The sequence below is a fragment of the Melopsittacus undulatus genome, chromosome 15, assembly GCF_012275295.1.
Source record: "Melopsittacus undulatus isolate bMelUnd1 chromosome 15, bMelUnd1.mat.Z, whole genome shotgun sequence".
NCBI lineage: Eukaryota > Metazoa > Chordata > Aves > Psittaciformes > Psittaculidae > Melopsittacus > Melopsittacus undulatus.
The window spans coordinates 2,244,367-2,359,162 of record NC_047541.1 but is presented as its reverse complement, the minus strand read 5'-3'; the positions used below and the strand labels follow the sequence as shown (position 1 = coordinate 2,359,162).

At 48.8% G+C, this 114,796-nt stretch overlaps 1 protein-coding gene across 3 annotated transcripts; it reads left to right on the top strand.

Moving 5' to 3' along the window:
- The first annotated feature begins 1,620 nt into the window (after positions 1 to 1,620).
- Positions 1,621 to 69,109, top strand: ETS1 (ETS proto-oncogene 1, transcription factor). Of its 3 annotated transcripts, XM_034069538.1 has the most exons (10): positions 1,621 to 1,722; positions 7,796 to 7,878; positions 9,364 to 9,508; positions 49,218 to 49,337; positions 49,850 to 50,050; positions 52,794 to 52,871; positions 53,743 to 53,991; positions 57,302 to 57,562; positions 67,042 to 67,160; positions 67,837 to 68,052. In XM_034069538.1, exons 2-10 carry the CDS (start codon positions 7,807 to 7,809, stop codon positions 68,050 to 68,052), a joined length of 1,461 nt encoding a protein of 486 aa, XP_033925429.1. In that variant the 5' UTR covers positions 1,621 to 1,722; positions 7,796 to 7,806. The 3 variants fall into 3 exon arrangements, with proteins under 3 accessions (XP_033925429.1, XP_033925430.1, XP_033925431.1); XM_034069539.1 differs by lacking the exon at positions 1,621 to 1,722 and having other exon boundaries at positions 7,807 to 7,878; positions 67,837 to 69,109; XM_034069540.1 differs by lacking the exons at positions 1,621 to 1,722; positions 7,796 to 7,878; positions 9,364 to 9,508 and adding an exon at positions 28,390 to 28,512.
- Positions 69,110 to 114,796: the final 45,687 nt, after the last annotated feature.

Sequence of the window (114,796 nt, the reverse complement as noted above, 5' to 3'; positions counted from 1 at the left end):
GATGCCTGAGAAGCCCTGTGCAGGCAGAAATTATCCACGTGAGAGCAAATACAGCTTTGGTCTGCACTTTGCCAATGTGCATCCAAAATACCCAGTTTTGGGCTGGGAAAGGCTGTCCCCAGGAGTTATTTCTCTCCCCAGACAATCAGTGCTGCAGTGACAGGGCTTAGATGTACATGCTGCTTTTAATTGTGAGGATGCTGCAATCTTCCCTGAAAGCCAGGGAAGGGCTGAGTCCCATGGCTGTGTTCTCGGTTTTTGCTGCTACATTACAGCTTGCCATTAGGATTTCTAGGGGGAATCACAGCAGCTGTTCCCAGCCTCCCATTTTGCCCATAAACAAGATGTCCCAGAACAGCACATCTGCAACCCTTGGTGTTTGGGCTTTGCCTCTCTCCTGGGGCTGCTGGCAGGGGTTGCTCACACAGGCGGCGTGACAGGGATCTGTGACAGGGATGTGTGACAGGGATGTGTGACAGGGATCTGTGCTGCAGCCAGGGAGGATTTTCAGCCTGGAGCCCTCTCCTGGAGGAAAAGGCAGCTTTACTGCCTGGAGAGGCAGGATGGGCATGTCCTCCTGCATCCAGGATCGGGGGTACTGATGGGGCTTCGGAGGTCCCTGGCCATGCTGGGAGTATGTTAGGTGTTGGGAGGGGGTCATTTACCTTGAGGGGTTTGGAGTGAGCCCACTGCAATCTGTGTTTCTGCCCTCTTCCCTTTTCCAGCCCAGCTGGGAAAGCACTTGTCTGCCCTTCTGGTCACAGCAACCTTCTCCTCTCTAGAGAGCCCCTGGTCTCCTCCTTTAGCATCTGTGTTGGAAGCAGCCTTTGGGTGATGCAGGTTGGGACTATTATCTCCATCAGAGGAGGGAGCCAAACCAGTGCCTCCCAGAGCTGCCCAAGCATCTCCCCTCCCTTGTGTTTTATAGAAGGGGAGTTTGACTTCAGCCTTTATGCTTTCAAAAGTAAACAGCAGCTACCAAGGGTGGGTGTCAGGGTGGTAAGCCTGGTACCAGAGGCTCATGATAAGGGGGTTTAGGTATGCTGCCAGGCTGGGTCTATCCCAGGACTGGGGGTAAGGCAGGCAGCAGAAAGCACAGTGCTCTGGAGCCAGCAGTGCCCTGGGATATGCAGGAGAGCAGGAAAGGCTGAGGTACCCAGGGACCTTTTAGGAGGAAACAGCATTTTCTACCATTAGCCTCACAAGCAGCAGCTGAGCTAAGGGTGGGGAATCATAACATGGGTTAGTAGGGCTAGATAAACCTCACCCTGGTCATGTTCTGTGTGCTTTGGTTTTAGTTATGGTGCAGGAATAATCACCACCTCACAGGGACTTCAGGGGCTGGCACAACACTTGTGAAGTTACTCAGATTGCATTACAGGATGCAGGAGAGCACAGACCCAAAGGCCACAGCACTGGGGGGCCAACAGGAGGCTCCCCCATAACCAGCTTTAATCGTTCCACTGGCATGCCATCGACCAGAGGTGGATTTTCCTGGCTGGCAATGGCTCCAGTGTGGAGCTTGCCTTTCCCACCGCCCTGGATGCGGAGCTGACCACTCCCCCTCCCTTTGAATAGGCGGCCCTGCTGCAAACACTATGGTATTTCCATCCTCTCCAGCTCCAGCGCAGAGGATAACACCAGGTAGTTGGAAAGAGATCGGAGACAAGTGTGGGAAGCGGTGGAGGACATAAACTTTCCCCCTGATCTTTCAGCTAAGTAGTAAGTGGTGGTGGGAGAGAATCTCTTTAAGCTCTTTTGTGGGTTGTAGGTACCTGGGTTTGTTTTCAGGACAGCTAAGACTTGTTTTGCTGGTGATTTACTCTCTCCATTTCCAGTTTCACCCAGCAACCGGTTCATGTGTTTGCTAGGAGTACTGCAGGAGCTTCTATAAATGTCTGAGCTGATGCTTCCCTTTAAAAACCCCTTCTCTTTTTATATATAGAGTCTATAAATTGTATATGTATGTTTAAGAGAACATTATTATTTTGCTCATCTAGAAGGCTATGCCTTGGCATTATTACCATGGATTAGATGTGCAGTTCCTTTCATGTTTTGAGTTGCACTTTGATTTGAATGGGGGTTGGTTCGTTTTCCTTGCTAGGCAGGGGGAGAAGCAAAGTCGGATGCTCACTCGACTCCCTCCAGCCCTGTGCACAGACAGATAGGGAAGGTGTAGCCCCTCACACCGGGATTGATTCCTTGCCTTTGGGGGGAATGCTTGTAAGGGCTTTGCTGCCACATCCCAGCATGTTTTCCATAGCAATGCCAGCCCCCAAAGGGCAGAAAGTGCCACAGGTGCCAGCATTTGCTTTTGGGAGGAACCGGAGCCCTAAGTGTGACAGCCACAGGGATGTGCTGCTGTGTTGCTGCCGTTCTGTGGAAGGGGCATGATCCTGCCCCCCTCATCCAGCCAGAAAGAGCCAGTGGGAATTGTGAGTCCCTGAGGAGCACAGCCAAGGCCTTCACCCTCCTCATTAGCCTCTAAATCATTGCTTTGCATGTGGCCACTCATTTGGTAGCACAGTTACCATAAGCTTCCCATCCTGTGCTGTCAACTGACACCTTTGGGGGCTGTGGCTGGGTCCAGAGCGGTTTCCTGCTTACAGGCTTTTCCTGATGCCTCTGATTTGGGTGGGTTTTAAGCCTTCCCCTGCCTGCCATGTAAACTGTTTGCTGGGCCATAATCCCTGACCAAGCCCCCTTTGCCACAGGGCAGTTTGGGCTCTCCTTGCTGGGTCATATCCTTCCCTGATGCAAAGGATCCATTGCTAAGCAGTGGGAAACTTATCTGGCTCTTCCCTCTGCTTTGCTTTGCCCCAGCTGAGGATCTGGCTCATGATGTTGTGCTGCAAGACTGTTATTTCACAGAGGCACATTCATGAGTGAAATAACAGATGACCTAATTAACCCCCCCCCCCCCATTCACATCTTCCTGCAATTGCAAGTAGGTGTTATGATCCAAGAGAGAGCAGCAGGATTTAATGGCGACAGCCTCTGTTGTTGAGTCTCCCACCTAAACCCCTCTCCTTGCCATAGCCCGCACTGTCAGCTCGCTATGGATGTGGTGGTGCTGTTGACGGTGGTGTTATTTCAGCTTAACTATATATAACTATATATATAACTTTCAGCTTAACTATATATAACTATAAATAGTAGCCAAGGAATAGATTAATGAGCAGGATAAAGGAAAATGTAGAGCAAAAAGATGTTTACTCCCAAGCACAGAGAACAAGGGCTTGTGGGCACGTGTGTGTGGGACTGGTCCAAAGTTTAACTGTCATGGCACTATGTCATGACCACTGTCATCCACCCTGGCTAGATTTTGTGCAGCCAAATGGGAAGGTACTTAAAGCACCATCATATCTCCTTCAGATGTGACAGTTAACGAGGAAAGGAAGAGGCCAGCATTAAAGCAGTGCATGGTGTGCTGACAGGTAGCCTGCTCTGCCCCTGCTACCTGCATCATTCCCAGAAACAGCGGGGACAGCCTCCTTGTGGCAGTGCTAATCTGAATGCAGTCAGTGCTGTGTAGTTAAGAGAGTGGCTGAGGAGCTCAGATACTCACCTTTCACCCTCACTTTCTCCCTATGACCTTAGCCAAGTCGTTTCATCTCATGGAGTATTTACAGAGGGTACAAAAGAGCAATTACTATATTGCTCTCTTTACCATAGCATTACTATTTACTGCCCTGCCTGTTTTGCCTTAAGTAAATCAGGTGTTACCTTTGAGAACACTGCAAAGTTTTGAAATCATGAATGTGGGACCCCCTGGTATGAAACAGAGATGGGGGATGACCAAACTGTTAAAAAGCATGGGTCCTAAAGAGGCAGCAAGAGAAGAATGCTCATTTCTATTCCTTGTGTCCCCAGTTTAGGGATGCTTCTTTTATTTTAAACTGGTGGTAGCATTTAATGAATTGAATGAGGTTTTTAACATGCCAACAGATCAACAAACACCCTTTCCCCTGAGGACTGAATTGGCAAGCGGCCTGGAAAGTGCCAGGATTTCAAGGGTTAAAGCCTTGCGGAAGGATGCCATTTCCAACCCCCCTAAAGATGATGAATTATTACTTGATGTAAAAATGAAGTGGCTACCACTAAGCAGCTTTGGGTCAGGGAGCTGCTAGCGCAGCCCCCCAGGGAGGATGCTCATGTTGAAAGTGCTGCTTCTCATTCTTAAAGTCTTGATTCACCTTCTTGAAGTCAGAAATATATTTGATGGGGTTGCTAATGCTTCCAATTTAATCCTATGGAAAGGGAATCTTGTTGGGATGGAGAGAAGCACCCAAACGCTGTTTTGCTGCCATCCCAGTTGTACCACCCTGCAGTGATACCTTTATTTACTGGTTGGCTTTGAGATGTGGGATGGGCAGAAGCTGAGTGTTGAAACTGGGGAACAATCCAAGCCACAGGGTTTTACAACAGGTAGAGGAGACCCATTACAGAGCACTAGACTGGGCAAGAGAGATGGAGCTTCTGGCTTTGAGTCTGCAACAGGGAAGTTATTGTGGCCTCACTCCCCTTTCCTCATCCTTAAAACAACGTAAAGCACTATATGAGAATACTGTTAAGAGTCTTCATATATCCAGTAGACAAAGTTTGCTTTGTTTTAATACACAGTTTTAATTTCTTCCTACCTTCTGCATGGGGTGTGTGTCAATCAGGAGGATAAATGCTCCTGCCTTTTCAAACTAAGCTTGGTAATTTGTTTAAAAGTAGATATATCCCTTGTAAAAGAGAAGGGAAGGATGTTGAAATGAAATTAACAATTTAATTTAGTTTAGAAATGGCCCAAGAGTCTAATAGCTTTGGCTGGTACTTGATCAGGTCCCCGAATAAATGCTGCTTCTCCCACACATGTTTTCACAATAAGGCAGGAATAATAAGAGCAAACAATAAGTCTGAACTCAAGCTGTTAAGTCATTAAGGATTTTACCAAATGGCTCTGATTCCCCTCTATTTATTAACAGCTCTCAGCAAGCTGTGGATCTTGATTATCTTGGTGTCAATCTGCAGTGATTTCCTTAATATCAGCCAAGTTACCTGCCATGAAGGGAGCTATCATTGAATTTAGTTCAGCTGCAAGCTCCTGAGTGGTCATTAGAGCTATCTAATGGTGGCCAAGGGGAGGGGAGCAACTATTTAGGCTCTTATTAGAGGAAGCTGAAGAGAAGAAAAATATCCCTCAAACATCAGGGAAACTTGCTGACAGTGAGAGATGTATTGGGCTGTGAAGTAGTTTCCTATGGGAAGTGGTGGAAGTTCTGTTAAAATTAGCCTGGACAAAGCACCGCGGAGCTCCCTTTCTGCTGTCATCTTGCCTCCTGGTGCTGGCCTCGCATACCTGCTTTTTCCAGAGCACAATGGTTTTGTGCCTAGAATCTGTTTGCCTGCCTTTTTCTAGCAGGGCTTGTCTCCCAGGCCCTTTTCACAGTGAAAGCCTGTGTCTCTCTGCTGTTTAACTGTCATCACCCACAGAACCTGCAGCTGGTTGGAGGACTGATTCATCTTGCGTGTAAGCTGGGCTTGTCTCAGTGCTACAAATGGTTGCAGAGGCTTGCATTGTATTTCTGATCCCCACTTGTGCTTTTTAACAGTACAGCTTGGAGGGGAAGAGAAACCCAAAAGCAAGCTGTCCTTGCTATAAAACTATTGGAGCTGCTGCCTAGAGATGGTAATTCCCCTTTTCCAGGGCTCGGGAGGAGGTTTCTTTACAGCTCTTACAATCTTAATGGAATTACAGAATGGAACCACAGAATGTTAGTTTAAAGCCATTCCCCCTTCCCCTGTTCCTACATGCCTTTGCCAGAAGCCCCTCTCCAGCTTTCTTGTAGCCCCCTTTAGACAGTGTAAGACCATCTTAGTGATGCTCTTTATCGCACGAAGCCTTCTCCTGGGTGTCAGGATGGGTTTAGTGCTTCTCCTGCCACCGAAGCACATGCTGCTTCGTGCACCAACGTGTGGCTCTTTGCTGGAAGGTTCAGCTGTGCCCTGAGAAAGATGCAAACAACACTCAGCGAGGCATGAAAGTGCTTCTCAAGCACTGGTGCGACTTTGGTGTCTTGATCAAAGGGAGAAAAACAACCAACAAACCCCAACCGCCTATTGCACAAGCTGCAAAGCAGGAAAAAGCTGCTGGTGGGGGCTGCTGGTGAACTGCTGTTTTAATGCTGTAACTCCTTACTCTCAGATGTGTGTGTGGCATTGAAATAGGTGAATGAGCCTGGAGATTTCTGTTTCTCTTCTGCAATGTCTGCCTTGTTTTGGTGCAGTTTGGCAGCACTAGTCTCTAGAGCAAGAGGGAGATCAGTTCATGTTTATATATGGTGATTTACCCTAGTTTAAGGTTAGGATCAGGGGACAGGTATGTGATGCAGAGGGACTGAGTGTCTTGCTCTTCATTAGCTGAGTCACAAGAGTGGGCTCCAAGCACCTTCTTTACCAAGCTGCTGGATGCTGCAGATGCAACTAGATTTAGAGCAAATGTGTTTTAACACCTCCTTAGAGCAGGCTGGTAGGGTGTGCACAGATGCTGAGATTAGTTAAGGCTTCTCAGCCACAGTAACTTGTGATATGGTTGGTTTTCGCTCTAAGTGCAAAGAGAAACAGACTGGGTGATAGGGCAGGAGTTAGTAATAACAAGCAGGAAATGATGATAATAATTTCATACGCATACACATGCAGGTGTTTCACATTTGGCCATTAGTCACAGAGCGCTGTGGGAGCTGCTCTCTGGGGTCCCAGTGAGTGTGGCACAGCTGAGGCAGGCTCTGCCATTTGCAGGGGGTTTGCTAACCCCAGAAATCAAAAGGGAGCTGTTTTGGGGCTGCTGTGTCCTCAGAGAGGTTAAAGCAGTGGCAGCTCTTCCATATCGCAGGTTATGCCTTGTATCAGTGTGATTAAAATAGCTGTTCCCTTTGGTTCCAGGTCATATCCTTCTGCGCCCAGGCTACTCCCTCTTGACTCTTTCCTCCCAGCACCTTTAAGTCATATTCACCAAAACACAAGAAGTGCTTTGGCCCTGCATTTTACACTGTGCATTTAAAGGAGAAGGGGAATAAACATCTGTGTACTTGAAAACTGAGCCATTTGGCACCTCTTTTACCTTAGCTACAGAAACAAGCTGGTGGATGGTTGAAAATCACATCTAACGAAGAGCATTGGTAGGACTCACTCAGAGGAGCACATCCCATCCTAGGAATGACATGTGAAGCTGCAACATGCTCCTGTGGGCTGAGATGGCTACTTAGTGCACTCAGGAATACACCTCAGCAATGCAAGGGCGAGTTTTAGCAAGGGGAATGTAAGCTAATGCAGGACAACAGGAGATGTCTCTTGCAGACAGTGAAGTCCTTTGTGAAACAGACTGTTTTTGAGTAAACCTTTGCAGGAAAGGTGTTGATCCCAACAAACTGACTTGCTTTTTTATATATTATCTCAAAAGAAAAAACCTGGCAACAATTCCCCACTGATTCCACAGCAAAGGAAATATGATCTCATCTTCCCTCAGAGCAGCACCATCAGCTTCCAGGTGATAATTCATTCACCATTGTCAGGCTCTCATCAGTTTACACTAATGGATCTGTGTGTTTGCACTGTTGACACAACGCATCTAATCACAATAACGACTATTAATACAGCTATTTTTCCTCTTACCTTTTCCAGCTTAAACTCATTAAGATGACAGCCTGGTTCTAGCTTTATAAGTGTGAGAAAGCACAGATTTAGCTGATGCTATCAATCTGTACGCCTTCTGCAGCGGAGCATCTAATGTCTGTCTCCATTTCTGCAGGCACCTCCAAGATGATGAGTTACTATATGGACACAACCATTGGCAACCCAGCCCCTTATCCTTTACCTCGCCCTGGAGTGATGGTAAGAAAGGAGTTGGGGTTGTTTTTCTACCCCTAGCAGTGGGTTTTCTCTTTGGTTGCTGTGACATTGCCAGCCCATTCGCTGACACAGCTTGGTGTTGACTGCTGAATACTGCAAGGTTTTACGTTGCTCAGAGCAGCGCCCAAACACTGAGTGTTTACCCAGAGCTTATCTGAACCTCTCGAGCTTGCAAACCTCCACTGGAAACAGGATCGCCGCATCGGATTTCCTGCGCTTGTGTTTAGAGCAGGATTGTTAGGGGTAACCATTGTCCCAGCGCCTCCGCTCCCTGTGCTGACCTTCACCTGCTGCGGATGAATGGAGTGGGATCAGCACAAAGCAAAGCAGGCTTTGGAAAGGTTTCAGTTGGTTTTCTGGGGTTCTCCTGAACTCCTTTCTGTCTGTGGAGCAGTGGTTATCTATAGTATATGTTAGATCCAGGGCATGCCTGTGCTGACTGCCAGCAGCTATGGGACAGGTCTGACAGTGCTTCAAACAAGGGAAATTAGGCCCTTGTTTAGAGAAATCAGATTAATAGATATTTGTGCAAAGAAATGCTGACCAGTGCTAAAGGTACTAGACAAGGTTGGATGAAAGCTGTAACTCTGAGTGGAGACACCAGGCTGCACAGAGACTTGCTAGAAAGCAAGATTTTGTTAAGAAGGAAGAAGAAAAGAGCATGCTGACACATGGAGTATTTCTAACACAGCTCAGAATCTTCCCTTTAAATGGTTCCAAGCATGCATTTGGCTTTTAAGTATCGATTGGAGATGAAGGAAATCTATTTCCCTGCAGGGAAATAATGCTACTAATAAATGAAAACAGCCTGAGTTTTATAGTATATGTTATAGTATAGTATATGCATATATTGTTATCCTCTTACACAATGACATACTCTTATATGTACCGTACATATTATATATATACACATTTATGTATACATGGTAAATACATATATCAGGTATATACAAGCATATACTGTATATATGCACACATTTCATATGTATAAAATAAGATTATATCCTGGGATTATTTTTATATACCCATATATGCTAGTACATATAATACATCTGTTTTGTTTATAAGGTATAAATATAACTCTATGCAATGAAAAGAAACATGTGTAATGGAAAATGACAGTTATAACCTAGTATTACACATGTGGGTATATACCTGCCTATATCACACATGTAATCAATACATTATAGATATATGATGGATTATGAGTAAGCACATAATAATACAGTATAAGATATAGTAATACATAGGTTTATGTAAATATGCTGCCATCTTGCTGCCCTTTATCTTTGCTTCCCCACATTTGTTTATGAAAGGGCTTTTTAGCCCTGTCAAGGCAGCCCTCAGCCAAGCATGTTTGGATGATGCTATTCCTTCTGAGCAAACACTGCTGGCCGAGGGCTCTGTGCCTGATCTGTGAGGTGGACAAGGGGCACTGATTGATGCCTTTCCCTCTCCTGCTCCCAGAAGCAAGGTGCTGCCGGCCCCTGTGATGATCCCTGGGTGACCTGTGGCTTTCAGTCCACCTGCTGCCAGCCCAGGATGTGCTGCCCACTCTGGGATGAACCTGCCACACAAGAGGTGCCCACCGGCCTGGAGCACTACAGCACAGGTAGGACACCATAGCGGGACAGATGTGTGCCACCTTTCCACCCTGTGGGGCTTAGCATCGTGTTTAGGTGAAAACACAAGCCTCAAAGGCCCACCATGCTCTTGTTTGTTGTCCAGCTTGCTCCCCTTGTCTCCTTCCTTTTCTTAGCTATTGTCCTCCTGTCCCTGCCATAGTGTGGGTGTCCAGCTGGAAGAATCCCTCTCCTCTTTCAGGTGGTGATTTTGATGTCCTATATGCACCAAATTTGATGTTATTGACTGCAGCCCTGGTTGCTGCTCCCTGGGGTCTTTACAGACATGGGAAGATACCATGGGAGGCAAGGTGGACATGCTAACAGCCTGGTTGCATCCTCAGCGTTTCTCATGGCATTAGTAGGACTGATGTGGCTTTGGAAAGTGGCCTTCATGGAGTGTTGCAAGAAGCTGAGGACTCTCCGGTTTTATTTCTGCTGTGGTAGTGATTTTGGGTACCTTGTTCTTAATAGCTCATTGTCTTCCTCCATGGGAGGGTGGTGGCATGATCTTCAGGTAACCACAGCTGGAGATGTGTGGTCATGCTGTGCTGTATGGCTGCAATGTGCAGTTCCCTGACTCGGACTAGAGGCTCATCTCTAATGTATTCATAGTTGGAAAGTCGTTACAAAATCACTGGTGACTAATTCTTGCCCCGTGCGTTGTTCTTCAAGCTGAGCTTGCAGTTTGGTCTGCTTCTCATACAGCCAACTTGCAGAACAGATGTTGGGCAGGCAGCTGGTCCTTCTGCCTGTGGGATGGGTGATGAGGCATCAGCAAAGAGCCCTGCTGTACTGCGGTGAGGAGGGGGCTCAGGTATGCCAAGGCAGAGAACTGAGTGAAAGAGCTCAAGTTGCACGACTGACCTCTGCAAAGGGCCAATATGAAGTTTATGTTTCACTTAAGTCCCACATAAGCCTATCATGAAGCACTTAAATCCCATGTAAGCTTTTGCATGGCATGTGCTGGTCTTCTGTGACTTGTTCCTGGCTTGTTAGTTATGCACATTGGGCCCTTGGGAGGGGAGAAGCCCTGATGTTTAGAGACCTTTTGCAGCTGAAGAGTTCAGCAGAACCAGTGCCTGTTGCGATCACATGTATGGTTTGAAATCTCTCCTTGGCAAATATTCAGGCATTTGGGGTTTTTTTCCTCCTTTGGTGAACACTTGTGTGTGAGCAGGAGATGGACACAGAGCGCTGCGCTTGTGGCTGGAGCACAACTCCGCTGCCTATTCTCAGCTGTTCTCATTTCAGCTATTTGCTCAACTCCTGTGGGTGACCTCTCTCAGCGTGATGTCAGTTCTGCTCTGATGAAATCTGCCCTTGCAGCATTTGGATTTACTCAAACGTTTTGCAAATCAGTGCCTGGAAAGTTTTTTCCTTGTGTTTTTTCTGCCCTCTCCCCTTTTCCGTGAAAGTTCTCTCTCCAGGGACCAACATATCTGCAACCCAGATCTTCATTACCCCATGCTGGCGCTGTGAAACTGCTTGTTGCAGAGGCTGCAGCCTGCTGCAAAACACAGGGAAGCCAGTAAAACAAAAAGCTGACATTGTCCTCAATAGGTTTCAATCAAATGTTCGGTCCATTGGGGCAGGTAGGACAGGCCTCAGATGCTCTTGCCTAAGAATGACTTTTCAGTTGTTGCTGTTGCAATGCAAGGTTCTCTTTCTCTGATCTCTTTTCTATACTGTTGTTTCTTCAGTTTCTAATTTTAAATGAGAGGAAACTCACATTTGTATATACCGCTAGGAACAGTCTTTCATTTCTCCTTTGCGTTTTGGGTGCGCATTAAAACCATTTGTCCTCAGTTCTGGTCTAGTAGAGGCTATTTTGGTTTTTATGGTCTTGCTGTTGGTGAAAGAACCAAGTCAACAAGGAAAATGCAAGTGTGAACATATCCTCTTGCAATAGAAACCCACAGCATTTCTAAAGGTTTTAGAGCTGCTTGCGTTTAGAGGAGATATTTTGCCTTTGAAGTTTGGGTGAGTTTATTTACACTGTGCTTGAAGTCCGATAAGATTATTCAGTGATATGGTTAAAGGAAAGCCTGATGTGGGTTTAGCTCGTTGATGAAGACAAGAAGGGGTGGTCAGTTTTGGAGGGTTATAGTTTATTTTGGAAAAGGTATGGAATCAGTTGTATTTGTCAGCTTGCTTCCGTGATCTGTGCTGTATATGTTGGGACCATTAATGCCCCAAGAATCAACCTAAACTGGGTCCACAGCAAGCAAAGGGAGCTGCTGCCTGTTTATGAACTGTATCCCTGCTCTTCTGCTTCAGTGGGAACAGGAGTATTAAGGACATTGCACTTCACCTGAACCATCCAGTAGACCAAAATTAAGGGTGCCATGTGTCTGCCCAAAGCAAAAGGATGCTGAAAGCCACATTTAGGGCCATATGTGTAATTCATAAGCTGATAGTATCCTAATGTTACCCTCTGGTACAATTTTTTTTGGCTGATAAAAGGTTAGGCATAAACTGGAGTGGAGAAAGAGATTTGATAGTGATATTGTAAGCTCAGCATGGACATAGTTCTGGCTGTGCTGCTTTTTGAGCCAAGGCCACTTTGACAACCCCTTTCACTCTGGTCAGGTCTGTTTTCTTTAGTGATAGGAGAGATAAAACTGTTGTTAATGGCAAGCAAGAGATGAAGTGACTCTGGCTGAAGAAGTTTCTCTGTTGTACTGAATTAGCAGGCTTGGACTGAAGGTGCTTCCAGCCTTTTGGACACTACAGGAGCATTTGGGGGGCTTATCCTGCTTTCACTGAGGCAAATGGGATCAGCTTTGGGATTTGCAAGGCGAGAAATTAAAATTAAACTAAAGCCTTTTCTAGAGGAGAAATCAGAGCTGCAGGTCTGATGCCTCTGGGAAAGTCCAGCTGATTTGGGTTAGGCTGCCTGCACTAAGACACTGTTGGAAATAAAAGGGGTCACCTTAGGCTCATCAACAACACTCAGGCCAGTGCTATGGGAAGCCAGCCTCACCCAATCCATCGCTGATGCTGTCTGGACATACTGGCTTATTGCCACCTCTAAACCCACAATATTTGGGGTTGATTAGCTTTGATGGTGGTATGTCCTTGCCTCTGACCCACTGGTGCTTCATGGACATCAGGTCCCTGTAGCCATGGTGGTGTTGTGATGGGTTTGGCAGGAAGGCAAAGCCCTCATAGCTGGAGCAGTGCTGCACTGCTCTGCGCCCATGCAGACAAGATAGGGACAGTCTCACCCTGCTGACTTCAATCCCAGCTCTCAGCTCAGCCTGGACTGCAGGCAGGAGCCCCATGGGGACCCCATGCATCCATGGTGAACTCTCCCTGCTCTTCCCTCTCCTTTGCAGGCACGAGACCTGGTGGAGATCCCCGGAGGAAAGCTCTTTCTGTGAGCACTTTCTGGGCCATCTTCCAGGCCCACGCTCAGAGGAAGGGGGCTTGGGGAGGAGAGGAGAGGAGGGGGAAGGTGCAAGCTGACCAGGCTCGGCCGATGGCTTCTCCAGCTGCAGCACATTTTCCGAGAGAAGCTTTTTTCTTTTTTTTTCCCTTAAAAAAAAAAAGAAAAAAAAAATCTGCATTTTTTCATGTCCTTTTATCCTATTTTTAACTGCGGCCTCCTTCCTTTTCTCAGCCTCCTCCAACACTTTCCCCCCTCCCCTGTGCTGCTGCTGCTGCCTCCTCCGCAGGCTCTCCACTGAGATGAATGCTCTTTCCACGGGGCACACACATCTGCTTGTGGATCCAGAGCTAGCAGGACTTCTGGACTGGCCAGCCTGTCCTCTCCCTCCTTAATAAACGAGGAGCAGGAAAGGGAGGACATGGAGGAAGATGAAGGGAAACAGAACAGGGGGAGCATAAAAGGGGTGAGGCACCATGGGGAGGGATGAGTGAGGTGATGGATGTGAATTCATTTCAGTGCTGTTGCCCAAGCTGCTCATGGTCATTCCCACATCTACAGCTCTCCCTGGCTGTTTGCTCCAGCCCAGGGGATGAAGGAGCCCTTTCTGCTGGGCTCTGTTGTCATCTTCTGGCCTCTGAGGTGAGGTCTGCCAGTCTGTAGCCTGGTTAGAATGGATATTGTGGATCCCAGTTTCACAGGTGAGGAAAACACATGCAGGCCACCCTCATGATGCTCCTTCTGCACCCGCTGCTGTAACCTGCTGCAAGTCATCCCTTGGAGAGGTTGATTTGCACTGGAGCAATAGAATGACAAAAACCCAGGTTTTTGGTTTTCCATTTGTTTTCTGCCTCACTCTGGAAAAATCCCTGTCCTGCCTCCCAAGGACAGACCCCATGGGAGCTCCCTGCATGCTGGGGCATCACCAGAGAATGAGCATGGAGCTCTTTTCCCACTTGAGCTGCCACACAGGGAGGAACCATTGTGCTGGTCCTCTGGATGAGCCTGGATGAAAGCAGGAAGGTTGCTGCTTGCTTTCTATGTGATGCTTCCTGATTTGCTGAGGTCCTCCAGTATAACAGCAGGGTGGGAGCTCAGCACCAGGACCACAGCAACACTGGCAGCTTCAGTGTGCCACAGGGAAGGAGTAACTTGATGTAGAGTCAAGGAAGAAAGGGACTAAGCAGCAGGCTATTCAGGGCTTCTGTGATGCCTTGAGGATGACTGCAGAAGATGACATGTTTTGGGATGGTCTTGGGGTAGGGTTGATCCCTCTGTAGGGATGGTGTGATGTGGATGTCCCTGTTTCTTTTTCCATTGGAGGAAGCTGTTCTACACCACCAAATGCTTGCTTCAAACAGGACACACAAAGCACAGCTGCCTTTTCTTTTTGAGCTTTCCCAAATTCATTTGCCTACAGACCCACAAGTGCTGAGCACTTGCCTCTGGGGATACCAACCAGCAGGAAACCCTTTCTAGGAGGTCTGGGTTGCATGTGGCAACCTTGCAGCAGCACATAGCTGGGCTTTGCTAAGCAGGCATGGAGCAGGGAGGGCAGCAAAAGGGAGGCCAGAACAGGGCTCAATGGGTGATGCCAGGAAAGCCTGGTCAAGCAGATTTAGACCAGACATCAGGAAGAAGTTCCTCCCTATGAGGGTGCTGAGGCGCTGGCACAGGGTGCCCAGAGAAGCTGTGGCTGCCCCATCCCTGGCAGTGCTCAAGGCCAGGTTGGACACAGGGGCTTGGAGCAGCTGCTCCAGTGGAAGGTGTCCCTGCCCATGGCAGGGGTTGGAACTGGATGAGCTTTAAGGTCCCTTCCAACTCAAACCGTTCCATGATTCTATATGCAGGGAGGCAGAGGGAGACTCATGGGGCTGGGACCCTGAATACAGCCTGTTCCTTTCAGCTTCTGGCAGCCTGAAGCACCTCTCTCTCCCTCCAGATGTTCACTGTGTTTATAGCTGCTGAAGCAAGAGACTGAACTCTCTCATTAATACATTTCTCTCTCCCTTTCCCTCTCTCTCTCTCTCTCACATTGAAGCCAGAAGTCTCAGCTCAGAGGTTGCAGCTGGAAAGGAGCTGGGGGTGAGGGGTGGGAGCGAGAAGGGAGGTGTATGCAAGCCTCCCATCCCATTCAACTCCCCCTCGCCGCTTTCCTCCCCCCGAATCCTCCCAAAATACACATGCCCCGAAAAAAGAAAAACACTAGCAGATTTTTTATGTCAGAAAGTAAACACTTAGGCCACGGGGGTCTGGAGGTTATGGGAAAAGAGGAAACCATTGGGCTAATCAGGCCGGGACACACTTCCCCTGCTGAAATAAACCAGAAATCATTGCATTACAGGGCGCCGCCGCGGTTAACCCTGGTGCTGCCAACGCAGCTGAGCCCCTGGCCTGCCCAAGGTTCCCCCCCATCCCTGGGATACAGCCAGGGAGAAGAGCTGCTGTGGAAGGGGAGCCAGCGCTCCGCAGCGGTCCTTGGGCATGTCGGTCCATTGGGAATGAGGCGTTGGGAATATTTCAGTAGGAAATGAAATCTTCCCCCTTTTTTTTCCCTTTCCTATGGTTTATGAGCAATCCTATAGAATTTCATTGTTATTCTTGCCTGAGAACTCTGACGGCTGCAAAGCTCTACAGGGAGGAAATCTTTCTCGGCTTGTATCAGGAGGCAGTTTCTGCAGAGCTTGGGCTGGTTTTGGAGGGCTCTCTTTGTTCTCCTTGCTCCATTTTCATTAGGTGTACAAATGACAAGATTACTTCTTATTTGGCAACAGATCTTCCGGGAAGGAATTTTTCCTGCTCTCTTTTACTCCCGTGTTTATAGAGCACCCAGCACATGGGATCTGGCTGTGAGATGGGAGACCCCTGATACTCCTGCAGGACAACGAATAACCATAGTCCAGGTGTAAGTGAGCTAATGGGCCCTTTGTGACAGCTTTACAAAGAGATCTCCATTTACCTTCCCTAAGCCTGGCCTTGGACTTCCCCTGGCTCCTTTCACAGACAGAGTTGTGTACTGCAAAGAGATGCTCACTACCAGGTCTCACACATATTGGGACCCACAGCTCTCTGTGTTTCAGAAAGGCTGGGTCTCAAAGCACAGATGTTTATTGCTGTAAATGAATATTAGAGGTTGCCCATGGCTGCAAGCCTGGGTCTGTTTGATCAGAGCTGCTCGCTGCGATTGCTGACTCCCTTTACATCCTGCCAGGCTGAGATTCGGAGAAGCCCAGATGGGTTTTGCACCCAGCATCCTGTTGCTTTGGAAACCCCAAATCTCAGCGTGATGTCCATGCTGACACGTCTGTGCTGCAGCTCATGGTGTGGCTCCAGAGTCCAGTGCTGTCCCATAAGCCCTCCCTATGCTAACAGCTACTGAGAGAGGACACAGCTGAAAGCAAAAGCCAGAAGGGAATGCTTTGTAGCCAAGGGAAAGTGAAGGCTTTACCTCATCTGTTATAGTGCAAGGGCTGGCGGTGAAAGGTGCCGTCACCGGTTCCTTGAGCCATCAGCGCAGCTCTTGCAACATTCCCACCAGGAGGCAAATCCCCAGATAGCCCCCGATAGGGGAGCTGCAGACCTGCTGTGTCCCACCCTGTTATCTCAAGAATGCATTTGAACAGTAGCTGTTTCTGCAGGCTCTGGAGGCTGAGGCTTCAGATGGAAATCAGGCTCCAGGGAGACAGTCCCACAGGGCACATTTTGGAATTTCTGGAGTTGGTGTTCAGCTCAGATAAACCCTGGAGAGCTCAGATACTTTATCTGAGCCTTATCTGAGCTATTTGCATCACTTCAGTCTGAGAAACAGCGCTGTCAGACGTTTGGAGTGGGGGACAACTCCTATTAGGTTGGTCTGTCTTTTGTGTTTGCAGTTGTTGTTTCTAATACACAAACACCTCCGAGAGTCTTGGATCATCCTGTGCCCCATGCAGCCTATATGCAGGCTGGATAAATGGAGAGCAGGATGGAGAAATGACACACTTAGAGCAATGCAAGGGTAAGGACAGGATTAGGATGAGTATTTCTTGAAAGCCCTGTAAGGGATTGCATCTCTCTGCTCTCCTTCTAAAATTGAATAGAAATAAGCTGGAGCTGCCCTTGCTGTTAACTGTGCATGGAAATGATTCCTTCTTTTCAAAGCAGATCCAGGTCTGAGCTTTCCCAAATCCTTTCTGCTCCTTCTTTACTACACCCTGTTCTGTGCATGTGAAGTTTCTCACCTTGTCTGGAGCTCCTGGGAGGAAATATGTGGTCCATGCCCTCTTGCTGCTCTCTTAGCATCTGTCCATTTCGTTCCTGCCTTGCAGCCATCAACTGTTTGACTGAAAGGACTCTGCAGTGCCTGGTCTGTACAACCCAACACCCTGTTCCTATATGGTGGGGTGTTTCATTCACCTGAGCTCTCAGTTCTGGTGGCTCTTCCCCATCATCCATAGTCTTTTCTTATGGAGGAAGGATTCTCAGGGAGAAGAACAGCAGATTTAGGAGATCTGGCTGAGATCTTATAGCTGGAATTTGGAAGACCTTGGCTGCATCCCTTAAGAGCAAGTCCATTGGAGTGAGATGCTTAAATCATTCAGAAGGCTGCCTGTGAGCCACCGCATAGCAGTTTCTCACATTGGAGATGCAGATGATTAATTCATTGCACATTTTACTGTGATGCTTAATTCATTGAGGTCAGGCAAGTGGCTGGGAATCCCTGGAGAACAGAGCTGTACGAGGGCTTGATGTTGCACAACAAATGGAACAGAGGCCTTAAGCGAATCCGCACCACAAGTGTGGCCATCCCCTTGAAGCTGCCTCCAGTCTGCTCAACACGTGCTGGAGTTTACACAGCCCACCGGATGGACCTTCCCCTCTGGGACTGTGTATCCATAGGCTCTGGAATGGTTGCAGCGGGTCAGTTGTTGGCTCTTTCACAATGGATGGAACACGGTTTCTCTCTCTGCAGCTGGTTCCCGGGATGGGAGGCTGCCTCTCTGGCAGCAAGCTGAGCTAATGAGGTTGTGTGTGTACGGCAGGAACATGGTTTCTCTGCAGAAGAGCCATGGGAGACTTGCAGAGAATGGCTTGCCAGCCTCCGAGTGACTTGAGTGAGGTTGGGATGTATGGGGGGAGTTTGCATGTGGGCTTATTTTCAGCATTAAGCTTATGAAAGGAGATTCTCAGCCAGCATTAGCAGTGTAGGTCCATCCTTTAGTACCTGCCTTCATAGACCTCTCAGCCCCTGCTAGAGGCAGGGATCCTCTTTTATAGTGTTTTCTTCCCTGTGATGTGAGTGGCGATTAGGATTCAAGACCAGGATCTAGCCTTTAAACCTGTGGTGAGCCTGCAGGAAAACATAGCATCAGCCCACCCAGTGGGAACACTGCCATCGATTTTGGCAAGGAGAAGAGCATGGGTGCACACACCGAAAAGCCATATAATAAAGTTCATGACAGGACTTCCCTTCCTGGAAAGGGAAACGAGGTTGCTGACATGGCATGCGCTGCATGAGCAGGGTGACAAAAACACTTGCAGATACTTGTGATCCCCATAGCACAGATGGGATGGAAGAAAAGAAACTGCTGCACCAAAGCAGACATTTAGTTTCTAAGAGCTGGCCCAAACTGCTTCTCTCTAACCCATCAGCAACTGTCTTCCAGGAGTCAGAAATGCCTTTCTGCCCTGTTCTGCATGATTCACTCTCCACATCCTAACTTCAAGGGAGGGCAGAGGGCACTTGTTTTGTCCAGACTGATGTCAGCACTGAGGTGGAATAGGAAAAAAGGAGATTCCCCATGGGAATCATGGAAAAAATCTGATTTGGTCAGTTCCAGTCATCTCACAGATGATTCCAACCTAGTTCTGCAGGCTCAGGAGGCACAGCTCATTATGGAAGGTAGTGATGGGAATAAAACTGGCATCTCAGTCCTGTCTTGCACCAGCTCATTGCTACCTTGGGGTATCTTGTGAAACATCTTCAGAGATGATCAGACCTTCTCTTCCCCTGCTTTGCATCTTGCTTAACCCCAGGAGACCAGATGCTTCCTTTGTCTGGCAGCTTTGGTTGTGTTTCTATCCAGGCAAACAGCTACTACGTGGAAGCAGTAGCACGTTCCCTTTGCTTTGCAGTAATCAGACTGACAGGATAACGAGGCAACCCAGTAGCCTGCTTTGCCTTCCACTTGTGCTGAGTTCCAGGCTGGGTGTCAGCTCGGTCCCCTATCTAGATGAAATACGTCCTTTTTTCACTTTTCTTCTTGTTGCTGCCAAAAGTGACAGATTGCTCTGCGGAAATCATCAATATTTTGTCAAAATGAAATCCAAACATTTCCAGCCAAAACTCAGCATTTTCTGGGGTTGGCTGTGTTGATGCAAAAACAAATCTCCGTGGGAAATGGCAACATGGAAAGAAAACAGAGAAATAGGTTATTCTACTCAGCAGAATCCTTCTTTTGACTCTGATTCAGATGAACATCTTGAGGAGCTGCAAGGCAGAGGGTGGGTGAACCCAAGAGCTTAATGTGGACCACTCAGATGTTTATTTAGACCATACTGGTGTAAAGCGCCGTGCTCTGTTGACAGCAGAAGGAGCCTGGTCTGTGTAGTTTATACCACAAAGCACGAGTAAGTAACAATACTCCCTGCTTTCCAATATCATGATGTGATGCTTCGCCCGAGCTATAGCTTCAAGCTAAAGGAACTGGTTTAAACTTTCATCCATCTGCTCTTGCCTCATTGTATGTTGCTCTGTCCTTCTCCCCCTCTACATTTGCACCTAGTAAGGCTCTCGCTTTGCCTCTGTGTTGAGTGTAGCAGATACTTCCATAACCATCCATCTTCTCCAGTCCCACCCTGGGGGCCTTGCAGCACTGTACTCAGCAGCTACAGTGGCACCGGACCGTGGTGGCAGGGCTTTCCACTCCACATCCACCTGAAACGAGATGGTTTTATCTGGGCTCTCCCACGCCTGCCAAGCGCATCCCAGTGTTCCCCTCCTGCTCCTCACTTCATTAGCGCCGGAGATGTTTATAAATGGAAGAGATAATATTTTTCGTTTCCAGTTTGGGTTTCCAGGGCAGCCACTTTCTAAAGCACTTAGGAAGTTTAGAGAAGACAAGGTTATATAAACGATTTCCCCCCCCTGGGCTCTTATTAATCAAGTGGCTTGCAGAGCCGTTCCCATAGCTTTGGGATCAAGGGCACTAGCTGGGTGAGGGGAGGAGGGAGGTGGTTAATACAAGACATCTTTTTCTTGGCTCCTACCCCTTTTCTTGGTAGGTTTGTGATGAATGAAGTACTCAGACCTGGGGTTTGAAAGCAGATGGAGAGCTGAGCCGCACGCTCCCAGGTTACATTCACACTGTGTTTTGGGCTGAACTCTTGTATTAGCCCCTTCTAGCCCTTCATGTGAATCATGTAGCATCTTTAAATGATGATTTACCTAGCCCTGTTGATATGTCCCTGTTGAATTTGATTACTTGATGTAACAGGTTTGCATTTCCATTGTTTCAACAGTGATGGGCAATGAGCTGATCCTTGAGTTTCTACAATGAAACCCTATGGACGTGCACACACACACACACACACACTACGTGCTGTATTTCTGGCAAGCCTGATGCATTTCTAAAGCTTCCCAGGCTCCAGCAGCAGCTGCTACCCAGGGTAGCTGTGGGCTTGGAAAACAGGGAAATTGGGAAAACTGCTCCCATTAGAATGAAACCAAGCTCTGCCTCCTCCTCTGTGACCTTCCTCCTACTGTCTTCCCAGTGGGAAATGCTGAGGAATGGGGTCTTTCTCTTTTCCTTGGGTGGATGGAGCTCTGTCTGTAGTGCCAGGTCCAGCTTTCCAAGGCTGGAGCCAAAGATCCACAGGAAATCAGCCCATTAGTCTGTTGACCCACCTTCCCACTATCCCAGTCATGCTCTTTCAGTGTGAAAATAATGATTTTAATAGCCAGAGGTGGAAAATAATGATTTAAAAGGGGGTAAAGGGGATTTTTGCAACTCTTGCTAAGTGTAGACTTGGCAGAAGGAAACTCTATTTCTTCCGGGTCTTGGGAGCTTGTGAGAAAAGGTGTTGGACATCTGGAGTGATTTAGCAGTTGTGCGAGGCTATGCACTTGTGGTGTTACAAACAGGGCTCACCCTGAAGATCCAGGGTGGGCTGATAGAGGGAAAAGCTGCTCTCATAGCGTTTAGCTTGAGGTTGCAGGTTGGGCATTGCAGGAGAGCCACATCCTCCTCCTCCAGGGACAGATGATGGTTGTGGTGGCCTCTGAAGCATCGCTCAGGGCATTGCAGGAGGCCCCTGTGATGTTCAGTGTCCATCTTGACTTGCTGGAATGAATTTGCACATTGGAAGGACACTCCGGGTATCAGAGGTAGATTTGGTTCCATCTCACTCATGATGCTAAAACACATATCAGGCTTCCCAGCAAAAAAGGCAGATTAATGTCAGCTCATCCGCACCTGAGACCTACAGAAACCTCCTCAAGAAGGTAAAATAACTGGATGAAAATAGGGTTTGTTAATGGATTACTTTCAATTGCCTTTTTATTTGCCCCATTTTGCAATTCCTTCCCACTTTAAAGTGCAAAACTGGTTCTAGCTCAGGTGGAATAATGCACCATTTTCCTTGCTTATTTTCTTTTCCCACTGAGAAGTGGGGGGGGAGCCCAAACTGGTTTGCATCAACCCAGAATGTATTTAGACAAAATCTCTACGTCTGCTTTTTTCTTCCAACCCCCAGCAAAGCACAGGCAAAAATAATAACTAAATCAGCTGGGTCTGCAGCTTTTGCTGCAGGCAGTGGGGAAGCTGACAGAGGAGCAAACAGGTTTGTGTACTGAGCCCCTTTGTAGCTCAGGATCTCCCTTCCACAGCTTTCTGAACATAACCAAAACCCCTGCACTAAGTGGTGATGATGATGATGGCTGTAGATGGGTGACCAGCGGAGTCGAAGGCCCCTGCTGACCAGCTGTCTCTTCCCCTTCCACACCAGTAAGGCCTTGAGACCTCATCAGGAGCCCCTCATGGGGAGAGAGGCGTGTTATTTAATTAGCTTTACAATGGACTGACTGGGAGGCACGTGGTGGCTCTAATGGAAGGAGATAGATGTCCTTTTAGCTGGGCTAATTGTAAGGAAATAGCAGAGCCTTTGTTCAGCCCCAGCATGTGGCCTGTGATCTCTCAGAGCCCAGGGGCTGCCCGCTTATAATTTTAGGCAGATCTATTCAAGCCTGCTCTGTAGCGTGGGGCTGAACAAGACGGGTATTGTTGCAGAGCCAGGATCGCCGTCCAAGAAAACCACCCCAAGAAACCCAAACACGTGTAGAGAGGAATAGTTCTCTGTCGTTTATTCACTATCGGGCTGGGTTGCCAAGCGCAGACAATTGCAAGTGAGGAGGTTTCCAGTGCCGGGCTCTTTGAACTGCATACGAAGGCAAATCCTTGCAGGGATGTGGTGGGCTCAAGGGCTGTCCCCACCAGCAGGGCATATATGGGGAGAGTAGCTTTAGGGCTTTAATTGTTAATGTGGGTCTCATCCTGTGCTGTGGGCAACGGGGTGCGTGGGGTAATTGTGTCCATCACTGAGTTACCTCCATAAACTGGCTGTGCACATCTGAGATCTTATGGTCATGTTGGGACAGTGGTTGGGCTGGAAGGATCTGGGCTGGTGGATCAGTGTCTTTGCTTCCCAGTGATGACAAGGGATGGGAATTCCAGCTCTCTTGCCTGAACTTTCCACTTAAATCTCTCTCTGTGAAACCCCATTATGGTCCCCAGCCCCTGAGCTTTTCCTTTGGGGCTGCTGAACTGATACCTCAGCCCTTTGTGAAGTGAGAAAGTGTTGTTTCATTAAAAAGATGGGGTGCAGGCACAAAGGTCTGTGGAAATACTGACCAGGAGTCACACTTCCATCACTTGAACCCCTCTGTCCTCTGCACAGCATTAAACTGAGGGTCACTCACTGCTGTCAAGTGTTTTATTTCCCTGTGCTGACCACTTCCACTGGCTGTGTGCAAGTGTGTCTTAATGGTGGCTGCTATTTCTTAGGTTGTGGGTTTGTATTCTAGAGGTTGGTGCTGGACAAACCTTCCCTGGGAGGTGTTTGTGTGGCTCCTGGCACCATCATGAAAAGGAAATGGGGCTGTTACTTGGTATTGAAGCAGTGGATCTTTTTATTGATGGTGGTGGGTTTTTTGAAGGATTGAAAGAGCATATAAGAGTTACTGAAGACTAACTGTGGTTAGTCTAGTATGGAGAAAGCTGCTTGAGTATCAATGATCCTACTGCCTTTCCTTCATAATCCCTCACCTGTGTCCCAGGGAAGGGGATCCCAAAGACCATTCAGAAACCATCAGTAACCTATCACTAGAGACTGGTGAATGCCAAAGGTGAAGTTGCAAGTACAGAGGAACTGTTTAAGTCTGAGTTGGCTGTTTCTGCTATAAAGGAGGCTGCCCAAGAGCCCTGCCCAAAAATGAGAGGTCCTTCCAGTAAGGTTTGATGGGTATAATCTGCCTGTGCTCAGGAGTAACTGAGAACATCAGGAGTTAAACAGCAGAAATCCTCAGGTTACATTTAGCAAGAGCTCAGTGCTGTTACTTGAGGAGGAGATGGAACACGTACCAAGAGCAAACAGCGCTGCAGAACAGCTTACCAGGATTTTCCAGCCAGCAAGTTCTTCCAGCAGGGTAACAAGTGAGTGACAGCACCCCCCGCCAACGAAACCCAAGGCAGAATTACATCGCTGGAGCCCAGATTAGCTAATCAGGTTATGAAGCAGCATGGGACCTCTGGGAAACCAATCGCAGGAGCCACTTGAAGATGCTCAAGCAGCTCTGTGAGACTGTTGATTGAGGTACCTACAGTGTGTGGACCGGGGATGTGTGTGAGCTGGGAGTTCTCCCTCCTTGCTGGCCACAAAGATGCTTTTGTGAGCCATCTCTGCTGGGAAGTTAATGAGAGCAGGAGTCAGGGAGGCTCGGAGGCGGCTTCCTCTGCTCGCGCCTGGAGGGCAATCAGAGGATGGTATTGTGACAGAAATGATGTCTTGGGGCTGAGCAGGGCCCTGAAGTCTGGATCTCCACAGGGTGAACAGAAACTTGCTTTTAATGCAGGCAGCAGAGGATGACTCCAGCCCCACAGCAGCAAAGGACCCCAGAGGCCACAGGCATGTGGGTCATGGAGGAGCCAGTGCTTCCGTGATGGTCACAAAGGCTAGATGTGAGAGCAGCCTGCCTTCCCTATGGACAGCACACAGTACGTGCTGACTAACCAGCTCTGCTTCCATGCCCTGTGCTTAGCCATAAAAGGGAGGCTGTAGTCACCAGGACTATGAATCCAGCCCCCTCTCACCAGCGTAAAACAACTCACCCAAACACTTCCCACCTATTACGGTGCTTGAAAGGATTTCTCGTATCATTTTAAATTCCAGGAAAGGTATTTCCCTTGGGAATGGTCATGGCAGCTGCTTGCTCTTTCCTCTCATTGCAGAGGGCCACCTCCACACCCAGAGCCACCTCCCTGCTCTTTCCTTTCTTAGAGCGGTGGCTGCTGCTGTTGCCAACAATGTCCCCCTTACGATAAATGCTTTCATGTCTCCATTTCTCCCTGGAATTGCACGACACTTCCCCCCCCCAACCCCCTTTTTGTGCTCCTGGTTTCAGCCTCATGCCCTCTGGATATTGTTTACTTGACAAAACATCAAACTGCAGCCCTGGCCGCTTGCAGTCATTAAAAATCCCATGGCAGTTTTGGGGCAGGCTCCAATTTGGCTAATTACGTTGTGCCATAAATATCCCCCTGCAGGTTTAATTGGATATGGTGTTCTTCATTTCCTGTCCACAACAGCTGGGCGGTGTTGCTCCGTGTTGTTACGGAGCCGTTGTATTTCACCCCAGAGGTAGCCACGTTTTGGGAGCAGCCGTACTCGGGAAAGCTCCTTCTCCACACTCCCGATAGCACCTAATCCTGAGCCTGCTGCAAGGACAATGGGAACATCCGACGGAGAGGAGAAGCTGTCCCAGCTCTAACATCTGGAGGAGAGCCAACAGCTGCCTGCTGGTAAAAGGGCCATGACAGGAGTGGATTCGGCTGTTCCAAAGGGAAAGAGCCGGCCCCAGCTTGGAGAGAGGTCATGGAAGAGCGTTCCTGCCCTGACTGCGTGTTTGGAACTCACGGCAAAGGCTGCGGTCTCGTCATACCTTTCCTCGATGCTAAATGAGTGATTATTATTATTCTTTGAAACCAAGGTTAGTCAGCGTCCCTGGAACAATGTGGCATTACTGCCCGTCCTTTCTTTGTTCCAAAGGTTTAAAAACAGCCAGGCTGCATTGTGGAGGGAGGGCAGATGGTTATCTCCCATCAACGGCAAAATCTTTCGGCTGTATTAATGGCAGCAGGGCTGTTCTCCGCAACCCAGCATCCTCCCTTGACAGGAGAGAGCCTGAGTAGATATTAACATTGAATAACGACAGAATGGAAAAGGAGGGTGAGACTTGGATGTGCAAGAGGAAAGATATTTCAAAAGCCTGTAAGCAGCAAATAGGAACCAGTTGCTGAGGCGAAGTCATGTTTGGCAGGTCTTGGACTCCAAATGGTCACATCCCAGCTGAAGAAACTAATCAATGGATTCCTTCCATGCCTTCTGCGAACACTGAGCCATTGAGCGGCTCAGCTGGAGTTCAGAGCCAGGGCTTTCATGTTGCAGGCTCTGAAGTGAACACAAATTAAGGACTGAGTTGAGTTGGAAGGAGAGATTCAGCTGCCCTGGGAGGAAATCTCTGTCCGCAGCCTCTCTGTTCTTTGCCTCCACTTTGGGGTTTTTACCCTGGTGCTACTCTTGGCAGCAGTTCCAGTTTCCCCACATGTAGGGGCTGCCATAAGCAAACTGCAACAGGAGTTTGGGGGAGTGTGGAAGGGGGGTGAGGCTGGGGAGTGGAGAAGCTCAAAGCCTTGCCGCAGCCATGCTGCACCAAGCTGTGGCTTAGTGTCATCGGCTTTGCAAGATCAGGGCTGAGACGGGTTGCCAAGAGCGTGTGTATCTGCCCTAATAAAAAACACACAAGATGGGAGGAAGATCTTTATTAGAGCCTTTGTTCTGGTCCAGAAGAGAAGGAACGCCTTCACAGGTGCACTGGAGTTCACCCAGCCCTTAAGACCATAAAGCGCTCAGGCAAATACATTGGCCCACAGGAGCAAGGCTAAAGCACAGACACAGAGAAGTGACTGCCTCCTCTGGTGCCCATCACGAGCTCCATCTCTGCTTACAGAAGCCTTGAATAGGGGATGGACAGCACGTCCCCATCAGCACCCACTCAGACAAGCCACGGGGACCTCACTGTGCACCTCCTGTTTCAGTCTGGGGCTTGTGGTTTGCTGCAGGAGGCTGCTTGCTCTGAGAGGGTGGATTATTGAGAGGGGGGAGCACTGGGGTCACTTCAATACGGTTGGGACCGCAGGTGCTTGCTGATGGCAGCTGTGTAAACCGGCCCTGCACGCACGCTCCCATACTCGCCCGGGATGTTTGCAACACTCGGAGAGAAGTGTAGGAAGGGGAAGACTGTCAGGCTGTGATAACTGCATCAGGTTTCCCTTCCCAAGCCTGCTCTGGAAGGGATCATACAGAAAGGCAGATGTTTCTCCTGAATCCCCTTTTGCTTTTCGACTGGAAGCGTTCTGCATAATCTCCTCTCAATAGCTGCTTCCTTCAATCACTGCTGTCCATCCTGTGTGGGAAAAGAAACCCAAAATGAAGGTCAGGTGCAAACACATGATCCTGTTTGGGGAGAGGCAATAGGGACCAAATTTCATCCTTTACATCCATCCTCTTTTCACTTCCAGATTTCCAGGTTCATTCCTGTGGTAGGTTTCAAACCAAGGACCCACCACCCAAGATTTCACACCTCGTGTTCTGCCTGAGTACAGCTCAGATTCTCCAATGCACATAGGAATCACTGGAGAGAGGATTTACATTGGTGACAGAGCAAACTGCTGCTCCTATTGCCCTGCTGCAGGAATAGGTTTCCCATAATCAAGCTGGCAAGCCAAAATTGCTTGTACAATTGGAAATGTAAGTGCTTGGCAATGGGTGAAGTACCTGATGGGCTGGAGCTAAGTGCCTGCCCTGCTTTGCTAGCTCTGAGTAAAATCTGCCTGCTTGTGTGAGCCAGAATCAGGCTCTTGATTCCTGGCCCTGGCACCTCGCAGCTTCTTTTAGTTACACAAGTTTTCCTTCTATAAACATGCCTCAGGCAACTGTGAAAGCTAGAAATAATCCTGAGCTGCAACGTTTGCATCTGTAGCTCATCTCTTGGTGTGTTTTAAGGTTTCACTGCAGGCAGGACCCTGGTTCATCCCATGGCTTAGCAGGCAGCCTTGAGCCCCAGCGCTGGCTCATATGGCTGCACCATCCTAGCCAGGATGTTCATTTAAGCCCATTTCTGCCAGTGTGGCGGTGGCTGTTGAGACTTTCGGAGTTAGAGAACCACAAAAGCTGGTTGCTAATCACTTTTTTTAACACTCGTACCGGTAAATTGACGTCTGTGAGTCATAATCTCCCTCCTGCTCTGCCGTTTGTGGTCTGAAGTTTGTGCTCCCTAAATACAATAAAACATATTTCATGTGAAAAACGATATTCTTCTGCTAACTTCATGTCACACTGGTGTGACGCCCATCTTGCATCTTCAAGGTGCTTTTTTCCAGCCACTTCCCAAGCCATTTTGGCCTCCCACCTGTACAGAGCACAGCCATGAGCAGCCACCTTCCATGCAAGCACACTTTGCCCTGGCCACGCTCACACATTCAGATTCAGATGTGCTAGTGGGTGGCAGAGCATCCGAGTGGGCAGCCGCAATGGTTGTACAAGAGGGAGAGGTGATGTGAGGATGGAAGGGGCCATATAAGTGGTGAGTGTTCATGTACAGACAAGCAGGGTGAAAGCAACTGGTTTCAAGAGCCTTGGCTCAGGGCTGCCTGTTGCGTTTTCCCGTGCTAAAACTCCAACTCTCCGTTCCCTTCGTGTTTCGGGTACGGATGCGAGCGGAGCAGCAGCAGCTCCCAATTCACGCTGGCTGCGCTGACCCCATCACCCCGTGCCCCCCATCACTTCTACCCCCTCGGGGCAGCTCCAGCTCCGCTCCCCGAGGCGCTGGGTTCGGGAGCCGCCCCCGGGGCGGGCACAAGCGGGTCCCACCCGCCGCTGTCACCGCTCGGGGCCGGCCCAACGCCCTCCCCTCGGCGGCTCGGGCCGGGCCGGGGCGGTGGCGGCGGGGCGAGGCGGAGCGGAGCGGCAACGAGGGAGCGCGGAAGGGGCGGCGGGGGAGCGAGCGGCCGAGAGGAGCGAGGAAGGGAAGAGGAGGAGGAGGAGGAAAAGGAAGAGGAAGAAGGAGAAGAGAAGGAGGAAGGAGAAGAGGAGGAGGAAGGAGAAGAGGAGGAAGGAGAAGAGGAGGAGGAGGAGGAAGGCAGGCGCCCGGCGCCCCGCTCCGCGGGGCTCAGCACCAGCCGCCCCCCCGATCCCGGCGCGCCGCCGCCGCCGCCGCAGCCATGAAGGCGGCGGTGGACCTGACCATCATCAAGACGGAGAAGGTGGACAGCGAGCTCTTCCCGTCTCCCGGTGAGCTCCCTCCCGGCTCTGGGTCCCCCTCGTCGGGGAGCCCTTTGCACCCTTTCGGCCCCAGGGCGGCGGTGGGGGGGGGGGGGTTGGGGGAATGTCGACAAGGGACGGTTGGGGTTTGGGTTTATGGGGGGTGTTTTGGGGAAGGGGAAATGAAACCCACCCCCTATGCCACGGCGAAGCGGAGCGGCGCCCCCCGCGCTCTGTCCCGCAGCATCGCTGGGGGAAAGGCGAAGGCGAACTTAATTCCCGAGCAGTTTGAAGACTTTCCACCCCCCTCAAGCCACCGCTTTGCTTCAACACCAACCCGCAGCCCCTCCAGCCGCCTTTCCTCATGCTTCTGGCATCCTTGCGGGGATGTAGGCGAGCACCTCCGGCTGGGAGCAGAGGAGATGCTCTCTCATGGGTTGTTTTTTCACCCCGGGACACCCCATCTTTTCCCGAGTGGAAAGCAGGCAGCCCAGCACAAGCTGCTTATCTGGGGTGGACATTCCCCCCCCATCCCTCTCTGGAGATATCTTGAGTGGTATTTAGGAAACAAAACTCCAGCGGTACCTCGGATAGATTTAAACCAGGAAAAACAGCTGCTTTGATTTGCTTTTTCCTCTCTGATGTTGGAGAAATGGGTGGAGGAAGAGTGCAGGAGCTATCAGGGACGGTAGCACCATGTTACTCAAAGTGTGTGGGTTTCTTTTCTGTTGTAGCGGTGAGTTTAGCTGGCTGTGGTTAATGCTCGTAGTTGAGTCTACCATAATAAGGGCTGTTATTCACATACTGATGTCTGATTGCTGACCCCGGGCGCTCGACTGATGTCTGCCTTGCTCAGTCGAGGCAGAGGATGGAGCTCGGAGGGTCTGCGGGGTAAACCCCTCCTTTTTCAAGGGTGCAAGGGAGGGGGAAGTGAGCCCTGTTGTAATTCCCGTTGCGGTGGAGGTTTGCTGGGTTTGAGCAGCGCCGGCGCGGCCAAGGAAATCGAATTAGAGCTGCGCTTCCTTGGCCAGTTAGCAAGTTTCGAGGAAACCCAGGAAGGGGCTCAGCTCAGATCCTTGCCAGGCAATGCGATTTCAGGCTTGCATGTGCGGACTGAAATGACAGCTCCAGCCGAGCGCTGGAGAGCACAGGGGTTGCGGCTTGTGTAGCATCAGCTCGTCTGCAGAGCACCGGTAATGAGCCAGACGTCTGGGCGATCTGCTACATAGCGTCCAGTGCAGGGACATGGCTTTGCATGATCCATGTTCCTCGTTGTAGCTCTTTTGGGACTGTGTGCCCCCAACAGCAAAGCTGACCTTGGCTTTAAGGTGTGGGCTTGGAAGGACTCAGCTTCACAGTGCAACAGGGACAGCAAGGATGATTTTCCAACGCAGGTTCAAGGTGGAGTTGAGCTGTTTGTGCCTATTTCCTGCAGCTTTGGTTAAAAGAACATGCACCGCAGACTTACTCAGGTGGTGACAGCAGCCTGCTTGCTGCAAGGGGAAGAAAATGGGATAGGGAGAAACACCTGGGGGTTGTTTTTCAGTTCAAACCAACGTATCTGTTTGAATTTAGGCACTCCTGGCATGGGTGAGAGCATGTCAGGGGCGTTTCTGGTATTTAGGTGTTTAAGCATTGGGTCAATGTAACTGCCTTGTGCCTGAAGTGAGGACATGCTGTTTCACCCTGTCTTAAGTTCGTTTTCTTCTCTATGCAAAAGCTGTTTTGCAGCTTGTGACAGCATTTTAGAGGTGACCCAGAGCTTAAACTTCAGCAGAAAGAGAGCTGAAAAAATAAAACCCCAAAAGGTAAAAAAGAGCTGATTCCCTATTGGCTTCAGCTGCAGTGGCTTCTGTTTTGGTGGCTACACTAATGCTGTGAGCCAAAAAGGTCAGTGTTGTCAATTAGCTGGCTTAACCTCATTTCCCCTCTCAACTTTTTAGGGGATGCTGAAGGTTTCTTGCTTGGTTGGATTGATGCTGAGAGGAGTGTGGATGGTGCTGCATGTTACTGGCACCCAACGATGCGTGGGAGATGTAGTTTTTCTCTGCTCCTGTGTGGTTTGGGCTTCATAGAATCAGCCAGGCTGGAAAAGACCTTTTAAGATCAAGTCCAACTCTTACCCCAGCACTGCCAAGGCTGCCACTAACCCATGGCACTGGGGTCCTCATCTGTATGGTTTGACCACATCAAGGAATGGTGACTCCAGGGCAGCCCGGGCAGCCTGTTCTAATGCCTGAGCACCTTTTTGGTGAAGGAATTGTTCCTCATCTCCAGTCTAAACCTCCCCTGGTGCAGCTTGAGGCTGTTTCTTCTTGTCCCATCCCTTGTTCCTTGGGAGCATCCTCCTGTCAGGCAGTTGTAGGGAGTGATAAGGTCCCCTCTGAGCCTTCTCTTCTCCAGGCTAAATCCCCAGGTTCATCAGCTTTAAGTCCTCATAAGACTGAGGACTTAACTGCTCCCTGATGGCTTGTTCAGCCTTTGGTCTCTGTGTGAATGTGCCATCAAATGTGACCATTGCCCTCGTCAAAATGGGCATTGGCCTTCCTGAGACAGAGTCCAGCCCCCTGTTCCTTTCCATACCAGCAAACAACAAAGCAGATTTGCTTCACGGGATCTATAGGGTTAACCTTACACAGGGAGAGTCCTTACAGCCATAGGTTTTCAATTGTGCAAGTTGTTTAATGTGCCAGGTGCTTGATGCTGTGTAAAACTGCAGAGGTGCATTGGTACTGTGTCCCTCTCACATCCCTGAAATGAAACCCAGCTCCAGCCCATTCCTGCATGTATGAGTTGATGGGATTTGTAGTGTGTCCAAAGGATTTAAAAATAACCCAAAAGGGATGTGAAGTTGTACAAAGCTTCCAATGCCAAATTCCTCCCTGCTGTTGCCAGCAAGAATGTGTGAGTGAGATGAGTAGGTCAGGAGCCAAAAAGCCACGGTGGTGGGCTGCTCCTTTAACACGCAAGTTGTATGTGCAAGGGTTTTCATTATAAGATCTGCTAGAGGAGATGGCAACATCACATTTGATTGCAGATACAGGACTGGTCTATTGGAAGGTGTCCCTGCTCATGGCAAGGGGGGGTTGGAACTGCGTGAGCTTTAATGTCCCTTCCAGCCCAAACCAGTCTGGGATTCTGTGACTGATCTACCAGTGGGATGGTGTGATTTAGTTTACTGGCTCTTTTCAGACAGCAAAGCTCCAAACTATGTGCAAATCATAGTGGGAACTTCACCTTGCAACTAGTAAATGCTGCCCTCTGCAAATTAATGTGTTTCCTCCAGTTCTGCAAAGCTCCATTTGCTTTCTGTGGCCAGTTAAGAGCAGCTCCACACCCCTTGCTGGGAATTGGCAGCCCATAACTGGAACTCCCAAGTACTCAGAGATAACTAATGAAGCTGCTAACTTGCTGCCCCTGAGGCATCCCACAGGGTACAAGGGAAGGGCTGTAATGCAGGTGGGTGATGCTGGGGGTCCCTGGTGAGGCAGAGATGCTCCTGCATCCACTTCCCTTCTCACTTCCTTCTCTGGAGGTGTGTTACGTGCATGGTGGTGGATTTGTTGTGGCCTGGCATGAAAAGAGGAATCAGTCTGGGCAGAGGCAGTGTGGAATCCTGACTGAGGGGAGATGGGACAACCTCATGGGCTTAAGGACAGCTGGGAGCTGGAGGCGTTATTCCCATTGGCCTGCATGGGGGTGGCATCCCAGGGGTGTATTTGCATCTGGCAAGAGCTTTTCCCTCTCTTCGGGGTCTGGGACAACATCAGGTCAGGGCTGAAGGAACATTCCTCCTGCTGTGGTTGCCGCAGGGAGCAGTCAGTCTGTAGGCAGTGTGGATGCGGATGTAGGACCTGCCTGAACCCCTGAATTCCCCAAAAGGGAAAGTTTGATCCTGTGTTATCCTGGCTGGTCCCTATGGCTGTATCAGCTGCTGTGTGACTCAGTTTCCCTACTGCTGTTACGAGAGCTGTCTTGGTGGTGGCTTGCAGTGGTTACACCAGAGGGTTTGTGTGGAAGCCCAGCAAAAGGGGAAGGGAAACAAGCTCTGAAAGGTGAAGTGACCTCAGGGATGCAGAGAATTGCATCTGGCATCTTTCTGACAGCTTTTGCATTAACAGCAAAGGTGAGAGCTCGGCTTTGGCTGTGGATTGCTCTGTGTGGGCATGAATCATCAGTCAACAAGGGCAAGACTCTTAATACATTGCGGGCTTTGGGCTCCTCCGGCATATTCGGTGCTGATTGCCTGTGGAGGAGGTGAGAATTTGAACTGAAAAAGAGCAATTATCTGTCTTATGTGCTTGCAAAATGCCAATTACTGTGGTATCCAGCTAGGATGGGGAGTGAGGGTTTCCCCGGAGGGAGGGGACTGTCTGCCACCAGCTCCAGCCTTTTTAGTGTCACCTTCTGTGTACTTAAGGGATGGAAGGTGAGAAGAGGACAACTACGTGGGCTTTTCTGTCAGGGATACAGGTCTAAAGCATATCCTTGACTAAACCGTTTTTAACATGGGTACAGGGGGTGAGGTTTCCAGGAGTGAGGAGCAGAACCCCATTCCTTCCAGGTTTCCGTGATAAACTCCCCAAAGCATGTAACAAGTGTGTAATTACAGTGTTGTTACACGAAGTGGCTGCTAATTTGCCATGTAATTACAGTGTGCCATGCTTTGATAGGCCTTATAAAATGAAGGGATAACACAGCCTCATGCTGGAATGCCGCACTGGAGCTCTCCAAAGCAAGCTGACAAGCACGTCCTGTGCCATCCCTGCTGTCCCAAATCCATAGCAGATTGCTGGAAGGCAGCAAGGAGCCAGGAGCATGTGTGCTCTTTCCCATGGGATTGGGGCATGCTGAGTTCGACCAGGGGAGCCAGCTTTTGGGTATGGCTGCATCATCCTGAATGGATCCATCCTGAATGGATCTCTCCTGTGTGGGTGGGTTTAGGGTGCCAAGGTTGGCCTGTGATTAGATGCTGGATTACAGTTTGCTGTATGGATGGTGGGTTCTTCACTAGTTGCTGTTTTGGTGATAGCAGATACATCTCAGAGGTAGGTATGGGTAAAACCATGTCTGAACACAATTTAGGGATGTAAACTTGTAGATCTGTCATCCCAAATGGCTGTTTTCAGATGTAGTGCTGGTATCAGGTGGGACTTTGAAGAAGAAGGAGCAAATCCAAGTGGATTTCTCCCAGACAAGGAAAGAGGGTCTTTCCTTTTTGCTCATAAGGTGAGCAGAGTACATGACTTAGGGGAGCAAGTGTCATTGCTGTTCCTGGAATGGATCCAGAGGCTGAAGCTGGTGGCATCTTCCAGGCTTTCAGATTTTCATCAGTGCTTGGTGGGATGGTGCCAGAGGCTTGACTGAAGTGAAGGGGATTATCTGCCTTACTGGATCATTAAAATGCCTCCGGAGCCAGCCAGTGACTCTTCATTGTGCTGTGAACTTGGGGGATGCCCATGGAAGCTGTGATCTTTGATGGGTGCAAGACTGTGCCTCTATAGGTCAAAACCTGACTCCCCAAGTTTTCTCTTTGGTTACGGACACTCTGTAGCTCATCCACATCAGTGTAGCTCCACTGAAGGCAGTGGTACATGCTCTGATCCAGCACAAATCCTCATCACTGCAGAAGCCAGGGGGACAAATGTATACCTGATACAAACGGTACAGCTGCCTCAGCCAGAAATCCAGCCTGCATCCCCCTTATGTTTTATGAACCCACAACATCGTTTTACATCTCAGCAGTTCTGTTCCTCTTCCGTGACTAAGCTGCTCACTGCCTGGGTTTCTTTTTCCTTCTTTTTTTCCCCTCATTGTGTAGTTTATAATCTTCCAGCTAGATACAGAAAAAGACTTGTTTGCAGTGCTGGCCAAGAAGGCTCCGGTTTCACTGGCACGGGGCCATGCTTACATCTCCAGTCAAAATACTGCTGGTTAAACAATAAATATTTATTGATTCTCCTACAAGCTCCTACATTTTTCCCAGGTGCAGTGGAATTCGAGGGGAGGGAAGCACTTGAGTCCTACTGATGGCAAAGCTCTATGAGATGGCTCCAAAGATAACGGCTGAGATGCTCTTGCACAACTGGGTTCAGCCCTGCTGCGTGCACATGCAGCCTATGGATCTGCACTATCCTGGTCTATCCAGGTTTGAGGATTTGAGTGCAGGAGTCTTTGGTGGTAATTACCTGAAAACATGCAAATCTGCAAGTGGCTTTACCTGAATATCAACTTGAAGGAACACTGGAGGGTCTCACATCCGGCTGGGATGTATAATTTGATGTCAGCTCCTGAGATGTGGCCAAGAAAAGGCATAAAATCAGGGTGGTTTCAGGTTGTAATTTGGTTAAAAGCCTCAGCCTCATCGGTTGTAGACAATAGACCTGAAAGTGAGGAGCATTAACAGCCTGCTAATGTTTGCATGCAAAGCCTGAGCTGAGTGGCAGCTTCTGTACAGCTGAAGGCTCTTGGGCTTGCATCCACCAGTGCTCTGAGTTGTACTGTTCCCTGCTCCAATGTGCTGGGTGGCTCCCAGTAATTTCTGGCTTGTTTTTATACTGTTGTGCCTCAAATTGCTGTCAGAGCTCTGCGCCATGCAGGTGGACCCGTTGTTTGTAATGCAAGAAGCCAGGATGCTGTGCTGGTGTAGCACAGCCCTTGCATCCCGCAGCTGGTTCCTGTAGCTGTAAATATAACCTATTACAAATGTGAGGAAGAGCTAGCAGCTTTCCTTTCCAGAGAGGAAAATCCCCTCCTTTCTGTGGTTTGGGAATGAGAGTTGCAGATCAGAGGTCACAGTGAGCATCCTATCTACCGTGAGCATCCTATTTGCTGTGTGCTGGCGGCAGCCCTCAGTGTGGATTGGGATAACAGGGCTCTGTCTGGTTCTAAGCTGTAATTCCCATTCCCATCATCTTGTGGTGGGTGTTGGACACCACAGCAATCCCCTGCTCCAGCAATTCCTGCTTTCCAGCTTTTTTGCCTCCTGTTAAACCTTTCCTATGAAGACAGAAGAGGCAGAGACCCATCTGGGGTGGCTAGTGCAGTGTTAGTCCAAGACAGCATTCCCAGGATGGGTTTGCAGGGACATTGCTCTGCTTTAGGATGTGGCTGTATGTACGAAAGCTTCCCTTCTGAGGACCACGTTGCTGGGGTGGTTGTGGAGCTGCAGGCTGGCTCCTCACCCTGGCTGAAGCGTTCAGGGCTCATTAATGAACAAAATGCGTTTTCTTATGCAGAGGGGATGTTAAATTGGCTCCACATGGATTATGTACGTTGTCGCACTTTCCCGGAGGGTGATGGCATGAGTAGGAATGTGGGTTTGATGAAAGAAGCCAGACACTGAGTCAAAAGTGGAGTGGTTCCCCCTGCACTCCCCTCCCTGTGCCCCTTCTCCCCCCCAATCCCATTGCAAATAGTTGACATGATTCCAAGGCATTCTTCAGATGGCTGGTGGGGAGCGCAGGAGAAGGAGCCAGTGGGACTTTGCTTGTTCTTTAATGCAGCATGCATACTTTTGGGGCCTCTGACCCCAAAGGATGTTGAAGAAGGGCCTGATGAGATGTGGTTTGAGGGGAAACTGAGGCACGGTGCCCCCGTTCTGCTGCAGCAAGGATTTGGGAGCATCTCCAGTGTGTGCTCCAGGCCTCCCTCTCCTTGCTGTATCTATAGAATCATAGAATCCCAGACTGGTTTGTGTTGGAAAGGACCTTAAAACGCATCCAGTTCCAACCCCTGCCACAGGCAGGGATACCTTCCACTGGAGCAGCTTGCTCCAAGATGCTGTGTCCAGCCTGGCCTTGAACCAGAGATGGGATAGCCACAGCTTCTCTGGGCAACATGTGCCAATGTCTTATATAGGTTTTCTTATGGTGTATGTTAAGCTTTACTGCACCTCTTTGCCTCCTCCACAGCACCAGACAGGCCAGGACCCATCTGACCTGTGGGATTTCCAGTTTGAGTGTACTGGTTGACTGTGATTTGGGCTGGGAGCTAAACTGGGGGGTTGCAAATGGCTCAGCTCTGCATCCCTTCAGGGTGAGGACTGTGTGTCCTTGTGGAGGCTGGGATTCCCACTGGGATGCTGCCTCTCCTACAATGTCCTTAGAGGTCTCTGGATAAAACTGCTGACTCGGGGAAAGCTGCCACTGATGTCTGTGGCTGGTAGACCCCAGAAAGTGGAGCTGGACACTAGGAAGCACTTTGGGGCTTGTTTTCTGTTGCTTTCTTCATCCCTGTGTCAGCAGCATCTATCGCAATAATCAAAATGTGGCTTTTTGACCCACATGAAAGCTTCTTTTTCATAGGTGTTTGTGCAAAACCACTTCATTTTGGTCAGTGTTTGAGAAGCAGCAAAGTAGTGAGGGTTTTTTCCCCTTACCTTTTAGTTATGAGAAACTGTTTACCAAAACATGAACCATCAGAAGAAAGAAACAACTTGTGTTGTTTCTTGCAAAAGCTGAGTAATCCTGGCTTGTTGCACTGGAAAATTCAAAGAAGATGTAGTGGAACATGTGAAATTTGGGTCTTTTTTTCTCTTCTTCTTTTACACATTATTGTTAGAAGCGGTTTTAAAGCTCAGTGCCAAGTGCTTTCTCTTTTCAAACGCTCAAGGCGCGTTACCCAACCACTCTGTCTCCCCAGACCGCTTTGTGAGGTCAGTAAACGCAATTCCTCCTCGTTTGCAGCCAGAAGTGAGGAAAAACTCATTTCCTCAGTCCCCAGCATCAGCCATGGGATGGGTCCAGCAAGCTGGTAGCAGCATCTTGGTGCATCCTGACCCCGTGGCATTTGATGGCCGCATCCTTTTGAAGGGATGCAAAGGAATTGGATGTCAGAGGGTTTTCCCTGGTTCTGGGAAGCCCGGTGCCACCACGGAGCTGGGAAAGTTCTGCTTTTCCAACGTCAGCAGTGGGGTTTCGGAGCTGTCCCGGTAGCTGTGGCCCATTAGGGTGGTTAGTCACTGGGGCTGGTTTCCATCCCTTTAAGCGGCTCCAGATTTGAAGCTGGCTTTAAAGCTTGCGACTTGAAAGGCCCCAGCCATGCGCCTGCTTTGCCTTCGAGCTGGATGACTCTCTTGTGTTCCTGCTTTCAAACAGCCCAGCCCCAAGTGGCTGGAGCCATATGGATCCTATGGAGTGACCTGCCTGGACCAGCATCACATCAGTGGGGTGGGGAGGGAGTCGGGGCTGCCTCCGGGGCTGGACCACCAGCCCAAGCCATTTGGCATCTTCTTCCTCAGCTTCCTATTGAATTTGCTGGTCCGAAGCACTCACTGAAAGCCTAAAAAGAAGGAAAAAGGTGTGTGTGTGTGTGTGGGGGGGGGGGGGGAAGCCAGAGAAAAAGAAGGAAAGCAAAAGGAAGGGGTAGTGTGCCTTTAAGCAGCCGTGTGCCAGCATGTGTAACTGTGCTCTAATCTGGTGACTAATTTGGTTGCAAAGCAGCTGCCAAACCGGGGCCTGAAGGCTCTCCAGGAGTCATCGGGTCCCTCCCTCCTTTCATCCCGCACCCCCCCAGCCGCCCCAGCGCTCCCTATGGCAGTTAATTCCCTCATCTGGAGGGCAGAGCCCCGGCGGTCTCTTGACTCAGCAGTCCGGGCCCGATGGGAGCCAAGGGAGCGAATTCCAGGCAAGGAATCATCTCATGACTTGTCCTGGAAAAGATTGCTCCGCAAAGATCCCCTGACGGTCATGGAGCTGCTCCGTCCCCCCCCTCCAGCACAGCCCTGATGAGCCTCCCGATTTCCCAACCTCGGGAGCCGCAGCGATCAGCCAAGGCAGCGCAGGGGAACTCATTGGATGTATCCTTCCCTTGGAAAAGAGGGATGGATGCGGAGGCAAGGGTGGCCTGCAGGGCACAGTGCGGTGTGGAGCTGGCTTGCCAGGGCAAGGAGCCCAGAGCTTGGGGTTGTGTTGCTTTTGGGGTCATTCCTTTTTCTTCCCCCATTTCCCTAGGAGGGTGTAAATCCTTCCTCCATCCCTAGGCAATTTGGGTTCTTCCATCAGTGGTTTTGCTCAGACACTTGGCATTACCTTCAGCAGGCCTGGCACTGGGGGTGACTTTACAATCAGATTTATGCTTCTTTTCCTGTTGGCTCTTCTTTCTTTCTTTCACCTTTTTTCCTCTCCCCTCCTCTCCATCCAGTCACTTGAGTCCCATCCCCTTTTGAAGGCAGTTTGGGAGGGCTTGTCCCATGCCCAGCGCCTTCCCATGGGATCAGATTAGACCAAGTTGAATATCAAGTATCTTTACATTTTTTGGGAGTAAGGCTGGCTCCATGGGAAGGCAGGGCTGCTGAGATGATAGCTCTTATGTCTCCTTCTCAACTGGGATCAAGGCTCGGGAACACATAGCTCCTGAGGCTGTGACCGCAGTGATATAGGTCTCTTGAGGGCATCCTGCCTCCTTGGAAGGGTGCCTGTCCACTGCGGTGGCAGTGCTGCCTTTGGAGATGAAGATGCCTGGGGAGAGGAACCTGCCTTTGGCTCCTTATGGTTCCATAAGCATCAGGAGCTGGCAGCCCCCAAGCCACCCATCCAGGGCCCTGCTGTACCTCCTCCAAGCTTCTTATGGTTGGTGGAGGATTCCCGGAGTCCTGGCAAGGGCTCCCGGCTCCTGAGTTGCCAAATGACGCCCCCTCCACCCCCTCTTCCATTTGTGTCTCCTCCTAATAGCCTGTTGGCCTGAGCAGCCGAACTCAATCAGCCCTTTCACCATCTGCTCCCAGGCACTTCTGCTGGGGAAGGCTCTGGGCCAGGGAGGCTGTAATTCCTTAATAGCTTCCGGATGCTGCTTGCGGGGTGGATGTGTCTCAGCCTCTTTCACCCCCCAGCCTTCACTGAGGCTTCCAAGCTCAGGCTTCCTCTGGGCAGACCTGAGCACCTCCAGAGCACTGCTCTGATTTATCCCTTCATTCTCCTGCCTCTCCAGGCTGAAGCCAATAGGTGACATAATCCTGGACAACCCTTGGCGCTGGGATAGGGATGACTGAAGCTGATGGGGGAGCCCAATGCATCGTTGGCCGCCTTCCCCAGCTCACTCCCACCTTCTTCATCTTCCCAGGGCCTGTCTCTGCACTGGTCCCTTTGTGGTGAGGAGTTTCCTAGAAGTAGGAGCTGGAGAAGAAGGCATTGCTGGGGTTGATGGGGATGCTTGATAACCTCATGCGTGGGGATGCTTGATAACCAAGAGGTTCCATGGTGCAGCGCAGCTCTGTGCTCAGCCTGGGATGGAGAAGGCTTAATCTTAGAGCTCTTCAACTGCCTGGTGTGCTTGGGAAAATCCCCATGTTCTTTGCCTTAGTTTCCTTCTCTGCTTAAAAAGAAATAATACTAGGCTTTTTCTCCCCTCACATTAAATGAAGCTGTGGTGAGAGATGCAGCAGGCGTTGAGAAGATGCTCAGAGATAGAAAAGATGCTCAGAGTGTGCAGTGAATATTATGAGCTACTTTGGCTTTGATTTCAGTTGCAGGGGCTGTTGTGTGCATTTGTGCACAACAGCGAGGGAGGAGGAATGCCTTCAGAGAGGAGGGGTCGAAGTACTTGCAAGTGCAAGTCTTCAGTGGCAGTAAATCCAGTGATGCAGAGAAGTAAATCCATATCTAGCACAGGGGAACTAGAGGCATGTGGATCGTTATGCTACCTGCCATCTCTTGGCAGCTGCTGGCAGAGCTGACTATTCGCTCTGAGGACTTACAAATATTTTTGTTGATTAAAGTGATTGATTATCCTTGCTCTGATATTATTTAGTTTGAGCAAACAGTGCTGAGATTTACCAGCCCCGCTCTGACCTCCCAGCCCTCATCTGTTTGCAAAGGCCTGTGCAATTATTTGTTTGGTTTCAAAGATAAACACCCTCATCTCTCCTGTTGGTAACTGCAAAGACAACTCGGCAGCTCGGCCTGATACGGGAGGACAGACCTGGAGTCTTCATATGTGGTGGTAGAAAGATGGTGAGATGGGGACATGATGGTCACCAGGCGAGGATGGGGTGAAGCTCTTGGGCTGGTTCTCCTCCTCTGGACATACTCACTTTGCTCATTGGGTGCAGAGCCACAACACTCCCTGCTGTATGGAGATGCTATCAAAAGCCCAAGAAGGGCTTTCTCTGGTAAGGCCTTTGCAATCCATGGGGGACGTGATACGCTTCAACTTGCCCCCTCTGTTGAGCAATCGTCCGCGGAGTTTTTGCCAGCTTGGCTCTACGTCTGGCTGGCCTTGCCCTAAGGGAAGGGTTGGTCAGGAAGGCTGCGGAGGTGGGGTTGGATGGGATGGGCGGCAGGAATCTGCAGCTGCATTGGGATGTGGCAAGCTTCGCCCCCGTCCCTTGCTGCCCCAGGGCAGCGTGTGCTCTGGAGGTGACCTGGAGCTGCCTTTGGTGCTTCTTCGTCATCGGCTTCACCCCTTCTGCATCAGCAGCTTCCTGCTCTCTGCATCATGTTGAGGTGTTTTGGGCTTGAGGAATGCTGCAGAGATATCCATGGGCACCCTGCAATAGGCACTTGGATTGCATGGACACCACCACTGTGTTTCCAGCCCTTCCAGCTTTAACAAGCATTCTTGGTTTATGAATGAGAGCACTGGTGAGTGGTAGACAGAGGCTTTGATGTGGATGCAGATATTTTGGGGATTGAACATCATCCTTGCTGGAGGGCACTTCAGACTGTGTCCTGCCATGTGGTACCCTCGTGTCTGGTGTGACGTGGTGTTGACTCAGCCTGGGGGCAAAGGCTAAGGCCAGGGTACAGAGACATCAGTTTATGCACGTCTTGGACTGAAAATCAAGTGAAGGTTGGGGAATTCCTTGTAATGGACAGATTGGAGGTGCTTGGCTGAGTGTCTGCATGTCCAACCCTTTCCTGAGGCAAGCATAATAGAGGCTTCTTTTTAGGACCAGTGTGTTCTCAGCAGCAGGAACATCAGTGGAGTTCATCTACGTCAGAAGTGTGTTGGATCATGGTCAGGTAGCACAAGTAATTGTGGTCTTGATTTTGGGCATGGAGTCATTTCACATGGCTGCAGATACGCAATGAAACCATCCCAGGCTGTGAGGTCATGTGTAGCTGCTTCCAAAATGTGTTGGCACAGCATGTTCTTCAGGTGTGTTTGAGCCAGCTTAGAGGGGTTGAGATCTCTGTGGGGTGATGAAAGAGATTAACATGAGTGAAGGTTCCTCAGCCCTTATCCCTATTGCGAGGGGACAGCCCTGCTGAGAGATCTCAGCCATCCCTTTCCTGACAGCATCTTCCTCACACAATGTACTGCCAATTAACCTCAAGCCTTGCAGTATCTCTGCTTTCCCATTTGGGAGACTCTCATGTGTGGTTTGGCAGCCCCATCCTTTCCCAGAGCAAGCAGCTGGAGGTGTTGGAGCTGAATCCCCATTGCGTGTCTGTCCGTATCCCTGGGTGATGGAGGAAAGGGAGACTAATGTCTGAGGAGAGAGAAGGGGCTTGTTTGGATACAGAAATGCTCCATCTGAACTGATCAGCTGTGATTATAGTAGCACCTTGGTAGCATCCTATATGTAAATCAGTGTCAGGGTACTGGGATGCCTGTAAGAAAGCTGGAGAGGGCCTTCCTACAAAGGTAGTGACAGGACAAGGGGGAATGGCTTTCAACTGACAGAGGGGAGATTGAGATGAGCCCTTAGACAGAAGCTGTTCCCTGTGAGGGTGCTGAGGCGCTGGCACAGGGTGCCCAGAGAAGCTGTGGCTGCCCCATCCCTGGCAGTGCCCAAGGCCAGGTTGGACACAGGGGCTTGGAGCAAGCGGTTTAACTGGGAGGTGTCTCTGCCCGTGACAGGGGTTGGAGCTGGGTGAGCTTCAAGGTCCCTTCTGACCCAAACCAGCCTGCGATGCTGTGATCCTTTGATGTATCACTTTATTGAAGGAGCCACAAATGGCATCATCAGGTGAGAACAGCCGAAGTCCTGATAACCTGGCTGGAAAGAAATGTATGCTCAGAGATGGTGAGAAGCACTGGGTGGGGATGTCCTGGACCACTGTCTCTTCCATAGAGTGCTAGAGCCCAGCTGTGGCTTTGCTTTGGGAGGGCTCAGGCTATGCTCCTGTGGTTGTGGAAGCCTCCGTGGTGGTGAAGCCAGCACCAGGCTTTGCAGGGCTCCTAGCCCAGCCTGTGGGGAGGAAGGAATTTCAAGAGGCTTCTGGTCCTAGACATGAGCCATTTGAATCCCTCAGACACCCTCTAAAGAGGCAAATGAGTAGTTGTTTGATGGGGATCACTGGATCTGGGGAGCTTTCCCCTTTGCTTTTATATTGCTGTTAAGCAGTTTGTGTCTTGCTGCTGGTACTGGGCTGTGAGGAGCTGGGGTTTAGCCGCTTGTTTGCAAAGGAGCATCTCTGGAGCGCTGATACACGGGCATGACCTGGACTTGCTATTTACACTTGACCTCCTTTCAATCAGGGCTGGGTGTCCATTACAGGCTTTGCTGAGCCCACCCCACACTCCCATTAGTGCCTGTGTGCCTGTGCCTGGGGATTAGAGCTCTTTAGCAGCGTGGTTAGCAGGGATTAGAGCGAATTATCACAGGAGAAGCATGTCTCATAGCATTGCACGAGGCAGGGAGCGTTCCTCCCAGCCCTGCTAAGGGAGGATGGGAGGCAAACAAGCCTGGGAGCGAGATGCTAATCCTGTTTTCCAAGGGGACGCCCGGCTCACGTGGTGTTTGATTGGGAAAGGCAATAAGGGCCTGACCGCTGCAAGAAGAGGCTTTTTGGCTCTGGAGCAGGAGTGCTTTGGGCACGTGGAGGTTGTTCCTCACTGCCTTTGCGTTGGCTGCGCCTGCTGATCCTGGTTATCTCTGGAGTGCTGACCTGGAGCATGGGTTGCGTTCACCCCAGGCTCTGCCATCAGGTTGCACAAGGTTTTGATTGTGATGCTGTTAAATCTAAAGCTGCAGAAGGTGTTTTGAAGCTGATTTGAGAGCGTTTTGCCTTTGCATGAGGGGTTTTGTGTGGAGCTAAACCACACCAGCCTCAGAACACAACCTCCCCTCTGCTGCTGCTTTGTCTTGATGGAAAATCTTTCTGCTGCCTGCTTTGCATAGTTCTGAGGAGCATTGTAGAGCTGTGGCCAAAGTCCCCAGCCTCAGAGGTGGCTGCATCTCCACTGTGCTTGCTTTTCTCCATTGGTGCAGCTGAAATGGGGAGGATGGAGCGAAGCCCTCCACCAAGGGAAGCCCTGCATTGTGTTGCTGCAGGAAGATGATCCATAGGTCCTGTCCTGGCTGCTGGGGAAACTTTCTGTAACTGCAGTGAGCGTTGACTCAGGCCCTGTGGTTTTGCTTAGCTTTGGTCCAGGGGTTTCTCTCATGCTTCTTTCCCCCTCTCCCCCACAAAAGTGGGAGGATGGAGCGAGCTGACCACCCTGTGAGCTCCTGGGACTACAAGGAATGCTGCTTTCCCAGGATCACCCACAGTATAAATTTGGGAAGCAGAAAGGGAGTGGAAAGAACCTGAAGGAAGGCAGCAGGCTTGGAATCCAGATAGGATGCCCAGAGAGAAGCTGTGGCTGCCCCATCCCTGGCAGTGCTCAAGGCCAGGTTGGACACAGGGGCTTGGAGCAGCTGCTCCAGTGGAAGGGGTCCCTGCCCATGGCAGGGGATTGGAACTGGATGAGCTTTAAGGTCCCTTCCCACCGAAACCAGTCTGGGATTCACTTGCTGGAGATGCTGCCTGGTTCCTCCCCAGCTGCAGGATACCCAGAGCCAAACCAAACCCTCCCTCACCTGCTTTGCCCAGTTCTGTGTGCATCTCCCTGTCTCTTCTAGCAAGTGTGCACCCAAGTGAGAGTTTCTCCCTTTATAGAGGGGTGAAGCCATTTACCCCAAAGCATGAGGCCCCATGGAGCATCCTGACATCTCATCCTCGCCTTTCCCTGTCTGTGAGTGTTGAGAGCTCAAACTTGGAAGAAGTGCTTTTAGGGCCTTTTATTTAGGGGAAGAGCTCACCCCTATGACACACCACATCTCCATAAGAAAGCTGCTGAATGCCCGAAGAAAGCCAGCTTTGTTGTGCTTTCTGCAGGCTAAGCAGTGTGGGCTTTCGGTTTCCTCTCTTGTTTTTCTGTTGAAGCCCAGCTTTCATCTCACAGTATTTATTTTTCACTGCTTGAAGGAAGAAAAAAGAATTATTTTTCTTCTTCTTTCAAAAAGAAATATATTTATTTTAAATTAAAACAGCAAATGCCTGTGCCTTTTGTGCCATTCCTTGCAGAGGGAAGCAGGGCTGGTCTCTGCTGAGTTGCTGCAGGAAAGGGAACCAAATCTTGCCTTCGTGTTGCCTGGTCCCATCTCATCCCCACATCCCTGTGCCCACTGCTTCTACCCATCCATCCTTGCTTCCCAGATGTCCCTCTATTCCCTTTTATTCAGGCTTTCTTCCCTGTTTTCCCTTTCCCCCCCTTGATTTCGCTGCCCTTCAGTCTGAGGAGCCCTAATTGGAACAGGCCGGCTCCTCTCCCGCTTCCTGCGTGGGAGTGAGAGGCAACGCTTGTGAAAACAGTTCAAAAGTGCATTGAGAGTTTTAGCCTAATCCTGCCTAAATAACAGGGGGCTCAGCCCGGGGTTCCTTGCCTGGGTATCCCTGCTCCGGAGCAGGGGGCACCTGGGAAAAGCAGTGGTGGAAACCTGAGATGGGGAGATGATGCTTCCATGGTACCCAGGCTGCTGTCTTGGGGAGCGTGGGAAGGGTCTCAGCTCCCGGCCCCCCTCTCCACAGCCTCCTCTTACCCTGAGAAAGGATTCTCGGCTGCTGAACCCTGCTGTTGGGAATGCTTGTGTGTGTTTCGGCTTCCCCCATCACTGGCTTTGACGTGGGTTTGCGCCTCGGGAAGGCTGGGATGGAGGGGAACTGGAGCAGCAGGGGGATGAACTCGGGCAGCTTTGAGCTTGTCACAGACTGGAGATGGAGACGCCTGAGAGTCTTGGTGGTCATGGGCTTGCAGTGGGCACAGGTGAAGAGGGTTGCAAACCATAGGGTCTGAAGCCTGGGAAGGGCAGAATAAGGATGCTGTGCAGGGAGCAGGGTTTTACCTGGGACAAAAGCACGGTGTGTTCCTGGCCTTGCTGTCCATCCATCAGAACAAGGGCAGGAGGAGGTCATTGGCTCAGGTACATCCATTTACATGCAGGCTCCTGAGAGCAGGGACCAGACAAGGGCACAGTGACTGGGAAAGAAAGTGAGTGGCCAAGGGGAGCTTTAAAGAGGCATTGACCCTGAGTAGAAACTCGGGTGAAAAACAGCTTTGCTCCCATCTCCTGCTCGGAGCATCTTGGTTTTTTGTTCCCTTTGCTGCCATTTGTTTTGCTTATGCAATCAGATGCTAATGCTTTGGCGTGCAGCAGGGCTGCTTGCGTTTTAAGGTCAAAATCCCTGAAGTTTATAAATCATGCTCCTTTAAAAAGATCAGATGCATGGAAAAAGTTTATACATGTGGAGCCTGGTGAGAGCAGAGCGGGAATGTGGCTGGGAGATGAACTCAGTGATCTTGACCTCCTTGTCCATTCGCTAGCTGGTTTTCTCTCAGGCTCCACATCTCTTGGTGCAGCACCTAGTAGGAGTTGGGTGGTGGGATTTGGGCATGAAACCCACATAGGGATGCAGTGCTGGCTCTTGGTAAGGTCAGGGTTGTTATTATCCTCTTGTCTTCCTCGAGTCTTGTCCCCAGGGTTACTGGGGAGCTGGTGGAAGAAGAGTGTCTGGTTTTGAGGAGCCTCTGGGGTCTGAGTTGCAGCTAAGATAAGTAGATGTCCCTCTCTGCCTTCCCCCTGTGCAAGGCAAATCACAGAATGGTTTGGGTTGGAAGGGACCTTAAAGCTCACCCAGTACCAGTCCCCTGCTACAGGCAGGGACAGCCCCACTGCTGTGCTTGCTTTTTGGGTTAAACCCCTGACATTTCTCAACTGAGCTTGGGTGTAACAGATGCATTGATGCTGCCTCCTGCTTCTCCAGGTGTATTCCTCCTGTGCCCACATGTGTGCACGCCTGTGAGTGTGTGTGTGGTTATGGACAGCAGGAGGGACACAAAAGGAGACTTTATTTGTGCAAGATTTGATTAAAATCTTGGAAACAGGTTTCAGATGGTGGCGAAAGCTGAAACCAGGGACCTGAGCCTGGTGGCTTTTGTTACAGAAAGGCTGCTTCACTCTGACCTTTAAGCATCCCAAGCTGAAGGCTGAAAGGCTTGTCTGTGGGTGCTGGAGGACATCACCAGGGCTTAATTCTCCTCCCCAGGCAGTAACTCCCCTGTACCCAGCAAAGCTGCATCAGGCAGAGCCAGGTAAAGCCCATTGTGCTTCCTGGCCCCACAGGGATTCACAAAGAAGATGATCCTGAAGTAAATCCAGTAAATACTTAAGTCAATTAAGTAAAGTCTCAAAACCAGCAGAGGCAAAATTCAGGTTAAGAACTCCATCCCTGCCATTTCTTCCAGGTCCACAAACACTCATGGAGGGCTTTACACACATATTTTGTTTGACACATAAGAGCTTTTCTGTCTACGTGGGACACTGCTGACTCAAATAAGGCTTCTGCAGCATTTGCAGGCTTGGGGCTTTGGGGCTGTTTTGTCTTCTGAAGAAATGGTAGCTGTGATCTAACAGGAAAAAGAGGAGATGATGTTTCAAAAGCCGAGTACAATGTTATTTGGAGAAGAAGCCTTGAAATGGACATTCTGGTTTATTTTGGTGTCTAAATAGAAACCCTCTTGTGGCACTTTGCGTTTTCAACTTGCAAACAGACTGTTTGCTTCTCCGGTGACCTCTCTCTGGAATCACTTTTAAGTCTTCCCTGTTTTGACATGGTGTTTGTGCAGAGCTCAGTGTTCACCTTACCAAACCGAAACCTTATCCCCCGCTACTGAAAAATTGATTCACTGGGTATGTACAAACCCAACCTCAGTCCTGCTGGAGAGGATGGGGGGGGCCCATGAGAGGTATTTACTTGTGTCATAAGTAAACCTCACCTTGCCCTGCTGCTTGTATAAGGAGACTACCTCCATATAGGTTTTTGTGAGTGATTCAACGTTCAAATTGGGGTTAGAAACGTTCTTTAAACCCAACTTTGACTCATCTTCCCATAGCACCCGGGAGCAGTGAACTGCTGTTTAACCAGCCAGTGGAGGGGAGCAGATTCCTGGGTGGTCCCTGTAACCACAGAGCACGGAAAAGCAAAGCATTAAAATGTAACATGAGGATGAAGGGAAAGGGGCACTGAACCACTTTCTCCCAGTGTTATCTCAGCGCGGCAGATGGAGAACAGAGATAGCGAGGGTGGCTGCTCATTTTTCCATGCCCTCTCCATCCAAATCCAGTAAATAATGAAGTGTAATTTGCCAAATAGCCTTTCAGTGCATTATTTGCTTTCGAAGGTCCTGATACTTCCACTGTGGGCAGGCAATACTTGATTTATGTGGTGAGGTTAGGGGGAGGAATCAGGTCCTGAGAGTCTTGGTGTTGGGAATTCTGGTACTAGTGCAGTTCCTTCTGTGCCTTGGTAACTAACTTTAGAGGGAGCTGTAAATAGAGGGAGGGAATTTTGCATGTCTTTTACTTGGGGGCAATAGAGGGAAAGTGCAAAGGTAGAGACAACAAAGAAGTTGCTCTGTTTGGCTTAGCAGTGGAATTGCATTTGGTGCATCCAGCTGATGGTATTATTTGGCCTTTAAATGATGCCTGTAAGTTTGGCTGGGGAGGACCTGAGTGGAGCAGAAAGCCCAGACTGGGAATCCCAGAATCCCAGACTGGTTTGGGCTGGAAGGGATGTTAAAGCTCATCCAGTTCCAGCCCTCTGCATGGGGAGGGACACCTTCCACTAGAGCAGGTTGCTCCAAGCTGCATCCAACCTGGTGGTTCAGATGGAGGAGGGTTTTCCTTCAGATGGTTGATTGTATGAAACTTTGGCTACAAACAGCTCCCTCCTTCCACATGAATTGGAAAAAGGGAGAAGAAAAGAAAGGAAGAGCTTTGCTTCTCATCAGGACGTACTCCAAGGCCCGGCTTTTGGCTCCATGCTCTCCCATGGGGGTGGCTCAGTGTTGTTCAGTGACTCACCCTAAAACGCATTGCTCTGTACCATGGGCTGTGCATGATGTAACTCTGTGCTAATGTGGGATTTTCCAGCTCTTTGTTTTCCCTCCCTTCTCGAATGGGTTTTCTGCTGGTTCTTTGTCCTGCTCCAGCCTGCTGTCAGCTTACTTTTTCCAGGGCTGCCTTGAAATGAGTGTTTTCCTTTTGCTTTCCTTTGGAGTGGGATGCCCAGAGGTGGAGCAGTAGTTCAGAGATGCTTTTCTTCCTGCTTCCTCCTTCACACTGGTCTAGGACTCTACCTTCCCTGGTGTCTGGAGCTGCTCAGCTATCTCCCAGGTTCTAGATGCTACCTTAGATGATGAAGCCCAGTGGGATGATGGCTGGAAAGGTCTTTATCACTGTCAAATTTCCAGTAGCACGTTCATGGTTAGATTACAGGGAGACCATACACACCATGTCACCCAGCTTCAGTGCGGGCTTATTATAAGCTCAAGATTCTCCTTGTGTTTCAGAAGCCTGCTCATGGACTTACAGAGTTTATGTGTTGGATTAGAGTGATTTGGGTGTGAAAAGTCTGGAAGAAAAGAGGATTTCTTTGTTATTCTGACAGTTCAGTGGTCAGCACAACTCCTGTCATCTTTCCCAGTCCTGTGTCTATATGGCTGATTTTCTCTCCTGCCTCTTTCAGATATGGAATGTGCGGATGTGCCTTTATTAACTCCCAGCAGCAAAGAAATGATGTCTCAGGCCTTGAAAGCCACCTTCAGTGGCTTCGCCAAAGAGCAGCAGCGGCTGGGAATCCCCAAAGGTAAGACATGGTTTCCCACTGGGCAGCCACAGAGATTGTGTCCTCCTGCCACTTGCAGACTACACCTATGTGACCAATTGTGCCTGCATGTCCTGTTAAGTTCTGCTCCTGCACCTTTAGAAACCTGCTGCTTTGGAGGCAGCTCCAAGACTTCCATTTGCAAGGCATCTCTATGGAGAAGCAGCAGGAGCCCTTTTAGTAGAGCCTGACAGGCAGAAATGGAGTGAAATGAAGAAATAGGTGGGAGAAGGGTTCAGAGAACTGGTGGGATTTTTAAAAGTCCCAGACAAATCCAAACTCATTCCTTGTATGAAATATATCTGCAGTAGGGCTGATCCGAGCTGTGGGAATGATGTTCCCCCACCATATTTTACCCTTATGCCAGTGCACTGCCAGTCTCTGTAGGACGAGGCCGTGCAATGCAGCAGTAGCACCATCTGTATCCAGTTCTCCTGTGGAAATGGCTTGTGGCTGCTCACTAACACATCTCTTCTACCCCCTCCTTGTTGCAGATCCCCAGCAGTGGACAGAGACGCACGTGCGGGACTGGGTGATGTGGGCAGTGAATGAGTTCAGCCTGAAGGGAGTGGACTTCCAGAAGTTCTGCATGAACGGAGCTGCCCTCTGTGCCCTGGGCAAGGAATGCTTCCTGGAGCTAGCGCCTGACTTTGTGGGAGATATCCTTTGGGAACATCTGGAGATCCTGCAGAAAGGTGAGTCCTGGAGTTCCCAATGACTCGTGCTGTCCTGGCTAGACAGATTTTGGGCCTTTCCAAAGACCTTGGCTCCCAGTCTGACTCTGCAGTGAGGTGTTCACCTTGGGCTTTGATCCCAGTCAAAGAAGCTTTCAAAGCCCAGCTTCCCAGTAGGATCTCAAATGGGCATCCCAACCGGTAGCAGGCAATGCAAGTCCTGGCACTGCTTGAAAGAGGAAGAGTGTTAGTGCTGGGTGCTTGGCAGGGATCCGCAGTGGGCAGGGGCACTCTGCCTGCCTGGAAACAACGGTGGGATTTTCCAAAGCATTCTTCCTTGGCTCGTTCAGCTCCTGGTGTGAGTTTTACTACTTCCTCCAGTAGAGCTGGGTACAACAATGCCACCAACATCCCACCCTCATTTCCCAGCTGTGATTGGAAGCTGCTTTGCTTTGTTTCATGTCCCAGATGGTGTTTTCCCCATAGGAAAAGCCTCCTCTGCCAGTCCCTGCATGACAGCATTAAGGGCATTAATTTTCAGTGATTTGGGGGGACACGCATCACACATAGATTTTGGGTGTTGATTTTCATACTGAGCAGCCTGGGATGGCTTCTGAACAGCAGGAGGAAGAGCTAAACACCTTTAACTGAGAGCCATGAGCAGGGGCAGCAGCAAATCAGGGCTCCTTTCTGCACAGAGCTATTTGCTTTCCTGGAATATCCCTTGCACCATCAGACCAGCGCTGTGTGCTTGTCAGGAAGGGGAGGGGGAGCAGAGTTATGCCTTCCAGGAAACCATTGACAAATGGATGTTAATTGCTGAGTACTAATTTTACTGCTACCTGTGGTTTGCAGAAAGTAAACACGGTTCTTCCCAGGCCCTGCCTATGACAGGCTGTTATTCTGCTTTTTGACTCTATATCTGTTCTCTTCTTCTCATTTTGCCTATTTTTTATTAAGTGCTTGTATCAACAGCAGGCAGCTTAACTAAACAAAGCAAAATGTTGTGGTCCAGTTTCTCCTTGCTATGAGCCATTGCTTGGAGTGCAGCTTTACCTTCCCACAACTCTTCTTCACTTGTTTGTACCACTGGAGAAGGTGATGGGATCTTCCTGCAGATTCCCAGGGCATGGAGATGAGCTTGGAGCTGTAGTTTCATATTAAAGTAGGCATCTTGTTTCCTGTCTCCATAGCACAGGTGCTCCAGACCTCAAAGCATCTTTGTGGCCTCCTGTGGATTCACTCAAGCAGGTCCACAAAGTGTGAAGAGATTTAGGTTTCCCCAGGCTTAACCATGGAGTCAGGGCTCAACTTGTTAACCCCAACTATTCCATCTTCCCCAGCCACCCACCATCATCACTTGGGGGCATTGATGTTGGGACTGGTGGTTAACCCCACAATGCTTGGCTTTACCTATAGCATCAGGTCGTGCTGGGACAGGCTGTGACCTTGCCTCCCTTGTGAGTGCTTTCTGAGAGTGACTCATACACCACAGGGTTTAAAACAGGCAGCAGATGGGTGACTTTTCCCTGCATGGATTTGGGTATTTTCAGGCCTATTTTTCCCAAATTTCTTCCTAAAATAACCTCTTCAGTTACCAGCAGTCAGCAGTGCCCTCCACTTGACTGTAAGCATAGCTGAAGGTCACTCTCTTTTCCCTGTGGTCACCCACCCTGCCCCTTGGCAGACACTGTGGGGAGTGGAGAAGAGCGTTTCTCATTAGGTCTCTGTTTGCACAAACCCTCCTTTTGTTAGGGAATATTTTCCACCCTGCAATCCCCAGGAGAGAGGGACAAAATTAGGCTCCTTGCAAGCGAACGTGCGTTATCTTCGGTTCGCTTCTCTTCAGCCTCAGCAGAAATAAACATAACCCGGAGTGGTCTGTGTGTGTGTGTTTTAGTTTGGTTACTCTCTGCAAAGAGAAGCAAGTCTCCCATGCCGGTATCTCAGCCCACATACCGTGCTGGAATGAGTAAGGTGCTAATGGAAAAACTGGTCAGGGGAGCAGCAGTGTAGCTTTTACATGGGCTTGGGGCTGAATCTGCTTTCCCAGGACAACCAGAGTGCTTGGAAAAAGGCATGGAAAGTGGGGAATCTATGCTTTGATGTGCTACCTGCTCTTTCACAGTGATTTATGCCTATAGTAAGGTTACATTCTGTGTGCTGTCCATACACACACAGTGAGGTCTGTATCAGGAGTTGGGTGATGCACAGTGTGGCTTTTTCTGAGCATGGCGTCTTCTGCCTGCTTCAGGTGCAAGGCAAAAGGTGCTGAGTAGGCTGGGAATTAGCATTGTTTTGGGTCATAGGAGCTGATTTTGCATTACCCACTCACTTGCATGCTGTTCTAGAAATGGGTTTCATCAACAGCTGTCCTTGTATGGTGGAGTTACTTCTTGTGCTCCTACATGTGCAATAAGCAATCCTCAAGAGAATGAAAGACAACAGAAATTAAGGCAAGCAAGGAAATGATGCAACTAGTATTTCAGAACTACCTGGAGCCTCTGGTTGAGAAAGTTGTTGCTGTTTGGTTTGGTTTAAATCCAGACCTTCCTGCAGCAAGACTTCTCAGAGGACCCCAAGTGCATCACGCACTTGTTTGGATGGCATTTCAGCTCCTGACTTGTTTCTGTTCCTTTGGACATTCCAGCATAAGCCAGAAAGAAGCATTTTAGGAAGTTGAGAGCTCTGTCTGTTACAGCAAACCTTGCGCAGCACGATGTGCCTACGGACATGTGACATTTCCTTCCTTTCCTCTTTGCAGAAGAGGTAAAACCGTACCCAGCAAACGGAGTGAACACAACATACCCAGAGTCCCGCTATACTTCAGACTACTTAATTAGTAAGTCACAATTATCGATATCATTCTGGTGCTTTTCTAGCCATGGAAGTGTCACCTATTAGAGATCTGACCGCATCACATGAGGACTGCACCATGTTGCTCTCTCATGGCAGAGCATGCAAAGTGTGTGACTTTGTCTTTCCTAATGGTGTTCTTGGTTTATTTACAAGCCGTCTGTATTATTTCGGTGCCTGCATTGAGATGACTTTGCAAGCACTGAAAAGTGACCTCAACATTCCAGAAAAATGTGGATTTTTAAGAAATTTACTAAAAAAGGGCAGGAATGGGGAGAGCAAAGCTTCATTCTGGATTGTCAAGTGGGAGCCTAGCAAGGAAGGGCCTGAATCATCAATTTGGACTCTGCACTTCCCGTTGCCATTGTTTTGGAGATGTTCCTTAAGGCCATTTGAAATCTGTATTTTGTGAACCAGCCAGAAACCCCCAAATCCCTTAAACAGGGATTCCAGGCTTTGGCCTGAGAGAAGAGGTGACTCTGGAAGTGACTCATGTATTGCAATTGTCAGTGAGACTTCTTTGCCTTTTGTCTCCTTTGCTGGGGCTACACTCTTTGATTTTTCCAGCTTTTCCCCACTAGCAGCTTTCCTGAGAGGAGTTTGTTGTAATGCACATTGACGGAGGTTAAGGATGTCTTATTCTTTAACTTGCTGCATTGATAAGACACTGTTTGTCTGTAGCTTTTAGAAACCTTCCTCAATATTAGTGCCCAGTTGTGCCAGGTATTTTATACCCAAAGGTAGTCTCCTTTTGTACTCGAGACTTCAAATCCCACTGTGCTGAGGGGGAGCAAGCAAGGTTCTGGTTTCACTGAGCTGTTTGGGTTGCTTTCTAAACACTCCTATTCTGCCAACAGGCTATGGCATTGAGCATGCGCAGTGTGTGCCTCCCTCTGAGTTCTCCGAGCCCAGCTTCATCACAGAGTCCTACCAGACCCTCCATCCCATCAGCTCGGAAGAGCTCCTGTCCCTCAAGTACGAGAACGACTATCCCTCGGTCATCCTGCGTGACCCAGTGCAGACGGATTCCCTGCAGACAGACTACTTCACGATCAAGCAAGAAGTGGTAACGGCAGATAACATGTGCATGGGACGTGCCAGTCGAGGTAAAGTTGGGTATCTCCCAGGGTTTATTTGGGTTCTTGCTACTCTACCTGCATCAACCTAAGTGCTGCTTTCCCTTCTGCAGGAAATAGTGCTTTGGGGCATCAAGGGAGCCATGCAGTGGCAGTTTCAAAGCCATTTCCCATATATGTCTTACAAGTGGACTCCCAGATGGTTTGAGCCCTCCCTGCCTTTCTCTCCAGGGAAAACATGAAGGAGTTCTTTCTTTTCTCCACTCTGCTGCCTGTTTTTACAACATCTGCAGAAATGTGGCATTTCTGGCTCTGTGCTTTGATGTCAAACTCAACTGAAGCTGAAATAGGCTTTAAGGTTATTAGGGAGGACAGGCTGCTGTGTGCTGGTATAAATCACATTTCCTAGAGGACCAGGCAAAACCCCACACATTCTTCCATCAGTTTGTATCAGGCCTTGAAGGGTTTTACATTTGATGATCCAAACTCTTTATCCATGATCTCCATTGATTTTGATGGCTGCTTGCTTGAACTAATAATATGCTCTGATGAACCCAAGCCCTGTGCTTTGTTAGGAGATGCAGATGTCATGGGTTGAGTCAGCAACAGAGCTGACGGGACCCCCTGAATCCTTGTGCTACAGCTGTACATCTCCAAAGACTTATAGGTACACGATTCCTGTTTGAGTTGATGGGATTTAAACACCTAAACACTTCTGAGGGTCTGAGCCCAAATACCTTTTCAATTAATGTTATTAAATTCTGTACACATGGGGCCCAGATGCCTGGCGACTTTGTCATTAACACAAGGCTGAGGATATGGCTCATGGTTTATATTCAAAGGCAAAGTTTAATCCATAGAGCTCAAAGTCGCTTGAAAAGGGATATCATTATCTCCCGATTCCAGGTAGGGAACCCGAGGCACAGGGAAGAGATGTGACCTGCTTGCCATCACGGCCTGAATAGAATCCAGGTGTCCCCATGCCTCTCATTCATTATAGTAATGTGTTGCTGTGAGCCAGGTTTGATGTTGAACATTTAAACCCATTCATCCAGCTCTGAGAGCTGAGGATGTTTTGGCTCCCTGTGCAAGCCGGAGCCCCTGTGCAGGTCTGCACTGCATATGTGTGCTTAGTGGAGCTCGTTTTAAGTTCCTCATTCTTCTCCCAAGCTGGGAGAGCTAATGACAGGAAAGTTATTATTTGTATTATTACCTCTGCTTCAGCTGCTGGCTCAGTGTTAATGTAAGAGTGGTGACTTGGACAATACAAGGGCAGCAGTTTTAGGTAAGCTCCTCTTTCTGGGCTTGTTTTTCTGGCTCTTTCATCAGTGTCTTCCCTTTTCTTGACCTTTTCTTTAACATAGGTGATTTGATAATGATTCTCATCAGAATGCAATGGTTCAGGCTTGCTTTTGCAATTGTACCTTCAGGCTGGTCTCCCTGGGACACCTAAAAAGGCTCCAGGGGAGGAGAGAAAGAGCCCTTAACTCAGAATTGGGAACCAAGGGCCCCTGGGATTAACAAACACTTTAACATACTGATAGTGACTGAAGAAGTGCAACAGCCTGTGGCCGTGCTTATACTAACCTGCCTTTCAGCCCTGTGGAAGGGCCTTTGGGTGGCATAAAGCAGAGTCCAGTTAATTCATTTTTACCTGCATCTTTACCTTCCACTGTATTAAAAGGTTACAGTTAGTCTGCCACCAAGTCAAGCTCTTCATCAGTTTAACGTTCAAGATGAAGGTTTTCCAGATGGTCACCTTTTGTCTGCCTTTGTGTGGGCTTCAGGAGTTAATTTTGGGGTCCCATAGGAGTTGTTTCCTTCTGCCTTATCAGTGAGGGCATCTGGTTGGAAGGTGTAGCTGCCAAACCCCTGAGTTCCTCCTCATTTTTCCAGCTAAGTCAAATTAGGTGTGTTTTCAAAGAATTAGCAGCAGAATTAAGCCAATGAATCTCAGCTTCCCATGGTGCTGGGCCAGCAATCAGTGCAGAGCCTGCGGTAGTTGAGTCTTTCCAGAGCAAGTGCTCTTCAGACTACAACACAAGTATTTGGGGGAGCATGCCAGCATCCTTCCACGTTCCCATTCCTCTGGGATTTACTCTGTGGGCCCAGGCCGTTGGTGGCTTTGCCAATGGAAATTTCTCCAGGAGTTCTTGCACAATCCCAGCAGCTGTTTTGAGCCCGGTTTGGGAAATTACTGAACTTGAATGATCCTGTTACACTCTGAGTTTGTCAGTAAAGATGTTGAGCAATCAGCAGCGTATGGGAGATCAGAGAGAACAATTTCAGTTTGTTCTTTGGAGCCTATTTTAGCTCTCTGTTTTAAGTACAGAGGGTATACTTAATGCTGTCTCTAGTGGGTGTAAAGCAGCATAGCACTGCTGAGGATCTGGCCTCTCGTGTTCTGGTCTGTACTAAAAATATCCCAGAGAGTTGCCTTGATACAACCCAGCTGTGCTCACCTTACCAGAGCTGGGGAAGGAACTGTTTGAGCTCTCAGCCTTTTGCTCTCCTTCTCCATCAGATCTGTTTGGGGATCTGGGAGGGTGGAAGCTGGTCATAACATACGGCAATAAAAGGCTGCTGTAGAGTTCTGGAGGAAGCATCAAAAGTAAAGAAGCTGGGTGTCCAGTGCTGGCAGATGGGACTTACTGGAGACCCAGAGCTTTCAGCAGCAAGAGCAAGAGGTCCTGGAGTGCCCATATTCAGGCACTTGAATATCTGTCTGAAGTGGGTTATTTCTCTGCCGTTGCCTTTTTGAAACAGAGGGTGATTTCCACTTATCCCCAGGCATTGGTCATGGGTTGAGAAGTCAGGACTTCGGGTTTTTCCACAGAGTCTCTCTGCCTTGCTCTGCTGCCTGGGGCTCAGATAGGCCAGCTCTGAACTGCAATATAATACAGGTATCCTGGTTTCAGGCTGCACTTCAAGTTTCTTTGGAGATGAAGCGTAGCTGGGGCTATTCCCCACAGAGCATTCAGAACAATAGCTTTAAACTGAAAAATGGGTTTAGATTAGATATTAGGTAGAAGCTCTTCCCTGTGAGGCACTGGCACAGGGTGCCCAGAGAAGCTGTGGCTGCCCCATCCCTGGCAGTGCTCAAGGCCAGGTTGGACACAGGGGCTTGGAGCAGCTGCTCCAGTGGAAGGTGTCCCTGACTGTGTCAGGGGTTGGAACTGGATGAGCTTTAAGGTCCATTCCAACCCAAACCATTCCAGTATCATTGCCTGGTTGCTGTTTTGCTTGTGCAGCAGCCCTGTGAAGCATCCTTCTGGCCATAGCAAGCCAGAGCATCCCTGTGCTGGCCAGGCACATCTCACCCTCTCTTCCTTCTCACCAGGTAAACTCGGTGGCCAGGACTCCTTCGAGAGCATAGAGAGCTATGACAGCTGCGACCGCCTGACACAGTCCTGGAGCAGCCAGTCCTCCTTCCAGAGCCTGCAGCGTGTCCCTTCCTATGACAGCTTCGACTCAGAGGACTACCCTGCCACCCTGTCCAACCACAAACCCAAGGGCACCTTCAAGGACTATGTTCGAGATCGGGCTGATATGAACAAGGATAAGCCTGTCATTCCTGCTGCTGCCCTTGCTGGCTACACAGGTAGGGTCATGCTCCTTGTGAAACAGCCTCTCTGGTGAGCATCTTGGGTAGAACCTCTCCATCAGTGGAGGGCAAAGCCTCCAGGGTCACTGGGTTGTCCATGAGAGAGCTCTGGGATGTCTCTGGGGTCAGCCACATGTGTGTTGGCACACCTGAGAGCATGCAGCCCCCCAAGGCTGCATGTCCTTCAAGTGTGGGCATTCCAAACCTCGTAGAGGATGTAGGACCTGGTTGTGAGTGCAGGGTATATGATGCCTTGTGTTTTCATTTACACCTGGATGCTTCCTGGTTGGGTTTGCTTGGAACTGGTGTCTGGTTTGTATTGCTGAGAACACAAGGTATTAGAGAGCCCTCATTTTCCCATCTGACACTTCTGTGCAACATGCTGGCTACTTGCTTGTGATTTCCCATCTTGGGCAGGAGCAGCTGCATTCCAGCATTGCTATGTGCGACGTGAAATGGTCTTCTCCCTTTTTTGCATGGAGGAAGCACTTGGGTTTGCTCTTTACCTTGGTGAGAGGCAGGGATGTGATGGTGCCAAAGCAGACCCAAAGATTTTTCCATTCCCTGCCCTGAGAGAGATGAGGTGATAGGCCGTGGAAACTCTGCCTTTTTATATGACAGCCCTCCAGCAATCTGGCATCTCCATGAAGAAAAACCTGTTGGGATGGGGCTTCCAGCTCCAACTGAGATAATCCTTTCCAGTCCTTCTGTGCCTTGTCTTTTCCCTGTGCTATAAGTAAGATCCGCAGGACGGCCTCCTGCCAGTTCCCCTTTTCCCTCCTACATACTGATCTCTCCTGCCCCAGCTGGTAGCAGCTGGTGGAAATAGTTTGTGCAGATAAAGATCATCAGCAGGTTCAGAACAGATCCTGAGGTGCGACTGTCCCTGAAATCTCCTCCTACACACAGGCTCATCTTAGGGCTGATACGTAGTTTTCTGTAAGGTGGGCAGAGATGCGGAGGGGAGGAGAGGTGGAGAGATAATTTTAGGAGCTATGTGTAAAAAAGGAAGTGGTTTGTTGCTATAGCTTTAGTTAGAAAGAAAGCTCTGAGCTCAATGAGCCTGTTCCGACCAAGTCAATGTACAATACAAATGTGCTCTGCTGTTCTTGAATGGCTTTGGGCTGGGCCATGCCCTGGGACCCCATCCACCACCATGCCATGGCAGGTGATATTCCTAAGGAATGAGACCAGTGAGCAAGTCTTATTGCTATTTTCTCCTAATGACACCTATCACTGCACCCCATAGGAGTGTTCTGGGGAAGCCAGTGCCTGTTCAGGAGCATTGTTGCACTTCAGCAGCTGGGGAAACTGAGGCATGGAGGCACTTGGCAAAACTAAGAGCTTTATTTTCCAAGCTGGATGTTTCCCTCTGCATTTGTAGCTCATGGAAAAGAACCACCTCCATAGAGAGGAGCTGAAGGCGGTGGCTGGATCTTGTGTTTTGCCAAGGAGAATTAGCACCCCAAAGAGTGTCCTTGGAATGGTGCCGCCAGGAAGGGGAGACTTGGGTTAATACAGTGCCAGAGCACACTTCCAAATGCTTTGCACTGCATAACATTTTCCCTTGCCTCATTTCAAATCCCATTTTCAGCTGGGAAGATAATCCCTGGACACAGGCATTTTGGTGTGATCTATTATGGGGAGTGCCTGATTTTTACTTCTGTGTTGCTTCACTTGAGAAACTTTAAATGGAGAGAGGAAAACCTGAGGTTTCCAGAAGTGGTTCTTACTTGGAAATCCTTGGGCTGGAGCAGTGCTAGGCAGTAATTCAGTCCTCAAACCTGCTCAGTCTGCGTTTGCCATTGGGAACAAGCTTTGGAGAAGTGATCTTTGCAGGCAGTGTTCTCTGTCCCTTTTTAAAGCCTACTGAGCTGTCAGCACCTCGTGTTCTCTGTGCAATGGGAGCCCCGTGTGGGTGCAAAGCGAAGCCAGGTTGATATGAAAGCAGGTCCCAGTGAGAACAAGTGAGAACACATTGCATTACAAACTGTAGGAGAACTGGGCACTCTCAGAGCTCAAAACTAGTGTGTGTCTGCAAAAATTGATGTAAAGAATCCATACTGGCCACTGAGAAGTGCTGTACATCTGTCTTGGGCCAGCTGAGCAAGGGACTCTCAAGTAGAACTCCTAGGTCCTTCCTTATTTGCTTTGCTTTACATCTAATTTACTCAGAGGGGGAAGTGCTGTCTAGCAGCTAGGGCAGAGGAACTTCAGTCTGGGCCCTGCAGCTCTGGTGAAGAGGTGGAGCTTCCAAATGAGCAGAGTAGGGGATTACCAGCCCGTGGTCCCAAAGCGACCAGGGCCTTGATTTCTGTTTCTCAGATGATGCCACCCTGCCCAGCACATCACCAGCCAATGGAGCACCCAACACACATGCCACGATGTGCACCTTCTAGGGTTGGAAGAATGAAGCCTGGGAGATCACATCCTTCATCTCCGGGTTGACTTTAAGAACATGATGATATTGTTCAGGCTTTGTTACTCAGGGGCTGTTTTGCTGGTGGCCCAGGGAGGTGGCACAGTGCTTTATCACAGATATCTGATGGTATCTGCCCTAGGAGGCACATGCTTTGGTGAGAAGGTGCATTTTGGCGGAAGCTCCATTTGCGTTTGATGTGTTCTTCACCCAGCTTGAGAGCAGCTTTTCAAAGCTGCCTTATCTGCCCCCACATCTTGACCTAATTTAAGAAGTTGCCATGGTTGCTCAGAGAGAGGTTGATGCAATTTTCTTATCTTTTGGGGTTTTTTTCTGAAGGAGAAATGTATTGCTCAGGAGTTGGTGAACTTTAGTTTCCATAGCAGGCAGGGCCAGTGCTGGGCACCTCTGGTTTTGGAGCTGGCTCTTCCAAAGCTTGGCCAGCTTGAGCCTTATATTAAGCCAGATCTTATTTCTCTTGACATGACCTAGGAAATGGAGACAGAATGCATCCGTTATATTTCAGCAAGCAGTGTGTCAGGATGCATCTTCCATGCAGGCAGATGTGCTAAACCTCACATTGGCTTAGCTAAGCTCAGTTTAAGCTTCCTTATTCATGCAGCAGCGCAGTGTTTGGTGGTGATGGGTGGCCAGGTAGGGCCTGCTCTAGTGGAAGGTGTCCTTGCCATAGCAGGGGCTTGGAACTGAATGAGCTTTAAGATCCCTTCCAACCCAAAGCATTCTATGGTTCTGTGGTTCTATTTCTTGAGTGCCTCAAAGCACCTGCACGTGTTTATAGCCATAGTGTCTATTTGCTTTGTGGTATGTAGGACCTCAGCATCGTCTCTGCAGGCTGGGGCTTTCCATCCTGCAGTGCTGTCTGCATTGCCACAATACCAGAGCTGTGATGTGCCGAGCTACTGCTCCATTTAGCTGAACAGGCAGAGCAGAGTGATTCCACTCATGTTTGAGAGGCAGACGGAGGAAAGAGGGATGAGAAGGGTGAAGTGAGTGCTCACTAAACCTTGATCTCTCATCTGCAAGGCTGGTTTTGTGTTTGTGATGCTGCCTTTTCTTACAGACCCAGTTAGGAAGCTGTTGATGTCTTTACAGCACCTAAAGAGTTAACACTCCCTGCCCAGCTAATATCACACATGACCTGAGTGTCTCTCTTGGGGACAGATTGATGCTATCTTCATTATCATGCTGCCCTTGAAGTAGACAGACAGTAGTTCAAGGAATAGCCACCTCTCACAGATGCTATCTTGCCTGAGCGCCTGTCTGCCAAACGGTTTTGCCCAGGCCAGATCCCACCCTAGTCCTTGCTATCAGCAATCACAGTACCGTGTCGATAGGGCCTGAATTTGCCGGCTAAACCCATCTGCCCTGCTTGCATTGTCTGTGGTGCAGAGCCTGAAGCCTCTGACAAGCTCCGTTTCTGAGCGATGCTTATCTGTGACACAGAAGTGAAAGCACGCAGCTGCTGTTTTGCAAGAAAGTCAAGTCTGTGCCAAAGAAAGTGGGTCTCTTTCAAGAGAGCTTGTGTGCTGCTTCCCCTCTTGTTGCCTGTGCTGCTGGCCTGAAGCTTCCACCAGCGAGCTCCCTGGATGTGCTGTGGTCATTGGCATCCAGAAACCCACCAGCAGCTGCCTTCCCAGCCGCTCTCTGATCCTTGACATCCAGAGTGAGGGCAGTAGCTTTCCTAGCAACATCAGCATCCTTCCTGCCTGCTTCTGGAGGCTGTGCCTTTATGGGCATCCATAGCCACTTGTAACTTGGGTTGAGGGGCTTTGGAGATGGAGTCAGCTTGCCCCGGCCATCAAAATTACAGAATCATGGAGTAATTAAAGGACCTAGGGTCATCTAGTTCCAGCAAGCAGCACCTTTGTCCCTTGTATGATGTAGGGCATGTTGTTGGCTTACTGCTTCAGGGTTATATGCTGTACCTGCCCTTGCAGGGTGACTTCAAGTGTGACCAGCTCTACTATCTCCTGCCTGCTTTCTGCTTCTGGTGCAGAGCCTGCATGGCTCAGCAGCGAGGTGGGGAGCTCAAGGGTAGTGCTAGGGCTGGGGCTGGTTCAGTGGCTCCTGCTCCACCTGCCAGACATGTGCAAATGACAGTGAAATGAGCCCCACACTACGCTGCCCAAGCGTGACAGCAGCTCAGCTCTCACCACAGCGCCTTGGTTTGTGTTGAAGGGACCTTAAAGCTCATCCAGTTCCAGCCCCCTGCCACAGGCAGAGATACCTTCCACTGGAGCAGGTTGCTCCAAGCCCCGTTCAGTCTGGCATCCCAACATGTTCTTCCTTGAAACAGAGGAAATGCATCAGGAAAGCAGAACTTGCTCATTGTGGCTGCTCTCCTGTCTGTAAAAGTGGCCAAACGTGCATGTCTCCACATACAGGAGCTTTCTGGGTCCTTCTCTGCTTTCTTCATGCCAGCTCTTTGTAGATGCTTCTATCTGAGCTCCACCATTGTCCTCCCACCCATGCAAAGCCAGCAGTGGTATGACTATGTGCACCAGCTTGGGCGAGAGCTGGCGAGGACACGGTTGGACTCGGTCTAACAAGGGATCAATGGGGACAAGCTTTGCCGTTCCCCAGCACACTGGGAGAAATGAGGGACCTTTGGTGCCATGCAAGGGGGCTCAGGCAGGGCGGGCACGTGTGCGAGGTGAAGGCTGTTTTGGAGCCGTTGCTATGCCCAGTTGTTTTGTTGGGCTGGAACCACAAACCACAGCGCACAGGATAGGTGCGCCGCTTGTCTTCTTGTCACTGGGGTGGTTTTTTCACTTCTTTTCTTGTTTGAAAGAAGGGAAACAAAACGGAGGCCGTTGAGAGGGGTGGGTGTGTGAAACTTGTCTCAGGAGAGAGTGGGGATGACGTGGTTTGGGCCGTGCCCTCACCTCACTGATATGGTGTAGATACCGGTCTGACCCAACCCAACCAGTACCACCATCACTGCACGAGTGACAGTGGCTGTTCCAAACCCCTCCAGAGCCACTGAGTAAGAAGGTGATGGGGTCCAATGGAGGATGGAGGTTGTGAATGCTCCATCCCTGGCAGTGTTCAAGACCAGGTTGGATGAAGCCTTGGGTGATATGGTTTAGTGTGAGGTGTCCCTGCCCATGGCAGGGGGGTTGGAACTAGATGGTCTTGAGGACCTTTCCAATCCTAACTATTCTATGATTCTATGTCACAGGGATGGCATGGCACCAGACTCTTTGCTCTGGGCACCCCAAGGGGTGGTATTGGAGGACTAATGCTGAAGGGGAAGCTCTCAGCAAGCAGTTCCCACTGTAGCAGCTGGCTGTCATCCGGCTGCAAGGCATATTTTCCCCCTGACGTGGGGAGAATTCCTGTGGTGTGACACTCCCCACTGAAGGACCCCGTTCAGTGCCACCGAGGCCAGACAGGGCCCCCATTGTGGCCTTGGCAGGCACTATTCTTAGCATCCTTCATGGGTGCCTGAGGTCTCAGTGGGGCGGGAGGATGTCCCACAACCATCTGAACCCTTGCCTTGTCTTTTGTGGAGCAGAGCTGCCCCCATTCCCTAGCCAGGTCTGGGTTCCCTCTGGGAGGACTAGCACCGTAATAGGTGGTGTGTGTCCCTCCGCTTTGTCCTTAGGCTGCATCCTGAATAAAGGCTGAAGGAATGCTCAATAGTGGCTGTATTTGGAGATAACCAAGGCAACCCGTTGCGTGGTGGGATACACCCGCTGGCCTTGGGGCAGTCGGTGCGGCTGTGCGTGCTTGTACCATGAAGTGATCTGGTCCCAGTATGGCAGTGGGGATTTCCAGCCCCAGGCAGGGATGAGTGGAAGGGTTGAAGCAGAAGGGATGGAAAATGGGCAAAGCTCCCAGCTCCGCAGGGGCGGAGGTTTGGGGCGTGGAGACAAGCCCAGCAGCTTGATGCTTGCCCTGATAGCTTTGGGGATGTGAGATAGGGGGGGTGGCATCACTGCATGAGCCAAAGATCACCTTGAAATCCTGTTAGGCATTGGGAAGAATAACTCCCTGCTCCTTGCTGCAGAAGCAGCTCATAGAATGGTTTGGGTTGGAAGGGACCTTAAAGATTATCTTGTTCAAATCCCATGTTCCAAGCGCCATCCAAACTGGCCTTGAATGCTGGCAGGGATGTGGCAGCCACAGCTTCTCTGGGCAACTTATGCAGCACTCTCATAGTGAAAAGCTTCTTCCTAATAGTCAATTTAAATCTACTATTTTCTAGTTTAAAGCCATTCCCTGTTGTCCTCCCAGTACCTGGTGAGCTTTTCACCTCTGAAGGTAGCCCTCCAAGCACTAATAACAGCAGTACAGGTCCAGCAGATGATACACACACCTCCAGCACCCCTTCCCTGACCATTTTGCCTTCCTACCCTCTGGTCTCTCAGAGCAGTTTTTGGCCATGCAGGCTGGGGCATGTACCAGGGCTTGATTCCTGCACCTCAGCATTGCTTGCCTCGCTGATGCCTTCAAGTCAGCAGCAGTGGCACATCTGCAGGGCCTCTGCTGCCGTCTCCTCCTGCGAGGCATGTGTTTATAGGAGCTCAGACATGCCTGCGAGCCCTGCAGTAAACACATTCTTGACATAATTGCTTGTCCAACACAGAGGAATTTGGGGTTTTACGGTGTCCCGCAGGCAGCTCGGAATAGAGCTTGGGAATCCCTGTTGCAGGGATGACACTGCTTCCTTCAGAATCCAGAAATACCCAGCCAGGCAGAGGCAGGAGCCCTGCATTGCTTGCTGGAGAGAGGGCAAGAAATTCCCTGGTTTCCCAACACCTTTCCATGCCAGCTGTGAGCTGGGTTAATGACACTTGAACCTTGAAAGGATCCCACAGAGGCAAAGTGGGCCAGACAGAAGCTGGAGCCAGGGTGCTGGGTTTTCATCCATCTTATTCTGGGAAACTGTGGCTGCTCCATTCCTGGCAGTGTTCAAGGCCAGGTTGGATGGGGCTTGAAGGAACCTGCTCTAGTGGAAGGTGTCCCTGCCCATGGCAGGGGGTTGGAACTGAATGGGATTTAAGGTTGCTTTGAGCTCTAACCATTTTATGAGTCAATGAATAATTCTTGTTCGGTTGGGCAGGAGAGAAATCAGTGCAAGGTGATGAATCTGGTCTTGCTTAAATCTTGTCTCCTTGGACTGTTTCTCTGTTAACCTGCTTCTGGTGTTGGATACTCTTTGTGTAGGGAATTGCTATAAGGTCAGATTGGCTGGGAGAAGCAGGCTCCATGGCAATTCAGCTGTGATTCCCCATGGAGGACCTTCAGGCTGCTGAAATAACCTTTTTTTCCCAGTGTTTTCTCTGTATTTGAAGCTTGCTGCTATAAATAGGTCTGAGTTTTGAGATGCAGTGGCATTTCAGGCCAGGGTTTTGGCTCTTCCCCTTCGGGTGGGAGGCGAAGGCTTCATTTGACTTTCCTCCCCTGTTTTGGCATGGATAACCCAACCAGAGAGCGTGGTCATGGAGGCAATGTCTTGGCAAGCTCTTACCCAGAACAGCGCCGGGCTGGAGCCTTTCCCCACTGAGTGTCATCTTCCCATTCACAAGCAGAGAGATGGTGTGAGCTCCCTGCTTGTCCAGGCCATGGCTGTGTGATAACCCCCAGGCTTGGCAAGAACACCCTGAAGCAGCTCCTTAGGAATAACAGGAGGGACACAGCTTGGGGAGGGCTGGATGGGGCACAGTGATTTCCCTGTCATGGAGCCAGCTCTCTCATTTTCCCCTCCCTAGCAGCTCCTCTGCTTTTGAGTCATTTTAAACCTTGTGGAAAAGGGGGACCAGCCCTCTCTTCCCTCTGTGGGTTATCCCACAGCCACAGCTCGACAGCATTCATTGTCATTCCTGGAAATAAGCTGTTCTCCATCCCTTTGTCTGAATACATAATTCTTCCTCTTCCCTGCTTGAAGCCTGTACTCATTGCTGTCAGCAGGCGGGTTTACCCCAGCCTGCTGTCTTAATGCAGCCCGTGCAATACTTCTTGTGATAAATCATTTCCTCTAAGCCCTGGTTCTGTTTATTATTATTATTATTGTAATTCTTGTTATTACTGATGTATTTTAAGCTGCGTTTAGAACATGGCAACGTCTCTTCTGAAACATGTTGCCCAGAGCTAAGCACAATATTTAGGGTGCGGCTGCATTTGGAAGTTGCTCATCAAAGAGGTTTGGCTTGAGGGCTTCTCCTCTACCTTTGATTGGGACTCAAAAAGGGATAAGGGTTTCGAAATCACTCCATGTACACCATTCATCCAGCCCAAACCAGGCTGCAAAGCTGCAGGCAGCAGGTACTGCGGATTAGATGTGTCAGAGTACTGTTGGCCAAAATTAGCACCCCAGGGATTGTGGTGCTGTAAGGAGAGGTTGAACCTATGTGGTAGGGATGCTGCGTGCCACTTTGAGTGGATTAGGGGGACCAGCAAATACAGGGAGGTTTATTATGACTTTGCTAAGACCATGATAGGGAGATGCAACAGTCCTGATCTGGTGAGACCCATGCACAGAGCCAGCCAGCCCCTGCCTTCCCTGCACTGAGCTCTGCACCAGCGCAGCTGATTCCTGCAGCAACATGCCCTGGGAAGAGGCCAAATGATTTTCATACCTGGGTGTCCTCCCCCTTATCTCGATGAACAGCAACCGAGCAAAGAGTCAAGGTCGGGAAGCAGGAGTCTGCTGGAGTTCATGTGATGGCCAGCAGCTTTTTGGCACGCAGAAAGCAGGGTGGTGTCGTGCCAAGACAATGACTGCTTGCTGTTTGGATGCCAGAAAAGTAATCCTATTTATGTAACTCGAAGTGAAGCGTTCCAGTGCGTGAATGTTCAGCCCTTACTGCAAATAGGAAGCTCTTTTACCTGCAGGATTTAACTCTCAAGCTGTCATCTCAGACCACATCTTGCCCTGTGGTCACTGATTATTTTCTTTATGATAGTAGAAGGTTTTATTCTTTCCAGCGTGTACTGTTTGGATGTGATATTTGCCCCCCACCCACCCCTGGGATAGAAGGAGCTGTGCTTTTCCTGACGTTAATCTCTCATATTTCTCCTGTCTTTCTAGGCAGTGGACCCATCCAACTGTGGCAATTCCTGCTGGAACTGCTCACTGACAAGTCCTGTCAGTCCTTCATCAGCTGGACGGGTGATGGCTGGGAATTCAAACTTTCCGATCCAGATGAGGTAGAGTGCCCTGGAATAGAGTGCATGGCCCAGATTCCTTTGAAATAGCAGTGTGGATAACCCTGCCCTTGTCCCTTCAGGGCTGAGATTTGGGCAATCACATTGTTCTGGTCTTGGGTATGTGTAGGGGAAACCAATGAATTAGATCCCAGCTGAAAATTGGGCTGCACTAATAGCTGGGAAGGCATAATTTGTGCCCAAAGTCAGTGGGAAGTAGCTGAGATATGGCAGAGAAGAGGTATAATGCCAGAATTTAAGTAGGATGTGTGCAGGTGAGAAGGGAGACTTCCCACAGATTTTGGGGAACAAATACTGTAACAGGTTGCCCAGGCAGGTGGTAGGTGCACCATCACTGGAGTCATTCAAGGCTGGATGTGGTTCGGGGCTATCTGATCTAGTTGAAGATGTCCCTGCTCATTGCGGGGGGTTGGACTAGATGATCTTTGGAGGTCCCTTCCAACCCAAACCATTCCATGGTTCTATGATCCAGGATGACTTGCACATCCTCATAGAGTCCTCTGCAGTGTTCTGCCATTGCATGGAGGTTGGTTTCCCTAAACCTTAATGCTTGTGACCCATCCGTGTCCATCTTAAAGATGAGGAAACTCCTCTCTCTTCCCTCGTGTCTGGTCCCTGTGATGCGCATCCCTCCTTGACTCTCCTCTCCCCTCTCCAGGTGGCCAGGCGATGGGGCAAAAGGAAAAACAAGCCCAAGATGAACTACGAGAAGCTGAGCCGTGGCTTGCGCTACTACTACGACAAGAACATCATCCACAAGACGGCTGGGAAACGCTACGTCTACCGCTTCGTCTGCGACCTGCAGAGCCTGCTGGGCTACACACCCGAGGAGCTCCATGCCATGCTGGACGTCAAGCCAGATGCCGATGAGTGAAGGTGGCCGGCCGGGGTGGAGGGTCACCCCGTGTCGCTTTGAAGAGTCGATGGGACTGTTTCTGTTGGTTCTTTTCCTTATTTTTGCTGTTCTTTTGGTCATTTGTTCTTTGTTTTTGTTGTTTTTAAAGAGCGACTCAGATTTGATGCTTTGAGGATGTTGGGAGAGAGGGAGGTGGAAGAGGCAAACTGTGTTTAGTTCGGAGAAGGATGAGCTTTCTCCTCCCCCTGAAAGCTCCAAGAAAAGCTTTTTTTGGGGGGGGAAATTCTGAGTTTGAAGAAAGCCAGAACAATGTAGCTCACTTAAAAACCCCAACGAACCCTCCTCATCCCTTGCTGTTTAGAGAAAACATTATCAAGTGGATCCCTTTGGATTTTGTGTTATTCGCACGCAGGCAGTTCAGGAAATGATAGTATTCCCAAGGATTTGAATCTCTCTTTGAGGGTGGGGAGGGAAGACCAAAGTGGGTGACTATCCCTGCTTCGGAGAGGGGCAATATGGGAACACCCAAGAACTCTGTCGTTCTTGGCCATCACCTTTCTGTGGTCGTCTGCTTTTCTACAGAGGACAGAACTTTTGCTAGGAGGGATCAAGACTTTTTTTTTTCTTTTTTTAAGAAATCTGTTAAAAGTTTTATTTTATTAAATTTTGTGCCAGTATTTTTTTCTTTTTAAATAGTCTTAAGCTCTAAGATGGTCTCAGTATTGCAATATTGTGTGTGTTTGTTTCTGTTATGCCAGCAGAGAGTTTTATCACAGTGAGGAAAAGGTTATAGATGAAAATAGGAGTTTATGTAGACCCCACTGGAGGAGTGGAGCTCTATGACCCGGCATCTCCGCATCGTATGTGAAGGAAAATGAACTCCAAACTGGCTCCTAGTGATGCATGCTGGATGTGCTGCTCTCACCTCCAGCCCCACACGCTTTGCTCTGCCACTTGCTGATAAAGCTGGTTGAAATTCCCACTTTTGGGATTGTTTTTCAAAGAGGCTTTTTTGGATGGCTGCATTTTGGGCACAAAACCTAGCCAGATTAGCAGGGAAAATGTCTTCTATGATTCTATGATTCTTTGTGTTTTCCAGATAATTCTTTTTTTTGCTCAAGGAACACTGTGGTGCTTTCAAAAAATTTGATTTGTTCTTTTTTGGAGGGTAGAATGGAAAAAATTCCCTTGTTTTCGATGTTGTAAATGGAAAAATGTATCAGTGGATTTGAGGCATAAAAATCAGGAAAACCTTGGAAAAACAGAATTTTCCTTCCTGTTTCAACCAGCTTTTATCTTTATTGCTGTATGTGACACTGGCACAGGCTACCCAGAATGAAGCTGTGGCTGCCCCATCCCTGGCAGTGCTCAAGGCCAGGTTGGACAAGGCTTGGAGCAGCTGCTCCAGTGGAAGGGGTCCCTGCCTGTGGCAGGGGTTGGAGCTGGGTGAGCTCTAAGGTCCTTTCCAACCTAAACCAGTCTGGGGTTCTGTGATTCTGTGTCTTAACCAGCCTGGCACATACAGAAAGGAAATTGTCTGTGCAAATAGGTTCTTTACTGCTCTTTGGAAGCCTGATCCTGCAGCCCCTGGCAGGGTGTGATTAACATGAACTGGTGTCATTGGGGTGAATGATAAGTACACCAAGCACTTCCTGGGATGATGCTGACCACTGTCACCGCGGCTAGGTGTGAGTTATGGGATCGGGCAGTGAGCTTTTCCATATCCAGATACAACCCTGGAGCTGGATCCATGTGGGTCTGGCTGCCAAATGGTATCTTTCTCCCTTGAGAGCATTTTCTTTTCAAAGACAGTATTAAGTGAACCAAAAGTACCTTCTTTATGTGTTGTCTGTCTGTGTGTTGTAGGGAGTTGTGTTCATTATGGAGGCACTGTGAGAGGGAAGCTGGGGACGAGGTGGGGAAAGGCTTCCCAGAGATGCTCGTTGGGATATGCCTGCCGGATACAGGCTGATACATCAGCTTGTCAGGAAGCGACCCTGCCTGCAAAGAGGCAAAATACACAGGCACCTAAACTCTCTTGTATAGGGGCAGTGTTGGATGAGGAGCTTAATCCCAGGGAAGTGCTTAGAGGGGTATCTCTATATCCCCATTTGGCCATTTTGGGGCAAGTCATCCCCAAAACTGCTGCATGCTTATAAAAAAGGTGATGGTGGAGGGGAAATGAGTGGGCCACAAAGGAGCTCCAGCCCAAGGAGATGGAAGAAGGTGGTGGTTTACGTAAGGGAGGCTGTTATGCTGATAGCTGTTGGGACTGTGCATTGTCCCACTAAACATAGGGAAAGAAAAGGGTTGGATGGATAGAAAGGAAGGAAAAGGGGATGAAGGGAAGGTGAAAGAAGCATGCATCAAAGGAGCAAAGGAATGATGCCCACTGGGAAGTCAATCTCCTCTGGCAGGCAGGATGGGAGAAAGCAGCTTGGTCAAGCTGGAGAGAAGGAAGGAAGGAAAATCAGTATCATGGATGAGGCCCTGGGCAGAGCTCTGCTGCAGAGCCAAGGCTGAAAAGGGAGTCAAACAGATGTGGCAGCATGGAAGTGTGGAGGGGAGGAGTAGTGCAAAGGCATCCCAACAGGACACACTGTATGGATTTTCAGCCGTCAGGTGGGGTTTTGTAGGTGTCCTGTTGCTGTCCTGCATGCAGCTGCACAGTGGCCTTAGCTTACCCTTCCCAGTGCTTTGAAAGAGCCCCCAAGACCCTTAGAAAGGGGCTGTCTTCTGCCCTTTGCACTATGCTGCATCCCAGGACATGTCTCCTGCCTTGCTTGGCTGCTCTGCAGCAGCTGAAGTGCCTTTTCCAAGCAGAAAACAGGGATGAAACTTCCTTCCGATAGGAATTCAGGTACCAACCTCATCCTCCTGCCAGGCTAAATCTCTCTTCCGCTCCACTGTGCTTATATTACCAGGTTTCCAAGCTGAACCTGTTTGCTGCCAGTATTTTGGGGCAGCTGATTTAGAGGCTAGGGTGAAGTATGGAAAGCAGATCTGTTCCTTTGGGAGTAGCTCCTGGCTGGCACTTCTCCCAGCCTTTTGCCATCCCAGCTTGCAGGCTGTGTGCAGCAAAAGGGCAGTACAGTCCTAGGGACGTCAGGTTCATCGTTTCCTATTGTCCTTTGCTTTTTGTTCCCATTGTAGAGACCATCCCAGAGAGGGCTGTGTGCTGTTTATACACTGGAACTTCGCAGATTTGTTGCTGTTTCTGTTTTTATTTGTATCTTTCTGCTTTTTGGCTTGTGGCAAGGGGTGTGCTGAACCAGATGTGCTGGACCCCAAACCTTCTGACCTCCTGTTCCTCAAGGCCATGAAGAGTTGGTTAATCTGCTCACACATGCTGGACCAGATGGGTTTGAGAGGGATGATGGAGATCTGCTGGGGACATGGCCTAGTCCTGTGCTGGTTTCTCCACATGGGGTTAAGTTTCACCCTCAGCAGATACACATGGCTTTTGGAATTGGGTAATTATGTCTTGTTTTGGAATGTCTCAGGTGCTTTTGGTGGGAAAAATAGCCAAACAGGGCAAGAAATAGAAGATACTGTATGACTGAAACTTCTCACATCTTCCTAAACCAATCTCCTCCAAAAGAACGGTCCCAGGAAGCACCAGTATTTGGATGCTGTGGGAAACGTGTCCATCTTCTTGTGTTTGCTTTTCAGGAGGGGTTTTCTGCAAGGCTTTAGGGCTTTGGTTGCTTGTTCCTTTTTAATGTCGCAATATTGGGATGCCTTGGCGTGCTCTGCTCTCTGGTAGGGTCTATATAACATCCGTGAGCTGTTGTCTACATTCCAAAGAGGTTTAAATAAATGATAAATCTATGTATACATATATGTTATAATGGAATATCTCCAGGAATTATCTGCCTCAGTAGAAAAAGAGAAAAAAAAGTGTTGTTTTTTTTGTTTAATTTTGTTTTTACACATGGAATTTTCTTTTTAAGCTGATAGAAGAAGAAGAGAAAGAAGAGATTGTTATATTGTGCTGTTCAACTATTTTCCAACTTGTATTTTCATATAATTTATATTTTTTAAAAGTGGAAAAAAAAAAGTTTAAAAGCCAGATTAAAAAAAAAAAGATTAAAAAAACCAAGGAAAAAGCAGGTGCTTTTTGAAACAAACTGAGCTGAGGTAGCTTAGAGATGTAGCGATTGTGTGTGTGTGTGTCCGTGCGTTGTGTTGTGTTCTGTTTTGTTTTTTAAAGGATGCAAAAAGAAGTCCCTCCTCCATTGAACCCTTAAAGAAGGAGGGGATTGGTTTTGTTTAATTGCTGATGCTGGCACATCATTTTGCTGGAGAGTTTTTTATATACTGTAGCCTTATTTCATATCGTATTTTAAACCATGTGAAATTAAAAAGAAGAATAATTCCTAACCCTCCGTGTTGGTGTGATGCTTCCTTGCCTTTGCTCTTGGAATTCAGGGGAAAAGGGGGAAAAGCAATGCAAAATCCTGTAAATCCTAGCAAGTTCTGGGTTTTTTTGTGTTATTATTGTGTGGTTATAGCAAATAAGGGTCTGGCTGGAGTCATGGCCTCTGCGTGGACATAGAGGATGCTGCGTGACACCAGCTCCCTCTCACTTTGGGTTATCCTCTCCAGCTCCTTGGAGACCATCACCAATCCTCATTGCCATCCCAGGGGCAATTCCAGGGTTTCAAAATGGGCTTTCATCCCAAATCATCACTGGGAACTTGGGCTGTCTGTGATTTACCACCCTAAATGACTTCTAGTTGTAATTTCTTCAGCAGGCTGTTGCGAAATAGGCACAACCAACTTGCAAAGCCACCAGCTCACCCTTGCTGTGAAGGTGCTCTTGGGTATCTACTTTTCTACTTGAGACCTTGGGCTGTGGCCTATCAAGGGGAGAAATCCACCTCTGGGCTCCCCCTAAAGCAAATCAGACCATTGTGCTTCAGGAAGATACATTTTTGTACATTATATTTTTTTCCAGTGCTGTTATCCTGGCTCCGGTATCCCTCATCCTCATCAAACTAGGATTGATTGGAGCCTATTACCATGTAGGCCTGATTAATGAAGCACCTTGGGAGGTTCATGGTCCAGGAGCCAACACTCATAGGGCTGGTGAGTTTGTGTAATGGGGAATTCCCATAGGACAGCATCATTGACGCCTGTTTTACTTGAATCAGCACAAAGCACTCAAGATCTGTGGAATACCAAGAAGGGACATCAGGTCGTCGGCGTGGAGAGGATGCAACAGATGAATCCAGGGTAAGGAATATTTATAATAACTCCATTTATAGCTGCTCAGCTTGTAGCCGTGCAGGAAGTGAGAGGTCTTGGGGAAGGATGAGGGGTGGAGAAGTGTCATGATGCTTCAGTGTGGGCCTGGGATGCTACTGAGTTTTGAATGCTCAACATACCCTAAGTTTGATAGCACCAAGGTCTGTCAGAGAGGCAGATGGGACCCCAAAACAGGGAATACCCTGCTCCATATTCAGCTCAGAGACAGGGAGCAACAGGCAGGATCAGAGCTCTACTTTGCCTCTGTTGCCAGGACCTTGATCTTGCCGTAGCTCTTTTAATCACAGCTGGAGGCGTTGAGCCAGGCAGAGCCCGGCCACCCTGGGTAAATAAACAGCAAGAGCAGCTCCGTTCCCATCCGCTGCTTTCAAGTCTCTGTGCAGCCCCCAGCAACTGCAGGCGATGGATTTAATGCTGGCACTAAAAATACTGGCCGGGGAAGCCCCTGAGCACCTGGGGTATCCACTGGGGAAATGGTGACCAGCAGCTAACAGCCCCGAGGGAAAGCAGATGCTCTCCCTTGATCATAGAATGGTTTAGGTTGGAAGTGACCTTAAAGCTCATCCAGTTCTGAGCCCCTGCCACCTAAATACCTAAATACCCTAAATACCTAAATCACATCTCTCCTCTGTCAATTTAAAGCCATTCCCCCTTGTCTGTCATTGCTTTTTCCATGAGAAAAGCATCATGGGCACAACTCTGAACCCTCCCAGAGTGATCCCTTGCAGCAATGCATCCCACAAGCAAGCTGTTAATAGAGGAGCATCAACATTTAGCGTAACAGGAAGGGATGAGCAGGAACACTCTGCCTGTGCAAGGAGTTGCACCTTTAGGAGGTTTTTGCATGGGTTTTGCCCCCAGCTGCCATTGTGTGGCTGCTCAGGCATGGGATTTAAACAAAGCCAGAGCAGCAAGCAGGGTCTTCCAGGCTCTGGCATGTGTGTATTTAGGGATGTGGGCATCCAGTGCACAGTGCAAGGAGGGTGCAGTAATAGCCAGCACCAGGGCTGGTGCCTGCAGGATGGAGGGGGCTTTGCATGCTTGAAAGAGGCTGCATGTGCTGAGATCTGCTGCTCTAAATAGAGGCCAGAAAACAAATGGGTCTTTTTTAGGTCAGTGTCTTGAAATGAGATGTCTAAACTGGCACTGGAGGGAAATAGAGATTGAAACAGGAACCGAAATTACTGAAGCCTGAACTAAGGGAAGGGCTCTCTAGAAATCTCTGAGACAGAGCAAGAGATGTGGAAGGAGGTGGTGAAAGAGGAGAAATGTGAATATAGAATCACAGAATGACAGATGGGTTTGGGTTGAAGGGATCTTAAAGCTCATCCAGTTCCAATCTCCTGCCATGGGCAGGACCCCTTCCACTAGAGCAGGTTGCTCCAAGCCCTCAGGGCATCTCTGTATTTGCTCCAGCAGCTCCGATTCCCTCTTGTGTTGTTGCCCCAGCCCTGGACGCAGGGAAAGGGAGAAGGAGAGGTGTGAAGGGTGCAGCAGCAGCAAGGGGATGGATGAGCTTTGCTCCCTCCTTGGCCATTTGGAGCACACTCCGCGGTGCACACACGCTCTTCATGCTTGCTGGAGACCTAACTGGGGCTTTAGGGCTATTGGAAGGAATGTAGAGCCCTGGGCTCTGTTTCACGGCCCGGGGGATGCCAGGGACGCCTCTCGGAGTCAGCACTTTCCACCCCGTTCTGTTTGCTTTCCGCGGCCGGTTCCCTCCCGCTGCGCCGGGGCCTCTGAACGCCATCCAACAGCAACTTCCCGGCTCCTCCAGCGGCCTTTCCCCCTCGCCGCCGAGCGCTGCCGTTCCCTGGCCTCGCTTGAAAGCCGGCCCCACAATGAGCTATTGTGCCAGGCTGCGCAGCGACAGCCACGGCCAAAAACCAGCTGCCGGGGGGGGGTTAGAGCCCAGCTGCCTCCTAGAGAGCACAGGGACAGGGATGCTCCCCATTGCTGCATCCCTGCGGTAGGGATGCTCTCTGAGATGCTGCATCCCCCTCCTGCCTGCAGCATCCTTTTGGGGTTTGGGGTGGGAGCAGGACACTCTCAGCCTTGGTCGTGCTGATCTGAGCTTATTTAGACCTTAAGACAGCACTGTCTTTGCATGAGGTTAAACTGGGTTGTAATATTTCCCCCCTCCCAGCTTGAATTGCTCTTGATACTCCCTTTCTACTCCCCCACTCCTTCTTCAACCCTCCTGGCTTTCCAAACCCATTATTGCTTCCTGCCTGGGGTTATCTCTGGCCCACTCCCTCCCTTCTCCTCCTGCTCCAGCCCTGGCACTGTGGAAAAGGCATCGTAGTAAAGGTGCCATTTACTTCCAGCTTTGAATAATGACATTTACCAGCTGGAAATGACAAGCCAGAGCCATGCAGCACGTTGGCTCGGTGCAGACCACCAGCGTGCCCAGGGCCTAAAGCCCAAACCTGGGCAGTGCTGGGGTTTGCAGGGAGGGATGGAGGGGGAGCAATGTGCTGCTGAGCTCAAACCCTGGCAGAGGAATAGGTTTCTTTTAGAGGGGGGAGATCAGGTAGGGAGGTTTGGCAATAGGAAAAGGGTTTGCTGCTGGCACATCCCTGCTTTAGCTTTCCCCCCCCTGTGAGAACAGCCCCTGGCCTGGCTGGCACAGGGTGATCTGTGTGTTTATTTTTCCCTTTCCCCTTCTCTGGGGTTGTGGTGTTGCTCCTGTGAGGTCCCTGTAGTGGCTTTCATGGCAGATCCAATCCCCATCGACAAAGCAGGAGCTGAGGGCTTCGTGCCAGCAAGGGAAAGAGGAGAAAGAGGGGATGAAATGCAAAACAAGTAAGTAAAGGCAAGTGAGTGGCACTTGCTGGGCTGCAGGAGGACTTGTGCATCCAAGGATCCACATGATAATACCCACATAATGGATATTAATAAAGGGAAAGGTCTCAAATGGTGCGACTTTATCACCATCCTTGGGCGATGCAGGCAGTGCAATGCAAAGGATGCACACTGATTTATGCCCTTACTTGTCAATCTGTGTCAATCTAAGTCTTAGAGCCCATTTCCCAGTTGAATTTGGGTATCTCTGTCACTGTTGACCTATTTAAAGTAATGCCAAGCTCTTGGCTGGGATGCGCCAAAGGGTTTAGATCCCACGGTGTCCAATCTGTTCTGGTGCCAGCAGCTCCTGCAGTGTTTTTAGTTGCCCAGCAGCCCCCCTGGGACTCCCAGCACCCACGGGTGCCTTTGCAAAGGGCATCAATGGGTATTCTGTGCTGGCTGAGTAATTCAGTTCAGCATCTAAGGAAGCACAACCCAGCTGATGATGTTATAGAATATGCCAATATGTGAATGTGATTTTGGGGTGAATAAGCAGGGGATTGTGAACTAGGAGCAGCAAGGAACATCCCTACAATGTGACAGCTTTTGGACTCCAGCAGCACCAATATTTACAGCCAGAGTGGGGGAGCTGCAGAATTGGCTGCAATTCAGGGCAGAGCAAGGAAAATGATTGGAATGAGGCTCCGGGAGCTTCACTCCTTTCCCTATGGGTAGGAAAGGGCTTATCCAGCTTGCAGACTCCCTCCCTCCATGGGAAAAGACACTTGGCAGTGGAGGGCTGAGGGATCCGGAGGCAAAATCTGGGCAGTGAACACACTGAAAGTGGAAATGAGGAAGCTGTATTCAGCAGTGAGGTTTGTTAACCATTGGAGCGGCTTGCTCATGGTTGTTGTGGCTTAAATGGAGCTGGGGGGGGGGGGGCTCTTTTGCTTCTCCTGCTCCCAAATACCTGCTCTAGCTCAAAGAAATGCATGCCTTTTAGCAGAGAGCACAGCAGCTCCTTGTGGAGATCCCATCAGCCTGCCCAGGCAGAGATGCTGACAACAAGCCTGGGATTTGCATGTGAGTTTTGGGAGAGTTTTTGCATCCAAATCTTCTTTTGAGCTGGAAGTATACCTTGGTGCTTATAGGAAGCATGTTGTGATTCTATGTTTGTAGCAGTAGCAAAATGGGATTTTCCACCTTTTTCTTCCCAACCACCTAGGGCAGCACCCACCCAGCATGAAGCCGATGCCCCTCCCCAAAACCTCACAGCCTGAACCCAAAAGGGTGGTTGCAACCAGACAAGGGCAGGGAAAAACCTAGAGCCATGGTCACTGTGAGTCACTGGCAGCCTCCAGAGCAGCAAGGCTGTACCAACTGCTTGCTCACCCACCAGTAAAGAGGAAAAAGGCCAAGAACTCAACAGAAAGCCATTGGCAAGTCTGCACAGGAAGAGCCACCTTGGTGCACACACAACAAACTGGCAGACAAACATGGTGCAGTTTCCATAGGAGCATTTCCTGATGGCAGCATTGGGATCTGTGCAATCCTCTGTTAAAATTAGCAATGAGGAATGTGCAGTTCCTACAGGGATGGCTTATGGAAATGATAAACAGAAACTGAACAAATGAAGTTTTATGTGTGGATTTAGACATCTCAGCAGCTGGAGCATTTGATTCCCCCATTGTGAGCACTGGAGCTCATAGGACCGGGAGAAACAAAGCAGAGCCAAGCTGCTTCCAGAAGTTGCACATTTCAGCTAAATTAGTTTAATAAACAATATGATTTGTGATTCAAACTTGCTTAACCACACAAACAACACTGATACAGATCAGTCGTGGGCTGGTATGCACTCATTGCCTGGTGTGCGTGAATCTGCAAGCAGTCTTCTTTCCCCAAGTGCCTACATTGAGATGACCCATTGCGGACAAGGGTTGGATTGGTTTAGGAGAGTGAATAGAAGAAGAATGTGAAGAACGTAGCCCCAAATCTTGCCTTGATCATGAGCAGAATGTGGTGGCACAGGAGCACAGAGCACAGGTGGTGGTCCTCCAACTATGCGTTGTGTGCATCCTTCCCTCTTTGCTGAGGACATCCTTCCTGTACCCAGTCAGTCTTTCAGAGTCAACAGTTTCCTCAGACATTCCTTTTAAGCCATGGAGATCTTCACTTTGGGTTGCTGTAACTACAGGAATAAACACAGAAGTTTCTGGTGGTGGATAAAAATGACTTGTGGTTTTTGACAGACCAACTTCTGTGCATTCAGCTTCCAGATGCTTCTCAGAGAACATGGATGACGTGGTCTGGGAAAAGCAAGGCTGCTTACAGCCATTCAAAGGAGAGGATGCAACACTTAGGCCTTGGTGTTATGAGTATGGAATGGAGCTATGGAGAGGTGGGTATAAGCTTAGCAACATAAGGTGCAATGGGAAAACTTGCTGGTGTCTTCCCATGTGTGCTTATGAATGATGAATGTGGTCTGGGCTTCATCTCACCCAACTTCAGCCACCAAAATTGCTGTCAAATCCCTGACTTGTTCTTGAGACCCCAACACAGGGATCTGATGGGTGGTAAGAGCAAAGCCTTGAAGGGCTCCAGCCCTGTGTGTCCTGATGAGGAATCTCATGGTGTCCTCCTGTGGGTGAAATCCTGGGCTCTAGCAGATGCATTTTGGGGAACATCCCTTGGAAAACCAGCCAGGGAGGAGGCCAATAGATCTCCTTTAGGAAAAGCAAAGCCTGTAGCCGAAAAGCTGGTAGTAAATGAATGAAAGTCCAGCAAAGGGACTGGGAGTTGTGAAGATCTCAGCCTGCTACAAGGCTGCCTAACCTAAACCAGATTTCTGTAGGAAATAACTGTAGGACATTTCCACCACAAACTATGCTCTGCTGCTGCTTGGATGAGTCCGTACACCGTCATCCCGGTCTATTTATTCCCATCTTCCCTTCCAAGCATTGTTCCAAGCCTAAAGATGCTGCTGCAGCCAGCTGGGTGCCCTGGGAAATAACTTTCCCACCACTTTCTCTCTCCCCATGAAGGACACGGGGGGAAGCAGACAAAAGGTCTCGCCGAAGTCAGTGGGAAGTATGTGGCTCCGTGTGTGTGTTATTATTTAGGAGCATGGTTTGGAGGAGGCAATGTTGGTTCTTCATCCCCATCACCAGCAGAGCAAAGCTGGGGTTGGGTTGGTTTCTCAGGCTGTATGCAGGAGAGAATGGGCTGGGCTGGGAAGCAAGAAGCCTGGCTTGAAAAGCAGGATGGAGAAGACAATATCCATCTGCTTTCCAGGAATGGAGGGTGAACACAAGGAACCATGACCTCAAGCAGAATTGAATGGGCCAACACAGCCCCAGCTTGCTCTCCTCTTCCGTGCCGGATGCTCTAGGATGTCCTAGGACATGTCTACCCTGAAGGCCCATGGCTCTGCCAGCTTTTTGGTCACTTGGATTGCTGAATGAAAGCAAAGCCTGAAAATGGGCATAATTTGCATGCCTGGAAAAGGAAATAATGCCTTGAGACAATTGACGCTACTAAAGAGGGGAAGGAATCAACGCAGACCTCCACAGAAACTCTCTCTGGGTGGGAGTAAACTGGGTAAAGTTCAAATTTCAGCTGAAAAATTACAACTTTGTGGGGGTGGAGAGGAACCAAATTAAATCAAAACATGTTTTAGCTGAGAACTTCTGGGGGTGAGAGGGATGCTGGACATGGAGTTGGCTTTCTGGGTGTCCCCAGGACTCAGGCAAGGAGGAACACTGCTTCGATCCACCTCATTCTGTGATTGCCATCACAAAACTCTTTCCTATTCATCCCTGTATTCTTCCCATGGAAGAAACCACCTAAGCATGAAGAAATCCTTCTCAGAGAGCAGCAGAAGGGGACTCAGGGTGCCTTGCTCTCACCCTCCTGGGGAGGCAACTTCCCAATGCCTGTGGGTAACGTGAACTCAGCTGCCCCACAGGAATGAAGGGTTTTACCAGTGCTGGTACCAAAAATTCCCTGAGTCCCTGAGCAGCGTGTAAGCCCTGGGAGTCTGAACATGTTCCCTGGCATTAATCACTGGTAATAGAAACCAGAGCTGGCTCTTGTCCCCGCTGAGTCAATGCAACCCTTGACGACGCGTTGGGAAATACGCACGCAGGCTGAGAACGGGGCATGAAAGAAATTCCAGGCAGGGCTCCTGCTTGGGGTTTGTTTTATTAAGTGGAATTTTGAAATTGGATAAGCATAAAGGGGGTAAAAATAGAAACAACAACAGCAGAAACCTCAGCGATCTGCTGGGCACGATCCTCCCTCCTCTTCCTCCCTCTTCTGCCTCCCTCCTCTTCCTCCCTCTTCTGCCTCCCTCCCTGCCTGTCTCTTCCATTCCCTACACAAGGTTTAGCTGGACTGGGGGGGAGAAAAGCTTCCTAGGATCCAGTTGGTGAGAGGTTTCATGGCACCCTGGATCAAAAGGTGTTGGGGTGGCATCAGAGCTGTGACTTCCTATGAGACCTCCATGAGTCCCATCACTTCAGGTGCTTGACTTTAAAGCATCTCATCCCAACCCCTTCACCAAGAGAAGGAGATGTGTCATTCAGGTACTGGGTGTAAATCCTTGCTCCCCACCTTTCTCCATCCCTGGGAATCTCACGTTTGGATCTTTCCCCCTTCTCCAGCTGTGTATAAAGGATGAACTCAGCAAAAGATCCCCGTGAGACTAATTGCAGTCACAAGGACCATACAAGCACTTGGAGAGATGAGCTCTTAATGAGGCTGCACTGCAATGGCAGCTAAATGCTCTCCTCTCCCTAGTATTTAGGAATCGATTGACAGGGGTGCTTGATGGGGTGATAAATCTCTCCACAGTTTTATCAGATGGTGCCAACAAGCAAAAGGATTGTTTTCAAGTTGGTATCCACAAGCATCTGGAGTCACTGGGGTGTTTTTGAGCATCAGAGCTTGACATCCTTACAAAGAATATTGCAGTCAAGGAGAAAAGACCCTGGAAACAGCCATCCTCCATCCCTGCAGTTTTCCCACCAGAAGAAAACCTGGATGTTTTATGGACACGTTAAAAGATGTGATGACAATCCCAGCCTCCTGCTGATCCCGGGGGTGATGCTGAACTCCAAACACCATAACCCCCCTGCTCCGGTTCCTCATCTCGTAGGAGTTACCCCTGCAGAAGAGGTTTTGGTGTGTAGGGGGAACGTTTTCGCTTTAAATTCCTGCTAGTTTGATGCTGGTCCCATGGAGGTGGCATGTGAACGTGTTACTTTAAACATAGATTTGTTGGCAAAGCTCTCCTAGGCTTTTAGCAAGCAAAGCAGGGAAACTGAGGCACGCAGCCAGGCACAGGAGTTGGCAGCGAGTGCCTATATCCCCCAGTGACACTCCTGGGGGGAAAGCAAAGCTGTGATTGCCCCCTCCTTTTCCCCTTCACCATCATCCCTGCTTCCAAAATAGGACAAAAAAGAGAATGAAAGCTAGCTGGTTTATAGGGACTTCTTCCTTAAAGACCCCATTGAAAGCCCCTTAAGAATAACACCATGGATTTGAGCATCTCAGAGCCTCTCCAAGAGAAGGGGTCATGTTTATCTGTGATCTGTGAGAAGAAATGGGGCAAAGCCCTATGGCTGCTGCCCACGCGCTGCGGTGTTGAAAGCGAGCCTGCATCCCAGATGGATTCAATTAGGGGGACGGCAGCAAGGAAAAATATTACGCAGGTGCTGTGGGATGTTTCTGGAAACTTCAGACACTGCTTTTCCCAGTGCTGCAAATCCCACTCCTATTGACTGAGTTATTGCAGCCGGGCCCAGGGGGCTCAGGGAGCACTTGGATGGTGCTGGAGGATATTTTAGCTTTATTCCTTCTTTTCTTTTTACTGTTTTCCCCCATTTTGTGCCCAAGCCCAACTGCATCCTGAAAAGGTGCTTCTCACAGGCCTGATGCCCACACGTGTAGCCAAAGCATTGGCACCGTTGCCGGCACATCCCACTCACCAGGCTGGATTCTTTTCTCTGGCACCCCTCTCTCATCGTGGCACTTGTGGCTTTGAAAAGAGCCCTTTTTATGCTCCCATTGTCCTATCTGGATAAAACCCCCTGGTTCTTCCAAGGCAAGCACCATGGGGAGTCCTCTTGCTGCCGGCCGGTCACTGCTGGCCGTGAGAACCTGGGTTTTTAGGAGGGGTTTTGGTGACTTGGTTGGTTTGGTTTATTTGCTTTCCCTCCAGCAAAGAGAAAGGGGATGCAAACTGATTTGGGCAGCACAGGAGTCTATAGGGAGCCAGGCAGCAGCTTTTGTTTCGGCCAGGATTGCACGAAAGCTTGCATTAAATGCTTTATATCCTCCTCAGGGTATGAAGGGAGGGTGATATTCATCCCTGCTCTGTGCCTCAGTTTCCCCACCTTAAAAGCTATCCAAAAAAGCATTTCTCTGTGGGTTATTTTGTCAGAACAGTTCCCAAAGCTTCGCATTTTAGGTCCAGCACCAGTGGAAAGAACGGAATAATGGGAAAAAGACCCCAAACAACTAGAGGAAGATCCTATCTCCATTGCCATGCAAACCACACAGCAAATTCCCAAAGACACCGTTTTTGCAGGGCCAGGAGGAGCCAGTTTTACTGTCTCCTGGTATTTTTAGCTGCTGCTGCCCGTGGGCAGCTCATCCCAATCAGTTAGCTGCCATCTCATGTTAAGAAATGCTGGTGACAATGCATCTTACGCAGGGTCATTTCCTCCAGGGCAGGCTCCTGTTGGCCACAGCAACACTGTGAGCTTCTGTTTAACATCTGGTCCTGCTTCTCCCATGGCCTTTTGGGTCACTGGCTCTGCCCAGCACATCTCCCCTTTCACCCTGGCTCACTCAGGATAGGCAGACAGAGCATCAGTCCCTCCCCATCTCCACTGCTGCTTGCTTGCAGTGCCCTCATGATGAGTTTTGGTGTCTGGATGTGCTCCTCACCCCTGTGCGAGGTCATCTGTGTGGGTTGTATTGGGTGACACTGGCCTTTGACCTGTTGCTCCTGCAGCTTTCCCCATCAGATAGTGCTGCCTTAGTGGGGCATCTTTGCTTCATCATGCTGCAGTGCATCACACCAGTGAGCCTGATGTTCTGTGGGTTTGCTGCCTCTTGGCACCCACCTTTACACCCAGAATTGAGTCCAGCAGCTGTAGTTATTGTGAGTGTAGAGGTGCCAGGCTGCAGCACAAGCTCAACCCCTTATTAGACAACAGAGAAATTCCACTGCAGCTTCCATAAGCCTGTCAGAAGCTCTGTGGTTCCTACCTGGTAAAATGAAGGGTTTGGTTCCCTTCTTCCCCACTGGTTTTATGGGGCAATGTCTCACCTGGATGAGATATCACCCTCACCAGTGTGTGGGCTTCACCTCCTGTCTTATTCAGGTGTTACCAGGTCAGGACAGGCAGGTCCCCATAGCCACATCTGTGCTTGGACAAGAGGACAGGGCATCCCTGGGAAATCAAACACGTGGTTTCAATTTTCCTCTCAGTCCATAGAGAAAAGGAAAGCAAGAAGATTTATGGCCTCCCTTCTCCTCCTCCAGGTTTATAAATAGAGTTTATCAGGTGCTGGGCACATGGTGGCTTTTGGGCGAATGGCAGAGAGGGATCAAAAGCAATTTTGGGTCCCTCCTCCTCTCCCCTTTCAACATGTCTCATCTCTGCTCCCATCTATAAACGGCCACATTAACGTCTCCCATTCAAACTGGAGATATGCTGGGGGAAACCAGCCCCTGGCTTCTGTGCACCAGCCCCTAATCCCTGTAACTTTGATGTTTGCTCCCGTCTCCCAGGTTATCACATTGCTGGAGAAGCTCCAGGAGTCCGCATGGGGGGACCTCACTTCTATGGGCACTTTGTGGTGCTCACACCATTAGAAGGACCCTTGGCATGAAGGAAGAGGAAGAGAAAATAACCAACCCCCAAAAATAAGACTGACAAGGATGGTTGCATAGTGTCATTGCAGAGAAGTGGGGCCACGAGTGGGCTGCCCACAGCTTGGGTTTCTACCATTATTTGTCACTGATGACATGGATTTATGGGAGGGATTTTTGGTGCCATTTTCCTAGAACTGCTTTTTTTGAGACTGAATATTTCTGCTTCTAAAGGAAAAGTTAATTTGAACATGAAAAGTTGAACCCTGCTCACAACGAACTGCTCATGGAAGAGAAGAAACAGAGGAAGGAGGCAGAGGTGGCAGAGAGAAGAAAGGGGGTTTAAAACAGACTCTTTTGCCTGGATTCCTGCAAGTGTGTCCTTAATGATGGCAGCAGCTTCCTTGGGATGCAGGAAGGGTAACACTCGGCTTCAACCAAGAGCTGTTACTCTGAATTATGGGGAAAAGAAAAAGCAGATTTTTCATACCAAGAAGTAAGAACCTTTCATAGAAAGAAAATAACAGATGTAAAAGCTGCAGAGCTCAGTTTCTCCATCATGCTTCTAAACAGAGCTCTAGCTCTGAAGCAACACCGTGTTTGACCCAAAACACTCAGAGTTACCAGGCCAAACCCAGTGGAGATGCTACCATTTGCTGAAGCTATCACCACACACCACACCTCCCTAAAACCATAACTGCATGATGAGAAGGAATACCCCAAAACCCTCATCAGGAGAAGCCATGGGCTGCCCCAGGAAGGTGTTGTGTGCTTTGTATTAATCTTTTTAATGCTTTTAGGGCAAAGGGAGTGTTTTCCCAAGTAGCACCAGCACAAGGCAGGAGCTGTACAAGCCATGGCACAGAAACCAGGAGCATTTATCTTTCCCTGCTCCGAGGCAATTATCACACGATCGTTATCTCCCACCATTAAGAGGACTTATGGTACAAACACAGCACAGGGGCTAATCCTCACCCTTCCCTGTAGCACCATGGGACACTCCAATGCAACCGAAGATAATGGACCCAACCAAAGATAAAGTTTTCCGGTGGGGATACAGCTTCCAGAAGGGCTGATGGTAAAGTTGTGCCAGCATTAACCTTTCAGACCCTTCTTGGAGTCTGGGAAGTGGCTGGTTGTTCTTGCTCTTTTCCTTTGGAGATGTCAGGCCCAGGAACAAATAGATGAGAGAAGTTTTCCAGCACGCGATGATTCAAATCTCCTTCCCCTTGGTTTTCTATTTCTCTCTGCAGATGCCTTTGCTGATTTCAGTGCAGCCGTGCATCAGAGGAGCTGTAAATGGAGGATTAAAACTCCTCAGTAAACAACGCACACATTTGGAGCACATTTCCAGGTGATATAACTCCACCAACGTCAGCAGGAATGGACATGAGGTTGGAAAATCATTGTCAACAGAGTTGCAAAACGCCCAGCTGCTGGCTTAAAGTTACACTCTTGAAGCAAATGATGAAACAACGGCTTTTTAACTGATTACTGTGTGGTGAAGATGTGCTTTAAAACACTGCTTTGCCCAAGTGCTGGAGTCCTTGTGTCTGACCCATCTTGGCAGCGCTCCCTTGTGTGCCCCAAGTTCCTGGCTGACAAGTTGTGTTGCTTTTGATGGATAAGGGGCATCTTCTGGGCTCTGAAATAAGTGAACCAAAGACTTTACACTTCTGCTTTGTGCCCAAGGAAAACAGGCTTCATACACGCACTGAGAATGGGATTTTCCAGCTCCTCTCAGAGGTGACCTCTGGCCAGCTGGATTTAAGGGATTTGAGCCCTCTTGCATGACTCTCCCCAAGTCCCATGGCCTTTGCATCTGCTGTTTTGCACAGTGTCTTCTGTATTTAGTTTAGATGATTTCCAGACTGACATTATCTCCTGGGGCTGGTCATTCCCATCATTACGGGTGCCCCCATCCAACCAGGGCAGCTCTGTGTTCCTGCAGTAGCTGAACCCTGCTACCAAAACCATCCATCCAGAACACAAGAGAGGATCTTGGCCATGTGTTTGACATCACCTCAGTGGTCGACGTGAGCCAGAAAATGCCATATAAAAACTGCAGTTTCAGTCCTGTCCATCCATCCAAGAGGCCTAAGGCATCCTCGCCAAGAGCTTTGGGCTGTGCAATCTCAGGCCATCGCCCTGAACAAGCTCCTTTGAACTCCAACCCGTTGGGCCATGAGTGAGCGTTGTTTGAACATGGTTTTAATCTGGTTGGATATATTTAATGCACCAACATGTCTTAAACTGGAGGAGATCTAAGCCCTGCCTGGCAGGTATGATGGAAAGCAGATGCCGTCTTCATTGGCTCTCTGGCTTTGGAGGTCCTGGTGGGAAAAGCATGATCAGAAGCACTTGCCCGGATGTTTTGTGCTGTGTGAGCATCCTTGAAAGGTGGGTGAGGGGAGAGGGAAAGGTGAAAACCCACAGAAAACAGAAAGGAGGTGAAGGGAAGAAGGAAGGTTAAAAGAAAAGGGCACAAAGATGGTGTTGAAGCACCAGCAAAAGGCACATCAACAAAAGATGAGGGCAGTGGAACTGGCATTTTCCTGCTGATTCCTTTGTTGAGAGAAAACATTTGCTAAAGAAATTGTCATTTTCCTGTTCTTTCCAGCAAAACCCAAAGCCAAACTTCCTTCACATGGAGTGTGTGTCACAAACTGTGATTTTGAGGATAATCCTCACTTTACCAGAGCATCCTCTCTTTCTTTTAAGCCAAAAAGTAATCTTATAAATGGAAAACACCATGGCAAGAGCATAGTTTGCTATGTTACCAGTTTTGGTGGCTTTCTAAGTCAGACTATGGAGCTGGGGAGCCACTGCTCATTTCTACCTCTTTGCTCTCTCCAGCCTGAGTGAATTAGCACTGATTTATCCCGGCAGGAGACCCAGACTGTGGCCTGAAAATGGAAGAAGGAGCAGCTCTGGCCCTTAGAAAGGTGAGCAAGGAAAATCACAGCTCCCTTTTCCGGCACTCCCACAGCTGCAGTTGTCTCTGCACAAAGTCTGTGTGATCTATTAAACATCTCAAATAAGGATTTAATTTAGTTTTAATAAGACAGTTTGGGAGATGTTAATTAAATTGAGTTATTAAAAACACATGGGCTGGACTTGGCTAATACATTTCCTTTTTTTATTAAGTCCATTAAAAAATAAAGGAAGATGGAAGCAGGGAGGAAGCTGTCTGTAGATGCAGAAACCCATTCGAAAGGTTTTTTATCCTTTGCTGAATTAAACATGTCTTAAGCAAACAGGGAGATGAACAAATACCAGGTGAACTTGAATCCTTCAAAGCTCAGCAAGATTTGGATTAAGGATGAAGCCAAAATGATGAATCCCCTCGAATCTAAGTGCCAAACAAGTCTCAGCATGCTCAAGCCCAGAATTCCCTTGCAGCTCCATCCCCACCACTGGGAATGATACAGCCATGCAGCACTTCCATCCACCACATTACGCTCCAGCCAGGAAAACTACAGGAATGCAACTTTTTATCATCTCACCTAATCAGATTTGTCTTACCTCTGGCAAAAGAAGCTTCTGGGAATCTCTTTAGTTGAAGGAGCTGTCACTGAGATTTGGTTAAGCTGAAGAAAAACTCCCCCCTGCTTTGAAAATGACAAATGCTTTATTAGCTGAAAGTGTAACCAGCCATAATTAGCTTAGCAGCCCTGAGTTAATAGATTTATAAGCTTTAGAGGATCTAATGAACTGACCTGTGGAGGAAACTTATCCTGTAGTTCCCAAATTAACTTAGTCTTTATGTCTGGGCTATGCAGATGCGACATGTGGTCCTGCCCCAAGGGCTGCAGAGGACAGGGAACCCACCAGAGGTTTATCCCAGCTCTTTCCAACACGCAAGGCAGTTCAGGGCATTGCATTATCCTGTTTTACTCCTTGGTTTCTCTGGAATTCCTTCTTTTTTCCAAAGCACCCTTTGCTGTTATTAATGATGTATCAGTATTGGCAGGTCACGTCTCCCAGCTGCACATGACACTTGGCAGATACACGGCCCTTCTGCACCCCCAGCATGTGGATGGAAGGGGATAAACACCACCAGGGACCAGATGAAATTCACCAAAGCTTTGAAGTGCACTGAAAAACAAAAGCAAACACTGGAAAACAAAACAAGACAATGTTCCCCCACGAAGAGCTTCGTAATGGTTTTCTAATGGCTTGTGGTTCAGAGACACCGTCTTCTGGCTCTGTTGTTATGAAGATGTTAAACGGCAGAAGGGGCATTCAAAAAGCATATTTATCATGTGAATCCCTTGTGCCACACCGGCATTCACTGAGCAGGGGTGGAAAAGATCATTAATCCCAACTGAACTGATGGGGAAACTGAGGCAGGAATCAGACAAGTTCCCTGTGGGGTGCTTCTCTATGCCTGGTGGCATTGCAGTGATGCTGGCATGAAGATATCAATGAGTAATTTTGGATATGTTCCCAAGAAAGGTGGATTTAAACTAAACATCTCCAGAACCAGGTTTGTCATTGGATTTCCATGGTCTTAAGCTAGGCTTTTGCCCAGAGCCACCCACCAAGGCTCCCATGCCAATCTCTTTCCCAGGGAAGAACCACCTTTGCAAGTGCTACAGCACTGTCCTCAACATCTTATTGTTATATTAAAAACAAATATGGGACCTCCTGTAGCAGAAATTGCAAGGCCAAGCCCAGGGGAAGGTGGGGATGGGTAGATGTGCCTTGCAAAGCCTTTGCTCTCTGCTTCTGCTGTGGTGAGACTGCAGAGCCAACAGCCTCTCAGCAGCAGAACGAGAGCACAGTGTGGTTAGGCCTGAGCTAAATTGCCTTGCATTTGCCTATGTGCAGAAAAGAAAGCCACGTCCAGCCTGTCTCTGGTGAGAGCCACTGGCCTGGACCACATACACAGAATGAAGGTGTCTTTCTAAATCAATCTGGAAGATTAGGCAGGGTTTTTAGGCCACAGAGTCTCAGTATTTCCCTTGCAACTCCTTGCCTCAGTTTCCCCATCTGTAAAATCATGGAATCATAGAATGGTTTGGGTTGGAAGAGACCTTAAAGCTCATCCAGTTCCAACCCCCTGCACAGGCAAAGACACCTTCCACTAGAGATGTTTGCTCCAAGCCCCGTCCAACCTGGCCTTGATGGGATGCCAGGGATGGGATCCACATCTCTGGCCAACCTGTTCCAGTGTCTCACCACCCTCACAGTGAAGAATCTCTTCCTACAAAGTTTCTAACTCAAAGACCAGAGAGAACTTGCCAAGCATCATGTCACGACCTGGCTGAGCTTAAACAGGAGGTACCTGAATGGTAGAATGGGTGGGTTTACATGAGCACTGTGTGACCTCCACGAATCCAACTGTGGCTTAGGTACACCTTGTAGGTCCGATGCCACCTTCCTCCTTGCCTGCCTGTGCAACAAAGCAGCTTGTGTCCTCTCCCCCACACCCCGTGCTGGGGCCAGGGCTCAGATAAAAGCTGCTGAGTTTACAAACAGGGAGGCTCTGGTTTCCTGAGTCACTCAGAGCAGCAAGGCGAGGGCAGCGTGTGGGAGGCTGCGACGTGGCTCTGTGCAGCCAGATGGACTTGGGACACACTCCGAGGGCTTCCTATGATCCAAGAGGGGTTGAACCCCATGGGTGTTATGGCCATAGAGATGGGATTTATTTCTTCTCCATCACAGGAAAGGCTGGGGGTGGGATGGGAATGAAACCTGCAGCAGTTTTCTGCCCAGGCAGCCCAAACCCTGCTTGCTCAGTGTGATAAGGACATGGCAGGTGGGAGCACCTCCATCCAACAGCCTCAGTGGTTGCAAGGCACTTTGAAACTCCTCCAGTAGCCTCAGGATGCTGGCTTTGGAGCTGTGTGCCGATGGGATCCAGGGCATTCACCTTGAAGAGATGTCTCAATGTAAAGGGACCTGTAGCAAGTTGGATCCCTCCCTTAGCAAACAAGCACAAGTACACACCTCACATGGCGCTTTCATCTAGATGACCACAAGATAAAGAAACCAACAACCCTTGAGTGTTTCTTTCTAATGACCTGGATATAAATAAAGGGAAATTCCACTTCCTTTAGCTACCACTAACCTGTCAGTAAAAGAGCTTTTCCTTTCCACCCACTTTATTTCAGGTCCATTGTGAACCCAGCTGAGCTTGATGTCCCATGGTGCATGAAGGCTTTGGGAAGTCTCCTCTGGACATGGAGGAGCTCTTTACACCATCCTTTTGTCCGGAAAGAATATATGTCCCTGCCTGAAACTTCCATATCACACAAACCTCAGGTATTCCTTTGCCACCCTGCTTGCAAGAAATCCCTTCCCCAGATGCTGCCTGTTTGCAGGAGGAGTTTCAAGAGGATGAAGGTAATGGGATTTACACTGGCAAATGGATGTGCAGTGCAAAGGCAAAGCTCATTTTGTACTGGCTGAAGCAGGTCTAACAGGTGAGTAAATAGTCACACAATCAAAACCCTATCGGGAGCTGCTTTGATCCCTTCCCTACCAGCCTTCAGCTGGGTTTCCATTGTGTTACCATCCTCCACAAAGGAAATTTGGTTTCCTTGCAAAAGCCACCTCTGATGAACGCTGCTGTGATATGGTGACATTTCTACTGACTCCCTTATGGGGCATTATTCCTATTATCCGTCCCCTTCCCCTGCCCCAAACGCCACAAATAATGTTATCAATGACCTGATAAATAAGAAAGCACATGGGATTTTCTCTTTATATTAAACATTGATTAATAGGAGCTCTGTTTGCAGGCAGCTGCTCCCTCCCACAGATGAGCCCATTGCCAGCTTGGCAGAGCAGACATTCCAGCACTAAAAACCCAAAAACCTTGGGCTGTGCTCTGGGGTAGGAAACATCTGGAAGTATATTTGCCTCGCCTGTTATAGGCAGATAAAGGATAAACGTTAAGTGACAGCCGTGGGCTCTGCACGTTTGACAGCGCAGCCAGGGCTCCAGGTCAGATCTGGGGGGGTGGGATTCACCATTGGTGGGTCAGGACTGGGAATGAAAACACAGATACTGGAGCTTCATGAGGCTCCTGACGCAAGGCTATTGTTCATACATCCCTGTTTGCATGTCGGAGGGGGAAAACCCACTCTTGTTCCTCCAGCAATGAGCAGACATGAGAATTGACATCCCTGCCTGCACCAGGGGTTGAGGGCTGGGGAGCAGGCAGCAAAGATAATTATTTATACAGAGTTTTGACTAATGAATGGCTTTGAATGGGGGTTTCCTGCAGCGCTTGCTCCACCCAGGTTTTGCAAGGCTTAGATTAACGCTGGGAGGGTTCTTGTTTGGCTTTGTTTAATTCCCTCTGCTGGGACTGCACCAGGGGGTGTCGGGTGGTGAGAGGGGACCGTGCTAGTGGGGATGGTGGATGCAGGACATAGCTGGGCCTTGTGGGTGACCTTTGCAAATGATGGGGTTAGTAATGTCTCAGTAAGTAAAAGTAGTGTTAAAAACAGGGATAAATCCTCATCCTGTGCAGTGCAGAGAGGACGATGGTTGGAACTGGCTACCTTTCTGCCCAGCCTGGTGATCACAACCTTTTTGGAGCAAACCCAAGGGTTGGGTTTTCTCCTTTATGCAATTTTACCCTTTCTGGTGTGAGCAAAATGCCTTTTTCCTGTGTCTTGCCTCCCCCTCTGCCAGGACAATGTCATGGTGATGGTCAGGGAACCCTCATGCTCATCCACTCATCCAGGCAAAACCAACTGGAATTGAGGGAGATGAGGAGGGGAGGGAGATGAGACTCTGTACAAGGCTATTCCAAGTGAGCTTCTCCCTTTCTAGTAGATAACTGTTCAGAGCACTTGTCATTCACAACCAGCAACACAGAACTTGCTTCAAAGGAAGCATCTTTGTTCAAAGCATGTTTCAGGTACAGCTCGTTTCCTCCTGCTCTGTGTTGTTACAGGTTTATATCAACTCTCTGTCTCAAAGTCCAAGGTAATAATGGAATGCATTAAACATATGAGAAAAGAAGCCTGAGGACCTGGCATAGCCCAGCAAGAAACAGAAATGAATCTTCAGCAAACCTGTCTCTACATTTGTCTGATGGCTTTGCCATGTTCAGAATCCATCTGAAACAGCGAGTCTCAGATCACGACACAGCACATCCCAGATCACCATCGTTTCCCACATTTCAGGGGCCTTATGAATCTGCTGGTCCTGCTCTCCTTTGGAAGGCTGAATAGGATCTGATGGAGGTCTCTGAGGACAGGCCAGGATCGGCTCCTGCTGAGCCCCGTAAACAGGAAAGCGAGGAAGCAAGGAGTCAAGCCTCAGCTCATCCAGGACGTGGGGAGCGCGCCGGGGCTGCCGGCACACAATGCCGTGCCGGAAAGGGGGATTATAAATACCCGGGGTCAGGGCCGGGCTCTGGTGAACAATAGGGAGTGGGGAGGATGGAAAAGGCCACAGTGGCGGGCGGTAACGCAGAGATGCAGATGGGGGTGCTGGGAGCTGTACTGGTTTCCTTACAGGGTTGGGTAGGTTGGTGTGGGCTGGATTCTGGGGGTTTGGTTTGGCAAGGGACAAAGCATCCTGTTGGTGTTGGTGTTAAGATCATAGGCTCATGATCAGTGCCTCACCACCTCACAAAGAGCTTCGTAATGTCTCATCTCAGTCTCCCCTCTGTCAGGTTAAAGCTATTCCCCCTTGTCCTATCTCTACAGGCGCTTGTATAAAGAGCCCCTCTCTCCAAGATACCACCATGGTTTCATGCTGAGCATTCCTGGAGTGAAGGGTTACACCTTCCACAGCAAGTCTTGCAAGACCCCCTAAATCTAGCCAAGACCTTGCATCAGTGCAGTTTTAAATAGAGGTGTTTGGTAGTGAGGGAGCTGCTCATGAATGATGTGAACATCTTAGGTTGCTTTTCTCCATCACCTTGTGGGGTTACCAGTACATGTAGCCATGATTTCTGAGGACACAGAAGGCTGTGATGCTCCCACGCTGTATAATCCACCCGATGAAGCCACCTCTGCTCCATGCTGATCTAAAGACGTCAAAGGAAGTGAGAGCCACTGACAGATAAACCTGGATAAATGGGGATGCTGCAGCTCAGCCTGGCTTCAGCAGGGAAGGTCAGTGATAGCCGCAGCAGTGGGTGCTGAGCATCAGGAGTCAAAACAACAGTCAGGTCAGGGCCAGCAAGAATTGCAGGAAACATCTTGGCCGCTTGTGACAGACACCAAGAGCATTGTGATAATGCTGGAGGAGAGCCTTGAGACCGTAAGTGTTTCATTGGCTATGGAATATTGTTCTATTAGCAGAACAAGGAGATGCTCATCCCTTTGAGCACCAGGGCTTTTTAAGGCTGTGAAACTTTGAATTGAATATGTAATAACAGGTAGAAAATAAGTACAATTGTTTAAAAGTAGAATTACTTCAAATAGATCTTTTCCTCTCTTCCTTCTTGTACTAATGTACCTATCTGGTGTTGCATAGTCCCCTGGCCAGGGATGCTCAGGAAGCACTGGGAGCTGCCTCCCAGAGAGCAGCCTGTGCTTCCAATACCTTCATATACATTGATTTCCCATTCTTACCCTTTGGAGAGACACACTGGACATCAAAATGTTCCCTGGGACTGGTTTTCCTGACTGAAGGAACTTTTTAACCACTGCTTGTGAAAGTGTTTGAGCATCACTGCTAGCAGCATGGAAAGCTCAAGGAATATAGCCCTGGAATTCCCTAATTCAGGTCAGAAGTTGGGCTGGGGTAATTGTTTTGGTCTCTGGACTTAGCACCTTGAACTCACCTGCAAGAGCATGGGCTAAACACCTTCCCCAAGACAGGGAAATCCTAATTCACACCCCCTCCCTTTCTCTTGCTCTTCCCTCATCACCGCCCATATTAAAGATCACATTTTCCATCTCTCCTTAATGGTGTCCCTGAGGAGATGCCGCTTGCTCTTAATGCCTGTGTCCCTCCTTGGGAATTAGCTAAATGACAGGGTTCATTGGAGAGGGGGCAGAGGATGTTGGAGGCACAGATATCAATTAGAGATGACAGCTTGGAAATGCCTTGGGATAGCATCTCCTGGCATCCCTTCAGGTCCTTAGGGCAGGAGCCGAAATACCCCCATGTCCGCCCCTGTGGGGTCTTTGCCTCTATATTTTATAGACTGAAAACTAAATATCACAGCAGAAGAATGCCAGGAAAAGCTGTTCCCTTTTTTACTTCATGGAGGAATGTGGAAAAGCAGTTAAAAAACCCCAGGAGAAATAATTACATCCATTTTTAGCCACATCTGCCTGGAGCCAGTGGGGTCCCACAGCCCACGGGCATTAACCATGGCAGGAGGGTCAGCATGGGGCTGCTCCAGCCCAGGAGATAAATCCCACCGCTAAGAAAGAGAATTACATCCATGCAAGTTGTATTGATCCAAAAAAGTTAATGATATAGCTACAAATATACCCGGAGTACAGATTATAGATACATACAAATACAATGGCAATTGTAAACAGGGTTTAAATGCATGAGATAGACTGTTGCAGGAGACTTGGAGGGGTATCTACAGCAAAACCCTTCCAAATAACTGCTGTTACTCTTTCCTTTTCCTTAAACTATCACTTTTTCGGGATGGGTTGGGGGATGCACAAGCAGCCCTGCCGGTCTTCACGCAGTGGATATGGAAAACACATATAGGAAAACACCAGCATCACTTGAAAGCACTTTTTGGGCCCTCTAGTGGTGTTGGCTGCGGAGAGGGTCAGCTCTGCTTTCAAAAACAGCCACCAAAAAAGAGGCAATTTTAATATTTTACCTGCTGTTTTTCCTTAAATGAGGAGAAAAAGCCCAAATCCTATTTTCTTTCTTCTTTTCTTAAAGCAAACCTATGGAAAGAGAGTGAACCTGACCGCTTGAGACCTTCCTCTCTGCACCTTCTGAAGCAACGAACAGTGAGTGAGCAGTCATTTCAGAACTGAAAACCACCCCTTTCAAAACGGTAAAGGAGGAGTGATGCAGTGGAAGGAGAAACAGGGCTATGTGGGGACCGGGCTCTTGTCTAACGTTGACTCTTCCCACTTCCTACTTCAAAGGATAATGATGTTCCAATGGGGTCTTTGGGAGCTTTGAGGAATGGTGATTTACTTTGTCTCTTTCCAAGACACGTTTCTAAACCAAATAGATGTTTATTTGGCTTAGTTGTTACAAGGGGTAATACTTTAACTTGACTTCCTGGCTGAAAGCTGCAACCATTTAACAAAGGGGAGAATGAGAAAAGGTGACTTGTAAAGCATCCTCCTTGTATATTTGGGGGTTGTTTATTATGTAGACCATAGCTAATAAAATAATCCCCATCCCAGCCACCCTGTCCAGCATATCCCACCCCAGGTTTTCATAGGAAACATGCAGCTTTATGTGCAATAGTGCTGCTCTGACAGCCCCTGGGGGCTTCATGCCCATGCCCTGATGATCTGCACCCATGGATAGGGTGTTTCAGTGCGGGGTTTTAGCATTGATCTCCATTTCTCCATCTCTGTATTGGGGTGGCAGTGGTCCCTCCATGGGGATTCGGGGCACAGGGACGGGGAACAAGCCACGCTGTTATGTTTGGATTGCATTACATGTCTCCCCAGATGGAAAGCTTCACTCCCTGGGGGGCAATAAATTGGAGTTAAAAAAACAAAAGGTCCTGACCCCATCAGTAAAATAGTAACTGCATTTCTGGGGGAGAAAATCCCTTTATGAGGTGGGGAAGAGGAAATTTGGGACGGGGGGAATGGAGCCGGAGAGAAAATGGGGATCAAATGGACTAAGCCCATTCATTTAGAGACTGTTGAAGGTTGTAGTAGCAGAGGAGGGGATATAATTACACCAGGTTTTGTTACTAAACCGTTTTTCAGTGTGAAGATGGGCAAAAAGGGGATGAAGACAAAGTCCTCAGTCCCCAGGATGCTTCAGCCCTTTGCTGCTTGGCAAACCAGGCTGAGAAAGGTGGAGGCTCTTTGCTTTTTATTGGTATTTAGGTTGAATTGAGCCCAGATTAATCCTTTCTTCTGGGGCCTTTAAAACATTTTCTCATGGAGGGAAAAGCTTTGTGGCTGATGAAAAAAATAACGAATGTATCCGTGGAAAATCGGGATTTTACTAAATGCAAATTGTCATTGGGTTTGGGTCCTCTCTTTCCAACTTTCCCATAAAAACAAAGCCAGCAGTGTGGAATATTTCTGGTCCTGGAGGTTTCTGGTTTCTAAAGAAAAGCCTCTTTGGGGAGGAAAAGTGAATGGAGAGGAAGAGGAGAGTTTATTTTCATCTGAAGTTGCTGATGCTCCTGGGCAGAGCTCTCCAGTTGACTGAGGAGCAGAAAGGACTCAGTGAGGATGCCTTATATGTTCTTTACTGAACATACTCTGTAATTCATTTATCAGCATTTATTGGATAAATGAACATGAAAAATGGCTTTAAAAATGCAACTTTACATGGGATTGTATCAGCTGCCTTCTGAAAAGGGGGACTTGGGTAAAATAAACAAAGGTTTGCAGTTTTGGAGATGAACCTGACCTTTTAAACACAGTTTCCTCCCCTCCTTAGTGTCAGTCCCAGGCTATATTCTTACTGGTTTATTGCTAACCCCTGATCTACTCCTCCAAAACCATAAGAGTGAGCTCCAAAATCCTCCAGTAAACATGAAATATTGCAGCTGGGCACGATTTACCCCATCCATACAAGCAAGTCAAGTCCCCTGTGCTGTGCCTCAGTTTCCCTATGCTACAAACAGGGTTTTTTTCACCCTTGCAAAGTGCATTATGACTTTGTTACCCTCCTGTGAAAAATGATGCAATCAAATCTACAAGTGGATTAATCCCCCCCCCCCCCAATAAAGCTTATTGCAGCATCTAGGCCAGGAGCTCTTGTGTTTTCATCTCCCAGCTCAACCCCTTTCAATAGATTTGCATCTATCTGACAGTTTTTAGGGGGAAGATGCTCCATGTCTACTCGCAAATGCAATCTGGAAGAAGGATTCGAAGCCCCAAAGAGCCATTTTCTTCTCCATCTGAATCTCCACTATCAACTGAACCAACTGCTCAAGAACAGGAGCAGAAGCACCAATCCAACCAACCCCTGGTAACAACTCTTGCGGTTCCTATCTCTCTGCACCTATTTATGTTGTTTTGACTGTTGCAGGGTCCTCTGTTGCTGTTTGTCTCTTTATCTTGATGGCCAAGCCTTTCAAAAAGGAGGTTACCAACCTCCCTTGCAAGCAGAAATGAGACAGGGAGCTCTTTTCACATCTATCCGAAACTGATCTCACACATACCTCTGAGTCACCACACTGTTTGCCTCGGGTGTTTTGGGTGTACATGGTAACACTCAGGACCTCAGCACGAGAGGACTCATAGAAATCTTGTTGCTGCATCTACAGTGTTTGCTTTTCAGAGAGATGCAATGTAAATGAGATGGTTAAAACAGCCAACGTGGCTCGTTGCATTGAGAGCATCCTACCCCAAAAGAACCCTCTTCTGCTTCACCACTCAGCATCACTGGCAATAAGGCTCATGGGCTGCTGTGTATCTAATGGGATCTGATGGCATCTTCTCCCGCAGGAATCTTGCCATCAATCCTTCCCCTGCTGCTGCTCAGGATCATACGTATTGGAGCCTGTCTCCAAAATCCTCTTTGCATTAGAGATGTCAAAAAGCTTTTCAAACACCACCCAATGCTGTGCACAAGGAACAGCCCCAGAGCATCAGCCTCACGTTTCCATCCCCATCTGATTCTGTTTTAAGGTATTTGAGGGTGCTCCATGCCAATGAACAGCCACAGAGCTGCACAGGGAATATGCACTAGGTACCAGTTCTTGGCAACAACACTGGCCAAACACATAAACTAATAGTAAGGAAAACCCAACAATTCCTGCTTATACCTATTTTTAAAAGCCTCATCTCTGGTTAATTACAATGGTTAATTACAGATTGAGCTGCAAGTGGTTATAAGCTTCACCAGCTACCCCTCGCTGCTGCTGTGCTGTGTGTCCAAGAGGATTTATGTCTCCTGGCTGGATGGGAATGGCCGATGATCGTCTTGAAGCCAGGATCTGGAGGACCACGTCTGCAAACAGGCAGGTAAATCCCATCTGTATGGCTCCAGCCGCTGCGGGGAGGCCGCGATGGGGCTGAGGGTCCTGTTTATTGGCAGGGTCCTGACCTTCCCCCCGTTTATGACCCCCCCGGGACCTCCGCATGGAAAGGGGATTTGTAATGTAACACTAACAATAACACAGCGCAGACAGCCATGACAGGGTCGTGTTCTCCTACACGCCGCAGCTGGCTCCGGGCATGGAGCCGTGCGGGCCAAGGGGCGAGGAGGGAGATGCTTATTAGCAGAGAGGTTTTCCTCCCTGAGCTTCGGCTCTGAGCTTGATCTGTTCCCTTGTACCTGACTTAAAAAGAGGGGAAGCTTCTGGGTACCGGAGATGGGAACATCAAGGCATGGTGTATCTAAGCCATGGTAAATGGCTGTTCGGTGCTGAGCGGTATCCAAACATGAGTGATGAACCCTGGAGGGTTTCACCTTGGCTTGGCAAGCAAGTTCAAGTGGTTTCTCCTCTGGAAACACGTTGCTCTTCCCTGCTATTGACTGAAGGGTGAAGGAGGGGAAAAAATGAGAAGAAACTACCAAATTCTGGGAATGCTGCAGATGGAGAATCCAGCCCAGCGCTGTTTTCTCATCCATTTTCCAACCCGGATGATACAGGGTATAAAAAGTGACCTCCAGGACTGCCAAAGAGAAAGGACAGGGGTGGACAGGGACCTGGAGACATGTCCCCATGACACGTTTCCAGTTCTGTTTACTGACTACAGGGAAGTCCTAAGGCATGCCTGTGCTGTAGGCAGTTTTCCTCATAGATGGCAGTGAGGAAGGTAGTTACTCTGTTGGGTGCCCAGCTAGTGGGGGGAGCACTTAAATTCCTCAGGCATCTCCATAGATAAGTGAGCCAGGACCCATACAAGTTTCCACCATGATGGCAGAGGTCTTTCCATGCTCTGGAAAGATATGTTGAGGAAACCAGGGACATCTGATAGGGATAGAGACAGGAGGAGTGCAGAACACACCCCTGATGAAAACCCAACTGCATGCAGTGAAATGAACCTGCAAACCCATATGAACCATCAAAGCACTTTTCCATTATACCTGCATCACCCAGTACAGCCATTGGATGGGTCTTAAGTGTTCCATAACCGAAGCAAAGACTCCCACCTCCCTATGGACACAGTATGGGAAGTCTGCAGCCTCAAAACGCCCATTCCTCAGCCAGAGGCCTGGCTCAGCAGTTTGCAGATGGGTCCAGACTCAGCTTTGGTAACGATGCTCAACATCCCCCCTTCCTCCCACCCTCTTTCTCCCACGCTCTTTCTCTTGGCACCATCTAGTGGTTATAGGGACTGAGATGCCTCAGGGTTGGGGTCAGAAACCCACCTTCTCCTCTTCTTCCTGCCTCCAGCATGGCTTCACTCCATTGGGGTGCTTTGGGATGCTGGAAGCACAAAACCCAATTCCTAACAGATGAAAGGGAAAAGGAAAATCACGGCGTGAAAAGCATCTATCTTCTTGTAAAGATGTATTCCTTAGGTCCACTGTTTGCAAATGCTGCTGACTTAAAGGAATATATCTCTTTATTTTTAGTTAGAAAGGTGTTGGTTGAATCCTTTTCATTTTTAATGAAACCTTTAAAATCATCCAGCAAAACAGTTTTCTTTAAAAATAGAGAACTGGAGAGATGAGGTTTAATTTTTCAACCCATGTCTATGGTTTTCTGTGCTCCTCTCAGGAAATTCCAGACAAAGGGACATATTTCATTCAGGGAAAAGCCAAATGTGAAAGGCGAAAACTGCTGGAAAGTTTTCACTTAGCTCAAGGGCTTTGAACCCCCAATTTCTTATTATCCCAGCAAAGGACTTCAGTTATTCCCAAACCAGAAGCACTGCTGAGAAGGTTTGGGGATGCATTTCCATGTGCTGTGTCACCCTCCAGACCCAGAGCATCTTTTTGCTGCTCATGTTTGGTGTAAGCAGTAGCTCTGTAGCACCCAAAATCCTCTGATGAACACAAAATAGAGATGGGTGGTGGGAATGTTTGCGAGGCAGAACAATGCTGACTGGAGGCTTGGAGGGGAGAAAGAGGGATTTAGTTGGGTGTCTGCAAGGCATCAGGAAGAGTCTGCAGGCAGAGGTCTCCTGGAACTGGTGGATTATCTACCCTGGCTGGACCCAGGGTGATGGATGAAGATAGCCAAAGGGTCTGCAGGCAGGCTGTGAAAGCTTCAGGAGTGTTCTCATCCCAATCCTTGCACTCTACATAACCCTGGTCCCACTCCAGACAGGGAGATCCAGGCAGGGAAACGCCTGGCAAAGTGGAGATGGGAGCTGCAACCCCTCTGCACTAACAGAGTGGAGAAGATCCTTTGTTTCTGTCCCAAACTAAGGTAGATCAGTGGCCAGTTTCCTCCTGTCTCCTCCAGGCTATTTTAATCGGCCACTAAAGTGTGGCAGAAATACCCAATTCCATCATTTCCTATTATTGAACAATAAAGAACAAATGTTAGGTCATCCAGCCCCGAGTTCAGATCAGGGGAAGATCCACAAATCTCTTGGCTGCCTGGGATCTTTTGTTTATCACTGCACTTAATCCCATTTTTGGGCTCAGGCTCGAAACAAAGATAAATGAGGTGCATCAGAAGCTCACTCGATTCACTTGGCTAATTCAAGGGTTTGATTCTTTCCAAGGCTGGGTTGGAAAGGGAGCAGAAGGAATTTGTACATGTTGAGACTCAGCCTTGTGAAGGCAAAAGGAAAAGGGGGTTTTGGGTGATTTTGGTTTGTTTTGGGGTTTTCTTTTTGTCTGGGACAGGATGGCAGCAAAAAACCACCTATTAAAGACTGGGTTTTCATTGCACTTCAGGTTTGACTGGACCCAGCGCCTCATGCTGCCACCCCCTGCACCATGCACTGCAAAAATAGCAGCTTTTCCCACAGATGCCCATGAAATCTGTGCTGTAGATGGAGAGCAGCCATTGCTGCAGCATAGCCACCCTATTTCCTCTGCTTTTCCTGAACTAAAAGGTAAAAGGAAGAAATCTTGCCATGCTTTTTAAGGGGCTTTCTCTATAAGAGATAGGCACCATCATCCATTGTAACCCCAAAATCCTCCCTGCTGTGTCCCACAGAGATGTGGAGTTCACATGGTCACTGTCTTCTACCCCAGCCAAGAAAAATCCCCATATTTTCCCTAGAACTTCTCCTCATAGGTTTTTCCTGTGTGAAATCGAAGCCCTGCAATGGGCAGGGAGGAGGATTCTGTTTTCATGCCTGGCTCCTGCTGCAGGATCTGGGTGAGGGATGGAGAGAAAGCACAAAGGCAGACCTGGGGACTGTCAAACCTGCCATAAGTTGGGTCTTGGGAAGGAGAACGGATTAATTCTGCTTCCCAGGATGGAAAACCCCCTTCCTTCCAGACGCTTGACATACACGCATGGTTTTAAGCATCTCTTCAAGGGAGATGCAGCAAAACCCCCATCGCTGGAGGCTTTATCCCAGATTTCATCCCCCATCCCCAGGGTACCTCAGCTCTCTTTCTGCAGATGATCTATTTTAATCACTTTATCTCACCAGGTCCTCATTCCCTCCCCAAAAAGAGCCATCCCCTTCCATCTGGTTTGGGTTAGGAGTCTGTCTGCCGTGTGCATTGACAGAGGGCCTGTGAGTTCAGCTCCTCCTCTAGTGATGGGAACCCAGGGCTACTGGTGGGGGGCACCCCTCATCGTGCCCAGTCCACCTCTGTGCAACAAGATGCTGCCTCCCACATCTGCTTCCAATCACTTCTTCGTCTGACCAGAGCTGGGAAAAGCCAAGCTTTGGCTGCAGTTCGGGGTCTTAAAGGCACCATGTGCAAACAAAACCCACCTCCTGAGCCTGCTCTGGAGCCATCCAGGTTAAAAACTCCACTCCAGAAGGTTTCCCCCTGTATTTAATAGCAAAGCAGGGTCTTTTTATTCCAGGTAAGCAAGGCAGGGTTGAGGTTTCCTAAAAGATTCAGCTTTTCTCCAGATGAGCATCAGCAAACAGCACAACCGCTGGTCCATGGGCCAAAGTGATGCATATGTCCATGCTTTGTGCCTTTTCAACTCCTTAGGGACATTCCTGCATGGAAAAGGCAGATCTTTGGGCTGCCTTTAATTCATACCTGATGTCACAACAGCCCTTTCGTGCCTTGGCATGGAGCTGAGACCTGACGTGTCAAACAGAGCATTGTACCCCCTCACAATGAGCCGGCTGGAAACCCTTTCAAGGCCAGTCACAAGAGGGAGACAAAAAGCCAACAGCAGCCATAGATTTGGGTGGGAAATGGGGTTTTAGGGTTGGGAAAGGAAAATGTGAAGTTTCTCTCATGATAATCATAATGTTTCAGCTCTTCTTGTATTGGGGGTTGAGGAGGGAAGTGGTATGGACCTAAACAGCCCCTGGAATTCAATATTCACTTCCTACTGATGGATTGGACTGGGGTTTTGTCTCTCAGGGAATTAAATCCCTTATCTGAGCAACCCAGGAGCCTGATCCCACTGTCAGAACTGCAAAGATAGAGACAGAGATCATTTTTTGCACTCTGTTAAAGTGAATCTAAGCAGCTCTGCAAGCAGTAAGTGTCTGTATCTGGGTTGCATTCCCATCAGCTTGATCTTCTCCTGCATCCAGTGATGCTCAGCAGCACCATCCTGGTGTGGATCCTATTTCACGGTGCAGCACTGGTGTACCCAAAACCACCCCCTTGAGGATTAAAAGCTGGAAAGAGCATAAAAGAGCCGTCCTTAAAACACTCAAGATGTACTTAAAGCATGGCTGCAATGAGCTGTGAAATCTCAGGGCAGTGCCAGGGCTGGGGAAAAAGGAGAGGAAAATCTCTTCCAGAGGTTTAGAGGGACCAAAACATGCAGAGGGTGACTCCACCGCAGGAAAACCCTTCCTTCCCCCTGCTTTGAGTGGGATTAAGCCCCAGAGAAACCCTCTGCTGGGGCTGGTTGCTAAAATTAGCCTGGAGAAAGCTTGGGAGATGGGGGAACAAGAAAGAATCTGTATTGCTGGAAGACAATGAGGCAGCTGTGGGCTTCATGTGTGGGTCTAAGAGGGGCTTGAACCATGTGGGTTGGCAAATGTTGCTTTATTTGCCCCCAAACTGAAATGCCAGCAGATTGCTGGTCCTACCCACTGCCTACCTACCTACCCAGTGAGAAGAATTACCATCCATAGTAATAGCTGCCCTTGATTTCAACTTGCTGACACTGTGAAGATGGTTTTAATTAAAACTCATTAACAGCAACCTGTTCCTGCAAATGAGTGTAGCTAACCCAATTACAGAGCTGGTTCCTTTGCAGTGCTGCTCTTCCCAGAAACCTGTCCTGGGCACACATGTAAATCCTCACCCTGCTCTATTCCCAGTGCTAAGGAGGGTGTAAAACCTAAGGGAAAGCTGAGCATTTGGGGTGCTGCATGGCTTGGGGTGTGGGAAAGCAGGGGACAATTCCCTCCATGGGACTGGTTCTCCTTGGAGATGTGTGGTGTGAGCAGAGCAGTGATTTGAGCTCTGCAGGCAGCTCGGAGTGTGGAATGGCTGTTTTGGGTAAGAATCGATCTTATCTCCTGGATGTGACATTGAGCCTGGTCTGAAAGCTCAGGATCCCCTCTGTAGAAAGCTTTCCTTGGAGCTGGGGCAGGGGGATGCTGTCAGAATCCAGAATAGGAGCTGAGACCTACTTAGGGGAATGGGAAATCCCATGAAGCTGGGAAAACTGACCCAGCACATGTGTTGGCTGCATCTACAGGTGAGCAGGTCCCAAAAACTGGCTGGGGGGGAGGGTGAGCATCCTCAGCATCCCCCCCCCCCCGCCCCCCTGGCTTTTTGGGTGCCTCTTTGCTATCCCTGCTTGCACCACAGCCTTGGGCGAGGAGCTAAAGTTATGAATGGTTCCTTCTCCCCCTCCTCCAGCCCCTTTCACTTCTGCTTTGCCATCCCCCACAAGCAGATGTTTCCTATTACCATAAAAGCTGACAAGGTGCAGGGCTGGAATGGAGCCTCCTTTGGCAGGTAACTTTGACAAGAGGCAGAGGGCTGGGGCTGGGTGTCTCTGATGGGTTTCCGGGGCTGTTATCAGCCTGGCGTGATCCCCTCCTGTCTGTGCAATGGTCCCACTTGCCATGCTGGGGATGGGAACCACAACAGCTCTTTCCTAGCTTGTAAATAGAGTTGGGACATCCCCAGTGTGCAGCTCCAGCCCATGGGATATCTCCAAACATCGCTGCTTTCCAGTTCAGTCGCTGCCGGTGAGTGTTCCACCTGTCTTCAGGAAATATATCTCTGGCTGGGACACATTTACAACCTTTTATCTCCTAGCAGCAGAAATAACACAGCTGTGTGGCTGGAGATGGATAACCTGCTCAGGCCTTCAGCCACCCTGGTGTTTCTTGCTATATGGTACCCTGCCCTTTTCCCTTGGCACAGCATTCTCACATGCACCAAGCGATGCAGGCAAGTGGGTGCTGCCATGGTTCAGGTGGGATGTGAAGCTCATAAGGCTCTCTGGCTTTTCCCCAGCAGGGCATTTATTTATGTAGAAGGTCAGCTTGGGCTGTGAGTCCAGCTAAGACTTAAGTATTATATATACTTATAGCATAAAACAAATAAATTGATGCCTTGTCTTCTGGGTACCTGCTGATCTGCTTTCACAGCCCTGGATGAAAGCAGCACCACTGCTTGAAACACAACCAGTACCCCTGTCCCCCCAGACAAATTAATAACCTCCTTCCCAGTCAGACACATTTAACATCATTTTGTAGCTATGCCCAGGGACTAGGAGATGTGATTGAAGTTGCAGTGGCTGGAAAATGCATCATGCTGCAGGGGAGAAGGAATCATTGGTGGGATACAGGGCAGCAAATGCAATTTGCCTTCACCTTTGTCGAGCAGGCTGTAAGAAGGTGTTGCCTTGCTTTAGCTGTGTTTGGGGTACAGGAGCATGTCTGTGATGGCTCTGAGATGGTTCAAAGTTGGGGATTCTGAGTCAGAAATTACCTCAACCTCCCCATCTTGGCTTGGCAGGGGTCTGCATCCTCCCTTTGTCATCAGCCATTGCTTCAGCTGAGATCATGACTATTTGGTCTCCCTAGAAACTCTGTGGTCAGCCTCATTCCAAGCATGGCTTATCCATTTCAATTGTCCTTCATTAGCTAGTAATCATATAATTGCCTTCCCTTTAACTTCAGCTCAGGTTGTGCAGGCAGCTCCCCAATGCACTGCACATTCCCTGTCTCCAGCCCCATTAGCAGGGAGGTAGTATCCTTCCCTAGTGAACTTTCTAGCTCTGGCCACCCTGCCTGGCCAGATTTTGGGTTGCAGGGGTGTCCAGTGGCTCAGCAATGGAGGGGTTAATGCACTCGATGCCTTTCTCACCAAAGCCTTCATGTCCTGCTCCCCCCCAGCCACAGAAGCTCAAGTCCCATCTGCATTTTGCTACTAAACCCCACTCATCCCCATCCTGTTTAACATCATTCAGAGCCCATTTCCACATGCCTGACAGCTCCCAGGGCTGGGTAATACCTGGGTGTCCAGAGGAGGGAGGGGAGCTCCTGCAGCCAGCTCCAGGCTTGGTTTTTACCACATTTACTAGTGTTTTCCTGGCAATCCTGCCTCAAATTGCAAGGATGCTATTGCAGAGCCTGCCAGGAAGCAGAATGCTCTGGAGCATCTTCATCACCAACACAAACTGGACCCCAAAGGAGCTTCTCCCACCTCTTACCCCTCCTTGGTAAATACCTTCCTGCAGCTTGGCACCAAGAAGAGTGAGGATTTGGGGGCCAATTGCCTCTTTGTGGTGATCTTAAGGAAAACAGCAGATTAAAATCTTGCTGAGCTGGAAGGATTGAGTCCAAGTGCAATATCTGAATGAGACTTTTTACACTGAACCCTCTTTGTGCGGCTGCTGTGACCCGATGCTGCGCTGGAGGCTTTTCATACCAGTGTTTGGCAAGTGTCAGGTTTAATTATGGGGACAGGGGTGGGTTTTATCTATGAACAGTGTTATAGTGAATGCTAAACTCTTCAGGAATGGGGTGAGCTTCTCCATCTTACCTATACTGAAGTAGAAAGGGGAGTTTAAGTGCTTAGGGTCTGGCCAAGGGCAGATGGATGGATAAATCGAAACAAGCCCAAAGCTGATTTGTCCTGAGGAGGTGCTGAGTGAGATGCTGTGATACCCTTGCACTGTCCCTGCATCCCTGTCCTGGGGCAGACTGATGGCTCAGGAGCTCTTTCAGAGATGAAACTGCTTCCAATACAGAAGGTATCGCTCTGTCTGTGCCCAAAGTGGTTCCCAGAAGGTAGAACTTTGTAGGAATCAGCTCTAGAGAGGTGGTTGCCCTGCTTTGAGTGTTAACAGCAACACCTATGTTATATATCCTGTATAGTTTTTTGCGTGCATTTTTGACATGTTTTCTCCAAAAGTAGGACCACTTTTTAGTGCTCCCCAACCTCTTTGCAATAGCATCACCCTAACTGTACCCTCTTGGCATTTGTTCCTTAGCGAAAACTCCACTGTCCAATGAGAGGTTTGACTCCAGTGGTGGTCTTGGTTTTGAGAAGCACTTGAGGATGAAAGGAGTGATAGAAGTGTCAAATATTATGCTAAATAGCTCTGTGAGAACTCCTGGATGTTTTAGGAGCGCTGCCAGGCAGCGAGCTGAATAAAGCCAAACTCTTCCAGTCTATTTATTTTTTGAAGGCTTAAAGTTGTTTAAACAGTAAGGTCAGAGCAGATAACAAGGCTGGGAGCACAAGTCCCTGTTCCCATCCTCTGTGCATTAGGCAGAGCTCCACGTGGAGGGGTGTAAAGCTGGTACCCCCCCAAAAGGAGGGCAACAGGTTTGGGGTCTATCAAGAATGTTGCTGTGTTATCCATGATGCAGAGACACAGCAGGGCTTGTGCTGCTCATAACCATGGCTCTAAAATGCTCCCTGAGCAGCCCAGGAATGTGCAGTTCTTGATACCAGAGGGGGACAGAGATGTAGCTTGGGGGACCCAGAGGACACGGAAGCAGCCAAGTGGGCTGAGGTCGTGCTCAAAAAGCTCCCTCCTGTCATTTACTGATCCTAATCAGGCTGCAATAAAACCTGTGATTGCCCATCTCATAAGCAAGATCACAGGGAGAACAGGAAATGAGCTAAGTTAATCAAATTAGATGAAAGACAAGGAAAAAGGAGCCTGAAAATCCCATCTGGGGAACAATTTTATTAGTGCTTTGCACTCCTGTAGAACATTTCTGATGGGGAGTGCTGGAGCATTAATTCATTCAGGCAGTGCCACTCAGCAACCGCACTAAGACAACCAGATGAAGGTGAACATCATTTCCACCACCAAAGACCTGCTGCTTTGGGCTGTACGAGAGAAAACCAAGATAGATTTCTCACTGAAATGTTCTCCCTTTGTTAAAATTCAAACAAATCTGCACTTCTCTTCCTTGGAGATCAAGAAAGGTTTTTTTGTCTCTCCCATCAAAGCCCTTGTCTTCCTTTTGCTCTTTGCTTGTGCTGCCGTGTTCAGAGTGATGGTGAAGAGTCAGATCTCGCTCTGCTCTGGGTTATAGGAATACAAATGAAATGAGCAGGACACATCTTCCTGTCTTGATCTCACATTTGGTTTCTTCTTCCTGCCTTTCTCTGAATTTCCTTAACAGAAGGAATGAATATTTCATTACATTCCTTCTGACATTGACTTCTCTTACAAGTCACCACAAAAGCCTGGCAAAAAATAGAGAAGATGAATGCAAAGTTGTGTATGTTTCATATTAATCTTATAACTTTCAGACCACCCAACAATACAGAAAGCAGGCTTGACGTTCAATGGTGATTTCACCTTTTCCACTCCTATCTATCTGTTTTGGAGTCCTGATGCCCCACACAGGCTCATTTGTGGTCAGTAGGTGGCACTGAGCTGTGACAGAGCTGGGATCTCACGGAGGTTTCCTATAGCTTTGAAGATGGGATGCTCAGGTCACATTTAGCAGCCTCTGGAGGAGACATCCCAAGCAAGCATCGGCTCTTTTGGCATTTGGAAAGCTAAGTGCTCGTCCTCTTGAGGAGCAGATGAGAGCCAAGCAAGGCCAGGATATGGTGGTGCCATATTGAAGTGAATAAAAGACAAATGTGCCTGTGTGTAAACCAGTTTAATTTTCCCATCCCTCTATCATGAGGGAATCAGAATTGGGCTAAGAATGGAGGAGAGCTCTTTGGAAAAGCTTCTCATCTGCAGCTTCATTAATGCATATAAGATGCAAGGTAAGATCCATGGATCCAGAGCCCCATATCAGCCCTCTAGCATCATTTTTGGTAGTTATGGGGCTTCACTTTTTATCCTCTTGCAATCCCATCTGGAGCTCAGGTTAAATATACTGGCAGGGAAGGGGTAGAGAAGCTAGGCTTACAATTTAGCTTACATCATTACAAAGCAACCAGGATTTAACAAAGCCTTGACCACCTTCCAGCCCCACACAAGAGTTCCTATGCTTTAGCTCACCATGAACCCACCTGGCCAGCCTTTTAGCCCCATTTCCCTTTGTGTGCAAAGAGGGGAAAGAGATGGTTTTGTGAACACCATTTTGGTTCCTCGTTGAGAATTGAACAGCACCATGTTTCACCAGGGTTTCTCCATCATCCCCCACCACCTCTATCCCTTCCTGCATCACACTTGAGCCCAAACCTGCCCAGGTTTGGGAGTGCAGCAGAGATGTCTGCGTTGCAATGTATGTCATATGATACATACATTCATTTCAATGACTTGCCATGACCATGGTCTCCGAATACCTATGTCAAACATCTCCATCCCCACTGCCCAGCTGCTGCAGTACTTCAGTCTTAATATATGACCCATCTATGGGCTGTTTAAAGGACAGAAGTCCACCCACCTTCATGGCAGAGGGGTTTTATTTACTCCTTTGGTGTGTGGTATCTCTTTTAAACAACAAACCAGACACAAAACCTTGTCAGAAAGTGCTGGTTTTGTCACAACTGAAATCATTTGCAGGAAAAGGCTTTCAAACAAGTTTCCTGTTTCAGAAAGAAAACAAAAAGAAGGTTTTAGAATGTCCTGAAATTGTCAAAAACATCCTGTTTTGACATTCAAAGAAAATCTGTCTTTTGGTTGGCGATGAGTTTGTTAAAAAGTGGTGATTTTCAGATAGAGTGGGAAAAAACCCACCCCAAGCCAAAGTTTGCATCAAAGATGTGTTGAGCCCAATTCAAAGCTTGGGCTTTTTTAGTTTATGGGTGTTGAAATGGAGCTTGTTCACTTTAGGAAGTGACAAGGTGCTCAGTGCCACCGTGGCTGGTGTATGTGTGTGGCTCCCTATCTGATACTGGTGGGATCCAGGTTTATGGAAGAAAAATCCAGTAAAACAGCATCTACTACCTGCAGGTTGTGGTTAGAAACAGACACTTGTTTTATCCTTGGAAATCAATGCAATTCTGCTTTTTAGGAAACACAAGAAAGATGGGAAGAGCATATGAACATGGGGCTGCTGTACCTAGTGTTGCCAGTGCTTCTGCGCCTGGAAGCTGCTTGTCACCCTGAAAACGTCTCTGGGATGCTCAAGACAGGAAGTTCCTTTGTATCAATGTGAATCTGCCAAGTTTTTACACCCACCTTAAATCTGGGTGCTCATGACACCCATTTCAGAGCCTGGATGTCAGAGATGTGGTTCCAAGGCTGCCAAGCCCAAGGTGTTTGCAAGCATCCATGAGATTTGGCCCAAACCACAGGAGTGAAAGCATCAGCAAGGAGCCAAGAAGAGTTCAGGTAAGGTCAAAGCAAACAGAATTGGTGCTATGTGCCAGATTCATTTACTGTCAGGAGTTAGCAAATGGTCCTTTTGACTTCCAAGAGGAAGTAAAGGAGTAAATCCTGCTGTGCTGGCTCCATTTAGAAGAGTAGAACACCCTTGGAAAGTAAAAAACCACCCAAACATCCTTTTGGAAATGGCAAGATGGAGAATATCTTGTCTGGACTTTTATTGCCAAATGTGCTCAATATTCTAAGTGTAGTCTGAGCTGGTGAACAGTTTCCTTCTTGCTCCCCACCATCCTCTGCAAAGGCTGCTGTATTATAGCAACTTTGAACACCTTATGAACACAGCAAACCTAAAGATGAGAGATTATTCCCTGAAGCACCATCCCTGCCATGTTTGAAATAGCTTTATGGCACTTTGAGACTTCGGTGGTAAAATGGGATGCTAATAGTTAATGAATCTGATGATTTATAAGCCCTGACATACTAAATTCATTAAGAAACAGTGGACAAAATGCAAATGGAGGGCTGGGGAAGGAGAGCACTTTGTTAACCAGATTTCAGATGATGAATATCTAAGCTCGCATGTGATGAAAAAGCAAAGCTATGGAAGGTGTCTGCAGTCACAAAACAAAGTCTATTAAGCCTACTTGTTCTGGCTAGTATTGAACAAAGCTCGGGAGAAAAATTGGATAAAATAAATGCTTTTGATTTTCTAATGTGTTTTGAGCTAAAGCCAAGGGCTCAGATGGTTTTCCTAAGAATTACACCCAGTTGTGTGCAGGGAAATAGCTCTTTACACTAGAACAACCTTTGGAGCTGGTGAAATGCCTCCCAGCTGTGGGCTGTTGAATTCAGATGTCACTTCGGCCCTAGCAAAGCTTTCCTCCTTCACAGATGCAAATGGGTTTAGTCTTCAGAGTGCTTAATATTAAGCAACGGCCCTAAAAAGTGTGGGTTAGGTGCTGCATGAAGCCAAAAGTCCTCTCTTAGAGATGTTGTTGGACCTGTGCAACCTGCAAGCATCTGCCTGTGCTCTAGAAGCAATGGGAGGGAGTCAGGAGGAAGCTGACTCCTGCTGCTGTTGGAAAACAGGTTAAAACAAGCTGGTTTTGGGTATCCTAGAGATATGAGCATAGGTACATGGGCCCTTTAGATGTGCCAGATTGATGCAGTGGTCTCAGAAATATTGCACCCCTCCAGGCAGCCCCAAGTCTCATCTCTTCCACATTCTCCTTTTGAAGCTTTGTTCTTCCCTCTCATTCCTTCTGTTCTTTTTCTCCTTCTCTTGGGCCAAACCCTTTTGCCAACATGCTTCCTGCTTGCAAATGAGAGCAAAAAGGAGGTTTGGGGGAGAGGAGCTATCATATGGACATTTCTGGGCCTCTGATAAAGGGATAGGGGGTGTTGGCAGCTCTGTCAAACCGCGGCTGATGGGTTTGTGATGTGGGCTGTGTAATGTCCCATCTGGGAGAGAGCCGAGTCCAAACTCACCCACTCACATATTTTACGGAGATGTGTTACTGCACATATGTTCAGAGGACAAGAGAAACCTGTTAAAGAGATAACCTCACTGTACCCCAGTGTCGTGCTCTCCCGAGGGCTGCTCCGCTTGCAGGATCCGTATGCGGCTCTTAGCCCTGTGACCACGGAGATGGACAAGCCTTGCCAGGAAAAGAGAAAGGAAAGTGCTCACTGGCATCTGGCCTGCATTAACACCATGTCAAAGCTAGACATCAGCCATGTAGAGAGAGCAGTGGGGTGACATGAGGGCTCCATACAGGGTGCAGAAAGTGGGTCCCAGCAGCACTTGTTAAGTGGGTGGCAATGCCATCCCATAGCTGTCTGTGTGCTGGTTCTTGGCACTGAGGGATGGATCTTGCCCTCTTATATGGCATTTACAGGTTTTATACCCATAGCCTTGACAAAAGGACATATGGGAAGGAAGAAATGCTGTAAGACAGTGAAGCAATGCACCACCTCCATTTTGAATGGGGGAAATTGTCTGTTGATGGGTTTAGTGCAGCAAGATTGAGGTTGAATAACAAACAAACTACTGTCTCTCAGAGCAGCATCCCTCAGGTCTGGACTGAAACTCCTTTGCCATGAATGTTCTTCTGCAACCTCTTGATGACCCAGATGGTCTCTTCTGTCAGACTTTTCATGAGCTTTACAAGTTTTGGAGCTTAAAGAATTTTAAATTCAGGGCCAAAGCTTTAAGTAGACCCAAAGTTTTCTTTTCAGAAAAACTGAGTGTCCAGCAAGGCAGGGAAGATGCAGTGATGCTTCAGCATATGGATTGCAAAGGGGATTTTAACCTGCTCCTATGGGTAGTCGAGGTGGTGACAACTGCCTTGTTCTTATCCAAGAGGTGTCACCCAGCATGTCCTAGATGAGGTATGTGGGAATGGCTTGGCCCTTGCATGGCCTTAGGGAGGGGATGTAAGTGCTTGCTGCTGGATAGTCAAGATGGAGCTGGGAAACAAGGTCTTGGCAAGTGATTTTATCACCTCTACACATCTCAGGGGCCATCTTCCAGAGTGCTCAAAGGTCAGGGAGTTAGAGATGGATGTTTGAGGATTATCATTTGCATCTCTCACTCTGTTGTTATGGAATAATGTTCCTGTTCATCTACTTCATTTTACACCAAGGTATAGTCTGAAGTTGGCAGTGACCTCTTCTTGAAGTGCCAAAGCTCTTCTGCACACATGCAACGAAATAAATCACTTGAACTAGCTGCATTGCAACTTTCTCTCCCACCTTGGCACCAGGAGGCTCCAGTCAAATACCATTGTGGTGGAGTGTTCAACCTATGAGACACTGGCTGTGCAGGGCTTTTGTGCCTACAAGACTAGTGCTTTTATAACCTCTTTGCTACAAACCATTAGAAGCCCTCCTGTGCTCTTTGCTTGCATTGAATTGATGTTAAATCATCCTAAGCTGATCTTTGCAAATAGATTCTGTGGAAGATTCAGGTAATGTAAAAAGCAGGAGGTTGCTTAGGCAAGAAATGTGAATGCCATTGTTAGGACTAAGCTTGGTTAAAGTGCATATATATTCCTAAAGCTTTTTACATTACTTTGCTGCTGGTCTGAGAGCTCCCACTTTGCAGCCTGCCTACCCCTGCATTAACCCAGAGGCTTAGCACCACCTTATCCACCTTTGCACAAGCATCTGAAAGACTCCCATCTCAACTCCTTGGTTTGCTTTGGAAATCCATCAGTTTTTGCTCTTCAGACCACCCTTCCAAACATCCAGCCTCAGGTACTTGTGGCTTGCTGGAAAAGGAGCAAAAGCACCCATTAATAAAATGGATGCGATGCTGTTTCAACAGCATCAGTACAAGTTAGCAGAACATTTTCACATCTTGTGCTGCAGAGAGCAGGGACCCTCTGCAGAGGAAGGCAGTGTCCTTGGACGTGCAGATGTTCTGGGGCTCTCTGCTATGCTAATAGTGCATGAAAGCAGCTTATTAACATGCAGTGGGTAACTGCAAATGTGGGATTTGTTCACTTAGCTGCCTCTTAATACATAGATATCTGGTTTGCAAGTTTGCATAAGGCATTCTTTGCCTGAGCCTTGAATATGTGCAGAAATGTGCTCGTGTGGGCTTTGATGTCTGCAGTATTTAACATCATCTGTTTTCCAATCAGCTTGTCTTCTAAGCTCAGGGTTTCATTCAGGGATGCTCCTGCCTGATGCCTACAGTTCTTCTTCTGACTTTGTGCAACATCTGGGGTGTTTAACACATGCTCAGAAGGGCGCACGCTATTAATTGGACATTAAGTGGTGGGCCATGTCTGAGACCATTGCACATTGTATTAATTACTGAGTGGCTAATAACAACCTTCTGCCCCTGGTATTTATAGAATAATAAAATCTGTCCATGACACTGGCCTCACATCTGGTGAAACTGGCAAACACATTTTCATTTACCTCCCTTTCTCGAGCGTGCTAATAGCTTTCAGATTTCCAGGGGGGCAACTGGAGACCTTAGAGTCTTATGAACACATTGGTAATGGCTCCAGAGTGAAGCATGAGCTGAGATTTACACTTCAAACAAGACTGAGTCCTGCTACTTCTCCCTTTGCCCACCATGGCATCATGGCTTTAGGATAAAAAGGGACTCTGCTTTAAACCATGAAGGCTGAGAAGCAGAATTAGGGATGGCTGCATGTAACTGTAAGGTTGATGCTGCTCTATGATCTCTAAGGTAGGCTCTCAGGCAGGGGCTTAAGGATGCTGCCCTGCAAGAGGAAGGGAGCAAGGCCAAGGCAGGCTGCTGAGGGTGGGCATCTTGCCTGCTCCAAAGAACACACTGGAGAAGGACCTGCAGAGAAGAAACTCAATCTACCCCCTCCTGTTCTTGAAATTAGTTGTTGCAGATGTGGGCGATGTCCTAGAGTGTATCTGTGGTTTGAGCATCTTTGAAACCTCACCTTAAAGCAACCGCTGAGGCACTTCCCCCATGCCCAACATGCTGCTTTCCTCCTGTCTTGGCTTCTAAAGGCTCTTAGCATACCCCAAAGAAGTGAGCATTTCTGTGCTAGTGGCAGGCTAAGGAGAATTGCTTCAAGGTGGTGTCTTTAACCGAAATGTGTAGGGATCACTTACGGGAAGATAGGCACAATGTTATCAGGTCAAATACTACACACTGACTGGACCAGTTTTGTCCTGAGGTTGATGCTATCATGCAGAAGCTCAAGGAAAAGGCAGTCTCAGGGCACTGCATCTCCTGCTGCAGTTTTCTGTCATAGCTGCATTCCTCCAGAGCAGTCTGAGCTGCTGATCTCTAGGCCCAGGCTCCCAAATATCCTGAAAGCAATGGGATTGAGAACAATCAAGCAGTTATAGGATATTTGCCTATACCTCTGACTTAGTTGGCCAAAGAGGCTCTCCTCTTTACAGCTTTATGGGAAAACCTGCTGTAGGATTCTGGTTGTATTTGTCGGGGCAGTGAGGAATAGGTTAAGGATGGGGAGTTCATAAAC

Coding starts and splice junctions, on each gene's coding strand:
- ETS1 (XM_034069539.1), top strand. CDS start 7,807: ATGATGAGTTACTATATGGACACAACCATTGGCAACCCAGCCCCTTAT. Junction 7,879..9,363: donor TACCTCGCCCTGGAGTGATG/GTAAGAAAGGAG, acceptor TCCTGCTCCCAG/AAGCAAGGTGCTGCCGGCCC. Junction 49,338..49,849: donor GCGGCTGGGAATCCCCAAAG/GTAAGACATGGT, acceptor TCCTTGTTGCAG/ATCCCCAGCAGTGGACAGAG.